Source organism: Stigmatopora argus, chromosome 4, assembly GCF_051989625.1.
Source record: "Stigmatopora argus isolate UIUO_Sarg chromosome 4, RoL_Sarg_1.0, whole genome shotgun sequence".
Lineage (NCBI taxonomy): Eukaryota > Metazoa > Chordata > Actinopteri > Syngnathiformes > Syngnathidae > Stigmatopora > Stigmatopora argus.
In genome coordinates, this window is record NC_135390.1 from 19264048 (window position 1) to 19391702 (window position 127655).

At 36.2% G+C, this 127655-nt stretch overlaps 6 protein-coding genes and 1 long non-coding RNA gene across 10 annotated transcripts in view; 5 read left to right on the forward strand and 2 right to left on the reverse strand.

The window, feature by feature from the left end:
- The first annotated feature begins 1121 nt into the window (after positions 1–1121).
- Positions 1122–11564, forward strand: dbpb (D site albumin promoter binding protein b). Its single transcript, XM_077599118.1, has 5 exons — positions 1122–1731; positions 1856–2181; positions 4173–4649; positions 8146–8411; positions 9808–11564. The coding sequence occupies exons 2-5, from the start codon at positions 1992–1994 to the stop codon at positions 10021–10023; spliced, it is 1149 nt and encodes a 382-aa protein (XP_077455244.1). The 5' UTR covers positions 1122–1731; positions 1856–1991; the 3' UTR covers positions 10024–11564.
- A 2386-nt stretch (positions 11565–13950) lies between these two features.
- On the forward strand, positions 13951–18009 carry LOC144073363 (protein lev-9-like). The gene is made up of 3 exons (XM_077599119.1): positions 13951–14059; positions 15997–16131; positions 17738–18009. Exons 1-3 carry the CDS (start codon positions 13963–13965, stop codon positions 17992–17994), a joined length of 489 nt encoding a protein of 162 aa, XP_077455245.1. The 5' UTR covers positions 13951–13962; the 3' UTR covers positions 17995–18009.
- Positions 18010–63516: 45507 nt separating this feature from the next.
- On the reverse strand, positions 63517–116838 carry LOC144073364 (uncharacterized). The gene is made up of 5 exons (XR_013300064.1): positions 116664–116838; positions 113911–114050; positions 105955–106090; positions 87789–87882; positions 63517–63615 (listed from the first exon to the last, which is right to left on the reverse strand). It is a non-coding gene; the product is annotated as an uncharacterized LOC144073364 (long non-coding RNA).
- LOC144072722 (beta-2-glycoprotein 1-like) lies at positions 64036–67263 on the forward strand. The gene is made up of 4 exons (XM_077597974.1): positions 64036–64159; positions 65900–66082; positions 66392–66589; positions 66658–67263. The coding sequence occupies exons 1-4, from the start codon at positions 64036–64038 to the stop codon at positions 66750–66752; spliced, it is 600 nt and encodes a 199-aa protein (XP_077454100.1). The 3' UTR covers positions 66753–67263.
- Positions 68667–76034, forward strand: LOC144073632 (uncharacterized). 2 transcript variants are annotated; one of them, XM_077599632.1, is made up of 3 exons: positions 68667–68789; positions 71860–73650; positions 75160–76034. In XM_077599632.1, exons 2-3 carry the CDS (start codon positions 71884–71886, stop codon positions 75490–75492), a joined length of 2100 nt encoding a protein of 699 aa, XP_077455758.1. In that variant the 5' UTR covers positions 68667–68789; positions 71860–71883; the 3' UTR covers positions 75493–76034. The 2 variants fall into 2 exon arrangements, with proteins under 2 accessions (XP_077455758.1, XP_077455757.1); XM_077599631.1 differs by having other exon boundaries at positions 68677–69054.
- Positions 80694–96561, forward strand: LOC144073360 (uncharacterized). Of its 3 annotated transcripts, XM_077599117.1 has the most exons (16): positions 80694–80901; positions 82395–82499; positions 87298–87351; positions 87426–87481; positions 87574–87646; positions 91877–91990; positions 92058–92254; positions 92354–92494; positions 93453–93618; positions 93694–93838; positions 94046–94178; positions 94289–94798; positions 95528–95614; positions 95687–95830; positions 95933–95987; positions 96062–96561. In XM_077599117.1, exons 2-16 carry the CDS (start codon positions 82445–82447, stop codon positions 96475–96477), a joined length of 2346 nt encoding a protein of 781 aa, XP_077455243.1. In that variant the 5' UTR covers positions 80694–80901; positions 82395–82444; the 3' UTR covers positions 96478–96561. The 3 variants fall into 3 exon arrangements, with proteins under 3 accessions (XP_077455243.1, XP_077455241.1, XP_077455242.1); XM_077599115.1 differs by lacking the exons at positions 80694–80901; positions 87298–87351; positions 87426–87481; positions 87574–87646 and having other exon boundaries at positions 82441–82499; XM_077599116.1 differs by lacking the exons at positions 80694–80901; positions 87298–87351; positions 87426–87481; positions 87574–87646 and having other exon boundaries at positions 82441–82499; positions 94049–94178.
- A 9545-nt stretch (positions 116839–126383) lies between the features above and the next one.
- The window catches only part of pitpnc1b (phosphatidylinositol transfer protein cytoplasmic 1b), an 18150-nt gene continuing 16878 nt past the window's right edge, over positions 126384–127655 (reverse strand). The window contains exon 10 of the mRNA XM_077599637.1: positions 126384–127288. Coding sequence (XP_077455763.1) covers positions 127161–127288 — 128 coding nt within the window. The 3' untranslated portion in view covers positions 126384–127160. The remainder of the gene's footprint in view (positions 127289–127655) is intronic.

Sequence of the window (127655 nt, forward strand, 5' to 3'; positions counted from 1 at the left end):
GACACTACTCGGCAAGTCAAAGTTTTACGCTGCATGGTTGGTGGCCCTCCAAATCAAATTCTCCCTAGGCTAAGGGTCTCAAAAGTCTAGACTTCAGGTCACAATAACATACCTGTCAACCTCTGCCGATAACTGCCCTTATAAATGATTATGATTCCCCTTACAAACCCCCAAAAAACCTTACAAACACTGTACGACTCGTACGGTGTTTGTAAGTTTTTTGGGGGGGGGTTGTAAGGGGAATCATAATCATTTATAAGGGCAGTTATCGGCAGAGGTTGACAGGTATGCAATAACGACTTTGAAATGGATAGGAAACTCCTGCTATGACAGGAACGACAAACAAATCACGCCTAAACATTGTGACGGAGCCTCTGCTCTTCACATCATGGTTCATTTCGATCAGTCACGTGTGTGCTCACGCTCGCAAATGATTCACCCGTCAACGTTGTCTCGGCCCTGTCAACATCCGTCTGTGGGCCGTGCAGAGTCGGATTCCTGTGGCGCGCTGTTTTGCATGTGCTCGACGGGTACGGCGGAGCAAGTTGGGCCGCCCTCGTGCCTTTTTTTGTCCTCCTTCCAACTCGCTCTCACGCGGCAGTAGCATGCACGGAGGGAATCCGGGTGGGCGTGACCGACCGACCTACTTCTGGCCAATAGCGGCGCTCGAACACGCCGAGCTCCCGGCCAATCAGAGCGAGAGCCGCCAGCGGACAGACTCGTCTCCGCGTGTCCGGTACACGTGAGCCGTGTCGCTTTTGTACAGTACATCGGGAAGCAACGTAAAAAAAAAACTGCACACTCACGTTTTCTTTGGATTACTAACGTGTAGCAAAGTCGAAAAGACACTTTATAACATTCCCGTTTGGACTAAATATGACGGTGAGTGAGGGAAGAAGCGGTAGTGTGTTTTTAAGTCCCCGCGAGCAAGGTTGTTTTGGACACTTTAGCTAGTAGCGTTAGCTTGTGGCGTTAGCCTGGAAGATAAACGACCCTGGTGTTACTGCCGGGGAGTAAACAAACAAGAACAAGTGACAGCAGACGTCTCCTCGAGGTGCGGCACGAGAGTGGGCGTCGCTCATAAATAATAGCACAAGCTCGGGGGGGGATCAGTCAAGAGTTTTGGCCAACCCACTCCGAGTTTATTCCGCGACGTTTGACGTCACGTGAGCCGCCCGTGTCCGTTCCATCTGAGCTCCAAAGAGGAGGAGGACGACGGCTTTCACACACAACCGTGCCCGTGACTCGAGCCGTCGGATGCAAATGAGAAGGAGTACGGACAGAGAAGGAGGAAACGACCCCCCCTCCACCTACTCCCACCACCACTCGGTCCCTCCTCCCACTTCCACGCGACGGACAAGTGAACGCGAGCACTGAGAAGAGAAACATCAACTTGTCATTTGAACGACAACATCGACACCCTTGTCGATTTCGTATATTAACCGATTCTTTTGGGACTTTTTTTTTAAACTACCAAGACCTTTGCTCCCTTCCTCGAAAACAACAACAACAACAACAACAGCGGATACCGTTTTGCATTTTCTGGGGTTGCAACTGCTTGCTTTTGCTTTGCGTTGCCCCCCTCCCTGAACACCAATAAATTTTGGTGATCTTTTACACTCACTTGACAGTATTTGGACCCCCCCCAGAGGAGTGCAATGGAATACTTCGAGGCAAACAGTCTTGCAACCAAATAAAAGGGGCTTGCTGTCATCTTACTGCGAGAAAAAGGTAAATACCACCTGCATGTGCTGTTAATACTATACTTGCTATTATAAATCTGTACAATGGCAATGCTATAAACAACCCCCCTTCTTCCTCTGCCCCCCCTCTCTCGCCCCCGCTTCATGCACAGTCATCCCAACGCCTATTGGTAGCTTGAGTGGTCAGCTCACCTCACCCCTTCAAGTACAAGCAACCCCCCCTCCCCCATTTCCACCCCACAGGTGGTTTTTTTTGTGCCCCCCACCTCCTCATCCATCTATCCCAGGATGTCCAGGCAGCTCACCCAGCTCCCCACTCCAGACCTCCCAGCAGGCGCGAGCCCCCAGTTCGGGAGTTGCACCCAGCCGGCTGGCTCCCTGACCGGGGGGCACCTCAACTCCATGGCGGGGCTCAAATCCCTGCTCCAGCACCCCATGAAGGGGGACCAACGCTTGAGAAGCAATTGCGATCTCAAAGGTGGGCTATTGTTTACGTCGTGCACCACGTGACGCCTCAATCACAGTTCCACCTGCCACCGCTCTTCCGAGTACAAAATATGCAACATGCTAGAACAGGGGTAGGGAACCTATGGCTCGGGAACCACATGTGGCTCTTTTGATGGGTGCAAATGGCTCTGAGCTAAAATATGGAAACCGGTGGTGAGAGAACATAGTCCCGAACGTACCAATAGGAACGTCACGTCGGCACTGTGGCATTGATTTTTTTTTTCATTAGTCTTCTGCATTCATTCTCTCATTGAAACTCATTGAACTCATTGACATTCATTGATTAGCAACAGCTTAACAATGTTGTCCAAATAATGAAAAGACTTTTTGTACTTTAAAAGTTGTAAAATGACTTTAAAAAAATTGCACATTTTCATGTGTTTTGACTTTTAAATTGGGATTATGGCTCTCAAGGAATAATATTTGAAAATAGAAATTGTTTATGGCTCTGTCTTTCAAAAAGGTTCCCGACCCCTGCAGCTAGAACCACCATGTTAGGCATGATCTGGGATTGGAACCGTTTGGCAATTAGTACTCAGATTACAATGTGTGTTTAATGTCCAGGCTCACATGCGTTCTGGTTTCCCGCCATGGCGAGATTAGCCCGGGAGCTTACGTACTCTGTATGTAACGGTAACTAAAGGGTACTGGCTCTGGTTTTAATACTGCAATTCTATTGCCATCTGCTCCATCTGTGAGTCGGGAGCTTGTGCGAGGTGGGCGGCAGGGGGCACGGAAGGAGTTGTTTTAGAAGCCAGTGGAAATGTTGGGAGCAGGAGATGCCACCTTTCCACCCATTTTGGCCGTTATACTACAATCCCAAACACTAAGACCTGATTTGTTGCCAAGTTGCACGTGACTTTTTTGCCCAGTTGACGTTAGGAACAGATCATAGAGCATGTCGTTGGGAATTGGACCAAACCATGCTCTATTCACGTCCTCTGTGGTTTAATAGAATCGTGGCCCAAACTGTTGGTTCTGTAGATAAAACACCTTTAGGATTTTGACAAATAAAACCAAAACTCTAAAATGTTTAGTGGAAAAGTGACTTAGGCCTCTACTTTGATCCAATAAGCAGCCGAATAGAGCAGATAGACCAAGTTTTTTGGTTCTTAGGTGATTCGCTTTACAATTTTGGACAAGAATAACCAAAAAAATACCAAATTGGACAACACTACAGTATGGCTTGGTGGGAATATTGGCCTTAGTGTTTATTTCTCTAGTTGTAGTCATAATTTGGCTGTTTTTTTCTACAATTTAATCCATCACAACCAAGGACGACAAATGCCAGACTGTTATGTCTTAAAATATCAAACTTTGATCTGACAACTCTTTTATGACATTGAAGTCAACTACTTATGCGGCCTGGGAATGATGACAGGGAATCATTTTTAAGAGTCAATTACAAATTAGGGTCTGAAATTAAATAAATTGACAATTTGAACATTTTAGTGTTCAATATTTACGACCAAAAATGTTAATGGGTGTGGGAAATGCTGACGTCTGCCCATCTCATAGCTCTGTGGATGCTTACACCAAAGTAATGGTATGAAAGAAAGGCTTTGAAGAACAGGAAAGAAACTGTAAAAAAAAATCCTATTTCTTTATGTAAAAGTAGGTCCACAGATGAAAAGGCGTATTTTTACAAAGAGCCTGTTTAAAAGATGTAGCCATTCTTCAACACTTCCCTGGCATAACTTGTATATCATAGTGGATTTTTTTTTTTTTGTTAGACAGCGTCTGATTGTAATATTTTCCCACTTTAGAGTGTTTGTTTTTAGTTTGGTGGCAGAACAGCATCTTTACCAGGATAAGGGTGTTTCCTAAGTATAAAAGTCATAACACACCCTAAAGGTCCAAATGTCACTTAAAAGTTCAAAGGCCTGCCCTCAAAGCATTTTGCTTGTTCTCTAAAGAATCATATTCTATTATTCATTATTTGTTCGTCTTATTCATCATCAGATAAAGAACGATCCATGGACCTGGATGAAGACTCTTTGGGCGTGTGCTCCATGAGGAACCCATCTGGAATGGGCGGTGGTGGCGGCGGCGGCGCCGGGGGCGCCAATGGATGCAACGGAGCAAGCACCGGCGGAAATGGAACGGGCAATTTTAACCAGTTCTTGGGCCCTCTTTTGTGGGATCGCACCCTCCCGGCGGACGGGGGGCTCTTCCAGCTGCAGTACATGGACTTGGAGGAGTTTCTGACCGAAAACGGAATGGGGAGCATGCACAACAACAACAGTTCCAGTTCGGCCCAGATCCCTTCTCAGAGCTCCCCATCTGCCGTGCCCAACCAGAGCTCCCAGTGCCTACCGCCCCCATCCCCGCCAGGTTCCTCGATCTCGTCGCCCTCGTCCTCGTCCTCCCCGCCGTCCCTGCTGGGTTTGGAGGTGGCGCAACCGCCCAGCCTAACCGGAGGCAACGACTGTTTGCACGGTGAGTTGGCCGAAATCAACCGAGAAGGTACCGGGAACCCCGGGGGCCCCCTTATCGCTGACAAATTGTCCTCCCCAAATTGAGGATGCTGCACGCAGTTCACTTGAAATGCGGTGGAGGCTAAGCCATGCGTGTAATGTTCCCACGGGCTAGTGGGGAAATTTCAAACGAAGACGCCGCGGTGACAAAGCACTTTTTATGTCCCGTGGAATCAAAAGCGCAAGCCTGAGATACTGTCATGGGGCTTTACAAGAGCATAGAAATAGACTTCAGGATTGAAATGACCCCCCCCAGGGTTCAAATCTGGTCCCTTCAGCTCAGTAAAGCCGAGATACGCTTACGTCCCCGGCCGGGAGAGAGGGGAAACTCACCACGAGATTGAATTTTTACGAGTCAGCTTGGCTGTTTTTTTGCATGTGATCAATGTTCTTTGGCGCGAGGACACGGTCAGCGTTCGACCCCGGCCAATTATTAATAATCGCCGGCATGGGAGGGAGGGGAGGTCAAAAGCGTTTCTGGAAAGGGAGACAGAAAGAGCGAGGGAGAGCGCCGCGTGGAGTGTTTACGATTGCGTGTCTTTAAATCTCCCCTCACTTCACACGCCACGGCCATGTGCACGCGTCGCTACACGTGCCCAGGCTGCCTGAGTCCGCTGGAGTGAGAGAACTAGAGGCGGGTCGGTACACATTGGGGAGGAGCCAACGGGTGGGAGGAGGCGGGGACTTGCTCGGCTGCTGCCTGAAACACTGGACATTTGATCGCTAATGAATAATGCTAGCAAATATCTCTGTGCTAGGGCACGGAGTGAATAATTCACAATATAAATATATTTTTTTAACTCTTTTAAGCACACCTACAGACTAAAATTCATCTTTTGGCCAAGAGAATACTAATCATTTGAATTGATTTTGCGTTCAGTATCCTTAATTCTAGCTCTGACACGGGTTGGGGGAAAAAAAAATCACATGCCTCATACAAGGCGCCTGACGTCCATTTTGAAGCGATACCAAATATGGTTGTACATGAAAGAGCCGATTGTGTTAATATCAAACAGAATGATGAAAACTCACTGAACTGCGCTCAAGGTTAACCCTTTAGCATCATGGGTAAATAGGCTTATCTGAAGTGGGGTTTCAGATGGGAAAGATGTTCTCGTTTGGAGGCCCGGGGATTGAGCCGGCACATTCCAGCAGAACCGTCCAGCAGCAGGTGGCTGCACTGATTTCTCTCTGTCGGCAAAAAAAACAAAAAAAACAAAGAGTAAATGAAAACAATTAAGCATACCAAGATACTCGTGAGTGCCTAACCGTGGAAACGTGTGTTTTTTGCAACTCAGATGTGGATCCGCAGTGCGGAATGTGGTTTTAGGTGTCACAGAAAGATCCTTTTGTACTCTTTGACTTTGGAGTTTCATACAAAAGGAACCACCTAAATTTGATTTTTTCTTTGTTAATGGGTTGGAAGCTGCTCAGTGGTTTAAAAAGGTGTTCTTTCAATTCATTATGATTTTTTTTGCTATTCGCAAAGGATTATTCAAATGGTGGGCTAATGTCAACATGTTTGGAACTGAATGCTCCTGCTTTGAAGAATTTTTCTCTCAAAATCTGGCCTTCACAAGAAAACTTGAAAATGGACCAAATCTTCATCCTAAAACAATAACATTACTCAATTTTCACCTTCAAGATTTTGGATCGCTACCGCTAGTTTAGTCATCAAGCTAGGTTTTGAGATTTTTTTTTTTGCTATCGCATACAAATTCCCATTTTCTTGTTTTTACCATTTCTGCTATATAAAGTACTCTTAGGTCTATATTAAAAGTTCAAAAATGTATATTATTGCACACTCAATTCCTGCAACGCCATGGTTCGCCACTGATTTAAAACCGCAATAATTCCGTTTTTGTGCTCACGCTAGTCATGTCCGCTTATTATCATTATCATTTTTATTATTATTTGTATTATTATTATCATTTTTATTATTATTATTTTGTATTATTATTATTTTGTATTATTATTATTTTGTATTATTATTATTATTATTATTATTATTAATAGCCTATTTCAACTGACTTTGGTGCAAAAGGCGGACAACATCCTAGACTGGCCACAGCCATGCGTAATTGAAAAAAAATGTCAATCTGTAGCTTTATAGGCAGCAGTAAACCTTGTTGTAGTGTTTTTAAGGAGTCGTTAATGACTTGCAGTTCTTCACTTTTCTCTCGCAAATGGCTTCCCTCTCATTTATAGAAGTGCATTGTGAAATGTCCCAGCAAGCCGCACTTGGCCCACGAGCCATAGATTTCGCTTCAAGCTAAAAACATTACCGTCATTTAAACACTTTCCCAAAGTGTTACATAGAATATTCATTGGAATTTCCATTGCTGCTTGCTATCTTCCCTGTATACCGCTTAGCGCTGTCTATCAATACCACAGTAAAAGCTTAGCAAGCCTGCCTAGCAAATATCGATTGCTGGCTCTACTTCGCGCCCACATCCATAACAAATAGCCTTTTTGGTGTTTACGTGCTTAGGGGAGTTGATGTGGCTTGAAGGTGCATGTGTGGGGTTAGGTAAAACCCTTCTGTGGCCCCCCACTTCACTCGACTGATTTCCAGGGGAGGGGCAAAGCATTACATAACGGTTCCCACGTTCACATCTCTCTGTCCAGAACTTGACAAGGTTTTGATTGTTGATTTGTACTAACAGTAGTAGTAGTAGTAGTAGTAGTAGTCGTCATATTCTCGTTGATGGTTTAAACCACAGGTGTCAAAGTGGCGGCCCGAGGGCCAAATCTGGCCCGCCGCATCATTTTGTGCGGCCCGAGTAAGTAAATCATGAGTGCCAACTTTGTGTTTTAGAATCAAATTCAAATGAAGATCATGGATGTATATTATATTTCCTGATTTTCCCCCTTTTAAATCAATAATTGCAATTTTTTAATCCATTTTTTCCTGTGTTTTTAGTTCAAAAAGCATCTTGTAAAATCTAAAAATAAATATATAAAAATATTTTTGGTTTTCGACTTTAGTATTGAATATAATTTAAAAAAAATGTTTCCATTTAAAATGAAAAACAAACGATTATTAGATGTTTTCCCTTACTAAGAAAAAAAAGTTGAAATAAACAGTTTTATATCTATAAAAAAAACTGAATATTTCGGGATTTGATCCAGTTCTTATAATCCAATAAATAAAAAAAATCAAAATATTATATCTAAAATCGTCCGGCACACATGAAATCGAGTTGATGTTATTGCGGCCCGAGTTTGACACCCTTGGTTTAAGCAGTGAACGCAGCTGGAATAACTTTTACGCCACGAAGAAAGTGGCTCTTTGTTTCCCCCTGGTGGGTACTTTTATATTTCCCCGAGCCCATGAAGACATTTTGCATGAGCAAATTTCCCAACCCGAAAATATCAAGGTTAACAATGAATGATATGCCATTTAATTGTCCCCCTCCCCCCAAATCAGTATTTTGACATCTCCGTTTCATCGACAGGGAGCCAGACGAGTATGAACGACTCGTGCGAGTCGCCATCTTCGTCGTCCTCTTCGCCATCGTCCTCGTGCCCGCCCTTGCTGACGCCGACGAGCGGCGGTTCGGACGCGGTGGGGATCTTTGACATGGATTCCTCGGACATGGTTTTGTCCAACGGCTCCGGCCAACAAAACTTTGACCCCAGACAGACCTTTAGCGAAGAGGAGCTAAAGCCGCAGCCCATGGTGAAAAAGGCGCGCAAGATCCTGGTGCCCGATAACCTGAAGGTGAGCGTCAACACTTCTAACAGCTTCTGTTTTTCATGGCCATCCCAGTGTAAATAATCATGTCAAATTCATTACAAAGAGACACAGAATTTCATTTTCTGTGATGCATAATAGTTGTTAAACAACGTGGATAAAAAAAAATTGGTGGTAGCCATTTTACCAATCTTGGTTACTATCTCAGCCAATCAAATGCAACTATCCCAAATGACCTGCCTTTCCTCATTACATAGTTAATGCCCATTATCACATTCACATGTATAAAGCGCATCGCAAAATGGCTGCCTGTAAGCAGTGTTATTTTTTGTGTGTTCAAACAGTTATTTTCCTCTTAGAAACTAACATTTGTTGGGGGGGGGGTTCTTCTAATTCCTAGAATTTGGACAATTTGAAGTCAAACTACTAATCACCAAACAATTACTCACTTCTCAAAATAGTGGTGGATAATTTTGATAAACGACTATTTGGGATTTATCATTTACTCCTTGCACTTCTACATATTTTTTTTATTAGTCATGAAATGAGGCTTTCAGTGCCAATCATGTTCATAAAATTAAGAATTTGAATTCATTTGAAGTGGGAAGGCTGGCAGTGAATGAACATTTGCTGCCTACCCACCCATTCCAAATGGCTTGGGCAGCAATCACTAGCAAACCAAAAGAGCCATTTTTCTTCCTTAATCATATTTTTTTACTACGAGACCCATATAATAATAATAATATAATTTACCAATTTTGTCATACGCAGTTATCTGAGTATGATGACAATTAGGCTTTTGTCGAGTCAATGATGATGACAAAGCCCATGTCCGATTATTATTATTATCATTATCACATTTTTATTATTATTATCATTTTTATTATTATTATCATTATCATTTGTATTATTATTGTTATTATTATTATTAATATTATTATCATTTGTATTATTGTTTATTTTATTATTATTATCATTATTATTTTTATTATTATTATCATCATTATCGTTTTTATTATTATTATCACCATTATCATTTTTATCATTATTTTTATTATCATTATCATCATTATTATTATTAATTATCATCATTATTATTAACTTGATTATTATTATCATTATCATTTTTATTATTATTTTCATTATTATTATTATCATCATTATCAATATCATTTTTATTATTATTTTTATTATTATTATTATTATCATCATCATTATTCTTATTCTTATTATTATTATATGACTACAGGCTGCTCACACCAAATTTGACAAGAAAACGAAAAACACCAAAGAATCTCATTAGCTTGTAAAAATCTATTAAAAAAACGACGTGTCCTTTAGTCCATAAATGACGATTATCCATTTCTAACGGAACATTTTGTTTTTTATCTTTCTGGGTATCCTTCACGCCGTCCATCTTCAGGACGAGAAGTACTGGAGCCGGCGATACAAAAACAACGAGGCGGCCAAGCGCTCCCGAGACGCCCGGCGCCTCAAGGAGAACCAAATATCGGTGCGCGCCGCCTACCTGGAGCGCGAGAACGCCGCCCTGCGACAGGAAGTTGCCGAGATGCGCAAGGAACTTGGCCGCTGTCGCAACATCTTGAGCAAATACGAAAATCGCCTAGGCGACCAGTGATGGACGGACAACCACGACCAGAAGTAAAATAAGCTGGATTCCCTTTTTTTTGGTTTCAAACTCTTCGAGATGACAGATGGACAAGTCTGGAATCGTGACGATGCTAATGATGATTAACAGGGGAGGGAGGGGTGATTATGATGTTGAATGTATTAGGAGGAAGAGGATGGTGAGGAAGGCATGCGTTCCGCAGCTCAGGTGTCTTGTTTTTTGTCGAGCTCTTCAAAAAAGCCACCGACGGAGAGAATAATTTAACAGATGTGACTTTTAAGGGTTTTGCTATTGGAGAATTGTATATTTTTATAATACGTCAGAAAAACAAAAAACTTTAGAGGGAGAGTAGAAATCCGGAGAATAATTTTGTATATTTTCTACGCGAATAGAGACGTGGGAAGGCTATCTTTTTATGACGGAGTCAGGCATAACGAGCGTTTCTTTACGACGGGTGACGGCGCGTGGAATAACAATTGTAACATAGAGAGCAAAAAAATGATGTTCATGTCGTATAGTTCTACTTTTTTTGTGGATTTTACTTATGCAAGCAACGCAAGCACTTATGTTTTCTTCATTTTACTTTCCCCGACACGTCGAATCTAGCGTTTTTGGAGAAACATCTTTTTTTTTGTTGTTGAAAAAGACAATCCGCCCCCCCTGAAATTAACCGGCTAGGCTAATTGGAGCAGATTTGTGCTTCACAAAAAAAGGACACTTTTTGGGATGCTGCTTCTCTTTCTATTCCATTCATTCCCTTTTTTTCCAGCTAATATGATGGATGATATTTCCCTAAATATGATTTTTTTTGTAGTTAGCTCAGCGGTACTGGATTTAAACACTACAACATTAGTGTACCGTGTCGTAATGCTAAGCTAAGCTAAGCTAAGCTAAGCGTCATCATCGGCAAGTCAAAGTGAACGAAATTCGATAGAAAAACAGATTTTTGTTATTCTAACTATTTTTACAAAAGAAGATATTTTTCAAAAATACTTTCTAAGGTGATTTTTTTTTTCCATGTGCTCCAATCACTTTCAAATTGCCTTTCAAAAAGTATTATGGGAAGGGCCTATGCTAATTTCTTTTAGCATATTCTGGGAGATTCCTCTCACTTTTAAAGCCAAAATCGTTTCTACGAGCCGCAAAGTTGCTTTTTTTTTTTTTTTGGATTTCAAAAATTCCCCTCCTTGATTTTTTTTATTGCATCTATTATGCTGATTGTTATGATTATTATAAGGATTACCCCTGTTATTGTTGTTGTTCTATATTAACGACTGTTTTTATTCCTTTGGATGATCCAGTTCGATGCACCTTGGAAAAAAAAGAGACTATGAACTTGTCACTCTGGTATTCCTCAATATTGCCCACAGACACTATAACCACACTACTGCTTTCATGGAATTCATCATTGTGGACCCCCCCGGACCCCCCGTGTCTTTTTTTTTTAAGGACGAAATTCTCACGCACCCGCTGAACTATGCACGACATTGTCGTTTCTTTCAGCCTTTTCCACCTTCCCTCAAGTGATATTGTTCAGCCCCCCCCCCCCCCCCCCCCCCAACAGGACAGTTCTTAATCTCCACACAGATGTGCTTGATCAATCGTTAGCGTGACTCTAAATGAACTGCATCGGACCCCCGTGCCCCCCACACACACACACCTGTGACATCAGTGGGCCCCGCTATGTGCCGGTTCTATGGATGTAGTTGAGATTTCCCCAAGAATTACACCAATAAAAGATTATTCTCATTCACCACTGATCTGGTTTGGCTCTTTTTACAGTACAGGTGGGCAAGCGGCGGCCCGGGGGCCAGATACGGACCGTCGCATCACTTTGGGCGGTCCGCGAAGGTACATTTTGTGTGTGTCGACTTCATGCTAAAATTTAAATGAATACTATAAATATATAGAGAATAATTACCACTGTACTGTATTTTTCGCATATTAGCCGCCTCCGCCGATAAGCCGCACTCTTAAAATTGTTGAATTTTACAATTTCTCTCGTATAAGCCGCCCTCTGATTTTTTTCACCTCCATATTCATGGTTTTAATAGAGAGTGAAAATGTGTCACTTTGAAGGGAAAATCATCGCACTTGGTATTTTGAGATACTGCCTGAATCAATTGCTGGATTACACATTCTTAAACGGTGTTTGCCAAATTAAAAAAGGAAGTCATGTGAGCAGTACAACCAGGAAGTCTGTCCGTAGTGATGTAGTTTATCATCCCTAGGTAAGATGGCGGCGCCCTGAGCGAGCATTGGCAGGCACAAGTAAGTGAGTTTTTTCACGTTTTATGCAAGGTACGTTTTTTTCTTGAATTTCATTCATAGTCGGCAAAATACATTTTGTTTAGTGTTTTATCTGTTTATCTTTTCACTATTTTGAAAAAAATGACCGTATGGGCCGCATTGTCTTGCGTTATGGCGTTTCGTCTGTCACTTTGTAGTTTTGTGGATGTCAAGTCTAATTTGTGCGCATATAAGCCGTACCCACAATTCCGTCATTATTTTTTGGAGTGACAAATATGGCATTTATGCGAGAAAATACGGTGATATTAGCACATTTTTAATCTAATATTTTCTCCGAAACCTGTTTTCCTATCCAATCCCTTAAAATGCAATCTATTCAAACTCACTATAATTCAATTCATAACTTGAACAGCTGTGTTTTCATTGACGGTTATCATTGAAATGACGGCGACTCAAGTTGTTGCTAATGTTGTTTGAAGGCAAAAGCAACTCTCCTATAGTTGTGACTCCAGCACCCAAATAATCAATCCAAGCAAACAAGTACAACCCTGACCTTAAACCCACGCTTTAAAATGACTCAACGTGTTTATGTCAACACAATGATGAATCAGCCATCCAAATTTCACTCAACTCATTCGAAATAAATTCCTGTTTACGTTCTCCCACCTTGCAAAAACACAAACGCAAAAATTGAAAATATTTAACTCTCCGATCGTATTTTCGGCACTATAAGACACACTTTCAGAGAACGAATCTTAAATTTTCTTTCAGATATAAAGCGCACTGGATTATAAAACGCAGTAGTAGTAGTAGGGGATTGTGTACCATATCCACTAGATCACCTGTGTCAAAGTGGCGGCCCGGGGGCCAAATCTGGCCCGCCGCATCATTTTGTGTGGTCCGGAAAAGTAAATTATGAGTGCCGACTTTCTGTTTTAGGATCAAATTAAAATGAAGAGTATAGATGTATATTAAATTTCCTGATTCTCCCCCTTTTAAATCAATAATTGTATTTTTTTTAATCCATTTTTTCTGTGTTTTCAGTTCAAAAATCATTTTGTAAAATCTAAAAATATATTTAAAAAAAGCTAAAATAAACATTGTTTTAGATCTATAAAAAACAGAATTTTCAGGGCTTTTAATCCATTTATAAAAAAAAAAATCTAAATATTATATCTAAAATGGTCCGGCCCACGTAAAATCAAGTTGACATTAAAGCGGCCCGTGAACCAACCCGAGTCTGACACCCCAGGTTTATGGCAACTAAGGCTGCCTCGATAAAGTATTGTCAAATTTGTGCTGGTTAGTGGGCTACATTCACAGAAATTTGATGTAAAAATGAACCAATATGATTTTTAAATGGCGCACTGCCATTTTTTGAGAAAATTCAATTCACCTTATAGTGCGGAAAATACGATACAAATTCATCAGTCTACATTTGTCCTGCGATTGGCTCAAAAACAAACTACAATTTGCGTCTGGTGTCACTCCACCAATTGCACTCATTTGATTTGGTCTTTCCCGAAATGGGTGAAAGGTCCTTCCGACTGGAATTTACGCTTTTCCTCCTCCTCAGTGCAGAGCAGATGTGTTGCAATCCCTCCCTCTTCTTTTGGATGACCCCTACCACCCTTCCCACTTTTTGAGCCCCCCCCCTCTGTTCCTTCCCAACTTGTTGTCGGCATGTCCCAACTTCATATGGTCGTGGGCTCGTCTTCCAGGATGGACCGCACTCTCCTACTCGTGACCCTGGTGTGGGCCCTGACCGGAACCGTCACCCCGCAGACAACTTCAGGTACGCTCACTCGTGTGCATTTCGTCAAAACACAATGTTCTAATACTGTTCGTTTTGGTACACTTTGTCTTCTTTTGCTCACTCATGTACTGCACTTCTTGTTGCCATGTGAGCCCATGTGTGTTTTGGTTGAAAAAAAGGGATTCCACGTGTCGACTATATACACACATGCACGCTTTGGTATTTACAGTACGGTACAGTAAGTCCGCTTGGCCATTTCCTGCCCTTTTGCTCCTGTTTTGCATTGGCGTGTTAGTCCAAATAAGGATTTACTTTGTGATGAAAGCAGGAAAAGTTGATGGGAACGAAAGGGATTTTTGAAGGGAGTGCTAAAATCCAGTAAAAGCTGTGATCTGCTTTCTTGGATATTTGCAAAAATATTAAAGTAAACACCATCTGTTCACCTAAGCTTGCATGGAGTACCCACACATGCACATACACACACAGTTTTATTTTTTTAATCCATCCAGAGATGATTTCCATATGAATTAAGGTGTGCAAACCTTTATATTAAAAGGGATTAATATTTAACATGTTTTTTTGTCTTTGTTTAGTTCAAATCTTGTTTTTAAAAAAATTAGGAATGCTAATACAAAACGTTACTGTTTCTTCATCTTAGCTTTTTATTTAAATACATTTTTCAAAAATAACATACAAAAAGTGAAAAAAGAATATTAGCTATTTTTCTTTAAAAAAAATGTAAATTCGAAAAGCTTAAAAAATGCAATTTGCAATAAGAAGCTAAAAAAATGATTTGAACTATTCATTAATTTTCAGAACTGCTGATCCTCACAAGGGTCACGGGGGGTGCTGGAGCCTATCCCAGCTAACTACGGGTATCAGGCGGGGGGGGACACCCTGAATCGGTGGCCGGGCAATCAAGGGGTATATTTCATTCATGCAGTAAAAATTATTCGATCAAAAATATAAAGGCTTCGCCCACTTTAGATCAAATTTCTGTGAATGTAGCCCACTAACCAGCACAAATTTGACAATACTTTATCGAGGCAGCCTTAGTTGCCATAAATCAGGGGTGTCAGACTCGTCAACTTGATTTCACGTGGGCCGGACCATTTTAGATATAATATTTAGATTTTCTTTTTTTTATAAATGGATTTAAAGAAGCTATACTCTTCATTTTAATTTTATCCTAAAACAGAAAGTCGGCACTCATCATTTACTTTCCCGGGCCACACAAAATGATGCGGCGGGCCAGATTTGGCCCCCGGGCTGCCACTTTGACACATACGCTTTAGAATCAAGGGTGTCAGACTCGGATTGGTTCACGAGCCGCTTTAATGTCAACTCGATTTCACGTGGGCCGGACCATTTTAGATATAATATTTAGATTTTTTAAATAAATGGATTAAAAGCCCTGAATATTCATTTTTTTATAGATCTAAAACAATGTTTATTTTAGCTTTTTTAAACTATATTTTTAGATTTTACAAAAAGATTTTTGATCTAAAAACACAGAAAAAATGGATTAAAAAATTACAATTATTGATTCAAAATGGGGAAAATCAGCTAATGTAATATACATCTATACTCTTCATTTTAATTTGATCCTAAAACAGAAAATCGGCACTCATCATTGACTTTCCCGGGCCACACAAAATGATGCAGGGGGGGCAGATTTCGCCCCCGAACCGGCACTTTGACACAAAGTGCCATAAACAGTGACCCACTGAAGGAAGCCATCATATGACCCCCAACAAACGACTTTGACCCCCCTCTGCCCTAAACCAGCGCCTTAAAAAGCAACCTGGGTGGCAAACATCTTCCCGGCCCACCCGCATTCAATTTGCTCTTCCGCCAAAACACCCCACAAAGGGCAACGCATTTTACGACGGCCTTCAGGTGTTTGCTGTTTTTTTTTACGAGGGTGTCCAAGGAAAACAAAGGGCCAAACAAATGCTCCATGTGTGTCCCAACAGAGCCGTGTCCAAAGAGGCTGGTGGGAGAAGAGAGAAAAAGGACGTGTCCACGTCCATGTAAAGTCGACCGAGACTGCGTTGCAAAACGTCAGTGTCTTTGCGATGGGCAGTGCGGGCTCAGCTGTGTGGCTCCAGGTACATTTTTTTGGTTTGTTTTTTGGTGTCCCCATTGGCCATGGTGTTTACTCACAGCTGTGTCAACACGCTTGAGGACGCTTTGTATCCGAATGGAGGTGTGAAAAAAAAACTGGCGAAGAACTATCGAGATATTGTACGAGGCGTCAAAGAAGATTTCACACGTGGTATAAAAACAAAAAAAAATGGTGCTCATAATCAGCCTTGCAGATATGAGCTGGCGGCGGCTTCCATTTACACTTTGGAGCTTCCGAAAACACGCTATTTTGGAATATTACTATACTGTACTATATCGTTCACGCGTGAAAAAAAATGGACTGTTTTTCCCCCTGTGTGGTGTTTTGTGAATTTTTTTTGTTTCGCATGTGTGAATTGGTTTTGGTGGGTGATGGGAGTTTTTTTTTTTGTGGAGGTATGGTTTTTTTTTAGGGGAGCTGTTTTGAGGCGAATTTCGAGCACATATAAATAAAAAAAACAGATAAATTCCTGTTTACATTCTCCCACCGTGCAAAAACAATAATCAATCCAAGCAAACAAGTACAAGCCGACCTTAAACCCACGCTTTAAAATGACTCAACGTGTTTATGTCAACACAATGACAAATCAGCCATCCAAATTTCACTCAACTCATTCGAAATAAATTCCTGTTTACGTTCTCCCACCTTGCAAAAACACAAATGCGAAAATTGAAAATATTTAACGTACCGACCGTATTTTCCGCACTATGAGATGCACTTTAAGAGAATGAATCTTAAAATTTCTTTCAGATATAAAGCGCACTAGATTATAAAATGGAGTAGTAGTAGTAGGGGATTGTGTAACACATCCACTTGATCACATTTGTTAAAGTGGCGGCCCGGGGGCCAAATATGGCCCGCCGCATCATTTTGTGTGGCCCGGGAAAGTAAATCATGAGTGTCGACTTTCTGTTTTAGGATCAAATTAAAATGAAGAGTATAGATGTATATTAAATTTCCTGATTTCCCCCCTTTTAAATCAATAATTGTCATTTTTTAATCAATTTTTTCTGTTTTTAGTTCAAAAATCATTTTGTAAAATCTAAAAATATATAAAAAAAAACTAAAATAAACATTGTTTTAGATCTATAAAAAAACTGAATATTCAGGGCTTTTAATCCATTTATAAAAAAAAAATCTAAATATTATATCTAAAATGGTCCGGCCCACGTGAAATCAAGTTGACGTTAAAGCGGCCCGCGAACCAACCCGAGTCTGACACCCCTGATTTAGAGAATGTTTAATGAGTTTGAGCGAGTTGTGCGGGTGATTATTTTTGAGGGGAGGGAATGTGAGTGGGATTTGATTTTGAAGTGAAAATGAGTGGGTTTTTGGCGTGGGAGTGTTTGCGCGCTACATTTATAAGTGTAATTATTGTGATCATTAGTGTTTGTTGTGTGGGAAAGGGGCTTGTGTGAGGGATTATGAGATACTTTTTTGGCGTTGGTGCGAGTGGTTTTTTGGGGAGTTTTTGACGGAACATGCAAAAATGCTTAGAGATCATTTTTTTGTATTTTGTAGGGGTTTTTTTGGTCAAATTTTCATGGAACTCTAGTTGACATTTGCTTCTCCCTGGCTTTGCCCTGCAGGTCGCACATGCCCGTGGCCCCTGGCCCCCAGAGATGACACGGTGGCTCGTCTCCTCCACCCCACCCACTCCTTTTCGGCCCTTTTGGAAGTGCGATGCAAAGCGGGTTTGACGTTACCCAGCGGCCTGGATGTCGTCATTCGCCGTTGTCAGGGCGACCGGCAGTGGAGTGGAGATGAGCCCGTATGCACAGGTGGGTCAAGTATCCATATTTTAGGTATATTAAATTCAAAGGACCAAATTCACACTTTTTTTTGATAGTTTGGCTCAGCTTGTGACTTATATATGTCTTTTCATTTTTTCAATCTGACCACCAACAGCTTGATTTTTAGGCTATAGTTATCCAAAAAACTTCATATTTAACATTAAAAGATGCCTATTTTCTCTTTTGTTCTCTATTTTACTATCATATTTTAATGTATAGCGTTTGTTTTGCTTTTTGATAATTGGCCCGCAAAAATGCAACGTATACTTCCCAGTCAGTGTGCGTTTTTTGGCAAGTGCGACTTATACTCAGGTGCGATTTACAGTTGGAAAAAATAGGGGTAAATGAAGTAATACCTGAGGAAAATTCAGTTTCTTCCAAACGACCCTGCACAACAAGTCCAAAGGTTGAAGGCTTCTCTTTCAGCTGTTGAGAGACAAAATAGAGACATGATCAACTATGAAGGCCATTGTGTTTGTCTGGCCTGCTCGTTACCATAGCGACCGCGGCACAATAGTTTGCAGTCGGCCTTGCGCATTTATTATAAACACACACTTGCACAACCCCATATTGATTCCAATAGTCCAAGAGCTGTGTCGCATTTTACCAAAAACTTGAGCTGAGCACCCTAAAAAAAAAATCACCTAAAACGGGCCCGAGCCGAGATTCAAACCCTGGGCCGCTAAACAGCGAGGCAGCCGTACCAACCGCTCCTTGAATGAACGTTCTCCAAAAATACCAAAGCAAACAAATACACTTACTCGCAGCATAAACGGCTGGAAATAATTTACACTTTTTTCCCTCGTCAGCCTGCCAGTTTCATTTAGCGAAAAACAAAAACAAAGAACAACAAAAAAAAAGGCTTTTATAAGGTTCCGATGCATTAAAAGCACACGCATTGGGAGATCTTTTCCAGGCACGGGAAGGCCGTGAAATGTGAAATGAGGATACCATTGTCGGTTGTGTGTGCTGCTGAGAGCCGGCCAGAAGGTAGGTGGGTTTTTAAAGTGTGAGAGCGCCGCTTTGCAAAGCGCTTGTGTGTGCGTGCCGACTCTCCTTCATGCCTATTGAGAGGCTGTGGGCGGCCGATCACTGTCAAAATGGCACAGAGAGATGCCAGTGTGTGTATTGTATTTGTGGAGAGGGGTACATTTTTTTTTCTTTTTTCCTCTCTCCGTGTGCGTGGGCAGCCCATCGCTGTGCACAGAGTCAAAGGCAAGAGAGGAAAAGAGAGAGAGAGAGAGAGAGAGAAAGATGTGCTGGTCATGCTGCTTGAGGCCTTTTTCTTCCTCTCATCTTCTTCTCCTCTCATCCTCTTCCATGCCAGAGGCCTCTGATCGGGGCTGGCTCGACAAAGGAAGCCAACATTGATGCTGAGGTCGAGGGGTTTTTTTTTGGGGGGGGGAGACATTTACTCATGGCGCAGGAACGGAGTACAAATACTTTTTTACTGAATTGGGATACTTTTTTGGAAGGGATTTGAACACGAGGAGTTCTACTTTTTCTGGTCAATGGAATGCTATAAATGATGTGTAAAGACATGAGAAAGCTTTGGCATTGAGAAACTTGTTAGATTAGCACGGGTCATATAAGTGATGTCTATTTAAAACAGCCTTGCGCTATTAAATAAACCACAAGGGGGAAAGAAGGGCATTTTTGTGAAAACAATGTATAATATAGTGGGGCGGGCCCCCCTAGGGGAGCGTGGAGTGATGCCAGTGGGGCAATTTTAGGAAAAAAGACTTAGTATACATGGTATTATTTTGTTTTTGTTTTTTAAAAAAGCCGTACTAAACATGGTCTTTTTTAAAAGAAAAAACACCTACTACACATTGGTTTTTTTCTTTTTTTAAAGAAAATGCCTTACTATAGGTGGTCATTTTTAAGAAAAAAAGCCTAACTATACATGGTCTTTTTTCTAGGAAAAAAAGCCTTAGTGTATATGGTCTTTTTTTGTAGAAAAAAAGCCTTACAATACTATGTCGTTTTTTTAAAGAAAAAAAGCCTTACTATACTATATCGTTTTTTAAAGCAAAAAAGCCTTACTATACTATGTCGTTTTTTAAAGCAAAAAAGCCTTACTATATTATGTCGTTTTTTAAAGAAAAAGCCTTACTATAATACTATGTCGTTTTTTAAAGAAAAAAAGCCTTAGTATACTATGTAGTTTTTTATAAAGAAAAAAGCCTTACTATATACTATTTGATTTTTTAAGAAAAAAAGCCTTACTATACTGTGTCATTTTTTTAAGAAAAAAGCCTTACTATACTATGTCATTTAAAAAAAAAGCCTTACTATACTATATCGCTTTAAAAAAAAGCCTTACTATACTATGTCGTTTTTTTAAGAAAAAAGCCTTAGTATACAATGTTGTTTTTTAAAGAAAAAAAGCCTTAGTATACTGTCGTTTTTTAAAGAAAAAAGCCTTACTATACTATGTCGTTTTTAAAAGAAAAAAAAGCCTTAGTATACTATGTAGTTTTTTAAAGAAAAAAGCCTTACTATATACAATGTAACTTTTTAAGAAAAAAAGCCTTACTATACTATGTCATTTTTTTAAACAAAAACGTTACTATACTATGTTGTTTTTAAGAAAAAAGCCTTACTACACTATGTCGTTTTTTAAGAAAAAAGCCTTACTATACTATGTCATTTTTTTAAGAAAAAAAGCCTTACTGTACTATGTCGTTTTTTTAAAGAAAAAAAGCCTTACTATACTATGTCGTTTTTTTTAAGAAAAACAGCCTTACTATACTATGTCGTTTTTTTTAAGAAAAAAGCCTTACTATACTATGTCGTTTTTTAAAAGAAAAAAAGCCTTAGTATACTATGTAGTTTTTTAAAGAAAAAAGCCTTACTATATACTATGTCGTTTTTAAGAAAAAAAAATGCCTTACAATATATACTATGTCGTTTTTTCAGAAAAAAAGCCTTACTATACTGTGTTGTTTTTAAAGAAAAAAAGCCATACAATACTATATTGTTTTTTAAGAAAAAAGCCTTGCTATACTATGCCATTTTTTAAGAAAAAAAGCATTAGTATACTATGTAGTTTTTTTTAAGAAAAAAGCCTTACTATATACTATGTCGTTTAAAAAAAAGACTTACTATACTGTGTCATTTTTTAAAGAAAAAAGCCTTACTATACTATGTCGTTTTTTTAAGAATAAAGCCTTACTATACAATGTCGTTTTTTAAAGAAAAAAAGCCTTACTATACTATGTCGATTTTTTAAAGAAAAAAAGCCTTAGTATACGATGTCGTTTTTTAAAAGAAAAAAAGCCTTAGTATACTATGTAGTTTTTTAAAGAAAAAAGCCTTACTATATACTATGTCATTTTTTAAGAAAAAAAGCCTTACTATACTGTGTCATTTTTTAAAGAAAAAAGCCTTAGTATACTATGTCATTTTTTTAAACAAAAACCTTACTATACTATGTTGTTTTTTAAGAAAAAAGCCTTTCTATATGATGTTGTTTTTAAGAAAAAAAGCCTTACTATACTATGTCGTTTTTTAAAGAAAAAAACCTTACTATACTTTGTCCTTTTTTAAGAAAAAAACCTTACTATACTATGTCATTTTTTAAGAAAAAAACCTTACTATACTATGTCGTTTTTTAAAGAAAAAAGCCTCAGTATACTATGTCATTTTTTAAAACAAAAGCCTTACAATTTGTGGCCTGGTGACATGGTGGTTAGTGTGCTGGCCTCCAAGTGGGGGGACTTGAGTTCAACTCCAGGTGACATCAAAACCTGTAGAGTACTTAATTTTTTTTTAACAGTCATTTTTTAAGAAAAAAAGTCTTACTATACTATGTCGTTTTTAAAGAAAAAAATCCTTAGTATACTGTTTTTTTAAGAAAAAAAGCCTTAATGTACTATGTCATTTTTTAAGAAAAAAGCCTTACTATACTATGTCGTTTTTCAGAAAAAAGCCTTACTATACTATGTCATTTTTTAAAGAAAAAAAGCCTTACTATACTATGTCATTTTTTAAGAAAAAAGCCTTACTATACTATGTCGTTTTTTTAAGAAAAAAAGCCTTACTATACTATGTCAATTTTTAAAGAAAAAAAGCCTTACTATACTATGTCATTTTTTAAGAAAAAAGCCTTACTATACTATGTCGTTTTTTAAAGAAAAAAAGCCTTACTATACTATGTCATTTTTTAAAGAAAAAAGCCTTACTATACTATGTCGTTTTTTTAAAGAAAAAAAGCTTTGCTATACTATGTCGTTTTTTTAAGAAAAAAAGCCTTACTATACTATGTCGTTTTTTAAGAAAAAAGCCTTACTATACTATGTCATTTTTTAAAGAAAAAAGCCTTACTATACTATGTCGTTTTTTTAAAGAAAAAAAGCTTTGCTATACTATGTCGTTTTTTTAAGAAAAAAAGCCTTACTATACTATGTCGTTTTTTAAGAAAAAAGCCTTACTATACTATGTCGTTTTTTTAAGAAAAAAAGCCTTACTATACTATGTCAATTTTTAAAGAAAAAAAGCCTTACTATACTATGTCGTTTTTTAAGAAAAAAAGCCTTACTATACTATGTCAATTTTTAAAGAAAAAAAGCCTTACTATACTATGTCGTTTTTTAAGAAAAAAGCCTTACTATACTATGTCGTTTTTTTAAAGAAAAAAGCCTTACTATACTATGTCGTTTTTTTAAGAAAAAAAGCCTTACTATACTATGTCGTTTTTTTAAGAAAAAAAGCCTTACTATACTATGTCAATTTTTAAAGAAAAAAAGCCTTACTATACTATGTCGTTTTTTTTAAAGAAAAAAGCCTTACTATACTATGTCATTTTTTAAAGAAAAAAGCCTTACTATACTATGTCGTTTTTTTAAGAAAAAAAGCCTTACTATACTATGTCAATTTTTAAAGAAAAAAAGCCTTACTATACTATGTCGTTTTTTAAAGAAAAAAGCCTTACTATACTATGTCATTTTTTAAAGAAAAAAGCCTTACTATACTACGTCGTTTTTTAAAGAAAAAAAGCTTTACTACACTATGTCGTTTTTTTAAGAAAAAAAGCCTTACTATACTATGTCAATTTTTAAAGAAAAAAAGCCTTACTATACTATGTCGTTTTTTAAGAAAAAAGCCTTACTATACTATGTCGTTTTTTTAAGAAAAAAAGCCTTACTATACTATGTCAATTTTTAAAGAAAAAAAGCCTTACTATACTATGTCGTTTTTTAAAGAAAAAAGCCTTACTATACTATGTCATTTTTTAAAGAAAAAAGCCTTACTATACTATGTCGTTTTTTTAAAGAAAAAAAGCTTTGCTATACTATGTCGTTTTTTTAAGAAAAAAAGCCTTACTATACTATGTCGTTTTTTAAGAAAAAAGCCTTACTATACTATGTCGTTTTTTTAAGAAAAAAAGCCTTACTATACTATGTCAATTTTTAAAGAAAAAAAGCCTTACTATACTATGTCGTTTTTTAAGAAAAAAAGCCTTACTATACTATGTCAATTTTTAAAAAAAAAAGCCTTACTATACTATGTCGTTTTTTAAGAAAAAAGCCTTACTATACTATGTTGTTTTTTTAAAGAAAAAAGCCTTACTATACTATGTCGTTTTTTTAAGAAAAAAGCCTTACTATACTATGTCGTTTTTTTAAGAAAAAAAGCCTTACTATACTATGTCAATTTTTAAAGAAAAAAAGCCTTACTATACTATGTCGTTTTTTAAAGAAAAAAGCCTTACTATACTATGTCATTTTTTAAAGAAAAAAGCCTTACTATACTATGTCGTTTTTTTAAAGAAAAAAAGCTTTGCTATACTATGTCGTTTTTTTAAGAAAAAAAGCCTTACTATACTATGTCGTTTTTTAAGAAAAAAGCCTTACTATACTATGTCGTTTTTTTAAGAAAAAAAGCCTTACTATACTATGTCAATTTTTAAAGAAAAAAAGCCTTACTATACTATGTCGTTTTTTAAGAAAAAAAGCCTTACTATACTATGTCAATTTTTTTAAAAAAAAGCCTTACTATACTATGTCGTTTTTTAAGAAAAAAGCCTTACTATACTATGTTGTTTTTTTAAAGAAAAAAGCCTTACTATACTATGTCGTTTTTTAAGAAAAAAGCCTTACTATACTATGTCGTTTTTTTAAGAAAAAATGCCTTACTATACTATGTCAAATTTTAAAGAAAAAAAGCCTTACTATACTATGTCGTTTTTTTAAGAAAAAAAGCCTTACTATACTATGTCAATTTTTAAAGAAAAAAAGCCTTACTATACTATGTCGTTTTTTAAGAAAAAAGCCTTACTATACTATGTCGTTTTTTTAAAGAAAAAAGCCTTACTATACTATGTCGTTTTTTTAAGAAAAAAAGCCTTACTATACTATGTCGTTTTTTTAAGAAAAAAAGCCTTACTATACTATGTCAATTTTTAAAGAAAAAAAGCCTTACTATACTATGTCGTTTTTTTTAAAGAAAAAAGCCTTACTATACTATGTCATTTTTTAAAGAAAAAAGCCTTACTATACTATGTCGTTTTTTAAAGAAAAAAAGCTTTACTATACTATGTCGTTTTTTTAAGAAAAAAAGCCTTACTATACTATGTCGTTTTTTTAAGAAAAAAAGCCTTACTATACTATGTCAATTTTTAAAGAAAAAAAGCCTTACTATACTATGTCGTTTTTTAAAGAAAAAAGCCTTACTATACTATGTCATTTTTTAAAGAAAAAAGCCTTACTATACTACGTCGTTTTTTAAAGAAAAAAAGCTTTACTATACTATGTCGTTTTTTTAAGAAAAAAAGCCTTACTATACTATGTCGTTTTTAAAGAAAAAAATCCTTAGTATACTGTTTTTTTAAGAAAAAAAGCCTTAATGTACTATGTCATTTTTTAAGAAAAAAGCCTTACTATACTATGTCGTTTTTCAGAAAAAAGCCTTACTATACTATGTCATTTTTTAAAGAAAAAAAGCCTTACTATACTATGTCATTTTTTAAGAAAAAAGCCTTACTATACTATGTCGTTTTTTTAAGAAAAAAAGCCTTACTATACTATGTCAATTTTTAAAGAAAAAAAGCCTTACTATACTATGTCATTTTTTAAGAAAAAAGCCTTACTATACTATGTCGTTTTTTAAAGAAAAAAAGCCTTACTATACTATGTCATTTTTTAAAGAAAAAAGCCTTACTATACTATGTCGTTTTTTTAAAGAAAAAAAGCTTTGCTATACTATGTCGTTTTTTTAAGAAAAAAAGCCTTACTATACTATGTCGTTTTTTAAGAAAAAAGCCTTACTATACTATGTCATTTTTTAAAGAAAAAAGCCTTACTATACTATGTCGTTTTTTTAAAGAAAAAAAGCTTTGCTATACTATGTCGTTTTTTTAAGAAAAAAAGCCTTACTATACTATGTCGTTTTTTAAGAAAAAAGCCTTACTATACTATGTCGTTTTTTTAAGAAAAAAAGCCTTACTATACTATGTCAATTTTTAAAGAAAAAAAGCCTTACTATACTATGTCGTTTTTTAAGAAAAAAAGCCTTACTATACTATGTCAATTTTTAAAGAAAAAAAGCCTTACTATACTATGTCGTTTTTTAAGAAAAAAGCCTTACTATACTATGTCGTTTTTTTAAAGAAAAAAGCCTTACTATACTATGTCGTTTTTTTAAGAAAAAAAGCCTTACTATACTATGTCGTTTTTTTAAGAAAAAAAGCCTTACTATACTATGTCAATTTTTAAAGAAAAAAAGCCTTACTATACTATGTCGTTTTTTTTAAAGAAAAAAGCCTTACTATACTATGTCATTTTTTAAAGAAAAAAGCCTTACTATACTATGTCGTTTTTTAAAGAAAAAAAGCTTTACTATACTATGTCGTTTTTTTAAGAAAAAAAGCCTTACTATACTATGTCGTTTTTTTAAGAAAAAAAGCCTTACTATACTATGTCAATTTTTAAAGAAAAAAAGCCTTACTATACTATGTCGTTTTTTAAAGAAAAAAGCCTTACTATACTATGTCATTTTTTAAAGAAAAAAGCCTTACTATACTACGTCGTTTTTTAAAGAAAAAAAGCTTTACTACACTATGTCGTTTTTTTAAGAAAAAAAGCCTTACTATACTATGTCAATTTTTAAAGAAAAAAAGCCTTACTATACTATGTCGTTTTTTAAGAAAAAAGCCTTACTATACTATGTCGTTTTTTTAAGAAAAAAAGCCTTACTATACTATGTCAATTTTTAAAGAAAAAAAGCCTTACTATACTATGTCGTTTTTTAAAGCAAAAAGCCTTACTATACTATGTCATTTTTTAAAGAAAAAAGCCTTACTATACTATGTCGTTTTTTTAAAGAAAAAAAGCTTTGCTATACTATGTCGTTTTTTTAAGAAAAAAAGCCTTACTATACTATGTCGTTTTTTAAGAAAAAAGCCTTACTATACTATGTCGTTTTTTTAAGAAAAAAAGCCTTACTATACTATGTCAATTTTTAAAGAAAAAAAGCCTTACTATACTATGTCGTTTTTTAAGAAAAAAAGCCTTACTATACTATGTCAATTTTTAAAAAAAAAAGCCTTACTATACTATGTCGTTTTTTAAGAAAAAAGCCTTACTATACTATGTTGTTTTTTTAAAGAAAAAAGCCTTACTATACTATGTCGTTTTTTTAAGAAAAAAGCCTTACTATACTATGTCGTTTTTTTAAGAAAAAAAGCCTTACTATACTATGTCAATTTTTAAAGAAAAAAAGCCTTACTATACTATGTCGTTTTTTAAAGAAAAAAGCCTTACTATACTATGTCATTTTTTAAAGAAAAAAGCCTTACTATACTATGTCGTTTTTTTAAAGAAAAAAAGCTTTGCTATACTATGTCGTTTTTTTAAGAAAAAAAGCCTTACTATACTATGTCGTTTTTTAAGAAAAAAGCCTTACTATACTATGTCGTTTTTTTAAGAAAAAAAGCCTTACTATACTATGTCAATTTTTAAAGAAAAAAAGCCTTACTATACTATGTCGTTTTTTAAGAAAAAAAGCCTTACTATACTATGTCAATTTTTTTAAAAAAAAGCCTTACTATACTATGTCGTTTTTTAAGAAAAAAGCCTTACTATACTATGTTGTTTTTTTAAAGAAAAAAGCCTTACTATACTATGTCGTTTTTTAAGAAAAAAGCCTTACTATACTATGTCGTTTTTTTAAGAAAAAATGCCTTACTATACTATGTCAAATTTTAAAGAAAAAAAGCCTTACTATACTATGTCGTTTTTTTAAGAAAAAAAGCCTTACTATACTATGTCAATTTTTAAAGAAAAAAAGCCTTACTATACTATGTCGTTTTTTAAGAAAAAAGCCTTACTATACTATGTCGTTTTTTTAAAGAAAAAAGCCTTACTATACTATGTCGTTTTTTTAAGAAAAAAAGCCTTACTATACTATGTCGTTTTTTTAAGAAAAAAAGCCTTACTATACTATGTCAATTTTTAAAGAAAAAAAGCCTTACTATACTATGTCGTTTTTTTTAAAGAAAAAAGCCTTACTATACTATGTCATTTTTTAAAGAAAAAAGCCTTACTATACTATGTCGTTTTTTAAAGAAAAAAAGCTTTACTATACTATGTCGTTTTTTTAAGAAAAAAAGCCTTACTATACTATGTCGTTTTTTTAAGAAAAAAAGCCTTACTATACTATGTCAATTTTTAAAGAAAAAAAGCCTTACTATACTATGTCGTTTTTTAAAGAAAAAAGCCTTACTATACTATGTCATTTTTTAAAGAAAAAAGCCTTACTATACTACGTCGTTTTTTAAAGAAAAAAAGCTTTACTATACTATGTCGTTTTTTTAAGAAAAAAAGCCTTACTATACTATGTCAATTTTTAAAGAAAAAAAGCCTTACTATACTATGTCGTTTTTTAAAGAAAAAAGCCTTACTATACTATGTCATTTTTTAAAGAAAAAAGCCTTACTATACTATGTCGTTTTTTTAAAGAAAAAAAGCTTTGCTATACTATGTCGTTTTTTTAAGAAAAAAAGCCTTACTATACTAAGTCGTTTTTTAAGAAAAAAGCCTTACTATACTATGTCGTTTTTTTAAGAAAAAAAGCCTTACTATACTATGTCGTTTTTTAAAGAAAAAAACCTTACTATACTTTGTCCTTTTTTAAGAAAAAAACCTTACTATACTATGTCATTTTTTAAGAAAAAAACCTTACTATACTATGTCGTTTTTTAAAGAAAAAAGCCTCAGTATACTATGTCATTTTTTAAAACAAAAGCCTTACAATTTGTGGCCTGGTGACATGGTGGTTAGTGTGCTGGCCTCCAAGTGGGGGGACTTGAGTTCAACTCCAGGTGACATCAAAACCTGTAGAGTACTTAATTTTTTTTTAACAGTCATTTTTTAAGAAAAAAAGTCTTACTATACTATGTCGTTTTTAAAGAAAAAAATCCTTAGTATACTGTTTTTTTAAGAAAAAAAGCCTTAATGTACTATGTCATTTTTTAAGAAAAAAGCCTTACTATACTATGTCGTTTTTCAGAAAAAAGCCTTACTATACTATGTCATTTTTTAAAGAAAAAAAGCCTTACTATACTATGTCATTTTTTAAGAAAAAAGCCTTACTATACTATGTCGTTTTTTTAAGAAAAAAAGCCTTACTATACTATGTCGTTTTTTAAGAAAAAAGCCTTACTATACTATGTCATTTTTTAAAGAAAAAAGCCTTACTATACTATGTCGTTTTTTTAAAGAAAAAAAGCTTTGCTATACTATGTCGTTTTTTTAAGAAAAAAAGCCTTACTATACTATGTCGTTTTTTAAGAAAAAAGCCTTACTATACTATGTCGTTTTTTTAAGAAAAAAAGCCTTACTATACTATGTCAATTTTTAAAGAAAAAAAGCCTTACTATACTATGTCGTTTTTTAAGAAAAAAAGCCTTACTATACTATGTCAATTTTTAAAGAAAAAAAGCCTTACTATACTATGTCGTTTTTTAAGAAAAAAGCCTTACTATACTATGTCGTTTTTTTAAAGAAAAAAGCCTTACTATACTATGTCGTTTTTTTAAGAAAAAAAGCCTTACTATACTATGTCGTTTTTTTAAGAAAAAAAGCCTTACTATACTATGTCAATTTTTAAAGAAAAAAAGCCTTACTATACTATGTCGTTTTTTTTAAAGAAAAAAGCCTTACTATACTATGTCATTTTTTAAAGAAAAAAGCCTTACTATACTATGTCGTTTTTTAAAGAAAAAAAGCTTTACTATACTATGTCGTTTTTTTAAGAAAAAAAGCCTTACTATACTATGTCGTTTTTTTAAGAAAAAAAGCCTTACTATACTATGTCAATTTTTAAAGAAAAAAAGCCTTACTATACTATGTCGTTTTTTAAAGAAAAAAGCCTTACTATACTATGTCATTTTTTAAAGAAAAAAGCCTTACTATACTACGTCGTTTTTTAAAGAAAAAAAGCTTTACTACACTATGTCGTTTTTTTAAGAAAAAAAGCCTTACTATACTATGTCAATTTTTAAAGAAAAAAAGCCTTACTATACTATGTCGTTTTTTAAGAAAAAAGCCTTACTATACTATGTCGTTTTTTTAAGAAAAAAAAGCCTTACTATACTATGTCAATTTTTAAAGAAAAAAAGCCTTACTATACTATGTCGTTTTTTAAAGAAAAAAGCCTTACTATACTATGTCATTTTTTAAAGAAAAAAGCCTTACTATACTATGTCGTTTTTTTAAAGAAAAAAAGCTTTGCTATACTATGTCGTTTTTTTAAGAAAAAAAGCCTTACTATACTATGTCGTTTTTTAAGAAAAAAGCCTTACTATACTATGTCGTTTTTTTAAGAAAAAAAGCCTTACTATACTATGTCAATTTTTAAAGAAAAAAAGCCTTACTATACTATGTCGTTTTTTAAGAAAAAAAGCCTTACTATACTATGTCAATTTTTAAAAAAAAAAGCCTTACTATACTATGTCGTTTTTTAAGAAAAAAGCCTTACTATACTATGTTGTTTTTTTAAAGAAAAAAGCCTTACTATACTATGTCGTTTTTTTAAGAAAAAAGCCTTACTATACTATGTCGTTTTTTTAAGAAAAAAAGCCTTACTATACTATGTCATTTTTTAAAGAAAAAAGCCTTACTATACTATGTCGTTTTTTTAAAGAAAAAAAGCTTTGCTATACTATGTCGTTTTTTTAAGAAAAAAAGCCTTACTATACTATGTCGTTTTTTAAGAAAAAAGCCTTACTATACTATGTCGTTTTTTTAAGAAAAAAAGCCTTACTATACTATGTCAATTTTTAAAGAAAAAAAGCCTTACTATACTATGTCGTTTTTTAAGAAAAAAAGCCTTACTATACTATGTCAATTTTTTTAAAAAAAAGCCTTACTATACTATGTCGTTTTTTAAGAAAAAAGCCTTACTATACTATGTTGTTTTTTTAAAGAAAAAAGCCTTACTATACTATGTCGTTTTTTAAGAAAAAAGCCTTACTATACTATGTCGTTTTTTTAAGAAAAAATGCCTTACTATACTATGTCAAATTTTAAAGAAAAAAAGCCTTACTATACTATGTCGTTTTTTTAAGAAAAAAAGCCTTACTATACTATGTCAATTTTTAAAGAAAAAAAGCCTTACTATACTATGTCGTTTTTTAAGAAAAAAGCCTTACTATACTATGTCGTTTTTTTAAAGAAAAAAGCCTTACTATACTATGTCGTTTTTTTAAGAAAAAAAGCCTTACTATACTATGTCGTTTTTTTAAGAAAAAAAGCCTTACTATACTATGTCAATTTTTAAAGAAAAAAAGCCTTACTATACTATGTCGTTTTTTTTAAAGAAAAAAGCCTTACTATACTATGTCATTTTTTAAAGAAAAAAGCCTTACTATACTATGTCGTTTTTTAAAGAAAAAAAGCTTTACTATACTATGTCGTTTTTTTAAGAAAAAAAGCCTTACTATACTATGTCGTTTTTTTAAGAAAAAAAGCCTTACTATACTATGTCAATTTTTAAAGAAAAAAAGCCTTACTATACTATGTCGTTTTTTAAAGAAAAAAGCCTTACTATACTATGTCATTTTTTAAAGAAAAAAGCCTTACTATACTACGTCGTTTTTTAAAGAAAAAAAGCTTTACTATACTATGTCGTTTTTTTAAGAAAAAAAGCCTTACTATACTATGTCAATTTTTAAAGAAAAAAAGCCTTACTATACTATGTCGTTTTTTAAAGAAAAAAGCCTTACTATACTATGTCATTTTTTAAAGAAAAAAGCCTTACTATACTATGTCGTTTTTTTAAAGAAAAAAAGCTTTGCTATACTATGTCGTTTTTTTAAGAAAAAAAGCCTTACTATACTAAGTCGTTTTTTAAGAAAAAAGCCTTACTATACTATGTCGTTTTTTTAAGAAAAAAAGCCTTACTATACTATGTCAATTTTTAAAGAAAAAAAGCCTTACTATACTATGTCGTTTTTTAAGAAAAAAAGCCTTACTATACTATGTCAATTTTTAAAAAAAAAAGCCTTACTATACTATGTCGTTTTTTAAGAAAAAAGCCTTACTATACTATGTTGTTTTTTTAAAGAAAAAAGCCTTACTATACTATGTCGTTTTTTAAGAAAAAAGCCTTACTATACTATGTCGTTTTTTTAAGAAAAAATGCCTTACTATACTATGTTAAATTTTAAAGAAAAAAAGCCTTACTATACTATGTCGTTTTTTTAAGAAAAAAAGCCTTACTATACTATGTCCATTTTTAAAGAAAAAAAGCCTTACAATACTATGTCGTTTTTTAAGAAAAAAGCCTTACTATACTATGTCGTTTTTTTAAAGAAAAAAGCCTTACTATACTATGTCGTTTTTTTAAGAAAAAAAGCCTTACTATACTATGTCGTTTTTTTAAGAAAAAAAGCCTTACTATACTATGTCAATTTTTAAAGAAAAAAAGCCTTACTATACTATGTCGTTTTTTTAAAGAAAAAAGCCTTACTATACTATGTCATTTTTTAAAGAAAAAAGCCTTACTATACTATGTCGTTTTTTAAAGAAAAAAAGCTTTACTATACTTTGTCGTTTTTTTAAGAAAAAAAGCCTTACTATACTATGTCGTTTTTTTAAGAAAAAAAGCCTTACTATACTATGTCAATTTTTAAAGAAAAAAAGCCTTACTATACTATGTCGTTTTTTAAAGAAAAAAGCCTTACTATACTATGTCATTTTTTAAAGAAAAAAGCCTTACTATACTACGTCGTTTTTTAAAGAAAAAACCCTTACTATACTATGTCTTTTTTTTAAAGAAAAAAAAGCCTTACTATACTATGTCAATTTTTAAAGAAAAAAAGCCTTACTATACTATGTCGTTTTTTAAAGAAAAAAAGCCTTACTATATTATGTCAATTTTTAAAGAAAAAAAGCCTTACTATACTATGTCGTTTTTTAAGAAAAAAGCCTCAGTATACTATGTCATTTTTTAAAACAAAAGTCTTACAATTTGTGGCCTGGTGGCATAGTGGTTAGTGCACTGGCCTCCAAGTGGGGGGACTTAAGTTCAACTCCAGGTGACATCAAAACCTGTTAGTTTTTTTAAGAAAAAAAGCCTTACTATACTATGTCGTTTTTTTAAGAAAAAAAGCCTTACTATACTATGTCGTTTTTTTAAAGAAAAAAAGCTTTACTATACTATGTAGTTTTTTAAAGAAAAAAGCCTTACTATACTATATCGTTTTTTAAAGAAAAAAAGACTCACTATACTATGTCGTTTTTTAAAGAAAAAAAGCCTTAGTATACTATGTAGTTTTTTTTAAAGAAAAAAGCCTTACTATATACTATTTGATTTTTTAAGAAAAAAAGCCTTACTATACTGTCATTTTTTAAAGAAAAAAGCCTTACTATACTATGTCGTTTTTTTAAAAGAAAAAAGCCTTACTATACTATGTCATTTTTTTAAACAAACACCTTACTATACTATGTTGTTTTTTAAGAAAAAAGCCTTACTATACTATGTCGTTTTTTTAAGAAAAAAACCTTACTATGCTGTGTCATTTTTTAAAACAAAAGCCTTACAATTTGTGGCCTGGTGACATGGTGGTTAGTGCGCTGGCCTCCAAGTGGGGGGACTTGAGTTCAACTCCAGGTGACATCAAAACCTGTACAGTACTTACTTTTTTTAATTTTTTTTTTAAGGAAAACGCCTTACTATACATGGTCATTTTTTTCAAGAAAAAAACCTTAGTATACTGTCATTTTTTAAGAAAAAAAGCCTGACTATACTATGTCATTTTTTAAAACAAAAGCCTTACAATTTGCGGCCTGGTGACATGGTGGTTAGTGCGCTGGCCTCCAAGTGGGGGGACATAAGTTCAACTCCAGGTGACATCAAAACCTGTACAGTACTTACTTTTTTTTTTTACAGTAAAATGCCTTACTATACATGGTCATTTTTTAAGAAAAAAAGTCTTACTATACTATGTCGTTTTTAAAGAAAAAAATCCTTAGTATACTGTTTTTTAAAAGAAAAAAAGCCTTACTGTACTACGTCATTTTTTAAAGAAAAAAGCCTTACTATACTGTGTCATTTTTTTAAAAGAAAAAAGCCTTACTATACTATGTCGTTTTTTAAGAAAAAAGCCTTACTATACTGTGTCATTTTTTTAAAGAAAAAAGCCTTACTAAACTATGTCATTTTTTAAATCAAAAGCCTTACAATTTGTGGCCTGGTGACATGGTGGTTAGTGTGCTGGCCTCTAAGTGAGGGGACTTGAGTTCAACTCCAGGTGACATAAAAACTGTGCAGTACTTACTTTTTTTTTACAGTAAAACACCTTACTATACATGGTATTTTTTCAAGAAAAAAAGCCTTACTATACTATGTCCTTTTTTAAAGAAAAAAGCCTTACTATACTATGTCGTTTTTTTAAGAAAAAAAACTTTACTATACTATGTAGTTTTTTTTAAGAATAAAAGCCTTACTGTACTACGTCATTTTTTAAGAAAAAAGCTTTACTATGTACTATGTCATTTTTTAAGAAAAAAAGCCTTACTATACTATGTCGTTTTTTTAAAGAAAAAAAGCCTTACTATACTATGTCGTTTTTTAAAGAAAAAAGCCTTAATATACTATGTCGTTTTTTTAAGAAAAAAAACTTTACTATACTATGTAGTTTTTTTTAAGAAAAAAAGCCTTACTATACTATGTCGTTTTTTTAAGAAAAAAAGCCTTACTATACTATGTCAATTTTTAAAGAAAAAAAGCCTTACTATACTATGTCGTTTTTTAAGAAAAAAAGCCTTACTATACTGTCGTTTTCTTAAGAAAAAAAGCCTAACTATACTATGTCGTTTTTTAAAGAAAAAAGCCTTACTATACTATGTCGTTTTTTTAAAGAAAAAAAGCCTTACTATACTATGTCGTTTTTTTAAGAAAAAAAGCCTTACTATACTATGTCGTTTTTTTAAGAAAAAAAGCCTTACTATACTATGTCGTTTTTTTAAGAAAAAAAGCCTTACTATACTATGTCGTTTTTTAAGAAAAAAGCCTTACTATACTATGTCGTTTATTTAAGAAAAAAAGCCTTACTATACTATGTCGTTTTTTAAAAGAAAAAAGCCGTACTATACTATGTCGTTTTTTTAAAGAAAAAAAGCCTTACTATACTGTGTCGTTTTTTTAAAGAAAAAAGCTTTACTATACTATGTCGTTTTTTTTAAGAAAAAAAGCCTTACTATACTATGTCAATTTTTAAAGAAAAAAAGCCTTACTATACTATGTCGTTTTTTAAGAAAAAAGCCTTACTATACTATGTCGTTTATTTAAGAAAAAAAGCCTTACTATACTATGTCGTTTTTTAAAGAAAAAAGCCTTACTATACTATGTCGTTTTTTTAAAGAAAAAAAGCCTTACTATACTATGTCAATTTTTAAAGAAAAAAAGCCTTACTATACTATGTCGTTTTTTAAGAAAAAAAGCCTTACTATACTGTCGTTTTCTTAAGAAAAAAAGCCTAACTATACTATGTCGTTTTTTAAAGAAAAAAGCCTTACTATACTATGTCGTTTTTTTAAAGAAAAAAAGCCTTACTATACTATGTCGTTTTTTTAAGAAAAAAAGCCTTACTATACTATGTCGTTTTTTTAAGAAAAAAAGCCTTACTATACTATGTCGTTTTTTTAAGAAAAAAAGCCTTACTATACTATGTCGTTTTTTAAGAAAAAAGCCTTACTATACTATGTCGTTTATTTAAGAAAAAAAGCCTTACTATACTATGTCGTTTTTTAAAAGAAAAAAGCCGTACTATACTATGTCGTTTTTTTAAAGAAAAAAAGCCTTACTATACTGTGTCGTTTTTTTAAAGAAAAAAGCTTTACTATACTATGTCGTTTTTTTTAAGAAAAAAAGCCTTACTATACTATGTCAATTTTTAAAGAAAAAAAGCCTTACTATACTATGTCGTTTTTTAAGAAAAAAGCCTTACTATACTATGTCGTTTATTTAAGAAAAAAAGCCTTACTATACTATGTCGTTTTTTAAAGAAAAAAGCCTTACTATACTATGTCGTTTTTTTAAAGAAAAAAAGCCTTACTATACTATGTCGTTTTTTTAAAGAAAAAAAGCCTTACTATACTATGTCATTTTTTAAAGAAAAAAGCCTTACTATACTATGTCATTTTTTAAAGAAAAAAGCCTTACTATACTATGTCGTTTTTTTAAAGAAAAAAAGCTTTACTATACTATGTAGTTTTTTTAAGAAAAAAAGCCTTACTATACTATGTCGTTTTTTTAAGAAAAAAAGCCTTACTATACTATGTCGTTTTTTAAAGAAAAAAGCCTTACTATACTATGTCGTTTTTTAAGAAAAAAAGCCTTACTATACTATGTCAATTTTTAAAGAAAAAAAGCCTTACTATACTATGTCGTTTTTTTTAAAGAAAAAAAGCCTTACTATACTATGTCGTTTTTTAAAGAAAAAAGCCTTACTATACTATGTCGTTTTTTTAAGAAAAAAAACTTTACTATACTATGTAGTTTTTTAAGAAAAAAAGCCTTACTGTACTATGTCATTTTTTAAGAAAAAAGCTTTACTAAGTACTATGTCATTTTTTAAGAAAAAAAGCCTTACTATACTATGTCGTTTTTTAAAGAAAAAAAGCCTTACTATACTATGTCGTTTTTTAAAGAAAAAAGCCTTACTATACTATGTAGTTTTTTTTAAGAAAAAAAGCCTTACTATACTATGTCGTTTTTTTAAGAAAAAAAGCCTTACTATACTATGTCAATTTTTAAAGAAAAAAAGCCTTACTATACTATGTCGTTTTTAAAGAAAAAAAGCCTTACTATACTATGTCGTTTTTTTAAAGAAAAAAAGCTTTACTAAACTATGTCGTTTTTTAAAGAAAAAAGCCTTACTATACTATGTCGTTTTTTTAAGAAAAAAAACTTTACTATACTGTCGTTTTTTTAAGAAAAAAAGCCTTACTATAAAATGTCGTTTTTTGAAGAAAAAAAGCCTTACTATACTATGTCGTTTTTTTAAGAAAAAAAGCCTTACTATACTATGTCAATTTTTAAAGAAAAAAAGCCTTACTATACTATGTCGTTTTTTAAGAAAAAAGCCTTACTATACTATGTCATTTTTTTAAGAAAAAAAGCCTTACTATACTCTGTCAATTTTTAAGTAAAAAAAGCCTTACTATACTATGTCGTTTAGTTAAGAAAAAAAGCCTTACTATACTATGTCGTTTTTAAAGAAAAAAAGCCTTACTATACTATGTCGTTTTTTTAAAGAAAAAAGCCTTACTATACTATGTCATTTTTTAAAGAAAAAAGCCTTACTATACTATGTCGTTTTTTAAAGAAAAAAGCCTTACTATACTATGTCGTTTTTTAAAGAAAAAAGCCTTACTATACTATGTCGTTTTTTTAAGAAAAAAAGCCTTACTATACTATGTCGTTTTTTTAAAGAAAAAAGCCTTACTATACTGTCATTTTTTAAAGAAAAAAGCCTTACTATACTATGTCGTTTTTTAAAGAAAAAAAGCTTTACTATACTTTGTCGTTTTTTTAAGAAAAAAAGCCTTACTATGCTATGTCGTTTTTTTAAGAAAAAAAGCCTTACTATACTATGTCAATTTTTAAAGAAAAAAAGCCTTACTATACTATGTCGTTTTTTAAAGAAAAAAGCCTTACTATACTTTGTCATTTTTTAAAGAAAAAAGCCTTACTATACTATGTCGTTTTTTAAAGAAAAAAGCCTTACTATACTATGTCATTTTTTAAAGAAAAAAGCCTTACTATACTATGTCGTTTTTTTAAAGAAAAAAAGCTTTGCTATACTATGTCGTTTTTTTAAGAAAAAAAGCCTTACTATACTAAGTCGTTTTTTAAGAAAAAAAGCCTTACTATACTATGTCGTTTTTTTAAGAAAAAAAGCCTTACTATACTATGTCGTTTTTTAAAGAAAAAAGCCTTACTATACTATGTCGTTTTTTAAGAAAAAAAGCCTTACTATACTATGTCAATTTTTAAAGAAAAAAAGCCTTACTATACTATGTCGTTTTTTTTAAAGAAAAAAAGCCTTACTATACTATGTCGTTTTTTAAAGAAAAAAGCCTTACTATACTATGTCGTTTTTTTAAGAAAAAAAACTTTACTATACTATGTAGTTTTTTAAGAAAAAAAGCCTTACTGTACTATGTCATTTTTTAAGAAAAAAGCTTTACTAAGTACTATGTCATTTTTTAAGAAAAAAAGCCTTACTATACTATGTCGTTTTTTAAAGAAAAAAAGCCTTACTATACTATGTCGTTTTTTAAAGAAAAAAGCCTTACTATACTATGTAGTTTTTTTTAAGAAAAAAAGCCTTACTATACTATGTCGTTTTTTTAAGAAAAAAAGCCTTACTATACTATGTCAATTTTTAAAGAAAAAAAGCCTTACTATACTATGTCGTTTTTAAAGAAAAAAAGCCTTACTATACTATGTCGTTTTTTTAAAGAAAAAAGCCTTACTATACTATGTCATTTTTTAAAGAAAAAAGCCTTACTATACTATGTCGTTTTTTAAAGAAAAAAGCCTTACTATACTATGTCGTTTTTTTAAGAAAAAAAGCCTTACTATACTATGTCGTTTTTTTAAGAAAAAAAGCCTTACTATACTATGTCGTTTTTTAAAGAAAAAAGCCTTACTATACTATGTCGTTTTTTAAGAAAAAAAGCCTTACTATACTATGTCAATTTTTAAAGAAAAAAAGCCTTACTATACTATGTCGTTTTTTTTAAAGAAAAAAAGCCTTACTATACTATGTCGTTTTTTAAAGAAAAAAGCCTTACTATACTATGTCGTTTTTTTAAGAAAAAAAACTTTACTATACTATGTAGTTTTTTAAGAAAAAAAGCCTTACTGTACTATGTCATTTTTTAAGAAAAAAGCTTTACTAAGTACTATGTCATTTTTTAAGAAAAAAAGCCTTACTATACTATGTCGTTTTTTAAAGAAAAAAAGCCTTACTATACTATGTCGTTTTTTAAAGAAAAAAGCCTTACTATACTATGTAGTTTTTTTTAAGAAAAAAAGCCTTACTATACTATGTCGTTTTTTTAAGAAAAAAAGCCTTACTATACTATGTCAATTTTTAAAGAAAAAAAGCCTTACTATACTATGTCGTTTTTAAAGAAAAAAAGCCTTACTATACTATGTCGTTTTTTTAAAGAAAAAAAGCTTTACTAAACTATGTCGTTTTTTAAAGAAAAAAGCCTTACTATACTATGTCGTTTTTTTAAGAAAAAAAAACTTTACTATACTGTCGTTTTTTTAAGAAAAAAAGCCTTACTATAAAATGTCGTTTTTTGAAGAAAAAAAGCCTTACTATACTATGTCGTTTTTTTAAGAAAAAAAGCCTTACTATACTATGTCAATTTTTAAAGAAAAAAAGCCTTACTATACTATGTCGTTTTTTAAGAAAAAAGCCTTACTATACTATGTCATTTTTTTAAGAAAAAAAGCCTTACTATACTCTGTCAATTTTTAAGTAAAAAAAGCCTTACTATACTATGTCGTTTAGTTAAGAAAAAAAGCCTTACTATACTATGTCGTTTTTAAAGAAAAAAAGCCTTACTATACTATGTCGTTTTTTTAAAGAAAAAAGCCTTACTATACTATGTCATTTTTTAAAGAAAAAAGCCTTACTATACTATGTCGTTTTTTAAAGAAAAAAGCCTTACTATACTATGTCGTTTTTTAAAGAAAAAAGCCTTACTATACTATGTCGTTTTTTTAAGAAAAAAAGCCTTACTATACTATGTCGTTTTTTTAAAGAAAAAAGCCTTACTATACTGTCATTTTTTAAAGAAAAAAGCCTTACTATACTATGTCGTTTTTTAAAGAAAAAAAGCTTTACTATACTTTGTCGTTTTTTTAAGAAAAAAAGCCTTACTATACTATGTCGTTTTTTTAAGAAAAAAAGCCTTACTATACTATGTCAATTTTTAAAGAAAAAAAGCCTTACTATACTATGTCGTTTTTTAAAGAAAAAAGCCTTACTATACTTTGTCATTTTTTAAAGAAAAAAGCCTTACTATACTATGTCGTTTTTTAAAGAAAAAAGCCTTACTATACTATGTCATTTTTTAAAGAAAAAAGCCTTACTATACTATGTCGTTTTTTTAAAGAAAAAAAGCTTTGCTATACTATGTCGTTTTTTTAAGAAAAAAAGCCTTACTATACTAAGTCGTTTTTTAAGAAAAAAAGCCTTACTATACTATGTCGTTTTTTTAAGAAAAAAAGCCTTACTATACTATGTCGTTTTTTAAAGAAAAAAGCCTTACTATACTATGTCGTTTTTTAAGAAAAAAAGCCTTACTATACTATGTCAATTTTTAAAGAAAAAAAGCCTTACTATACTATGTCGTTTTTTTTAAAGAAAAAAAGCCTTACTATACTATGTCGTTTTTTAAAGAAAAAAGCCTTACTATACTATGTCGTTTTTTTAAGAAAAAAAACTTTACTATACTATGTAGTTTTTTAAGAAAAAAAGCCTTACTGTACTATGTCATTTTTTAAGAAAAAAGCTTTACTAAGTACTATGTCATTTTTTAAGAAAAAAAGCCTTACTATACTATGTCGTTTTTTAAAGAAAAAAAGCCTTACTATACTATGTCGTTTTTTAAAGAAAAAAGCCTTACTATACTATGTAGTTTTTTTTAAGAAAAAAAGCCTTACTATACTATGTCGTTTTTTTAAGAAAAAAAGCCTTACTATACTATGTCAATTTTTAAAGAAAAAAAGCCTTACTATACTATGTCGTTTTTAAAGAAAAAAAGCCTTACTATACTATGTCGTTTTTTTAAAGAAAAAAGCCTTACTATACTATGTCATTTTTTAAAGAAAAAAGCCTTACTATACTATGTCGTTTTTTAAAGAAAAAAGCCTTACTATACTATGTCGTTTTTTAAAGAAAAAAGCCTTACTATACTATGTCGTTTTTTTAAGAAAAAAAGCCTTACTATACTATGTCGTTTTTTTAAAGAAAAAAGCCTTACTATACTGTCATTTTTTAAAGAAAAAAGCCTTACTATACTATGTCGTTTTTTAAAGAAAAAAAGCTTTACTATACTTTGTCGTTTTTTTAAGAAAAAAAGCCTTACTATACTATGTCGTTTTTTTAAGAAAAAAAGCCTTACTATACTATGTCAATTTTTAAAGAAAAAAAGCCTTACTATACTATGTCGTTTTTTAAAGAAAAAAGCCTTACTATACTATGTCATTTTTTAAAGAAAAAAGCCTTACTATACTATGTCGTTTTTTAAAGAAAAAAGCCTTACTATACTATGTCATTTTTTAAAGAAAAAAGCCTTACTATACTATGTCGTTTTTTTAAAGAAAAAAAGCTTTGCTATACTATGTCGTTTTTTTAAGAAAAAAAGCCTTACTATACTAAGTCGTTTTTTAAGAAAAAAGCCTTACTATACTATGTCGTTTTTTTAAGAAAAAAAGCCTTACTATACTATGTCAATTTTTAAAGAAAAAAAGCCTTACTATACTATGTCGTTTTTTAAGAAAAAAAGCCTTACTATACTATGTCAATTTTTTTAAAAAAAAGCCTTACTATACTATGTCGTTTTTTAAGAAAAAAGCCTTACTATACTATGTTGTTTTTTTAAAGAAAAAAGCCTTACTATACTATGTCGTTTTTTAAGAAAAAAGCCTTACTATACTATGTCGTTTTTTTAAGAAAAAATGCCTTACTATACTATGTCAAATTTTAAAGAAAAAAAGCCTTACTATACTATGTCGTTTTTTAAGAAAAAAAGCCTTACTATACTATGTCAATTTTTAAAGAAAAAAAGCCTTACAATACTATGTCGTTTTTTAAGAAAAAAGCCTTACTATACTATGTCGTTTTTTTAAAGAAAAAAGCCTTACTATACTATGTCGTTTTTTTAAGAAAAAAAGCCTTACTATACTATGTCGTTTTTTTAAGAAAAAAAGCCTTACTATACTATGTCAATTTTTAAAGAAAAAAAGCCTTACTATACTATGTCGTTTTTTTAAAGAAAAAAAGCCTTACTATACTATGTCGTTTTTTTAAGAAAAAAAGCCTTACTATACTATGTCAATTTTTAAAGAAAAAAAGCCTTACTATACTCTGTCGTTTTTTAAGAAAAAAGCCTTACTATACTATGTCGTTTATTTAAGAAAAAAAGCCTTACTATACTATGTCGTTTTTAAAGAAAAAAAGCCTTACTATGCTATGTTGTTTTTTTTAAAGAAAAAAGCCTTACTATACTATGTAGTTTTTTTAAGAAAAAAAGCCTTACTATACTATGTCGTTTTTTTAAAGAAAAAAGCCTTACTATACTATGTCATTTTTAAAGAAAAAAAGCCTTACTATACTATGTCATTTTTTTAAAGAAAAAAGCCTTACTATACTATGTCATTTTTTAAAGAAAAAAGCCTTACTATACTATGTCATTTTTTTAAAAGAAAAAAGCCTTACTATACTATGTCGTTTTTTTAAAGAAAAAAGCCTTACTATACTATGTCGTTTTTTTAAAGAAAAAAAGCTTTACTATACTATGTCGTTTTTTAAGAAAAACCCTTACTATACTATGTCGTTTATTTAAGAAAAAAAGCATTACTATACTATGTCGTTTTTTAAAGAAAAAAGCCTTACTATACTATTGCGTTTTTTTTTAAAGAAAAAAGCCTTACTATACCATGTCATTTTTTAAAGAAAAAAGCCTTACTATACTATGTAGTTTTTTTAAGAAAAAAGCCTTACTATACTATGTAGTTTTTTTAAGAAAAAAAGCCTTACTATACTATGTCGTTTTTTTAAGAAAAAAAGCCTTACTATACTATGTCAATTTTTAAAGAAAAAAAGCCTTACCATACTATGTCGTTTTTTAAGAAAAAAGCCTTACTATACTATGTCGTTTTTTTAAGAAAAAAAGCCTTACTATACTATGTCGTTTTTTTAAGAAAAAAAGCCTTACTATACTATGTCAATTTTTAAAGAAAAAAAGCCTTACTATAGTATGTCGTTTTTTTAAAGAAAAAAGCCTTACTATACTATGTCATTTTTTAAAGAAAAAAGCCTTACTATACTATGTCATTTTTTTAAAGAAAAAAGCCTTACTATACTATGTCGTTTTTTTAAAGAAAAAAAGCTTTACTAAACTATGTCGTTTTTTTAAGAAAAAAAGCCTTACTATACTATGTCGTTTTTAAAGAAAAAAAGCCTTACTATACTATGTCGATTTTTAAAGAAAAAAAGCCTTACTATACTATGTCGTTTTTTAAGAAAAAAGCCTTACTATACTATGTCGTTTTTTTAAGAAAAAAAGCCTTACTATACTATGTCGTTTTTTAAAGAAAAAAGCCTTACTATACTATGTCGTTTTTTTAAAGAAAAAAAACTTTGCGAGACTATGTCGTTTTTAAAGAAAAAAAGCCTTACTATACTATGTCGTTTTTTTAAGAAAAAAAGCCTTACTATACTATGTCAATTTTTAAAGAAAAAAAGCCTTACTATAGTATGTCGTTTTTTTAAAGAAAAAAGCCTTACTATACTATGTCATTTTTTAAAGAAAAAAGCCTTACTATACTATGTCATTTTTTTAAAGAAAAAAGCCTTACTATACTATGTCGTTTTTTTAAAGAAAAAAAGCTTTACTAAACTATGTCGTTTTTTTAAGAAAAAAAGCCTTACTATACTATGTCGTTTTTAAAGAAAAAAAGCCTTACTATACTATGTCGATTTTTAAAGAAAAAAAGCCTTACTATACTATGTCGTTTTTTAAGAAAAAAGCCTTACTATACTATGTCGTTTTTTTAAGAAAAAAAGCCTTACTATACTATGTCGTTTTTTAAAGAAAAAAGCCTTACTATACTATGTCGTTTTTTTTAAAGAAAAAAAGCCTTACTATACTATGTTGTTTTTTTAAAGAAAAAAGCCTTACTATCCTATGTCATTTTTTAAAGAAAAAAGCCTTACTATACTATGTCGTTTTTTTAAAGAAAAAAAACTTTACTATACTATGTCGTTTTTAAAGAAAAAAAGCCTTACTATACTGTTGTTTTTTAAGAAAAAAAGCCTTACTATACTATGTCGTTTTTAAACAAAAAAGCCTTACTATACTATGTCGTTTTTTTAAAAGAAAAAAAGCCCTACTATACTATGTCGTTTTTTAAAAGAAAAAAAGCCCTACTATACTATGTCGTTTTTTAAGAAAAAAGCCTTACTATACTATGTCGTTTTTTTAAGAAAAAAAGCCTTACTATACTATGTCAATTTTTAAAGAAAAAAAGCCTTACTATACTATGTCGTTTTTTAAGAAAAAAGCCTTACTATACTATGTCGTTTTGTAAGAAAAAAGCCTTACTATACTATGTCGTTTTTTTAAGAAAAAAAGCCTTACTATACTATGTTGTTTTTTAAAGAAAAAAGCCTTACTATACTATGTCGTTTTTTTAAAGAAAAAAAGCCTTACTATACTATGTCGTTTTTTTAAAGAAAAAAACCTTACTATACTATGTCATTTTTTAAAGAAAAAAGCCTTACTATACTATGTCGTTTTTTTTAAGAAAAAAAGCCTTACTATACTATGTCAATTTTTAAAGAAAAAAAGCCTTACTATACTATGTCATTTTTTAAGAAAAAAAGCCTTACTATACTATGTCGTTTTTTTAAGAAAAAAAGCCTTACTATACTATGTCGTTTTTTAAAGAAAAAAGCCTTACTATACTATGTCGTTTTTTTAAAGAAAAAAAGCCTTACTATACTATGTCGTTTTTTTAAAGAAAAAAAGCCTTACTATACTATGTCGTTTTTTTAAGAAAAAAAGCCTTACTATACTATGTCAATTTTTAAAGAAAAAAAGCCTTACTATACTCTGTCGTTTTTTAAGAAAAAAGCCTTACTATACTATGTCGTTTATTTAAGAAAAAAAGCCTTACTATACTATGTCGTTTTTAAAGAAAAAAAGCCTTACTATACTATGTTGTTTTTTTTAAAGAAAAAAGCCTTACTATACTATGTAGTTTTTTTAAGAAAAAAAGCCTTACTATACTATGTCGTTTTTTAAAGAAAAAAGCCTTACTATACTATGTCGTTTTTTAAAGAAAAAAGCCTTACTATACTATGTCGTTTTTTAAGAAAAAAAGCCTTACTATACTATGTCGTTTTTTTAAAGAAAAAAAGCTTTACTATACTATGTCGTTTTTTAAGAAAAAAGCCTTACTATACTATGTCATTTATTTAAGAAAAAAAGCATTACTATACTATGTCGTTTTTTAAAGAAAAAAGCCTTACTATACTATTGCGTTTTTTAAAGAAAAAAGCCTTACTATACCATGTCATTTTTTAAAGAAAAAAGCCTTACTATACTATGTAGTTTTTTTAAGAAAAAAAGCCTTACTATACTATGTCGTTTTTTTAAGAAAAAAAGCCTTACTATACTATGTCAATTTTTAAAGAAAAAAAGCCTTACTATACTATGTCATTTTTTAAGAAAAAAAGCCTTACTATACTATGTCGTTTTTTTAAGAAAAAAAGCCTTACTATACTATGTCGTTTTTTAAAGAAAAAAGCCTTACTATACTATGTCGTTTTTTTAAAGAAAAAAAGCCTTACTATACTATGTTGTTTTTTTTAAAGAAAAAAGCCTTACTATACTATGTAGTTTTTTTAAGAAAAAAAGCCTTACTATACTATGTCGTTTTTTAAAGAAAAAAGCCTTACTATACTATGTCGTTTATTTAAGAAAAAAAGCCTTACTATACTATGTCGTTTTTAAAGAAAAAAAGCCTTACTATACTATGTTGTTTTTTTTAAAGAAAAAAGCCTTACTATACTATGTAGTTTTTTTAAGAAAAAAAGCCTTACTATACTATGTCGTTTTTTAAAGAAAAAAGCCTTACTATACTATGTCGTTTTTTAAAGAAAAAAGCCTTACTATACTATGTCGTTTTTTAAGAAAAAAAGCCTTACTATACTATGTCGTTTTTTTAAAGAAAAAAGCCTTACTATACTATGTCATTTTTTTAAAGAAAAAAAGCCTTACTATACTATGTCATTTTTTAAAGAAAAAAGCCTTACTATACTATGTCATTTTTTTTAAAGAAAAAAGCCTAACTATACTATGTCGTTTTTTTAAAGAAAAAAGCCTTACTATACTATGTCGTTTTTTTAAAGAAAAAAAGCTTTACTATACTATGTCGTTTTTTAAGAAAAAAGCCTTACTATACTATGTCATTTATTTAAGAAAAGAAGCATTACTATACTATGTCGTTTTTTAAAGAAAAAAGCCTTACTATACTATTGCGTTTTTTAAAGAAAAAAGCCTTACTATACCATGTCATTTTTTAAAGAAAAAAGCCTTACTATACTATGTAGTTTTTTTAAGAAAAAAAGCCTTACTATACTATGTCGTTTTTTTAAGAAAAAAAAGCCTTACTATACTATGTCAATTTTTAAAGAAAAAAAGCCTTACCATACTATGTCGTTTTTTAAGAAAAAAGCCTTACTATACTATGTCGTTTTTTTAAGAAAAAAAGCCTTACTATACTATGTCGTTTTTTAAAGAAAAAAGCCTTAATATACCATGTCGTTTTTTTAAAGAAAAAAAGCCTTACTATACTATGTCGTTTTTTTAAAGAAAAAAAACTTTGCTATACTATGTCATTTTTAAAGAAAAAAAGCCTTACTATACTATGTCGTTTTTTTAAGAAAAAAAGCCTTACTATACTATGTCAATTTTTAAAGAAAAAAAGCCTTACCATACTATGTCGTTTTTTAAGAAAAAAGCCTTACTATACTATGTCGTTTTTTTAAGAAAAAAAGCCTTACTATACTATGTCGTTTTTTAAAGAAAAAAGCCTTAATATACCATGTCGTTTTTTTAAGAAAAAAAGCCTTACTATACTATGTCAATTTTTAAAGAAAAAAAGCCTTACTATACTATGTCGTTTTTTTAAAGAAAAAAGCCTTACTATACTATGTCATTTTTTAAAGAAAAAAGCCTTACTATACTATGTCATTTTTTTAAAGAAAAAAGCCTTACTATACTATGTCGTTTTTTTAAAGAAAAAAAGCTTTACTAAACTATGTCGTTTTTTTAAGAAAAAAAGCCTTACTATACTATGTCGTTTTTTAAAGAAAAATAGCCTTACTATACTATGTCGATTTTTAAAGAAAAAAAGCCTTACTATACTATGTCGTTTTTTAAGAAAAAAGCCTTACTATACTATGTCGTTTTTTTAAGAAAAAAAGCCTTACTATACTATGTCGTTTTTTAAAGAAAAAAGCCTTACTATACTATGTCGTTTTTTTAAAGAAAAAAAGCCTTACTATACTATGTCGTTTTTTTAAAGAAAAAAAGCCTTACTATACTATGTTGTTTTTTTAAAGAAAAAAGCCTTACTATACTATGTCATTTTTTAAAGAAAAAAGCCTTACTATACTATGTCGTTTTTTTAAAGAAAAAAAACTTTACTATACTATGTCGTTTTTAAAGAAAAAAAGCCTTACTATACTGTCATTTTTTAAGAAAAAAAGCCTTACTATACTATGTCGTTTTTAAACAAAAAAGCCTTACTATACTATGTCGTTTTTTTTAAAGAAAAAAAGCCCTACTATACTATGTCGTTTTTTAAAAGAAAAAAAGCCCTACTATACTATGTCGTTTTTTAAGAAAAAAGCCTTACTATACTATGTCGTTTTTTAAGAAAAAAAGCCTTACTATACTATGTCAATTTTTAAAGAAAAAAAGCCTTACTATACTATGTCGTTTTTTAAGAAAAAAGCCTTACTATACTATGTCGTTTTTTAAGAAAAAAGCCTTACTATACTATGTCGTTTTTTTAAGAAAAAAAGCCTTACTATACTATGTTGTTTTTTAAAGAAAAAAGCCTTACTATAATATGTCGTTTTTTAAAGAAAAAAAGCCTTACTATACTATGTCGTTTTTTTAAAGAAAAAAACCTTACTATACTATGTCATTTTTTAAAGAAAAAAGCCTTACTATACTATGTCGTTTTTTTAAAGAAAAAAACCTTACTATACTATGTCATTTTTTAAAGAAAAAAGCCTTACTATAATATGTCAATTTTTAAAGAAAAAAAGCCTTACTATACCATGTAGTTTTTTTAAGAAAAAAAAGCCTTACTATACTATGTCGTTTTTTAAAGAAAAAAAGCCTTACTATACTATGTCGTTTTTTAAAGAAAAAAGCCTTACTATACTATGTCGTTTTTTTAAAGAAAAAAAGCCTTACTATACTATGTCATTTTTTTAAAGAAAAAAGCCTTACTATACTATGTCGTTTTTTTAAAGAAAAAAAGCTTTACTAAACTATGTCGTTTTTTTAAGAAAAAAAGCCTTACTATACTATGTCGTTTTTAAAGAAAAAAAGCCTTACTATACTATGTCGATTTTTAAAGAAAAAAAGCCTTACTATACTATGTCGTTTTTTAAGAAAAAAGCCTTACTATACTATGTCGTTTTTTTAAGAAAAAAAGCCTTACTATACTATGTCGTTTTTTAAAGAAAAAAGCCTTACTATACTATGTCGTTTTTTTTAAAGAAAAAAAGCCTTACTATACTATGTTGTTTTTTTAAAGAAAAAAGCCTTACTATCCTATGTCATTTTTTAAAGAAAAAAGCCTTACTATACTATGTCGTTTTTTTAAAGAAAAAAAACTTTACTATACTATGTCGTTTTTAAAGAAAAAAAGCCTTACTATACTGTTGTTTTTTAAGAAAAAAAGCCTTACTATACTATGTCGTTTTTAAACAAAAAAGCCTTACTATACTATGTCGTTTTTTTAAAAGAAAAAAAGCCCTACTATACTATGTCGTTTTTTAAAAGAAAAAAAGCCCTACTATACTATGTCGTTTTTTAAGAAAAAAGCCTTACTATACTATGTCGTTTTTTTAAGAAAAAAAGCCTTACTATACTATGTCAATTTTTAAAGAAAAAAAGCCTTACTATACTATGTCGTTTTTTAAGAAAAAAGCCTTACTATACTATGTCGTTTTGTAAGAAAAAAGCCTTACTATACTATGTCGTTTTTTTAAGAAAAAAAGCCTTACTATACTATGTTGTTTTTTAAAGAAAAAAGCCTTACTATACTATGTCGTTTTTTTAAAGAAAAAAAGCCTTACTATACTATGTCGTTTTTTTAAAGAAAAAAACCTTACTATACTATGTCATTTTTTAAAGAAAAAAGCCTTACTATACTATGTCGTTTTTTTAAGAAAAAAAGCCTTACTATACTATGTCAATTTTTAAAGAAAAAAAGCCTTACTATACTATGTCATTTTTTAAGAAAAAAAGCCTTACTATACTATGTCGTTTTTTTAAGAAAAAAAGCCTTACTATACTATGTCGTTTTTTAAAGAAAAAAGCCTTACTATACTATGTCGTTTTTTTAAAGAAAAAAAGCCTTACTATACTATGTCGTTTTTTTAAAGAAAAAAAGCCTTACTATACTATGTCGTTTTTTTAAGAAAAAAAGCCTTACTATACTATGTCAATTTTTAAAGAAAAAAAGCCTTACTATACTCTGTCGTTTTTTAAGAAAAAAGCCTTACTATACTATGTCGTTTATTTAAGAAAAAAAGCCTTACTATACTATGTCGTTTTTAAAGAAAAAAAGCCTTACTATACTATGTTGTTTTTTTTAAAGAAAAAAGCCTTACTATACTATGTAGTTTTTTTAAGAAAAAAAGCCTTACTATACTATGTCGTTTTTTAAAGAAAAAAGCCTTACTATACTATGTCGTTTTTTAAAGAAAAAAGCCTTACTATACTATGTCGTTTTTTAAGAAAAAAAGCCTTACTATACTATGTCGTTTTTTTAAAGAAAAAAAGCTTTACTATACTATGTCGTTTTTTAAGAAAAAAGCCTTACTATACTATGTCATTTATTTAAGAAAAAAAGCATTACTATACTATGTCGTTTTTTAAAGAAAAAAGCCTTACTATACTATTGCGTTTTTTAAAGAAAAAAGCCTTACTATACCATGTCATTTTTTAAAGAAAAAAGCCTTACTATACTATGTAGTTTTTTTAAGAAAAAAAGCCTTACTATACTATGTCGTTTTTTTAAGAAAAAAAGCCTTACTATACTATGTCAATTTTTAAAGAAAAAAAGCCTTACTATACTATGTCATTTTTTAAGAAAAAAAGCCTTACTATACTATGTCGTTTTTTTAAGAAAAAAAGCCTTACTATACTATGTCGTTTTTTAAAGAAAAAAGCCTTACTATACTATGTCGTTTTTTTAAAGAAAAAAAGCCTTACTATACTATGTTGTTTTTTTTAAAGAAAAAAGCCTTACTATACTATGTAGTTTTTTTAAGAAAAAAAGCCTTACTATACTATGTCGTTTTTTAAAGAAAAAAGCCTTACTATACTATGTCGTTTATTTAAGAAAAAAAGCCTTACTATACTATGTCGTTTTTAAAGAAAAAAAGCCTTACTATACTATGTTGTTTTTTTTAAAGAAAAAAGCCTTACTATACTATGTAGTTTTTTTAAGAAAAAAAGCCTTACTATACTATGTCGTTTTTTAAAGAAAAAAACCTTACTATACTATGTCGTTTTTTAAAGAAAAAAGCCTTACTATACTATGTCGTTTTTTAAGAAAAAAAGCCTTACTATACTATGTCGTTTTTTTAAAGAAAAAAGCCTTACTATACTATGTCATTTTTTTAAAGAAAAAAGCCTTACTATACTATGTCATTTTTTAAAGAAAAAAGCCTTACTATACTATGTCATTTTTTTTAAAGAAAAAAGCCTAACTATACTATGTCGTTTTTTTAAAGAAAAAAGCCTTACTATACTATGTCGTTTTTTTAAAGAAAAAAAGCTTTACTATACTATGTCGTTTTTTAAGAAAAAAGCCTTACTATACTATGTCATTTATTTAAGAAAAGAAGCATTACTATACTATGTCGTTTTTTAAAGAAAAAAGCCTTACTATACTATTGCGTTTTTTAAAGAAAAAAGCCTTACTATACCATGTCATTTTTTAAAGAAAAAAGCCTTACTATACTATGTAGTTTTTTTAAGAAAAAAAGCCTTACTATACTATGTCGTTTTTTTAAGAAAAAAAAGCCTTACTATACTATGTCAATTTTTAAAGAAAAAAAGCCTTACCATACTATGTCGTTTTTTAAGAAAAAAGCCTTACTATACTATGTCGTTTTTTTAAGAAAAAAAGCCTTACTATACTATGTCGTTTTTTAAAGAAAAAAGCCTTAATATACCATGTCGTTTTTTTAAAGAAAAAAAGCCTTACTATACTATGTCGTTTTTTTAAAGAAAAAAAACTTTGCTATACTATGTCATTTTTAAAGAAAAAAAGCCTTACTATACTATGTCGTTTTTTTAAGAAAAAAAGCCTTACTATACTATGTCAATGTTTAAAGAAAAAAAGCCTTACCATACTATGTCGTTTTTTAAGAAAAAAGCCTTACTATACTATGTCGTTTTTTTAAGAAAAAAAGCCTTACTATACTATGTCGTTTTTTAAAGAAAAAAGCCTTAATATACCATGTCGTTTTTTTAAGAAAAAAAGCCTTACTATACTATGTCAATTTTTAAAGAAAAAAAGCCTTACTATACTATGTCGTTTTTTTAAAGAAAAAAGCCTTACTATACTATGTCATTTTTTAAAGAAAAAAGCCTTACTATACTATGTCATTTTTTTAAAGAAAAAAGCCTTACTATACTATGTCGTTTTTTTAAAGAAAAAAAGCTTTACTAAACTATGTCGTTTTTTTAAGAAAAAAAGCCTTACTATACTATGTCGTTTTTTAAAGAAAAATAGCCTTACTATACTATGTCGATTTTTAAAGAAAAAAAGCCTTACTATACTATGTCGTTTTTTAAGAAAAAAGCCTTACTATACTATGTCGTTTTTTTAAGAAAAAAAGCCTTACTATACTATGTCGTTTTTTAAAGAAAAAAGCCTTACTATACTATGTCGTTTTTTTAAAGAAAAAAAGCCTTACTATACTATGTCGTTTTTTAAAAGAAAAAAAGCCTTACTATACTATGTTGTTTTTTAAAGAAAAAAGCCTTACTATACTATGTCATTTTTTAAAGAAAAAAGCCTTACTATACTATGTCGTTTTTTTAAAGAAAAAAAACTTTACTATACTATGTCGTTTTTAAAGAAAAAAAGCCTTACTATACTGTCATTTTTTAAGAAAAAAAGCCTTACTATACTATGTCGTTTTTAAACAAAAAAGCCTTACTATACTATGTCGTTTTTTTTAAAGAAAAAAAGCCCTACTATACTATGTCGTTTTTTAAAAGAAAAAAAGCCCTACTATACTATGTCGTTTTTTAAGAAAAAAGCCTTACTATACTATGTCGTTTTTTAAGAAAAAAAGCCTTACTATACTATGTCAATTTTTAAAGAAAAAAAGCCTTACTATACTATGTCGTTTTTTAAGAAAAAAGCCTTACTATACTATGTCGTTTTTTAAGAAAAAAGCCTTACTATACTATGTCGTTTTTTTAAGAAAAAAAGCCTTACTATACTATGTTGTTTTTTAAAGAAAAAAGCCTTACTATAATATGTCGTTTTTTAAAGAAAAAAAGCCTTACTATACTATGTCGTTTTTTTAAAGAAAAAAACCTTACTATACTATGTCATTTTTTAAAGAAAAAAGCCTTACTATACTATGTCGTTTTTTTAAAGAAAAAAACCTTACTATACTATGTCATTTTTTAAAGAAAAAAGCCTTACTATAATATGTCAATTTTTAAAGAAAAAAAGCCTTACTATACCATGTAGTTTTTTTAAGAAAAAAAGCCTGACTATACTATGTCGTTTTTTAAAGAAAAAAAGCCTTACTATACTATGTCGTTTTTTAAAGAAAAAAGCCTTACTATACTATGTCGTTTTTTTAAAGAAAAAAAGCCTTACTATACTATGTCGTTTTTTTAAAGAAAAAAAGCCTTACTATACTATGTCGTTTTTTTAAAGAAAAAAGCCTTACTATACTATGTCATTTTTTAAAGAAAAAAGCCTTACTATACTATTGCGTTTTTTTTTAAAGAAAAAAGCCTTACTATACCATGTCATTTTTTAAAGAAAAAAGCCTTACTATACTATGTAGTTTTTTTTAAGAAAAAAGCCTTACTATACTATGTAGTTTTTTTAAGAAAAAAAGCCTTACTATACTATGTCGTTTTTTTAAGAAAAAAAGCCTTACTATACTATGTCAATTTTTAAAGAAAAAAAGCCTTACCATACTATGTCGTTTTTTAAGAAAAAAGCCTTACTATACTATGTCGTTTTTTTAAAGAAAAAAGCCTTACTATACTATGTCATTTTTTAAAGAAAAAAGCCTTACTATACTATGTCATTTTTTTAAAGAAAAAAGCCTTACTATACTATGTCGTTTTTTTAAAGAAAAAAAGCTTTACTAAACTATGTCGTTTTTTTAAGAAAAAAAGCCTTACTATACTATGTCGTTTTTAAAGAAAAAAAGCCTTACTATACTATGTCGATTTTTAAAGAAAAAAAGCCTTACTATACTATGTCGTTTTTTAAGAAAAAAGCCTTACTATACTATGTCGTTTTTTTAAGAAAAAAAGCCTTACTATACTATGTCGTTTTTTAAAGAAAAAAGCCTTACTATACTATGTCGTTTTTTTAAAGAAAAAAAACTTTGCGAGACTATGTCGTTTTTAAAGAAAAAAAGCCTTACTATACTATGTCGTTTTTTTAAGAAAAAAAGCCTTACTATACTATGTCAATTTTTAAAGAAAAAAAGCCTTACTATAGTATGTCGTTTTTTTAAAGAAAAAAGCCTTACTATACTATGTCATTTTTTAAAGAAAAAAGCCTTACTATACTATGTCATTTTTTTAAAGAAAAAAGCCTTACTATACTATGTCGTTTTTTTAAAGAAAAAAAGCTTTACTAAACTATGTCGTTTTTTTAAGAAAAAAAGCCTTACTATACTATGTCGTTTTTAAAGAAAAAAAGCCTTACTATACTATGTCGATTTTTAAAGAAAAAAAGCCTTACTATACTATGTCGTTTTTTAAGAAAAAAGCCTTACTATACTATGTCGTTTTTTTAAGAAAAAAAGCCTTACTATACTATGTCGTTTTTTAAAGAAAAAAGCCTTACTATACTATGTCGTTTTTTTTAAAGAAAAAAAGCCTTACTATACTATGTTGTTTTTTTAAAGAAAAAAGCCTTACTATCCTATGTCATTTTTTAAAGAAAAAAGCCTTACTATACTATGTCGTTTTTTTAAAGAAAAAAAACTTTACTATACTATGTCGTTTTTAAAGAAAAAAAGCCTTACTATACTGTTGTTTTTTAAGAAAAAAAGCCTTACTATACTATGTCGTTTTTAAACAAAAAAGCCTTACTATACTATGTCGTTTTTTTAAAAGAAAAAAAGCCCTACTATACTATGTCGTTTTTTAAAAGAAAAAAAGCCCTACTATACTATGTCGTTTTTTAAGAAAAAAGCCTTACTATACTATGTCGTTTTTTTAAGAAAAAAAGCCTTACTATACTATGTCAATTTTTAAAGAAAAAAAGCCTTACTATACTATGTCGTTTTTTAAGAAAAAAGCCTTACTATACTATGTCGTTTTGTAAGAAAAAAGCCTTACTATACTATGTCGTTTTTTTAAGAAAAAAAGCCTTACTATACTATGTTGTTTTTTAAAGAAAAAAGCCTTACTATACTATGTCGTTTTTTTAAAGAAAAAAAGCCTTACTATACTATGTCGTTTTTTTAAAGATAAAAACCTTACTATACTATGTCATTTTTTAAAGAAAAAAGCCTTACTATACTATGTCGTTTTTTTAAGAAAAAAAGCCTTACTATACTATGTCAATTTTTAAAGAAAAAAAGCCTTACTATACTATGTCATTTTTTAAGAAAAAAAGCCTTACTATACTATGTCGTTTTTTTAAGAAAAAAAGCCTTACTATACTATGTCGTTTTTTAAAGAAAAAAGCCTTACTATACTATGTCGTTTTTTTAAAGAAAAAAAGCCTTACTATACTATGTCGTTTTTTTAAAGAAAAAAAGCCTTACTATACTATGTCGTTTTTTTAAGAAAAAAAGCCTTACTATACTATGTCAATTTTTAAAGAAAAAAAGCCTTACTATACTCTGTCGTTTTTTAAGAAAAAAGCCTTACTATACTATGTCGTTTATTTAAGAAAAAAAGCCTTACTATACTATGTCGTTTTTAAAGAAAAAAAGCCTTACTATACTATGTTGTTTTTTTTTAAAGAAAAAAGCCTTACTATACTATGTAGTTTTTTTAAGAAAAAAAGCCTTACTATACTATGTCGTTTTTTAAAGAAAAAAGCCTTACTATACTATGTCGTTTTTTAAAGAAAAAAGCCTTACTATACTATGTCGTTTTTTAAGAAAAAAAGCCTTACTATACTATGTCGTTTTTTTAAAGAAAAAAAGCTTTACTATACTATGTCGTTTTTTAAGAAAAAAGCCTTACTATACTATGTCATTTATTTAAGAAAAAAAGCATTACTATACTATGTCGTTTTTTAAAGAAAAAAGCCTTACTATACTATTGCGTTTTTTAAAGAAAAAAGCCTTACTATACCATGTCATTTTTTAAAGAAAAAAGCCTTACTATACTATGTAGTTTTTTTAAGAAAAAAAGCCTTACTATACTATGTCGTTTTTTTAAGAAAAAAAGCCTTACTATACTATGTCAATTTTTAAAGAAAAAAAGCCTTACTATACTATGTCATTTTTTAAGAAAAAAAGCCTTACTATACTATGTCGTTTTTTAAAGAAAAAAAGCCTTACTATACTATGTCGTTTTTTAAAGAAAAAAGCCTTACTATACTATGTCGTTTTTTTAAAGAAAAAAAGCCTTACTATACTATGTTGTTTTTTTTAAAGAAAAAAGCCTTACTATACTATGTAGTTTTTTTAAGAAAAAAAGCCTTACTATACTATGTCGTTTTTTAAAGAAAAAAGCCTTACTATACTATGTCGTTTATTTAAGAAAAAAAGCCTTACTATACTATGTCGTTTTTAAAGAAAAAAAGCCTTACTATACTATGTTGTTTTTTTTAAAGAAAAAAGCCTTACTATACTATGTAGTTTTTTTAAGAAAAAAAGCCTTACTATACTATGTCGTTTTTTAAAGAAAAAAGCCTTACTATACTATGTCGTTTTTTAAAGAAAAAAGCCTTACGATACTATGTCGTTTTTTAAGAAAAAAAGCCTTACTATACTATGTCGTTTTTTTAAAGAAAAAAGCCTTACTATACTATGTCATTTTTTTAAAGAAAAAAGCCTTACTATACTATGTCATTTTTTAAAGAAAAAAGCCTTACTATACTATGTCATTTTTTTTAAAGAAAAAAGCCTAACTATACTATGTCGTTTTTTTAAAGAAAAAAGCCTTACTATACTATGTCGTTTTTTTAAAGAAAAAAAGCTTTACTATACTATGTCGTTTTTTTAAAGAAAAAAACCTTACTATACTATGTCATTTTTTAAAGAAAAAAGCCTTACTATACTATGTCAATTTTTAAAGAAAAAAAGCCTTACTATACTATGTAGTTTTTTAAAGAAAAAAAGCCTTACTATACTATGTTGTTTTTTAAAGAAAAAAAGCCTTACTATACTATGTCAATTTTTAAAGAAAAAAAGCCTTACTATACTATGTCGTTTTTTAAGAAAAAAGCCTTACTATACTATGTCGTTTTTTAAAGAAAAAAGCCTTACTATACTATGTCGTTTTTTTAAAGAAAAAAAGCCTTACTATACTATGTCATTTTTTAAAGAAAAAAGCCTTACTATACTATGTCATTTTTTTTAAGAAAAAAAGCTTTACTATACTATGTAGTTTTTTTTAAGAAAAAAAGCCTTACTATACTATGTCAATTTTTAAAGAAAAAAAGCCTTACTATACTATGTCGTTTTTTAAGAAAAAAAGCCTTACTATACTATGTCGTTTTTTAAGAAAAAAAGCCTTACTATACTATGTCAATTTTTAAAGAAAAAAAGCCTTACTATACTATGTCGTTTTTTAAGAAAAAAGCCTTACTATACTATGTCATTTTTTAAAGAAAAAAGCCTTACTATACTATGTCGTTTTTTTAAAGAAAAAAAGCTTTACTATACTATGTAGTTTTTTAAGAAAAAAAGCCTTACTATACTATGTCAATTTTTAAATAAAAAAGCCTTACTATACTATGTCGTTTTTTTAAGAAAAAAAGCCTTACTATACTATGTCAATTTTTAAAGAAAAAAAGCCTTACTATACTCTGTCGTTTTTTAAGAAAAAAGCCTTACTATACTATGTCGTTTATTTAGGAAAAAAAGCCTTACTATACTATGTCGTTTTTAAAGAAAAAAAGCCTAAATATACTATGTCGTTTTTTTAACGAAAAAAGCCTTACTATACTATGTCATTTTTTAAAGAAAAAAGCCTTACTATACTATGTCAATTTTTAAAGAAAAAAGCCTTACTATACTATGTAGTTTTTTTTAAGAAAAAAAGCCTTACTATACTATGTTGTTTTTTAAAGAAAAAAGCCTTACTATACTATGTCGTTTTTTTAAAGAAAAAAGCCTTACTATACTATGTCGTTTTTTTAAAGAAAAAAAGCCTTACTATACTATGTCGTTTTTTTAAAGAAAAAAAGCTTTACTAAACTATGTCGTTTTTTTAAGAAAAAAAGCCTTACTATACTATGTCGTTTTTTTAAAGAAAAAAGCCTTACTATACTATGTCATTTTTTAAAGAAAAAAGCCTTACTATACTATGTCGTTTTTAAAGAAAAAAAGCCTTACTATACTATGTCGTTTTTTAAGAAAAAAAGCCTTACTATACTATGTCAATTTTTAAAGAAAAAAAGCCTTACTATACTATGTCGTTTTTAAAGAAAAAAGCCTTACTATACTATGTCGTTTTTTTAAAGAAAAAAAGCCCTACTATACTATGTCGTTTTTTAAGAAAAAAGCCTTACTATACTATGTCGTTTTTTAAAAGAAAAAAAGCCTTACTATACTATGTCGTTTTTTAAAGAAAAAAAAGCCTTACTATATTATGTTGTTTTTTAAAGAAAAAAACCTTACTATACTATGTCGTTTTTTAAGAAAAAAGCCTCAGTATACGATGTCATTTTTTAAAACAAAAGCCTTACAATTTGTGGCCTGGTGACATGGTGGTTAGTGCACTGGCCTCCAAGTGGGGGGACTTAAGTTCAACTCCAGGTGACATCAAAACCTGTACAGTACTTACTTTTTTTTTTTTTTACAGTAAAATGCCTTACTATACATTGTCATTTTTTCAAGAAAAAAACCTTACTATACTATGTCGTTTTTTAAGGAAAAAGCCGTACTATACTATGTCATTTTTTAAGAAAAAAAGTCTTACTATACTATGTCGTTTTTAAAGAAAAAAAGCCTTAGTATACTGTTTTTTTAAAGAAAAAAGCCTTACTGTACTACGTCATTTTTTAAGAAAAAAGCTTTACTATGTACTATGTCATTTTTTAAGAAAAAAGCTTTACTATGTACTATGTCATTTTTTAAGAAAAAAAAGCCTTACTATACTATGTCGTTTTTTAAAGAAAAAAAGCTTTACTATACTATGTCGTTTTTTTAATAAAAAAAGCCTTACTATACTATGTCGTTTTTTTAAGAAAAAAAGCCTTACTATACTATGTCAATTTTTAAAGAAAAAAAGCCTTACTATACTATGTCGTTTTTTAAGAAAAAAGCCTTACTATACTACGTTGTTTTTTAAAGAAAAAAGCCTTACTATACTATGTCGTTTTTTAAAGAAAAAAAGCCTTACTATACTATGTCGTTTTTTTAAAGAAAAAAACCTTACTATACTATGTCATTTTTTAAAGAAAAAAGCCTTACTATACTATGTCATTTTTTTTAAGAAAAAAAGCTTTACTATACTATGTAATTTTTTTTAAGAAAAAAAGCCTTACTATACTATGTCAATTTTTAAAGAAAAAAAGCCTTACTATACTATGTCGTTTTTTAAGAAAAAAAGCCTTACTATACTATGTCGTTTTTTAAGAAAAAAAGCCTTACTATACTATGTCAATTTTTAAAGAAAAAAAGCCTTACTATACTATGTCGTTTTTTAAGAAAAAAAGCCTTACTATACTATGTCATTTTTTAAAGAAAAAAGCCTTACTATACTATGTCGTTTTTCTAAAGAAAAAAAGCTTTACTATACTATGTAGTTTTTTAAGAAAAAAAGCCTTACTATACTATGTCGTTTTTTTAAGAAAAAAGCCTTACTATACTATGTCGTTTTTTTAAAGAAAAAAAGCCTTACTATACTATGTCATTTTTTAAAGAAAAAAGCCTTACTATACTATGCCGTTTTTTTAAGAAAAAAAGCTTTACTATACTATGTAGTTTTTTTAAGAAAAAAAGCCTTACTATACTATGTCGTTTTTTAAGAAAAAAAGCCTTACTATACTATGTCAATTTTTAAAGAAAAAAAGCCTTACTATACTATGTCGTTTTTTTAAGAAAAAAGCCTTACTATACTATGTCGTTTTTTTTAAGAAAAAAAGCCTTACTATACTATGTCAATTTTTAAAGAAAAAAAGCCTTACTATACTATGTTGTTTTTTTTAAGAAAAAAGCCTTACTATACTATGTCGTTTTTTAAAGAAAAAGAGCTTTACTATACTATGTCGTTTTTTTAAGAAAAAAAGCCTTACTATACTATGTCGTTTTAAGAAAAAAAGCCTTACTATACTATGTCAATTTTTAAAGAAAAAAAGTCTTACTATACTATGTCGTTTTTTAAGAAAAAAGCCTTACTATACTATGTCGTTTTTTAAAGAAAAAAAGCCTTACTATACTATGTCAATTTTTAAAGAAAAAAAGCCTTACTATACTATGTCATTTTTTAAAGAAAAAAAGCCTTACTATACTATGTCAATTTATAAAGAAAAAAAGCCTTACTATACTATGTCGTTTTTTAAGAAAAAAGCCTTACTATACTATGTCGTTTTTTAAAGAAAAAAAGCCTTACTATACTATGTCAATTTTTAAAGAAAAAAAGCCTTACTATACTATGTCGTTTTTTTAAGAAAAAAAGCCTTACTATACTATGTCAATTTTTAAAGAAAAAAAGCCTTACTATACTATGTCGTTTTTTAAGAAAAAAGCCTTACTATACTATGTCGTTTTTTTTTAAGAAAAAAGCCTTACTATACTGTGTCGTTTCTTTTAAGAAAAAAAGCTTTACTATACTACGTAGTTTTTTTAAGAAAAAAAGCCTTACTATACTATGTCGTTTTTTTAAGAAAAAAAACTTTACTATACTATGTAGTTTTTTTAAGAAAAAAAGCCTTACTATACTATGTCAATTTTTAAAGAAAAAAAGCCTTACTATACTATGTCGTTTTTTTAAGAAAAAAGCCTTACTATACTATGTCGTTTTTTTAAAGAAAAAAAGCCTTACTTTACTATGTCATTTTTTTAAGAAACAAAGCCTTACTAAACTATGTCGTTTTTTTAAGAAAAAAAGTCTTACTATACTATGTCGTTTTTAAAGAAAAAAAGCCTTAGTATACTGTTTTTTTAAGAAAAAAAAGCCTTACTGTACTATGCCATTTTTTAAGAAAAAAGCCTTACTATACTATGTTGTTTTTAAAGAAAAAAAAACATACTATACTATGTCGTTTTTTAAGAAAAAAAGCCTTAGTATGCTATGTTGTTTTTTAAAGAAAAAAGCCATACTATACTATGTCGTTTTTTAAAGAAAAAAGCCTTACTATACTATGTCGTTTTTTAAGAAAAAAAGCCTTAGTATACTATGTTGTTTTTTAAAGAAAAAAGCCTTACTATACTATGTCGTTTTTGAGGAAAAAAGCCTTACTATACTATGTCATTTTTTTAAGAAAAAAAGCCTTACTATACTATGTCATTTTTTAAACAAAAGCCTTACTATACTATGCTGTTTTTTAAGAAAAAAGCCTTACTATATGATGTTGTTCTTAAGAAAAAAAGCCTTACTATACTATGTAGGTTTTAAAGAAAAAACTCCTTATTATACTATGTCGTTTTTTAAAGAAAAAAAATCCTTACTATACTATGTCGCTTTTTTAAAAAAAAGCCTTACTATACTATGTCGCTTTTTTTTTTAAAAGCCTTACTATATGATGTTGTTTTTAAGAAAAAAAGCCTTACTATACACAGTCGTTTTTTAAGAAAAAAGCCTTACTATACATGGTCATTTTTTAAAGAAAAAAAAGCCTTACTATACATAGTCGTTTTTTTTTAAGAAAAAAGCCTTACATTATCATTTTTCAAGACTATCCATGGTCTTTTTCACACAAAAAACTAGGTGTGTGTGAGCGTGAATGGTTGTTTGTGGCTGGCCACCGATTCAGGATGCCCCCTGCCTGGGATAGACTCCAGCACCCCCCGCGACCCTAACGAAGATAAAGCGGTTCCGAAAATGAATGAATAAAAGACAAAAAAATCTGGAACCATTTCACATTGTTCCGATGAAATGCTTTCGCTTTAACCTCTGCCGTCGAGCAGATCCAGCATCAGCGCGGCGTCTTTTCTGCGACGACTTTTTCCACCTTTGACTATATAGCGTCCTTTGCTCCCAGTTGCTATACAGTATAATCTAGCTTCAAAGATAACGGCGATGATCCACCTGCTTTGTGCATTGCAGCGTGTGGGAGGCAAGCAGCAGTCAACTGAGCTCCGGGCTCTCATCCACAGCCAACCCACCCTCACCCATAGGTGCCTTTACATTTCTCACCGCGAAAAAAAGACAAAAACGGGCCCACCCTGAGGCCAGCCCGCCGTTTGATGGCGCTCCCAGCACCCGAGCTCTGGATATTTTTACTTGCACTCCAAACTTTTCCAGGAGCCAACAGCTCGAACGGTTACACAATGAAGAAGGTGCTCTAACGCGTTACTCAAGTACGACGACGTCAGGGGCTGGAATAGAACAAGACCCTCCATTAAAGCGCCACCGCTCACCTCGCTCCTTGAAGTGCTTCAGCCTTGTCCACATTGAAAGCCATGCAAGTGTTTTAGAAATAAAGCAGGACTATTTTTTTGCAGTGCAATAGCCATTATATTGTTCACTAATGACACGTAACAATGGAAAAATGAATCTTTTCATTACTAAAAATTGGAGATGTTTTGCATACTAAGCACCAGAAAAGGAAAAATATAACTTTATTTCTCCAACTGCGGACGTTTGGTATAACGGACGTTTGGTAGAACGGACATTTGGTGGAACGGACGTTTGGTGGAACGGACGTTTGGTGGAACGGACGTTTGGTGGAACGGACGTTTGGTGGAACGGACGTTTGGTGGAACGGACGTTTGGTGGAACGGACGTTTGGTAGAACGGACGTTTGGTCGCCGGGTTCGCTCCCTGTCAAATTATGGCAGAGAGTTTACTGTTGATATTTTGATATTAGATATTTAGATATTAAACTCACTCTCTCTCTCTCATGATTATAATTTTGAGAGCTGGTTTCAACAGTAACAACCCGGCGACCAAACGTCCGCTCGACCAAACGTCCGCTCGACCAAACGTCCGCTCGACCAAACGTCCGCTCGACCAAACGTCCGCTCGACCAAACGTCCGCTCGACCAAACGTCCGCTCGACCAAACGTCCGCTCTACCAAACGTCCGTTCTACCAAACGTCCGTTCTACCAAACGTCCGTTCTACCAAACGTCCGTTCTACCAAACGTCCGTTCGACGAAACGTCCAAGTAACCCCAACTGTTATGACCACCATCAAAATAAACCTTAAAAATGAGACGGGGATTTAGTCCAAAAATTGCATATCATTTGTAAACCCCCCCAAAAAATATGTCGTTTTAACATGAGCAATGCACTCAATGGGGAAATCTAAATGGTATCAAATTTCCGATTTATGAAAATTAGCTGATTTTTTTTACTTGGTTGTGCAGGTTGGGTGAAGACAAGTAAAAATAAAAACCCTATTTATTTTTGTCTTCACCAAACCTGCACAACCAAGTAAAAAAAATCTGCAAATGTTCATTTCAAGAATTTCAAGAAAGGCTTTTAAAGCAGGATGTGTTTTTTTCCAGCCAATAATCGACAGTATATCTATAAGAAATGCATTTTTTTCCTCAGAAGCCGCACAACCCGAACCCAGCCCGTCCTCCCCGACATGCCCCCTCCCCCAGGAGGTGACGAGCACCTTCACCATCGAGGGTTCTGCCACCGTGGGGACGGCCATCCGCTACAGATGCTTGTCAGGGTAAGTGAAAGAGGAGGATGGATGGATGGATGGATAGATGCCTGGGGGGGTGGGAGAATTGGGGAGGCGGGTGGGGGTGGGTCGTGAGCATGTGTAGGCCGCTCGCTGCATACGAACCTGAAGTGGTACGGAGGTGGATGTGGAGGAAGTGACAGAGCGTGAAGAAAGAGAAAGAGGGATGTGAGGGGGTTGACGGCTTCGTGAATGGCAGATCGGAGGCCTGTGGCACCCGTGTCAAACTGCCGGCCCGGGGGCTAAAGCTGGCCCACCGCATCATTTTGTGTGGCCCGGGAAAGTAAATCATAAGTGCCGACTTTCTGTTTTGTTTTAGGATCAAATTAAAATGAAGAGTATAGATGTATATTACATTTCCTGATTTTCCCCCTTTTAAATCAATAATTGTAATTTTTTTCTGTGTTTTTAGTTCAAAAATCATTTTGTAAAATCTGAAAATATGTATAAAAAAATTCTTTTAGATCTATAGAAAACTGAATATTCAGGGATTTTAATCCAGTTCTTTTAATCCATTTATTAAAAAAAAATCTAACAATTATATCTAAAATGGTCCGGCCCACATGAAATCGAGTTGACGTTAACGCGGCCCGCGAACCAACCCGAGTCTGACACCCTTGTTTTAGGATAACATTCTAATTCATTTGCTGACAACAGCACATTTTCAGAAATAAATAAGTCATCATTTTAAAAAAATGTATTTCCTTGTCAGTTTGGGGTACTTACTGTAAATTTGGATCATTTCCTATTGATGTAGAGCGAATTTCCTGGAGTACTTCTTGAGTTGGTCACTTTCTGCTGATTTTTGGCAATTTCCAGGTGACTTCATTTTGGTTTTTGGGGCATTTTAGGTTCCTTGTTAACTCATTGACTGCCATTGACGACCCCTTTTTGACTACAGAGGGAAAAACAACAAAAGACCGTGGATAAGAAATTGAGCAAAAGTGCAATAATCTGCACACAAAATTCCAGTTTTACGGCAAACGTGCCAAAAAATAAAGCATTTCATTCTGTATTTAGAGTACAAGGGTCCCCCTGGGGCTTATGTTTGACACCACTAGCCACTGGAACCCATTGAGTAGGTCCCTTTGACGTACAAACGACTGGTCACACATCGTGGATAAACCCACAGACCAATTTTTGCTCCATTGAGCTAAACAGGTCACGATGACAGACTCGCAATTTGAATGGACTCCCTTTCTCGCTGAATCATTCGCGGCAAAAAAAAAAAGAGTGGAGTTGCCAGCCAGACGGAAATGGAATCGTTCACACCGTTGTGTGTGGGGGGCAAAAAAAATGGCGTCCGTACAGTAACATGCCACTCACAAGCCATCTGCCCGTCGTTTTTTTCGTCCCGCACAGGGCCGAGGTCGTGGGAAACGCTGAGAATTTCTGCCTGGAGAATCAAAGCTGGCAGTATTCACATCCTGTTTGTAAAAGTAAGTGAGTTTTTTGTGTTTTTGGTTTTCTACATGTTCAAAAATTAAGGAAATTATTATTTTTTTAATCATAACTGAAAATGTTGGCCTTAAAATCTCCCCTTGCCTAAAGAATGAGTTCATTTGATGGTGTTTTACTGCCCTCTAAAGGCGTAATGTCACACTGCTCATGATTAACCGCATGACATCCCATCATATGGCGTCCAATCATACTTTTGATTGATTTGGATGATTATTCGCTGCCAGCCACCCATTTCAAATGGATTGGACGTCTACTCTGCAATGATAAAATGATGTATAAACTAAATAGTTAGAAATGAGAATGTCACACAAACATAATGTTCTACAAATAAAAAGACATAAAAGTAATTATAGGAAATAAAATAAAAATATGGCCTTAACAAGGATGTGAAATGTTGAAAATGAATGAATTATTTATTTTTATAGTTCAATTTCTATATTTCGTTTTTACTTTTTAATGTAAGATTTCTCCATTTTCTTGAATGTCTTCCTCAACGCTTTTTATTCATGGCTTTTTATTTTATTGCAAAAAGTAATCTACATTTAGCCTAAAATACTTTTTTTACTTTGACTTTTTGAACAAAAATCTGAAATACAAGCAAAAGTTTACTGAAAAAGAGCAAATTTCCCTGAAAAATAAGTTTTAAGTTCTTTTTGCCACTCTATTCAAAGTTCACGAATATCACGTAAAATCAAAGATGTTAAAAAACACTCAACATTCGCAGGAAATACACAATTCTACCAGCCATATATTCTTTATCCTCTTCAAAACCAACACTTACTTCTTAACAGTTGCTACCGCTAACGTTTGCATTTTACTGCCCTCTGTTGGCCAAATCGCGTACACCACAAGGCGTCATTTTTCGAAATACAGTGGTACCTCGACATACGAGCACCCCGACATACGAGCATTTCGAGATACGAGTAAAATTTTGAGTAAATAATTATCTCGAGATACGAGACAAATTTCGAGATACAAGAAAGCCAGGTGGCCAAGACATGAGAGGCTGTTTATCATTGTCTTTTTTGCAGCATCTCTTTCGTGTATAACAGATATCTACGAGCACTGGGCGGAGCGTTGCATTTTTTTCAGTATTATTTTTCCGTCACTCAGCGCGAATGCCGGAGCGATCGCTGATTCAAGACTTCTTCTCGTTGGCAAGTGGTCGTGCGTTATCCTATTATAAGGAATATTTTGAAGGGAATAGAAACTCAAACAACCCTCGATGTTGACTGAAAGTCAGGTTGGAGGCGGGGCAAACAGAGCCAACCCGGCCGGAAGAATGGTATAAAAATGTAAAACAAAATTAAAATTAAGTTTAGTGTAAGGTTCGATTAAACATATTTTTGAGTGTGTCTGCATCGTAATCCAAGTTAATTTCAAATTTTAGTTCTATTAAACACATTTTAGTAATATTAAACCACTAGTTGTGTTACTTTGTTAATAGATAGCGAATTAGAAGAAATAAAACATTTTTTTCCAATCCAATATCCGTTTATTGGTGTTTTTTCAGAGGGTTGGAACGAATTAATATGTTTTGAGTTCATTTCAATGGGAAACGTCCATTCGAGTTACGAGAAGATCGACATACGAGCTCAGTCCCGGAACGAATTAAGCTCGTATCTCGAGGTACCACTGTAATTAGCAAGTGTTCAAATTGAGTTAGCAAAAATGATAAAGTAAAATATGACGCTAATGTACACAACGTCTTGACGCAGAAGTGCACTGCGAGCCTCCCGGCGAGGTGGCGCAGGGCTACGTGGTGGCCGTCCACAAGACCGAGTACGAAGTCGGTTTCGACATCCACTACCTCTGCAAGAAGAACTTTCGCCTGGATGGACCGCAGAAAGTCACGTGTTTGGCAAACGGCAGCTGGAGCGCGGCGCCCCCCAACTGCAGGGGTAAGTCACATTCCCAGTCTGGTCACATGACTACACTCACCGTCAGAAAATTTGGTACCAAACAACAAGCATTCTTTTCGATGTCCATGTAACTATTAAGCAGAATACAAGTGCTCTGCTTATCCTCACAAGTGTCATAAGGGGTGCTGGAGCCTATCCCAGCCAACCATGGGCACCAGGGGAGGGACACCCTGAATCGGTGGCCAGCCAATCGCAGGGCACGAGGAGACAGGGGACCATTCAGACTTATTTGGGGGCAATTCAGAGAGTGCCAAGCGCATGACAAACACGAGTGATTTTTTTTGCCAGCTCGCTGCCTCGTCCCTGCCGCGAGGAGCCGCGTGATGATCGGCGGCGTCAAACGTTGGCCTTTTGACATCACCGACACCATGGTCCCTCACGGAGAGAACGTCACCTTCTTCTGCAAGCACCCCGGCGAGCACTGCGGCTTCGGCGTGGCACGGACGTGCTTCGACGGCGAGCTGCGGCCGCCAGCCTGCTACCTCGGTACCCTTGACCCACGCCTCCATTTTGCCCTTCTTCGTCATTTTGACCCGCCTCTGTTTCATTTGCAGAACCCACGTGGCTGCAGTTTCAACTCTTCCCGCACCGGCTCGTTTCCGAGATCGAAACGTGCGTAGCCGCCAACGGCGAGTTGGAAACCTTCTGAACCGGTCGTGAAATCCACACTTCCTATTTCTGTGGCCTGGATTTGGGTTTGATACCAATCTTGCTCGCGTTCCTATCCTCATTTTTATTCAAAAAGGTGATTGATCCAACTGCCAATAGCAGACATGGATAATCGAAAAACCGCAAAATAGGGTCACCCCTATTACAAAAAGAAGAAAAAAAGTTTTTTTCTTCACTGCTTAGTCATAGTAGAAAGAGTGGCTTCTGGTTATGAGATTCAGTGTGGATTTTCACATTTTTATGAAAAAATAATAATTAATTAAAAATCCCGTGTCCGGTCGATTGGTCGCGGTCTTTTGGTCGCCGTCTTTTGGTTGCTGGTCTTTTGGTCGCCGTCTTTTGGTCGCCGGTCTTTTGGTCGCCCCGACCGCGACAACGGCCGACCATAAGACCGGCGACCAAAAGACCGGCGCCAAAACAAGGTAAAACAACACGGTCTACACATCAATAAAAGCCAACAATTGCCATGAGCAGTGTCACTAAGCCGACGTGCGAGTTTGTATGTACATGCGTTGTCCCTTTAAGAAGCGACGTCAGTCAGGATCTTAACAAGTTCTCCAACAAAAAACAAAATAGAATAAATAGATTTTTCGGCATCAACTATTTACAATAAAAAAAAAAAAAAACACAAAGTGCAGATTTTGGGGCATTCAGAACCTGAACTTTTTGAGCAAACAATTTATTGAGTGATTTGCCATACTCAGACTTCCATTTTCAGGAAAATCATCCAACGTTGTGCTTACCTAATAAAGTGTCCACTTATCTACATTTGACGTTAACTGATCATGTGATCTGCTTTTACTTGGCTCAACCTGACGCATCAAGTCTTAAGGCTTGTAAGTTTTAGCTTTTTTGTATTGATTGAAGAGATTTTAAATAAAGTCAACACAGATTTCAACACCAGACTCTTCTTCAGAAAATATTCAAACTGAATGGGGGCATGAGTGATGAGTGGTTAGCGTGTCTGCCTTACAGTTCTTAGATCGTGGTATGTCATGTGCTAATATATGTGTATATGTGTTATGTGTATATATATATATATATATATATATATATATATATATATATATATAGATAGATATATATAGATAGATATATATAGATAGATAGATATAGATATATATATATATATATAGATATATATATATATATATATATATAGATATATATATATAGATATATATATATAGATATATATATATAGATAAATATATATATATATAAATATAGATAAATATATATATATATATATATATATATATATATATATATATATATATATATACCTGTCAACTTATACGTTTTTTGATCATTTCAAATTGTGTACGCCGTATAACAACTTTTGTACGGTATTTTTTTCTATGTGAGTAAATATGTGCCGCGTTGCATTTGTACGGTTTTCTATTGCTTAATACGGGGAATTCCAATCATTAATACGGGGAGGAATTGGCCCAGGTTGACAGGTATGATATACATACTTCAGAGACACGCTTATTTATTTATATATTTATTCATGTATTTATTTATTAACTTACTTATTACCTATCTATTTATGTCTAAAATGCATTTCCTTTTCCTGCATCCTCACCCTCTTGCTACTGTGACAACGAAATTTCCCGAATACGGGATGGATAAAGTTATCCAATCCAATCCAATATCTGATAACGATGACTCTATTATCAAATCGCTGTCAATGATTTGGCTGGACGATTAATCGCGGCAAGACGAAGCCTACATCCGGATGTCAGCAGACTTGATTTGTACGTACGTCTCCATCCTCTCCAGCGGGCTGCAGGTTCCACAGCAGCCGCCATGCCTAATAGGCTGAAGACGACCGCTGCTCGGACCCGGTAGGCTGCTCCGCCATAGCAACTCCCCCTGACCCCTCCCTTCCTTCCCTTCCTCCGTCCCTCGCCGAGCCCCAGCGAGCCAGCCAGCCAGCCAGCCAGCCAGCATCCCCCTGCAGCCTGGACACGGCTCCGACATATTTGGTCCTCCGGAAGCGTGCACGACTCGGGTAAGCACGGTGGCTGCCTATGGGTGGAGCTCACGTTTCATTTCCATTTTGCCTTTTTTTTTTCTCGGGGAGCATTACCCCCCACACCCCCCAAAAAAATGCATCTTCCGAGCCTCGTCCCGTCGTCGTCGACAACCGCCGGGAGGAGCTGAGCTCGGTGGGGGCGGCCGTAAAGTTTGTCTCGTTCTCGGACCCTCGGCTTCTAAAATGGCTGGCTGGAGGTTCGAGGAAGAAGCCGCGGCGTTCTCGCTTCCGACACACCGCTGTAAATATGACCCCCTTCCTTGTGCATGCTTCTCGGCTGCGACGACGGTGTCGGTGTGCTGGCGACGTCGCGGGTTCGAACCCCCCCACCTACACGTCGCGGCTCACTGACAGCTCGCACCCAGGACTCTGCGTAATGGCGTCCTGCTGTTATCGCCGTCTTCTTTTTTTCTTTCCCCAAACGGGAAGGATTTTATTCTAATCATATCACTAACGCTGCATGTGTGTGTCTACATGAGGAAGTGGGAAAGACAATGTGTTGCGGATACAACCCCACGCGAGCCCTTTAAGATTTTTTTTCGTTTTAAATTTGTGTTTCATAATTTATCAGCGTGTCAGTGAACGTCACATTTTGATAGGGCGCAGTGTAGGTTTGCGAGGTCACGTGACAGGCTCATTAGTATCTCGCTCCCTTAACTTGACCCACATACAAGCGTCCTCGCTTTACGACGCGACGTAACTTGAATCTGCAACTCCCAATTTTACTCAAATCATATACAGTTTGTATTTTTTTTAGACTGTTATTGATGGCGCTGGTCGTCCAATCCATTTGAAGTAGGAGGTTTGGCAGTGAATGAACAAATTCGCTGCCAGCCTCCCACTTCAAAGGGATTGGACACCCACTAGGGATAATCTGTAATGATAAACGGATTTATTTTTTATTTTATCGACTGCTCTAAGATGAAGAGGGAGGGCTGTCCATTCGCTGCCATCCTCCCAGTTCATACAGATTGGACGCCGACAAGTGTACTGCTTTGTCACGTACAGTGGTACCTCGACATACGATCGTAATCCGTTCCGTAACTTTACACAAAACTGAATTCTAGTTTTGTCTTTTGTTACCTTCGTTTTCCGGTTTAGCGGTTTGCCACGCCTCCACCATCACTTTCGCTATTGATGGACTGTTTGCTGTTTTACTATTCCCTTCAAAATATTCCGAAAATGATGCACACAAATGTCCTCACAATAGGATAACGCACGACCACTTGCCAACGAGAAATAGTCTTTAAAGAACGATCGCGGGACCTTCTTTCCTTAGAAAGAATAACAGGAAATGCAATAGCTGAGCTTCCCACGTATTGATTGTGGGTAATGAAGTTTTATTCTAAGAAAGGGTGCCATTGGCTATTGGTGTTGTGTGCACGAGTATACTGAATTACCTGGAAAGCCCTCTTTTTGCCCGCGCATGCGCGTTGTGCGTTTCCTGGTCGAAACTCGTCTGAATAAATCATTCAGTCCTTGTAGGTATAGTAGTTATACACGAAAGAGATGCAGCAAAAAAAGACAGTGCGCTACAATGATAAACAGCCTCTCATGTCATGGCCACCTGGCTTCGTCACATCTCGAAATTTTAATTGTATCCTGAGCGAATTATTCAATCGAAATTTTCGTCGTAACACGAGCATGTTGTATGACGAAATACCACTGTACTCTTACACCGCACTGTGGCCCATCATAATTTATGCTTCTGCACTTATGTCATAATTGCAATAAATATTTTTATGAAATGTACCTCTCGATCATAAATATGAAACATTGTGGCTACAGAGCAAGATTTACCAGGTTATGATATACTGTATTTTTACCCTGCTGTACATTACTTCATACTGCAGTATTTCTTAATTCATATTTGAATAGCAGAAAAAAATCTATTCAACTGTTCTAGACTAGCTTCAAATAATCTACTAGTGCTGTGCGAAATGATCCCAAAATATGCCATGGTATAAACATTTGTAACTTTTTGGTGAAAAATTATACAACAATTATGACAGCCATTCACGTTAGCATAGAGCAAGATTACAATAACTCATCGACATAGCGAAACCAAAACCAATTTGTCATTGTCCACCCCACTCAATTTAGGGACAGTTCAGAAAACACAAAGCTCAACACAGCAACATCGTAAACTGAAGCATGCATGCAAACCGATTCTTTACATTTCTATCGATATTGTTACATTTCTGGATGTTTTGTGGAGTTTGACTGTTGGCTAAATAAGGTCTGTGTCAACATAAAACTGCAAGAAGAAAGGCTTTTTCGCGTAACGATTTAACGTTGGTCTGAACGCAGCTGTTGTTTTTACGATGTTAAGCTTTGTTTCCATGGTAATTGGTTTTCTTTTGTACCTACCAAGCTTTCTTCTTTATGGGCATAATGTGGAAAAAAACCTCATATTGGATGTTGTATGACATTGTAACCCAGTATTATATGACAAATATGACACAGCACCACGCAAACTAGCTCATTGTGCGCCGTTGTATAGATCAAAATCTTAGAATCATCTTAAACCAAGGAACTCCCATTTTTTTAAACAAAACATAAGCCGTGTGCGGTCGATTGGTCGCCGGTCTTTTGGTCGCCCAGACCGCGACAACGGTCGACTAAAAGACTGGCGGCAAAACAAAGTAAAACAACACAGTCTACGCATCAATAAAAGCCAACAATGGCCATGAGCAGTTTCACCGAGCCGACGTGTGTATAAGAGTTTGTATGTACATGCGTTGTCCCTTTAAGAAGCTACGTCAGTCAGGGTCTTAACAAGTTCTCCAACAAAAAACAATAAAAGTCCGGGAAATTTGGAGCTTTTCTTTCGCCTAATAATTAATAGGGCATTAAGTATGACTAAATAGTAATTCACAGTTTGTATTTAGGGAATTTGAGCAACGATTTAAATGGTAATTATCACTTACCTTCCGGGCGACCAATCGACCGTGTACCACATAAGCACCCCACCCCTACACTCAAGTTGATTTTCTCATTCTCTTAAGCAATTGAACCACTAACATGTTATGTTCTTCAATTCAAGATGTCTAAATGGGTATGAACCAAAATGGATGTTCAGCTGGCTACAGTCCTGTCAGGAGGCAGCCCAGAAATCCAAAATGGCAGCCAATGCGACCTGCTGAGCGACGAGCCGAAAGGGGACCGGCAGGGATCTGCTTCCGAAACTACCATTGCAGGTAGCCTCCGGTTGCTGCCCATCAACCAGGATGCCGTTTCAATCACCAGGACAAAGCCAGAGGTGGGCGGGACTTGCGAGTTCTCCACCCAAGAAAAGAGCGAGACTCATGGGTCGAGGCAGCCAATCAGAATCCAAATTATGGTTTCCCCCCTGTGCCAAACGCCCAGCGCCAGCCCCACCAAAGACCCGCATTTCGGTAGCGCGCGAAAAACAAACCAAATATCAATCGTTGAGACCAATGACCAGAGACTGGCGCTCACGGCTAGGACACCCGGGGGAGATGTTTCAGACGCCGAGACCGCCCTGTCGGATCTTTCATCAACCGTCAAAGCAACCCATGAAGTTAGCGGACTGAAATTGCCAGATCTGGAAGTGAAGGAAGAACGTTTCGAGAAGCCAGTGGAGGACTCTCTCAAGGATGTGGTGTGGGTGGGCGAACAGACCGAACCGCTAGACTTGAGTCTCCCTAAGAAAAGAGAAAACAGTGACCACAGACACGGACGACTTCTCGACACGTGCGACAACTTGCTGATCATGGAGGTGGACGAATATGAGGGCGAGGGCGACCGGGATGTGGTGGAGGAGGACGAAGAAGCCCTGCCCTTCTTTTACCCCGCTTCTGTCTTCCAGGACCTTCTCCTCATAGACGACCAAGGCATCCCATACACGCTCAGCCCCGATGGACTCAGGGTCCCGCAAGTGGACACCGCCGCCTCCGTGTTGCGGCACGAGACTGAAGGTTCTTCGGGAACTCCGGACCCCAGTCCAAATCTGGCTAACGCACCTCACGGCGACGGCTTGTCCGAGTCGCCGTCCACGACTCAACAGGTTGGCGAGGTTTTGAGTGGAAGCTCCTCCGAGGTCTCTGGATTAACCGTCCCCAATCAAGCCATTCAGATCCTTACCATGCCATCCTCCAATGCACCCATCCTGCTCCCCTCAACCCCTCTGAGTCTATCCGTCACCCCCGCCACCGCCGGTTCTCCTGCCCCCATCTTCCTCTTCCTCTCCTCCGGTGACTCTGCCTCCACCCCTTTTGCCATCTTAGACCCTTCCACTGGTCAGCTTTCCCAGATCTCCCTTCCTCTGGCATCCGGTCCCGCATTGCCTCAACCTGTCATGGGTTTGGGCCTCAGCAACTCCCCCGTGATCCTGTCCGGCGCCCCCGGCAGCACCCTTACCTCGAGCCTTCCCGCCACTTCAATCATTCCTTCTCACGTCGACTCGCCGGTCGGAACCGAAGCCATACCTGCCGAGCAGGTCTCAAACGAGAGCGATAAGCCATCGTCTTTAAGAGCGGCCGCTGCTACTTTGACGCTAGAACCCTCAGTCGCCCCATCGCCGGATCCCCAGGTGGACCCCGAGCGCTTACCCCTGGACGACCACATGTACTTCTCCAGCTTGGCCGCTCCTCCCTCACCGCCTACGTTGGAGGCCCTGGACCCGTCGGACCCGTTGCTTGACACGGAGTCACCCGACGACCCGGCTGCCCGGCGGGTGCTCTACTGCCAGCTGTGCCCGCGGATCTTTTTTTACCTCTCTGACTTGGAACGCCATGCCATCACGCACTCGCAGAAGAAGCCTCACGTTTGCCTGCAGTGCAACAAAGCCTTCAAGCGATCCAGCCATTTGCAGGTTAGTGCAGAGCAAACATTGTCTTTTTGTAATAACGGGCTATGTGTGGACGTTGGGATTTGTCCCACATCCTCTTGGGGCAATTCCAGAATTGGGGGAAATTTTCAGATCTCACACTTGTTTTAGATCACCTGTGTCAAAGTGGCGGCCCGAAGGCCAAATCTGGCCCGCCACATCATTTTGTGTGGCCCAGGAAAGTAAATTATGAGTGCCGACTTTCTGTTTTAGGATCAAATTAAAATGAAGAGTATAGATGTATATTAAATTTTCTGGTTTTCTCCCTTTTAGATCAATAATTGTAATTTTTTAATCAATTTCTGTGTTTTTTGTTCAAAAATCGTTTTGTAAAATCTAAAAATATATAAAAAAGCTAAAATAAACATTGTTTTGGATCTATAAAAACTGAATATTCAGGGCTTTTAATCCAGTTCTTTTAATCCATTTATATAAAAAAATATCTAAATATATCTAAAATGGTCCAGCCCACGTGAAATCAAGTTGATTTTAAAGCGGCCCGCGAACCAACTCAAGTCTGACACCCCTGTTTTAGATCATCTATTCTCCAAATACGAATCCATAACAAGTTGGTCATCGGCTTGCCAAACAACACCAAAATCAATTGAAACCATTAATAAGCAAGCTCTGAAAGTATTAGACAGAAAACCAAAAATGCACCACTGTCGGCTATTAAAAAACACAAACCCCTGAACTGGAACAATACTGTTAAATATGCAGATGCAACCTTAGTTTACAAAACCTCCCAACCCAAAGCTCCTCCTCCACTGCAAGATTTTGTACAAAAAAAATCCAACACATCAACAAGGGCTGGTTCTAGAAGTGACTGTGTAGTTCCCTTCAAAAAGAGTGCATTCAGACAAAGCACCTTCTCTGTCCATGACGCACATACCTGGAACTCAATACCAATTAACATTTGTGAACTCGCGTCTCTGAACCTCTTCGCCAATCATCTTAAAGCCTGGCCATTAGACGAACAAAATTGCGATCACAACGCTGTCTAAAACTGTGCTACGTCTGTGTGTGTCTATGTGTGTCTGTCTGTGTCTCTAGGACATGCTGTCCCTTGTTAAATAAATCAAACTCAAACATTTCTCAGTATTTTTACTTGTCCTAAGACCCAATGTAAGAAAAGTAATTGAAAAGAATGCTTGAAAATGTATTTTTTCTTTTAAAAACAATTCTGAAGTAGTAGTCTTAAAACAGTTGAAATGAAATTTCAATAGCATTTTTTGGTTCTATCTTTCATGGCTGTCTTAAACAGTTTAATCATTCACATCCGCACTACATAGGATCTGACTTATATTTAAAACAGAAAGTCGGCACTCATTTTTTACTTTCCCTGGCCACACAAAATGATGCGGCGGGCCAGATTTGGCCCCCGGGCCGCCACTTTGACATGTGCATTATATTTGTAAAAACGCCCTGACAAAAAAAATCGTGTTGTGAAAATCTTACTTATTTTCTCATTCCTCGTATGGCTCCTCCCCACAGAGACACAAGCACATCCACACGGGTCAAAGGAACTTTGTGTGTCCCATCTGCTCCAAACGCTTCAGGGAAGCCGGCGAGCTCCAGCGCCACCAACGGGTTCACACGGGCGAGAAACCTTACCAGTGCCAACTCTGCCACACGCGCTTCGCCGAGCGCAACACGCTACGGCGCCACACCAAACGCAAGCACCCCTTCCACCAAGTGGCCGTGGAAATGCTTAACGAGCGAGGAGGGGGCGGAGCCGACGCCATTCGTCAGGGAGAAGAACCCGCCGAATGGTACAGCTCCGCCGTGGCTCATCTGGGAAACTCCGATTCCGAAACGGAGACTTAAAAAAAAGTGGCAGACGTCTAAAAATGGGAGCACTTGCAATATTTATTTTCAGAAATTATTTATTTATACAAATGCGATATTCCCGTTACGTTGAATGACCACGCTGCCCCTTTTGGCCGATTGACAGCTCGATATGGAAATAGTAGTTTTGACATCAAATGAGTGAAATTGCATTCCCGCACAATCAATGACGAGACCTTTAAGTGCTTAAAAATAACTTCAACGATTCTCAGCGTCTTCTTGTTTTAAACGAGGAGGGCTGCACTACCTGGTAGTGAAATCTAGATTTGTTAACAGAAACACTGTGAGTCATTTGCACTTATTTTATTTAGCACAATATTCACGTTTTTACCTAAAGAATATAAAATGAAAAAGAAGGCTTTCTATGTTTTGTTGCCTGTTGATGTATTTAATGCATATCCTCCATGCTCAAATTATTATTCCATCACATACAGTGTATATATATAAAGTTATATCAATTCACATATTGCTTATTTGTGGATTATATTCAATGGTTTTAATTAAATTTTGACTACTAACCACCAAGTGTTTGCCTTTTTCCTCACGCGTGTACCACAATATTAACGTATCCATTTCCATTGATGGCCATTAGGAAAATGGATTGGTCGCCTATCACTGTCTTTTTTTTTTTAGAGAGTAGGTTAAAGAACAAGTAAATCTCCTAAAATAACCATTCTTCCCAAAAACAAGCTTCCGAATATTTCAAACAGCCGCATAACTTTGGCCAAAAAAAAATGGATAACTTCATGCTAACTCGTAATGGGAAATGTCATACGTGGGCTAGCATCATGTAGCGGTATTATAATGCTGGCAGAGAAACAGGCCACATTTAGAGAGAATATTGAACAATACACACAGGCAAAAATGACTACAGAGTACAGACTACATTCCAGAGTAATTTACAGGCCTTCTCTGCTGGCCTAAGGAATATCTGAATCATATATTTTGTCTATCAATACTTATTAAATAATTCCAAATTGTCTGTCAGCTTTCTTTCATTGCTTTTCCCCCTGGTTGCACTACTTCCAGATGTGTGTTTTCATATTGAAGCATTTAACCAATCACATTTTAGCCATTATTTGTTGCCAGGGTCAGAAATCTGCCTCAAGGCCTTCACAATCAGTTCTGCAGGCTCTGCTGCATTAAACAAGCGTCAATTTGCATTAACCAATCAGATTTCGAGTTGGCAACACCACAATGCCTTCTCATAGGCGTAGGGATACGTAATCGCTTTCACCAACTACGATTGGCTAGTGATTAGCCAGAGCTACCAAACTATCCGGAGAGAGCTGCACAAGCATATATATTGTTGTGTTGATTTAAAGCCATTTTCAAGACGGACTATGCCAGAAACACGACAAGAGAGGCTCAACTTTCAACATTAGCTTCGATGGCGATAGAAAAGAAGGAAGAAAGAAAGCAGGATGGATATTGTGTACAGTTAAAAAGGATTTTTAGTGAGTAAAATATGGCTATATTCCTAAATAATATTTCAATTGTGGGCCCTGTTCTGAAAAGCTCCAGTGTTTGTACTTAAGTTCCAGTGTTTGTATTTAAGCTCCAGTGTTTGTATTTTATCATTAAATGCTGCTAGGAAGTGGATTTTACCCCATTTTTGTGCATTGATTTATTGATTATTTTTTATGTGTCACAGCTGTAGCTGCAGTAGAGGTTTTATAGCCAGAAAATAGTTTTGAGGGTTGGATTGATTCGTTGAAGGTGCTACGAGAAAATACACAGACCGCCACTGATTTACAGTAATTGAAAGTTTTTCTATGCTTGCATCTGCATAATTAGATTGTAATGATCCCCAGTGGCAAAGTCCCACTCCGATACGTTTTAGAAAAAGAATTCAAAGGGCTCTTATATATTTTTTTTTTGTTCTCACGGTCCATTCAATTTGGGAGGGCCCTTAAATGCAGCAGAGCTCTGAATCGTTATTAAAATATTTTATTTTTATTGCCGAATAGCTCCGCTTGGTCCTCGTGGCTGTCCCACCGAGAGAAAGACATTAAGCTTTACTTTATTATACTTTGGCAGGTAGACTTTATAGCGGGTCAGGAGGAGAAACTGGTGTGTGTGTGTGTGTGTGTGTGTGCTTTGCGCAAAGATTAGCTCACATTGTGTGTGTTAAAATTGTAGGTTTAATTGGCTCTGTTTGCGGGTTCAGTTAATCGTAGCATCTTGCTTTTATTATACTTGCGAGCCATCCAACAACTTCATTCAGATAATGAATACTAGGAATTCTACACCGCTGCATAGAAGAATCCAATAACTGCAAATGATTGATTTTGAGCTCACGGTAAACACAACAATAATGATCCGAGCATTATTTTTAATAGTCCTTCCTGTGATGTCACTACAATGATAATTAAATGATATACTGCCACACACACACACACACACACACACACAATACTGTATTGTAGTGGAGTTATTGCCTTAACTATAGAGGTAGTAAAGGGGAAAACAAGCATTGCACCACTTCAATGCGCATCATTCGAGCATTTTATTCAACCTTTGTTTCAGTCTGCCTGATGACATATTAGTTATTTATCTGCTCTGGTGCAAGAAAACCAAACGGAGAGACGGAATTAAATAGGATTAAAGACAAACCCACACGCCAGTACTCTATGTAACCACGAGAGGACGCACCTACACCAGTAATCTACTGACTATGTAAATTCTTTACTTGGGTACATTCAGTTCTTGCATGTTGAGTCATATTTTACCTGCCAAAGATAAGAGATTGAAATAAGGGCGTGTTGATGATCATACATCAGTACCATTGACGGTGATAGACGTCCAATCCATTTAACTGGGAGGGCTGGCAGCGATCAGTCGCAATCTCGGTAAAAAATGTAAAACGTATCACCCAAGGTGGGGATCACTGAAGGCGTTAACATGTTCTCTGTGATTGCCCGACGACCGGTACGAGGTGTACAGTTCACTGACGACCCCAATGAGGACAAGCGGGATCGGATCAAATAGCAGCAAGTGGGCCGTTTGGACAAATCAAATACACTAAAGGGTGGGGGGCTGTCAAACTCATTTTTGTTTCATTACGGTCTCTGCCAACTAGGTAATCCTTATTTTCACGTGGAAATGAATGCAAATACCATTGAAATTTCCTCTCCTAACAAACGACAACAAAAATCATCTCATGTGTAACAGTTCTCCATGAAAACGATGGATAAACGATGTCATGGAATAGAAATTTACAAGGAACAATTGCTGTTTTCTTATCAGGCCTTGCAGCTAGCTTTCACCCACTGCAACTTTCTAACCAGCTTTCTTCTTCAAAAGCTTTGCTACTGCCCACCTTGGACTAAGTGAAGCCTCTCACCCCCCACCTTCCTCACCTCCCCTCCCCCTGCCGGCTTTGGCCTGCTGAACCAGCAACACACGTCTGTCAAAGAGGGGCAACAGGTGCTCCGGCCACGTCCTGGCTTCCCCCACTTTAACACAGCACATACATAGAACATGGTACAGTATTCCACTGTTGGCAAACATCACTTATCTAGCTTTATGGATGACTTGCGTGATTTAGTGAAGCAGCTTCCTCGAAATACGTTCTCTCAGATTCTCTCACACACATTCTAGCACACAGGCGCGCATGCGCACACACTGCCATGATTTCCGAATTTCAGAATACAGTGGCACCTCGACCTACGATCAGCTCTACCTATGACATGCTCGAGGTACGAAAATTTCTATCGAATAATTCGCCCTAGATACGATCAAAATTTCGAGATGCGACCAAGCCAGGTGGCCATGACATGAGAGGCTGTTTATCATTGTAGCGCACTATCTTTTTGCCGCATCTCTTTCGTGTATAACAGATATATACGAGCACTGAACGATTTATTCAGACGATTTCTCCTACGCATCGACCAGGAAACGCACAACGCGCATGCGCGGGCAAAAAGAGGGCTTTCTGGGAAATGAAATATACTTGTGCACACAACGCCAATAGACAATGGCACCCTTTCTCAGAATAAAACTTCATTACCCACAATCAATACGTGGGTAGGCTGTTATTCCTTCCTTAGCCTGTTAGTTCCCGCGATCGCTCATTCAAGACTACTCCTCGTTGGCAAGTGGTCGTGCGTTATCCTATTGTGAGGACATTTGTGTGCATCATTTTCGGAATATTTTGAAGGGAATACAACAACAAACAGCCCATCAATAGCAAACAGCTAACCTGCCCAGAACGAAGGTCAAAAAAATTAAAACTAAATTAGAATTCAGTTTTGTGTGAAGTTACATTAAACATATGTTTGAGTGTCTGTATATATTAATCCAAGTTAATTTAAATTAGTTTGTTCGAGTGAGTTTCCATGGATAAAGCCCACCGAACAACCCCCCCCCGCTCTTTGTATGTCGCTGTCTCTACCCTCCGCGAAATGCGTCAAATTTTACTTCTATTAAACATATATTATTACTATTAAACCACTCGTTAGTTATTACCTTGTCAATTTATGGTGAATTAGACGAAATAAAACATTTTTTCCAATCCAATATCCTGTTTTTGGTGTTTTTTCAGAGGGTTGGAACGAATTAATTTGTTTTTAGTTCATTTCAATGGGAAACGTTCGCTCGAGTTACGAAAAGCTCGACATACAAAAAGCTCCACATACGATCTCAGTCCCGGAACGGATTAAGATCGTATGTCGAGGTACCACTGTACAACATAGGGGATTTACTTGTCTTTCTCCAAAATGTGTGTACCACAGAGGGCCACACACACACACACACACACTTAGAGCAGTAAATCACTTTAAGAGGGGTGACCCAGCGGTATCCCAAAGGCAGCATACGAGCCTTTCCACAGTTCAAGCATTCGAAGCGGTTCCAAAACGCTCCCCGTTGGCCCCCCGCTAATAAAACCTCTCCCTACCCAGATGTCGGCATTCTACGAATCACATGACGCAAGGAGGGTGCCCAGCGTGGCTTACGCGTTTACTTTACGAAAGATAGTCACAAAAGATAAACAAGGCGCAGTAAAAGGAGAGTCGGCAGATGTCAAGGGTGAAGCGGCGAACGGGCCAAGGGGGGGGGGGGGGGGGGGGCGGCACGGCCTTGGAAGTCATGGCGTGGGGGGAGGGGTCGACAGTCGCTCCCGGTTGGCAGCGAGGAGCCGTGATGCTTTGGGGCAGAGCGAGAGGAGGCGACTGACTGACAGACGAGACGGACTGGGACCACGAAAAGCAGGAGGACGCAAATAAAGGCACGGACATGAAAAGAAGATGAAAGGGGAAAACTAAAAGACGGCGGCCATTAGTTGCTTTCTTGGCTTCACCTTCTCATTCAATCCTCTTCTTCAATTTCACTGTAGTTCATCCACCCCGAGGGAGCGCTCTGCTTTTGCTTTTCTCCTCTCTTCCTGTAAGTTTTATTCTCTCGCTCGCGCTCGCCGTCTCAGGCGCTTCAAACTGGACACTGAAATCGCGTCATTGTGTTCTCGTAGAAGGAAATTATGCCACCGGCCTACCTATTTCCTCATGCAATATTTGTAGAGAGAACATTAACTGTGCTGCCACTGACGCTGATATATGTTCAAACCCCTAAATGGCAATCAAACCCCAATAAATTAAAGGAGATCAAGACATTATAAACACAGGAATTGAAGTATTTCTAATAACCTCATGACTTTGATTTCCAGTAGCTTCATGCTAACACGGAATGGGAAAAGCCATTGATGGGCTACGATAAAATAGCACTGATGGTAGATCATTTAAATTTGTGGAAAATTTTCGTCAAGTTCTGCCAAAACCAACTAATGTCACTAACATTAAATGTGAAACTCTTCTTCCCTTGTGTCAGCGTTATTAGACTTTACTGCCAACTGGTGGCAAAGTTGCAAAATAGTAGGGAGGAGTGGGTTTGTGATGCTTTACAAACGGTTTATTTTTTCTTATTTTTTTGGTTAATTGTTATGTTTAGTTTTTAAATTTGATTTGTTTTTATTTTTTATGTATTTGTTTTTTATTTTCAATGGTTCTGCATGTTTTGAGGGACATTGGAGAAAAGTAGATTACCCAGAGAAATCCCACGCAGGCATGGGTAGACGGTTCAAAATTTACCGGTGTACAGCCTATTTTGTCTGCTAAAAATGAGTTAACAAAATTGTATTATACTGCCCCCAGTGGCCAAGAAAAATGTAATCTAGTAAATTGAATTGGATTTAAAAATGGTTTAATTAGTTCAATTCTTTTAAGAATCTTTTTCGAAACCAAAATCTATATATATATAGTTAAATTTACATTTTGGTTTTGTTGCAAAGTCCTTAAAAAATATGGCACTTTAAAATTTAAGTGTGTTCCTGGAACTGATTAATATCATTTCCCTTTACTTTAAGGTAAAATAAAAATATTCGAACATTTTGAGTGGCAGGTACATTCCGTAACAAATTTAACTCATATCTCAAGACACACTGTTATTCTTCAAAAGTAAACTTTACAAGAAATTTCTCATGAGACAAAAAAATCAACTATTTTTGATGATTACCGGCAACATTTTTGATCAATCATTTCAATTAGAACGGACGTCTATTCCTATTAAAGCCAATTTGGTCTACATTGAACGTTCCCCTTTATTTCCAGTTTTTTTCTATCACAAGGCACATTTGTTAAACGCTGTCAGGGAGTCGCTTTCATTCCTCCTTTTTTCTCGTGGTAATGGCGCGTGGCGTTATTAGCGGCGACGGGCTGGCTCGGGTCACACGCTGCGATGGTGACGGGCCGTCTACTGAGACGAGCGCCGACGCCAGGCTCGCCTTGTTAGCTCTTTGAGTTTGCTTTGCCTGCATCAATACGGCTTTGCGCCGATCAGTGGATTAGCTAGCACGCGGCGCTCTGACTCTGCCGTTCTCCCCGCAGTGACAGACGCACGAAGACGAAGGGCTTTTATCTCCGTCAACAGAGAAGCCATGACGCTGCTGGCCTCCGAGAGGTCGCTTCTCATCCGGAACAAGTTCCGGTCAGGTGAGTAGTAAGAGAGTACAGTAATCCCTCGTTTATCGCAGTTAATTGGTGCCAAGACCGACTGCAATTGGTCACAGTGTTTTTAAACGGTGTCTTTTTTTACGACTTTAAAAACTACTATTATTTAACTTCTGAATCTAGACACTGCCCTCTAGTGGCCAGTGAAATAATTTCCTATTGTGACTTCCATTTTTTTCCCCATTTCATGGTTGTATTATTTTACCGAAACTATAAACTACAGTGGTACCTCTACATACGAGCAGCTCTACCTACGAGATGCTCGAGATACGAGGAAAATTTCGAGCAAATAACTAGCTCTAGATATGAGGAAAATTTCGAGCGAATAATTAGCTTTAGATAAGGGAAAAATTTCCAGATGCGAGAAAGCCAGGTGGCCATGACATGAGGCTGTATATCATTGTAGCGCAGTCTTTTTGCCGCATCTATTTCGTGTATAACAGATATCTACGAGCACTGAACGATTTCTTCAAACGAGTTTCTCCTACACAGAAAACGCACAACACGCATGCGAAAAGCAAAAAGAGGGATTTCTGGGTAATGAAGTATCTCGTGCACACAACACCGATAGCCAATGACACCCTTTCTCAGAATAAAACTTCATTACCCACAATCAATACATGGGTAGGTTGAGCTGTTGCATTTTTTCAATGTTTTTCCTTCCTTAGCCTGTTAGCTCCCGTTAGCGAAACAATCGCTCTTTCAATACTACTTCTCGTTGGCAAGTGGTCGTGCATTATCCTATTGTGAGGACATTTGCGTGCATCATTTTCGGAATGTTTTGAAGGGAATACAACAGCAAACAGCCCATCGATAGCGAACGTGTGGGTGGAGGCATGGCAAACAGCTAACCCGCAGAACGAAGGTAAAAAAAATTAAAACAAAATTAAAATTCAGTTTTGTGTAAAGTTACATTAAACGTATGTTTGAGTGTGTCTGTATATATTAATCCAAGTTAATTTAAATGTGTTTGTTCGGTTACGAGTGCGTTGTCGTTGAAAGTCCCCCGAAAACCCAAAGTTTTCTATTGCTGATGTCAATGAGTTAATGGAAAATTAGTTACTCCAAGCAGCAATCTAACATGGCTTAAAGAAAATTTCTATGAATTGCAGCTTTTGAGATAGCATGACAATTAGGAAGTTTTATATTTTGTAGTTTATACCGTCAAGAAACACAACAGTGAGTACACCTTAAAATACCAATCCACAAAAATCTCTAATGGCTAGCAGCAGGGCTAAAAAAAAAGATCAAATACAACAACGACAAAACATGGCAGCTGAAATCTGATTGGATGACAAATATCAAACAAGCGAAGCTGCTGCCACAAAGCCTACTAAATAAATAAATTTAAAAAAAGACTGTTGGCACTAAATGACAAAGATAACTACACATTGAATATTTTTTGTCATTTCGTGCATAAGACCACAACATCTGAGATCATAATTCAGCCAGAACAAGACAAAGACCCCCAAAAATGTAGGTTCGAAACCAAAACTAGTCTTAAAAAACAACAACAAACACTCTTATACCGTTCTACAACACAACACCAAATGTTGAGGACTTAACCCTTACATCAACCACATTCCCCAAATTCCTTGGGGTCCTCCCTGTCGCTCTTGTGTTAAGCGAGCAGCTGCCGCCTTTCGGGCCGGAGGAAATGACATCGTCGCCCGAAGGCTGTCCCCAAGGTGTAGCCGCACCTGCTGGAAAACGTGATTCCTGGCTTGAGGGGTGGGCTTAAGGGGGCGCGGGCCCAGCAGCTGCTCTGTCTGTGCCATCCCAAACGCCACGACGCGCAATACCTCTTTGATGGCATCCTCTCGTCGGGATGATTGGCGCAACACGTGTCACTTTAAAGTGGCTTTCATCAGACGTCAAATCCCGCCTATAAGATGTTCGAGTTAAATCTATACGCTCTCGTCATTCTGCACAAATGTGACCTGAAGTTGGTCAAGATAATAGTGTTCAATTTATTGATGTCCATCTTGAAAATGGCTTTAAATCAACACAACAATAGATTTGCTTGTGCAGCTCGCTCCAGATACAGTTTGGTAGCTCTGGCTAGTCCACTCTATCACTGGCCAATCATAGTTAGTGAAAGCGATGACGTTTCCCTACGCCTATGAGAAGGCAATGACGTATCCCTACGCCTGCGAGAAGGCATTGTGGTGTTGCCAACTCGAAATCTGATTGGTTAAAGCAACAGTCTTATTGACGCTTGTTTAATGCAGCAGAGCCTGCAGAACTGATTGTGAAGGCCTTGAGGCAGATTTCTGACCTTGGCAACAAATAATGGCTGAAATGTGATTGGTTAAATGCTTCAATTTGAGAACACACATCTGGAAGCAGTGCAACCAGGGGGAAAAGCAATGAAAGGAAGCTAACAGACAGTAGTATTGATGGACAAAATATAATATATGATTCAGATATTTCTTAGGCCAGCAGAGAAGGCCTTGAAGGCCCCGACGGCACACCACTGCTCGAACTATATTGTGCAATAAGTTCTAGTACCAGTATTAGTAAGCAAAAAACTGCAGATGTAGTTGTATTTAACCTTTTAAAATGTCATTATTTTGGTTTTAACTTGCATTTAGGAAGCACATTTTATTTTGTACTTTTATCTAATCTTTTACTTTCCTCTCTTTTATTGGCAGAATGATGACCTATTTTTTGTTGTAGTATGATTTTAGCTGTTTGGCTTGGTCAGGGTTTTAGTTTCCTAAAACTACATACTCATAAAACTCTATTCTGGTAATGTATGCCTAAAATGTGTATACATTATAATGAGTTACAAATATTGTGGGTTCATTTTGATATACGCCATTGGTATAAATGTCGTATTCTAACTTTAGTCTTGCATACCATTTGTTTCTCTTTAAATAGTCTGAACTTTAAATTAGGGGGGTCTTAGGGGGATAGGGTACCCAAAATACCAAAGATTTACTCATGAAAATCTAATTTTTTTGATAGAAATATATGACTTTTTTATATTGACATGATGGTTTTGGAATATGTATAACATTACAACTTCCGATATATAAGATCTTTATTATTTTTTAATGAATATTTAGATTTAAATGTTGGTTACAACGTGGCACTTGGATGACTTCATACTTGAAAATTTGAGAACCACTGTACCAAGTTAAATGTGGCACCCCGCAATAAATACGGCGATGTTTGCTAGCCAATTGGCCAAATATCAGAAGCCACGGAAATTCTATCCGTTTTACTAGACCCGGTCCACAATTCATCGAAGAACCCTCACGTCATCAATTTGCTCCTTATTTTTCACCCCCCTATCTTTGGCGGCCCTCCATTACGTAACGTGTGCCAACACTTATCTACTGCACAGACTTGAGACCAATAATGAAGCCTCATATTATCATTAACCTCGATGGAAAGAGGCTTTGTCACTTTTTCCTCGCTTGGCTGAAATTTTGCCTCGCATCAAGTCGATTCAAATGCGGCAGGGATGACGTGAGGAAGGCGACGCGTGAGTGGCTGTGACAGCTGAAAGGGGGATGGGGGGGCTTACTGAAATAGACAGCGAGAGAAAAATAGTTACAGGCCACCGACGCCCAGCCCGGGTATAGCACCCCCTGCCCTCCCAGCCTCGGTCAGGTCTCACTCCAAACGTATCATTAGCTTCACCTGTTTGTGGGCTCAACGTTAATGGACGGCTAGCAAACTTCGTGGCAAAGCCATTAGATAACACCAGCGGCTTGAATCCAACCCTCAAAAACTATTTTATGGCTATAAAACCTCTACTGCAGCTACAGCTGCGACACAAAAATTATCAATAATAACCTCATACAATTAAAATATTATTCAGGAATATAGCCATATTTTACTCACCAAAAATCCTTTTTAACTGTACACAATATCCATCCTCCTTTCTTCCTTCTTTTCTATCGCCATCGAAGCTAATGCTGAAAGTCGAGCCTGTCCTGTCGTATTTCTGGCATAGTCCGTCTTGAAAATGGCTTTAAATCAACACAACAATATATTTGCTTGTGCAGCTCGCTCCAGATACAGTTTGGTAGCTTTGGCCCGCCCACTCCATCACCAGCTAATCAAAGTTGGTGAAAGCGATGACGTATACCTACGCCAGTGACAAGGCAATGGTCGCCGTCTTTTGGTCGCCGGTCTTTTGGTCGCCCCGACCGCGACAACGGGCGACCAAAAGACCGGCGACCAAAAGACCGGCAACAAAACAAGGTAAAACAACACGGTCTACGCATCAATAAAAGCCTACAATGGCCATGAGCAGTTTCACTGAGCCGACGTGCGAGTGTATAAGAGTTTGTATGTACATGCGTTGTCCCTTTAAGAAGCTACGTTAGTCAGGGTCTTAACAAGTTATCCAACAAAAAAACAATAAAAGTCCGGGAAATTTGGAGCTTTTCTTTAGCCTAATTATTACTAGGGCATTAAGTATGACTAAATAGTAATTCGCAGTTTGTTTTTAGGGAATTTGAGCAACGATTTAAATGGTAATTATCACTTACCATCCGGGCGACCAATCGACCGTGTACCATGTACGTATCCCTCCGCTTGCGACAAGGCATTGTGGTGTTGCCAACTCGAAATCTCATTGGTTAAAGCAACAGTCTTATCGACACTTGTTTAATGCAGCAGAGCCTACAGAACTGATTGTGAAGGCCTTGAGGCAGAGTGTGATTTATTGATTGGACCGCTGCTTACTTGTCATTGCGATTAAGCCACGCATCATCCCGTCAATGCAAATGCATATTTTTTGATTTTTTTGGGTGTCTTTCAGTACTGCAGTTGAGGATTCAGAACCGAAAGCAGAGCGAGATTAACGCAGAATCGGGTAGGTTTGTTATGGAATTTAAACCCACGACGGGGAATTTGTTGAGCTCATGTTTCGTGATCTCATTTCGCCAGGTGTGAAAGCGTCCATTTCTCCCAAAAAAGAGCATAAAGAGAAAAATGAAGCTGTGGTGAGTTGACTATGTGTTTGTTGTTATTGCATTGATGTCATTGAGAGAATGCCAGGTCTGTTTTGGTTTGACTTTGCCCTCTCTTGACGCAGCGTCCGCTCGACGAGGGCGCCGGGAGATATCACAAGACACCCCCTAGTGGAGTCAACGCGATAACTGTACAAGGTGATGCCCGTGCAAAACAATGTCGCACACATATATACATCATCAAGTGCAAACACGTGGTCAGCAGTCACTCGAAAACAAACGGGAGTCTTTCCTCAAACAGCCTGACAACAAATGGAAGCAAATGAGACATGGTACTCACATTACACGTGTCCAATTTCAAAACTTTAGCCCAGGGGTGTCCATAATATTCCAGAAAGATGCACAGCGGGTGCAGGTTTTGGTTGAAACTGACCCTGCACAAACATTTCAGCCAGTGAGTTTTTTTTCCTTTTTTTCCGGAACATGCAGCAGCTGACTGCAATCAACTGATTACACTTTTAAGACAGCAGATTGGTGAAAATGTTTGTTTTTCATCCTTTAACCTTTTCTTTTTAAATTACTAATACTTATTCTATTATTTGTTTTATAACTATAACCACCAAGCTTTAATAACTACAGATATAAATTAAAAAAAAACTTGATAAACATAAATAATACAATTTAAAATGAATAAAAACTGCAACACATCGAATTATGACCCCCATTAACCAGCTTAAATTTAAAGTTGAAAATGTGATGGAACCCAGGTTTGATTTATTAACTCATTGACTGCCAATGACGGCAATAGTCGTCCAATTCTTTGTGACTGGAAATACTGGCCATCATTTCTTTTCAGTATCAGTGTTAGATATACAATGCATTTTAACTGGGACGCCATAAAGTCAAAATAGATTGGACAACTAATGACCAAAAAATGAGTTTATTTTAAGGCAGGGGTCTCGAACTCAATTTACCTGGGGGCCGCTAGAGGCCGAGTCTGGGTGAGACTGGGCCGCATCAGGATTTCCACAAGAAAAGCACTGATAAAACATTCCAACGTTATCAAATATCTTTATTTTTTAACAAAAAATAATGAATTAAATAAATTAACTTAAAGATGAATAAAAAATCAATCAATCAGTAATACAAAACCAAATAATACTAATGTGCATACAGTAGATATACATTGGCTGGCTAAGTAGAGAAAATGAATTATTTTTATTCCGTTTCAAATGTCTGTATTAACAGCTCTTTAACCTTTAACTTTCTGAACTTGAATGGAACATTGAACATGAAATATTCTGAACACGGCTTCTCTTGCCTACTCCTTGCTGCTAGAGACCTGGCAGCGCTTCTTCTCACATAGTCACATTTGGCTTGAGGGAGGAAGCAGTGGAGACCCTCAGTAGAGCTTGAAGATGCTCATCAGTAAGTCCTGACCTGTACTTGGACTTATTGAAGTTCAAGGTGGAGAAGAGCTTCTCACACAAGTATGTGCTCCCAAAAAGGCACATGGTCCGCTTGAACCTTCGGGAAAGTTCAGGGAAGCTGGGGGTCAACTCTCTCAAAAATTGCCCAAGCTTGTCTGCTTCTCCACTCACCTCCCTGAACTTGGCTTTGAGTGCAGAGTTGCACTGCAGGTCAATGAGCTCCATTTGAAGCTCAGGAGGGGCATCTTGCACATCAAAGGAGAAGGGGTCCGCAAAAATTTGAAATGTGGCTTTGTGTGTCTTGAAGTCTGCAAATCTGTGATCAAATTCCTCCTGTAGCTTCGAAATGGCCTCAACATACTTCTCACCACTGAATGGTGTGCCTGCATCCACGAGAGCCTTGCATGCTGGGAAATGGCAAAGGTTTGTCTGAGAGAGCTGGGCTTTCCATAACACAAGTTTAGTGCAGAATGCTCTCACGTTGTCATAGGCAGCACTGACAAGTTGCCCCTGGCCTTGTAGCTTCTTGTTCAGTACATTAAGCTCATGTGTGATATCAACAAGAAAAGCCAAGTCCATGAGCCATTTGGGATCACTTGGCACAGGATCAATCAACTCACAAACGGCGTAGCTAGCTTTGACTGCTGCATTACTGTCTTTGGTAGCCTTCTTGAAGAGATCCTGTTGCCTCAGAAGACGTGTTTTAAGACTGGCAACCTGGTTGGCTCTCTCATCTCCCTGGTATTTTTCGTACTCCTCAGCATGTCTCGTAGTACAATTACGTTTCAAATTGTATACCTTGTGCACCGCAACTTTTTCAGTGTAAATGAGACACGTCGGGGTGCCCCTGTGTTCAACAAAGAAATATTGCACTCCCCACTTTTCTTGAAACTGTCTGTGCTCATCACCGACCTTTCTCTTCACGGCAGGCTTTGAAAGAGACATCTCTGGGGCTCTGTAATATGTTTTTCCACTTGGAATGAGTCTCGGGTTGATCTTTCACATTCAGTCGCGCGGGTTTGTGGCGCATGTGCACTTTCGCTCTCCGTTTCAATCGCGGAGATGGCTACAGACGCTGACACAGGCTGGATCACGGATCATAGCGCCTCATTCAGTTCTATGCTGAGAGCAGCGGAGGAGTGTGCGCGCCGAGCGGAGTGATCGGCCTCACGGCTTCTCCTCCGCCCAGCTGATTGGAGGAATGAATGAGTGAGTGAGCGAGGCACTGGACAGCCCGGCCGATGTCCCGCCCTCCAGAGCCGTATACCTCACCGTGATTGGTTCATTCAGCTCCGAACCAAAGTTCCCTCTAATTTTTTGTTGGTCTGAGCAGAAAGACAACCTCCCTGAGCGCACTGAGTACCAGTGTGAGCGACATCATTGGTACTCGGATGATTCGCCTAAAGACGTTTCGCCGACGGACGTTTGACAGAAGGGCAGGTCGCCGAATGGACGTTCCACCGAACGTTCATTCGGCCGAACGGAGGTTTCGCCGAAACGGGATTCGAACGCTCGCCCCGCCGGATCGTGTGTGTACAAGTTTTTCAACCTCGGCCCGCGGGCCATATACGGCCCGTTAGGATTTTTAATCCGGCCCGCCGCCGGTGTTGTCCAAATTATAGTAAAAATCAATGTTCGTCTACCATCAATGGCAGTCCGGGAATAAGCACTCTTGGGCAGGCAGATGTAGCAGAACCGAGCCGTAAAATGACAGCAATCGGGTCAAATCCATCCTAAAACAGCATTTAATGATTAAATACAAATACTGGATGATATCGCGATGGAGGCAAAAAAACGTCTATAGACGTCCATTCGCCAAACGGCTCAAAATGCTCTCAAATTCGGTCAAATCCAGCTGAAAGCAGCGTTTAATGATTAAATACAAATACTAGTATTTGTATTTAATCATTAAACTAACAAATACTAGTACGACCTGTCCGTCTGTCAAACGTCCGTCGGCGAAACGTCTTTAGGCGAATCATCCGGTCACGACATCATCATTGCTCGCTATCGGCACACCAGTATCACACCTGCCACAAGCAGGTGCATGTCAATGTTCCCTCTAATTTTTCATGTAAAACATGCTGTAAAACAAGAAAAACATGAGTGGACAGAGCTACTGCCACTGGCTGCCACTTAAACGGCGCCATCATGGGGAAAGGGGTAAAAAAAAAAAAAAAAAAAAAAAAAAAAAAAAAAAAAAAAAAAAAAAAAAAAAAAATCGATCTTTCATATTAAGACGGGGGCCGCAAATTATCGTCCCGAGGGCCGCAGTTGGCCCGCGGGCCGCAAGTTTGAGACCCCTGTTTTAAGGAGTTAAGGCGCGTGTCAAAGTGGCGGCCCGGGGGCCAAATCTGGCCCGCCGCATCATTTTGTGTGGCCCGGGAAAATAAATCATGAGTGCCGAATTTCTGTTTTAGGATCAAATTAAAATGAAGAGTATAGATGTATATTAAATTTCCTGATTTTCCCCCTTTTAAATCAATAATTGTACTTTTTTAATCATTTTTTCTGTGTTTTAAGTTCAAAAATCATTTTGTAAAATCTAAAAAAATATATAAAAAATCTCTTTTAGATCTATAAAAACTGAATATTCAGGGATTTTAATCCAGTTCATTTAATCCATTTATGAAAATAATTGTAATTTTTAATCCATTTTTCCCCTGTGTTTTTAGTTCAAAAATCATTTTGTAAAATCTAGAAATATATAAAAAAGCTAAAATAAACATAGTTTTAGATCTATAAAAAAACTGAATATTCAGGGCTTTTAATCCAGTTCTTTTAATCCATTTATAAAAAAAATCTAAATATATCTAAAATGGTCCGGCCCACATGAAATCGAGTTGACGTTAACGCGGCCCGCGAACCAACCTGAGTCTGACACCCCTGGTTTAAGGTGTCATATTCTGCTTTGTGGACCACCGTTTTTTTTGCGAAAAAAGACACGGTCACAGGCAACTTTTAACAATCTGTTCTCAAATTCTGTTCTTCGTCTCAGAAAAGAGCGAGTGTGGGACCTCAAGGCAGAAGAAGGCTCGTCGGGACCTCAAAGAGGGCATCCGAGATCCTCCTGTCCACGTCGAGCCCAAAATTAAACCGCACCTTGACAAGTGTAAGTTCTAAACGCAAATAAATAGCTTTTTTTGGAATTCAAATACTTTTCACATCCATTGCCACAGGCCCCGCCCCTTTCCCACCATCCGCAGATGCCTTCCAAGACGACATCTCCTCGTGTTCCTCGCTGAGCGAGAGTAGAGCCGTTCCCCGACCGCCGGCGTCGGCATTCCCTTCAGCGCCGGGCCTCCCGGATGACCGACTACTGAGAGACTTGTCGCCTTTGGGCCCGCCCCCCCACCGCAGTCCACGTCATGCTCAGGTGACAAATCACTCACAGGATGAAGAAATAGTGACATTTTTAGCGTCCAATTTTCTGGAACAGAATTTGATATTTTTCCGACTCCGTGTCCAAATTTAGTCGGATTTGGCGTTGCTCCCGGTAACCGAGAGCACCCTCCCGCCGGCGAGCATCCCGGTGAGCGAAAGCAACTCCACATCAACCACGAGTAGACCAAATGGGATCTTTCTGATCTCCCAGACCACGCCCCTGCTGCCAAAGGTACAGTCGGGGGGTTCATGCGCACTCAAATATCGACCCAAACCATAACCCGCGGCAATGACTGACATTTACATACCTGTCAACCTCTGCCGATAACTGCCCTTATAAATGATTATGATTCCCCTTACAAACCCCCAAAAAACCTTACAAACACCGTACGACTCGTAAGAGTCGTACGGTGTTTGTAAGGTTTTTGGGGGTTTGTAAGGGGAATCATAATCATTTATAAGGGCAGTTATCGGCAGAGGTTGACAGGTATGCATTTACCCCCTGAAAAGCCACTAATTTATTCCCAATAGTCTGATTGCTTTATTAAAATGAGCGTACGAGAGGATCCCATTAATTCTACAGTAAACACCGCATACGCCAATCGATGTTTGACGCTTGAATGAATATTTGAACAGCATTTAATGAGCGCCATGCACAACAAAGTAAGCTACGTCAAGATGTTCACCTTAGCTTCTGTTTTGTAAATCACTGTACTTGACCTTCATCTGTTATGCATTCATTACTGTCAATTGGCACGTGTGTTGTACACTTGGGTTAATGCATTCCCTCGCAAACGCCGTAGCCGCGGGTCAGAGCAAACACACGTTTGTCATCTGTAGATTTGTTAAGAGTTTAACCTCCAAGTAGGGCTAACGCTGTCAAACAACACAAAACAGCTTGACATTTCCCCCGTGTAGCATCTTGTATATACCAGACTGGACAGAACTTGCTTTAAACCACATGTCTCAAACCGGTTCCACCGAGGGCCGCAGTGGGTCCTGGTCTTTGTTCCAACCGATCCAGTGCCGAAATTTTAACCAATCAGGTGTCTTCTAAAATAAGTAGCACCTGACTTTAATTAACTGATTACACTTGGCAAAGGTATCCTCTTGTTAAGTTGGAATGAAAACCTGCACCCACTGCGGCCCTTTGAGGACCAGTTTGACACCCCTGCTTTAAACCCTTTCAGACAGTTCGGCCCCCCAGTCCCACCTGCCCCTCATCGGCGACGCCCGCCTTCAACCTCAACCACCTGGCTCGCTCCAGGAAAACACGGGACGCCAAACCCAAGATGAAGAAACTCAAGTATCACCAGTACATTCCTCCCGACCAGAGAGGTTCATCTGGGCCTGGAGGTAGACAATGGCTTTGAAGGTTTTGTGGTCAAAACCCGAGTCTGGCTCTTCACCCGTGGTCTTTGTCTTTTCCAGGAGGGGCAACTAAACAAAAGAGCCCTATTAACTCCCCATTAGACCCGGCAGATTCTCAACTCCTCCAGCAGCAGCAGGTTTATCTGCAGTTGCAAATCCTTCACCATCAACAACAACAACAACAACAGCTCACTGCAGTGCCAAGGTATCTACTCCCGTCCAAACGAATCCCAAATCAATTACTCTTGCTATTGATCTTCACACATGAATAAATTGAGCTACGAGCTTCGTCACAGAACGAATTCGACTCCTAAATCATATTAAAAGAGTAATGACAAAAATAGCTGGCAAGCGCAATAATATAGTAGTAAGCTGCTTCTAGGAAATTGATGGCTCCAATTTTTTACTTCAGTAGAGAAGACAATTCATCTGGATCGCCGCCCCTGAACCTTCAAGCCCTTCCTGCTAGCACCTCTCAGACGCTAAAGGACACAGACAATGCGTGTAAACTCGAGTTGCTCCCTGCAAATTTGGTTGATCTCAAAGTAAGAGATGCCGCGGCGTAAATCCTGAAATATCTAGGACCTCGTCATTTGTATGCGCAGTTAATGCCGAAGACAACCCCCAATGACCCGATCCGTCCTGCCCTCCTCAGGTGTCAGAGCTGAGGCAGCAGCTGCGTAAGCGAGGCCTCCCCGTCTCCGGAACGAAGCCTGCCCTGTTGCAGCGCCTTCGCCCCTTCCAGCTCCCCCCCTCGTGCGTCACTCCGGCACCCCTCTGCCAGCTGGGGGCCGGCGCAGAGCTCTTGAGTTCTTCACACCCTCTGCTGGTCCACCGCAGCTCCAGCTCAAGCTGTAGCTCTAGAGACTCCCCCGGAAGCAGCCCGGACCAACAGACGTACCACCAGGATCACGGAGTCCCCAACGGGATTCTAAATGTCATCCCGAATGGTCTCGCCAACGGTCTTTCCGTCAGTCTGTCCGGAGATCGGTGCGGTCCCATCAACGCCGTCTTCCTGGCTCCCGGATGTACCGCTTCTGGAACTCCGAGTCCAAGTTTGCCAATGTCGTCCGCCTCGCCCCTGCAGTGCGGGACCCCCTGGAGGACGGAACCGAGCGCCGAGTTTGAAAAGGAGAGGATAAGCCCTGGAAACAGCATCCATGAAGTGAGGACACACTTTAATCTTTAGTTTTTGGTGAAGGACTCGCAAAAAGTTTGCAGTATCGGGCTATCAGGTGCAATTTCAGGATGAACCACTGGATGGTTTTGAAGGGTACTCGGACGTTTGGTCGACCGGACGTTTGGTCGACCGGACGTTTGGTCGACCGGACGTTTGGTCGACCGGACGTTTGGTCGACCGGACGTTTTGGTCGACCGGACATTTGGTCGACCGGACGTTTGGTAGAACGGACGTTTGGTCGCTGGGTTGTTACTGTTGAAACCAGCTCTCAAAATTATAATCATGAGAGAGAGAGAGTGAGTTTAATATCTAAATATCTAATATCAAAATATCAACAGTAAACTCTGTCATAATTTGACAGCGAGCTAACCCAAACGTCCGTTCGACCAAACGTCCGGTCGACCAAACGTCCGGTCGACCAAACGTCCGTTCGACCAAACGTCCGTTCGACCAAACGTCCGTTCGACCATACGTCCGGTCGACCAAACGTCTTTCGACAAAACGTCCGGTCACGGTTTTAAAGGGACGAGACCCCTGAGCTCGTAGAAATCCATCCGCAAGTTGTAAAAGAGACACTTAAAATGAACATCCATGATATTTGATGGTTAGAAAGTCTTTTATGGGCTCATCCTGAAATGTCAAGTCATCTGAATATCCTTCGCTTTTTGTCAGGAGGTTATTATATCTTTGATGTCTTTTGACTCCATCTTCCAGTCTTGCGCAAGATCTCTTCATCCGTTCCTGCAACAGGAACCAGGATGCTCGAGAGGGAACCGAGAACCAGAAATGTTGTTTACGCAGGTAATCCTTATTTTTCTGAAGCACCGGGCGAACCGGTCCATCAACAGCCTTCGATTTGATTCCCTTTTCAAGGTGTTCTGCTCCCCGCCGTGCCCTGGCGATCCCATTGGCCAAGACTTTGAGTTGCCCGTGCAGATCACTGCGAGTCCTGTCCAAAGCTCGCCCGGCGTTCGTAGTTTGGAGGAGGAGCTGCAGGAGGCCATCCAGAAAGCACAGGTGGCTCAGTCTACGGGACAAATCCACAATCTAGCCGCCGTGGAAGAAGTTCTCACACTATTGGACGTTATATCGCCTTTGTATGGTTTTACTTGTCGATAGATGGACCCTCGACAGTCCATTGACGACATTCTGGATGATCCGGTTGCTTCTGGTGGTGAGTACTATCTCCAAACAGTGAAAATAAAGTGGATTTCAGGGCCTTGATAGCTTTTATGATCTCATTTCCAGACTCTGTCGGTGGTTCTCCTCAGAAATCCCCCATCCCTTCGTCCCCTTCTCCTCCTCAAGTGGATCTGAGCCAGAAATCCCAGCAGTCTTCTGACAATAGCAACTTCCTGCCTCTTTGCTCCTCACTCCTCCTGGAGCTCCCCCCGTCCCCCGCGGTGATCTCACCCAGGCAAGTCATCCCGGCGGCGGCGGCGCCGCCTCCCCCCGTTTGCACTTCGCCGCCTCTGCAGTTGAGCAGAAAGTCCCGAAAGCGGAGAGCTCAGGCTGCCTTTGACGCGTCGGAAATCTTGGAGACTTTGACGTCCGGTTTGCGACCGCTCACTCCGCCGGTGCCTCCGTTCGCGGAGGCCGACTTGGGTCTGGATTCGGATCTCAATATCAATCGAGTCTTGGATCTGATGATAGAGCAGTGGTGAGGACGTGTTTGTAACCATCCATCTCTATTCTTTCATCTATATTTTCATTCAGAAAAAAAATGGATGAATCACTTCCACTTTCACCCATTTGACTTCGGTCTGAAAGCGGCGGATCTTGCGCTTCCATCTCTCTACTTTCATTTTGAATAATGTCAAGCTTAATTTCCATGGTAATTGCAATTTTGGTTGAACCTAGAAGAAATAGACTTCTTCTATGAGGGCCATAATAAAAAAAATAGGGCAAAAAAGGTACTTCCATCGCACAAACATAGACCAGCGCTAAGCATTAGCTACACCAAAACTATGGTGGAATTTTAGCCCGAGGACTATCTGAATCTTTTCCCTTTTTTCTTTCCACGCAATTATCCCCTCCTATTCCAATTTTCCTCTAATCCGTAATTTACAGTCTGCATTATTACTTGTTCCTACTTACTACTCCTTTCTGCACTCTATCATCCAACTATGCTTTCTCCCTTCTCTGGGTTGAACGGAAAGAAATCCATCCATCAACGCTGTCAAAATCATCGACTCCACGCAATGTCGAGAGTTTGATTCATTGCAGTGCTGAACTGAAAAAGTTATGACGGGACAAACACACAAATGCCGTCCGTCTTTAGAAAATGTACTCACTCCGTTACTTGCAATAGTTAAAAAAGGACTTAAAGCAGGACTCAGAAGCTTAAAGTTTTAAAGCAGATGAGTACGTAAAGACCAGTCAAAAAAGTGAGTACCGTATTTTCACGACTATATGGCGCTTCGCATTTAAAGGCGCAGTGTCAGTAACGAGTGCTATTTCTGTATTTGACACACAGGATCCACCGTTTTTAAAGACGCAGCCAGGCATGGCAAAACATACACCAGCTTAAACATACGGACACACGCTAAAAACACGTTTTTAAAAAGGCAACGGAAGCAAAACTCGGTTGTACTTGATTTCGCCATTTTACAATGTACTCACGTCATCATCACCCACAAATCCATCAAAGTCCTCATTTTCTGTGTCCGAATTGAACAATTGTCCAAATGAGTCATCGAAAACGCTGAGTTTTATGCATTCGTCCAGGCGGCCTCAATCCATTCGCAAATAGTAGCTAGCGTAACTAGTCCGGCGCTGCCTGCCACTCTTCGTAAAGCTGTGTTGATGTCAATGTCCACGCCAACATCTAGCGGCAGGAGTTCTTTTGTAAATCCAGTCGGAATGACGGCGAGCACCAAATTAGTGTGTTCGCCGTCCTACTGGGTATATTGACAAAATAACTATATATCCCAGCAGTCACTGCGCAGTACTTTTTCTACGGGGAAAATAGTAGAGTCGGGGGCTGCTTGCCGTAGTTGTGACAGCTGTAGAGGATGCTGTACCCTATCCACTGATTTATGTTATTTTATCGTGATAACAATTTTAGTATTGGTCCATATATAAAGCGCACTGGATTATAAGGCGCCCTGTCTATTTTGGAAAAGATTTAAGACTTTTAAGTGCGCCTTATAGTCGTGAAAATACGGTACATTTCTTTATACTCGCCAAATAAATACAGATGCTCTATTCATTCTTTCAGTGCCAAAGACAATTTTTACGTTTTTAGGAGGGCTTTAGTAATGTCTAAGATTGTTCTACTGTGAATCCCAAGACTGTGGAGAAGGTTAATTCATCTAACGGCAACCGACTACCAACAACAAGATCAACACACGAGTGAGTTGGCACTTAAGAGCACGATGTTTGCAAAATAATACGTACCAATTATTATTTTTAAATCAGGCCTGCTCTTGGCAACAAAATGCAAACATGCTTCCAAGACAACGCGTGGCTTTTTGACTTATCTGGCTGTCGTTGAATTAAAGTAAACGCCGGGTGAAGCACCAGCCTTTCATCTTTATGCCAGAAACGCAGTCAGTCGGCATGTAAAGAGAGAGAACGATCTGGCAAAGCCTAAAAAAAAAGCAATGTGTGTGTAGGAGAGGGTGATGAAGCAAGCACGTACTGTACTTGATGTTGGACGTGAAGGAAAACGGTGCTTTTGCGGCTTCCATGAATCACCAAATGCACTTGTTTCTATGAGTTTTAGTTGCTTTTTGGCATACGAATGGCCGCAAATACAACTCGTTTCCAAATTTGGGTCCGCTATAGATTTTTTTTTTTAAAGAAACTGAATCTTGAAGGTTTGGAACTAAACTAATTTTGTTAATCACATTGAATAGATGCCAAAATAACAGATGAAGAAGACTCCAGTTGACTCGATTCAAGCTTTACGGACTATTTAGGAAGCACTTTAGCATTTTTCATTGATTTTTCTGTACGTGGGTTAAAAATGACTTGAGAAGCTATCAGACATTTTTTGGAGAGTAAGGGCCTATTTTTTTTAGAGCAACGACTTGACCTTTCCTGAACAAAAGTTGTAATCTGACAAGAATTAAGTGGTATATTTGATATGACGAACATAAATCTTTAATCTGGTCACATTATTGAAACCTTACATGGAAAATTGTATCTTAATGCTTTCAAGATTAGAACAACTTTTTAAAAATTATATGCTATCTCAACACGAAAAATGTCATCTTTGAAACTTGATAGAAATATAAATTTAAGAATGTTGTTCTAATCTTGAAAACATTAAACTAGAATTTTCCATGTAAAATCTGCCATGTAAAATCCTTAAAACCACTGAATTATACCAATATAGCTCTGATTGCAATATGACAAATGTTATGTTTTTGTGCTTCAATTTTGAAATCTGAATCCAAATGTGATCTCGTGGCTCTTTTTTTTGTAGTTTTGACAGTCCTCCGAGTTAATTCTCACTGTAACGCTTTTTACAACAGACAATGAAGATTGCAGTCCAATTTGCATTGGTGGTTATGAAAATCGTAGCTACCAACAAGCATTTTATTCTGCATCTAAAAACCGAAAAAAAAAAAATAGAAAAGAAACTGGCAGGAGAGTAAGATGCTACCTCCTGTGACTTCCAATGCTTTTGATTTTTTTTGTTTGGGTCGTTGGACTCGTTCCATGTTGTTTTACCAGCATAATTGTAATGATGTATTTCCTTGTTTCTGAAAGACGAAACAATTTGCCAGCCTACATGTTTGATATGTGTTTTATGTCAAGCTGGATTTCACAAAACCATGCAGAGGCAACCTTAGCTGCTATGAACGTTAATTTTCTTTGATTTTATTTATTCTGTAACTTATTGATGCCAAAAATGCATTTGAAGCATTGAGAAAATTAAAGTCTTAATAGATTTTTCAAAGGGCTTACACTTTGTCTTTCATTGTTTTATTCATCTGAAAAAAGAATGCAATTATTATATCTCATATTATAAGTCAAGATAATATTTTTTCAGAGATGTAAAATTGACTTACTGCACAACATTAGCATGAATCAATAACAGGTGTGCCTATATTTTATATAAAATATATATAACGTACAAAAACGCAACTACAAAATGTACGTTGTAAATTAGTGCACAGACGTCCCAATATAAATGTTTTAATTCATAATAAATTTAAGCATTTATTATAATTATTATTTATTATAAAAATTGACTTACTGCACAACATTAGCATTAATCAATAACAGGTGTGCCTATATTTTACATACAATATGTATATAACATACAAAAACGCAACTACAAAATGTACGTAGTAAATTAGTGCACGGACGTCCCAATATAAATGTTTTAATTCATAATAAAAAATAAATCTAGGCATTTATTATAATTATTATTTATTCTAAAAATGGACTTACTGCACAACATTAGCATTAATCAATAACAGGTGTGCCTATATTTTATATACAATATATATAACGTACAAAAACGCAACTACATAATGTACGTTGTAAATTAGTGCACGGACGTCCCAATATAAATGTTTTGATTCATAATAAATAATAAATCTAGGCATTTATTCAAATCTGAATAAATGATCAAGAGCAAATGAAGAAGCGAAAGAAGGGCACTTGTTTAAATTGTATTACACGGTTAATGATGTGTAATGTTTACTTGTATATGGCCCCTTTTATATACTGTATATTAGGTAATAAAGACTCCCATTTTACTAACAACACATCTACACTTTGAAGCAGCTTTAATAGAGCTGCAGCGAGATGTAAAAAGGGAATAGGATCAATGAGTGTATCGGTTGTTTTCCTTCAGTTTGGCTTCATACCAATTTCACGATTTCTAAAAAGGGAGTACAATGAGCACATGAAAAAATAGACAAAATTTAACGACTCTTAAATGGGATATTTGGGTTAAAAAAACACAATTCAAATGTAGAGCCTTCTAATCATCACATTGATCATTTCAAGTAATGTTCAAATTATTAGGCACTAAGAATGAACACATTTATTTCCCTTACACCAAGTACAGTGGTACCTCGACATACGAGCACCCCGACATACGAGCATTTCGAGATACGAGCATTTTGAGATACGAGTAAAATTTCGAGCAAATCTCTAGATACGAGACACATTTCGAGATGTGAGAAAGCCAGGTGGCCAAGACATGAGAGGCTGTTTATCATTGTAGCGCACTGTCTTTTTTGCCGCATCTCTTTCGTGTATAACAGATATCTACGAGCACTGGGCGGAGCGTTGCATTTTTTTCTATCTGTCTTGCTACTGCAACCAAGAAATTTCCCGAATACGGGATGAAATAAAGTTCTAATCGAATCTAATTTAAGCAGCGCTAGTTACGCTAGCTACTAGCGAGCTACTATTTGCGAATGGATTGTGGCTGCCTGGACGAACGTATAAAACTCAGCGTTTTCGATGACACAGAAAATGAGGACTTTGATGGATTTGTGGGTGATGATGACGTGAGTACATTGTAAAATGGCTAGATAAAGTACAACCGAACTCAGTTTTGCTTCCGTTGCCTTTTTAAAAACGTGTTTTTAGCGTGTGTCCGTATGTTTAAGCTGGTGCATGTTTTGCCATGACTGACTGCGTCTTTAAAAACGGTGCGTCCTGTGTGTGTAAAATACAGAAATAGCACTCGTTACTGACACCGCCCCTTTAAATGTGATGCGCCATATGGTCGTGAAAATACGGTACGTAAAAATGTAGCCCTCCAATCCCTGATGGCTGAATCCAAGAAAGAAAACAATGCGCATTCTTTTCTTTGTCGCTTGGGCCAAGAGTATGTTTTCACAGGGGTAATAGTGCAAAGCTGTGACCGGAGTGTAATGAGGGATTTCTTTTTAGGATGGCCTCTCTCTCTACCCGAGTTCCACTTCACGTCTTTCCAAATGCACACCCGCTTGGCAATAACGGCTTCCCGATTTCACGGCAGTCACGGTGAGAAAGGTGCACTTCATATGTAAAGCAGCGAGATGGCTGAAAAAGCGTTTGATGGTTGCTGGAGACGCCTCCCGTTTGCGGGTGCCATTTCAGAGCAAAGGGGGGCACCAGCCCAGGCAATGCTTTGATCACCTGGAGACCGTCTCCATGGTTCAAATCTCCCCCCACCCCCGTGCTTTTTTACTTTCTTGAAAGGCATGATGTAACATTTATCTCCAATTTTCGGTGGCGCCTCAAGATGCGTGATGGATGCGCTCTGTAACTGAAAACATTCTTTTGTCAATGTACTGTCTGTGTGAGATGTGCCTTGGCCACCTGGAGGCAGTATAAGACAGACAGGTGGATATATTATGGCACGTGTCAAAGTGGCGGCCCGGGGGCCAAATCTGGCCCACCGCATCATTTTGTGTGGCCCGGGAAAGTAAATCATGAGTGCCGACTTTCTGTTTTAGGATCAAATTAAAATGAAGAGTATAGCTGTATATTAAATTTCCTGATTTTCCCCCTTCCTCCGTGTTTGCCACTGTCTCTACCCTCCGCGACATGCGTCTAATTTTACTTCTATTAAACACATTTTATTACTATTAAACCACTAGTTATGTGTTACTTTGCTAATAGATGTTAAATTAGAAGAAATAAAACATTTTTTCCAATCCAATATCCTGTTTTTGGTGTTTTTTCAGAGGGTTGGAACAAATTTTGTTTTTAGTTCATTTCAATGGGAAACGTTCGCTCGAGTTACGAGAAGATCGACATACATGGAGAGGTACCACTGTACTTGTCTACACTGGGAAAAATGTTTTTCTATTCTCATGTCAAATGTTGAGGAAAATAATCCAGTTTAAACTAAGTGTGGTGTTATTGCATTAAGAACATTTGCAAATCGGACTCTGACGACATTACGAAATCCCCCTCTTTTTTCAAATGTGAGTCTGGTATTAAAGGGTGGATTATCTTCCATAAACATACTGTCTGCTTTTGCATTTACAGCATCAGAGACGGAAGAGGAGGCGTTTGCCAGAACGGCCGAAACCATTCACGGTTAGCAAAATCCATCAAACGCTATCATTAACGCGCGAGCCGGCCGCGTGGAGTGGGGATGCTCGGCCCCCCGGAGAAAAACATGGCAGGCAATCATGACGCCATGACATTCAGCTAGGAAACAAACAGATGAATGAGCAGGAGGTTAACTCATCAACGGCGGACAAGCGACAAATGACTGGAAAGCGCACGAGGTGGAGACGAAGCAATGAACCGCTCCGAGCCGATTCCGCCGCCAATTGCCCTCTCATTTAATTCGCTGGCTGCCACGTCGACTGGGAGGGGCGAATGGATTGGACGTTTAACGCCGTCATCGGCAGCCAATGCGGTAATCAAATGAACGCCATTCAAGGGTTAAAAATGATCGATCTCGTGAGTGAAAGTGTGAAAATTTTAGCACCGGTGAATCGTAATATAACATAAACAAATTTAAATGAACTTGGATTACGATGCAGACACACTCAAAAATAAATTTAATCTAACCTTACACTAAACTTAATTCTAATTATGTTTTACATTTTTAGACCATTCTTCTGGCCGGGTTGGCTCTGTTTGCCCCGCCTCCAACCTGACTTGCAGTATCAATGGGCTGTTTGCTGTTGTATTCCCTTCAAAATATTCCGAAAATGATGCACACAAATGTCCTAACAATAGGATAACGCATGACCACTTGCCAATGAGAAGTAGTCTTGAATTAGCGATCGCTCCGCCAACAGGAGCTAACAGGCTAAGGGGGAAAAAAACACTGAAAAAAATGCAACGCTCCGCCCAGTGCTCGCAGAGAAATTACAAAGAGGGAGTTGCGACCAGAGACATTACAAAGAGGGAGTTGCGAGCCAGTGCCCCTGATGTTCTTATGAGCAGCCAACGAGAAGTAATATATACCTCGTATTAGCGATGGCTCCGCCATTCACGCTGAGTGACGGAAAAAACACTGAAAAAATGCAACGCTCCGCCCAGTGCTCGTAGATATCTGTTATACACGAAAGAGATACGGCAAAAAAGACAGTGCGCTACAATGATAAACAGCCTCTCATGTCTTGGCCACCTGGCTTTCTCGTATCTCGAAATTTTTCTCGTATCTAGAGATAATTATTTGCCCGAAATTTTACTCGTATCTCGAAATGCTCGTATGTCGAGGTACCACTGTAATACCTTCAATTAAATGAGCAAACAAACAAACAAACAAATTTACTCTTAGTCATGGCTAATTAAGATTCGAAGCGAGAGCTGGGCACACCCTTGACTGGTCGCCAGAAAACAACATAACTCGAGACGTTCCTGCTTATTACCCCGCTCAGGTGTGCCCATAAAGTGACCCGGGTCTCCCCTCCAGTGTCAGTTGAGTGACAAATGGCTGCGAGTGCAAAACCCAATTGATTTTTATCCTTCTAATGATGATCCTCTAAGAGATCCATGTCAAGTCCCATCAACTATTACATTAAAGGAAATATTCTCCATCGATTTTCTCCCGCGGGTATCTGCGTGTGTGTGTGTGTGTGAGACTGAGCATTTATAATTTAGAGTCGACATGAATGTTTGAGTGCAAAGCCATGAACTCTTATAATGCGGAATTAAGATGTGCGAGGTAAAAACTAAAACAGCCTTGTGTTGTTCCATTGAAAATGAATGCATCCCATATGGAGAAATCCTATTACTGCATTTCAAGTGCAAAAGGATTGGACGTCTATCACCGTCAATGTCACTGACACTTGATCATACCCATGCTGTTTCCTTAATGCTCAAAATTCAAAAGCAGTTCACTAAAAATCAACAGGAAAATGAGCAAGAATTCAAACGAACCCAAACCAGAATCAACAAGAAGTGACCCATATATATGCGACCACTATTTGCCCAAACGATGGGGATAACCCCAAAATTAATAGCAAGTAACTCTTAAAGGCACACACACTAGTAACAGTAAGTGACTGAAAAATGCTTCAAAATTAATAGTAAGGCCAGATCAACAGAAAATTAACCAAAACAAACATTGAAATGCCTCAAAATCAACTGCAATTGACCAAATATCATTAGAAAGTGACCACTATTTGCCCAAAAATGATCAGGAAATGATGCGGATAACCCCAAAATTAATAGCAAGTAACTTTTAAAGACACACGCAGTAAGTGACCCAAAAATGCTCCAAAATAAATAGGAAGTGACCCAAAATCAAACATATTTAAGCCACACTGTTTTCAAAAGGAAGCAGTGTGACTTAAATATGGATCACTATTGGTTCATAATTGTATGAAATTCTCTTCAGCACAGCTCCATCTAGTTGGTGTAAAACACAACCCCTAACCACTACTATGTATATGTATATGTATATATGTACTACTATTACAGCTCCATCTAGTGCACAGGTGTCAAAGTGGCGGCCCGGGGGCCAAATCTGGCCCGCCGCATCATTTTGTGTGGCCCGGGAAAGTAAATGATGAGTGCCGACTTTCTGTTTTAGGATCAAATTAAAATGAAGAGTATAGATGTATATTAAATTTCCTGATTTTCCCCCTTTTAAATCAATAATTGTAATTTTTTTAATCATTTTTTTCTGTGTTTTTAGTTCAAAAATCATTTTGTAAAATCTAAAAATATATTAAAAAAAGCTAAAATAAACATTGTTTTAGAATGATAAAAAACTGAATATTCAGGGCTTTTAATCCAGTTATTTTAATCCATTTATTAAAAAAAATCTAAATATTATATCTAAAATGATCCGGCCCACTTGAAATCGAGTTGACGTTAACGCGGCCCGCGAACCAACCCGAGTCTGACACCCCTGCTCTAGGGCTTTAAATAATAAAACAATACCGTGAGCTCTACAACACAGTGTCAAAAAGAAGTATAAACAAAAACAAACTGCTACATTTAACTCCAAAGGACTTAGGGTTAGGATGGTTATTTTCCCCGACTTGTGTCTTTTTGGATTTCAATTGGGTGTTTAAAAAACAACCAGTAAAAAACCCAGAGTAGCCAAGGATAAAACTGCAGTTTGGAGAGGTAGCTTCACATAAATCCGCAAGTAAAGTTGGTGCGGTTAAAGTGAATCAAAAGCTCAGTTGAAGTTGATATTTAGCGCCTACATGTCAAAGGTGACTTCAAGCGGAAGCGGCACATCAAAAAGTGGTCTCACTCACCGCCGAGAGCCGCGCCCATGGAGACTTTTTCTTCCCCTTCGTTCTTCAAACATCCAAGACCTGGCGAGGCGAGCCTTGCTTGGCAGCTAATTAGTGCAATTAGTCTTCTCCGTGGCACAAACTCGGTCCAGCGTCACTAAAAGCCCCCAAAAATAACACAAAAAGTAACATGTGCTCAGTTTGTACTGCAAAATATTCGGAATATAATGTTAAAATGTCCTTTTTATCACTTTGTTATAATTGTGTCAAACTAGAAAATGGAATTGAATGCTTTTATTGTCATTATATAAGTACTATCATGATATTTAAAGCTTCACCACAAAGTGCACAAATAACAACAACAAAAAACAGACAAATAAATAATCAACAAATAATAACTATAAATAAATACATAAATAAAGTAGTCAACATAATAAGTAGACACATGACTAAGTAGGGAAGTGCACAAATAACAATAACAAACAAACAAACAGATAAATCTCATCTCATTTCCTGAACCGCTTTATCCTCATTAGAGTTACGGAGGGTGCTGGAGCCTATCTCAGCTGTCTCCGGGCCAGAGGAAGAGGACACCCTGAATCGGTTGTCAGCCAATCACAGAACACAAGGAGACAAACAACCAATCACTCTTAGTTAGGGGCAATTTAGAGTGTCCAATCAGCCTACCATGCATGTTTTTGGAATGTGGGAGAAAACCGGAGTACCCGGAAGAAACCCACACAGTCCCGGGGAGAACAAGTAAACGCCACACAGGTGGACTTACGTGGATTTGAAACCAAGACCCTCAGAGCTGTGAGGCCTAACCACTTGCACCACCGGGCCGCAAACTAACAGATAAACAATCAATAAATAATAATAATAATAATAATAATGATAATAATGATAATAATGATAATAATGATAATAATGATAATAATGATAATAATGATAATAATAATAACAATAATAATAATAAATAAATTATCAATCAATAAGTAATAATTAAATAAGTAGTAGTCAACATTGAAGAAGTGGTCACATGGATATGGATATGGATGTGGATGTGGATGTGGATGTGGATGTGGATGTGGATGTGGATGTGGATGTGGATGTGGATGTGGATGTGGATGTGGATGTGGATATGGATATGGATGTGTATTTATATGTGTATGTGTATAATATGTAATATAAATGCTGTTCATGGATAATTTCCTTGGGATTGCTTTCTTGCTGTTCGGTAAATTTGTGGCTTTTGAGGTCAGTAAGGAGAAGATATCATGCGGGCTGGTGGTTTGGCATTGATCTATTATATTATATGCTCACTTATCTAAAGTAAAACAAAGACGACAAGATTTCAAAACATTCTTCGCAATTCAGGAGTCGTTGGGTGTTGACAAGCAAGCAAATGCAAAGTGGAGCTGTCACTGGATATGTTGAAATCCGGCGAGAGGATTGAGAGTCTCTTAAACTCTACGAGGCAGTGACACGTGGCAAATAAGACGTGGTCCTAAACACTCCAATCATCCCTGAAAGCTTTGGCAAAGCAAATGCTATCATTTCGCAGATTCGACCTCTTTCACGCCGGATCTTTTTTGTCCCCTCGCTTGTTGTCCAATCTATTGAATGTCACACGCTGCCTGCTGTTTTTACGGCCTTGACACCCTAAACGGGGTGCGCCTGGATCTCTGACAAACTCTGTTAGATTTCTTTTTACGACCTCGTGTAAGAGGTCTACTCGGAGGAGACACAGGTCAAGCGTTCAAGCATATTCATGGGCTCCCCGCTGCGCACATTATGAAACAACTGCTTATGCAGTGGAATTGGATGAGAAGAGAGAAGGAATCTCCAGGCTTGAGGTTCTCGTGCAGTGGAATCCATCACAATTGGAATTTTGCCATTCTCTAAGAAGAGTTTTTGCTTCTAATTCAAGCAGGCTTCTGTTTTAACTAAGCTCTGTTTAATGAATGGATGAAACCTGATCGAATAAGCAATTAAACATCATCCAAAGCCAATAAAAACAAAAAAAAATCCAGCTGAATCCATGTGTTGTCCTAAAGAACTGGACCAAGATTGGCTCTAAACTAGAAATCACTGAGCCCAAGTCCAGATTAAGTCAGGTGGGAGATGAGAATAAGTCTGAAACCAAACCAGAGACCATGACTGAGACTGAAATGGAAACCCAAAACCAAGACTGACAAGAGACCAGAACCAGGAATGTGAGCAAAATCAAGACTTAGAGCAAGATTGAGACAGAAACCAAGACTGAAAATGAGACTGTGACTAATGGCGTATTCGCATTACAGGAAAGTCCATAGTTCTCCTACTTTGGTCTAGACCAGGGGTGTCAGACTCGGGTTGGTTCGCGGGTCGCTTTAACGTCAACTTGATTTCACGTGGGCCGGAATTTAAGACATAATATTTATATTTTTTTAATAAATTGATTAAAAGAACTGGATTAAAAGCCCTGAATATTCAGTTTTTATAGATCTAATACAATGTTTATTTTAGCTTTTTTTTAAAATATATTTTTAGATTTTACAAAATGATTTTTGAACTAAAACAGAAAAAATGGATTAAAAAAATACAATTATTGATTTAAAAGGGGGAAAATCAGGAAATTTAATATACATCTATACTCTTCATTTTAATATGATCCTAAAAAAGAAAGTCGGCACTCATGATTTACTTTCCCGGGCCACACAAAATGATGTGGTGGGCCAGATTTGGCCCCCGGGCCGCCACTTTGACACATGCTCTAAATTGCCCCACGGTGAGCGTGAAAGGTTGTCTGTCTCCTTCTGCTCTGTGATTGGTTGGCCACCCATTTAGGGTGTCCACCACCTGGTGCCCGTAGTTACCCGGGATAAGCTTTAGCAGCCCCCGGAAAATGAATGGTTTTTAAGCCAATGTTTGAAACAGAGATGTAAGATTGCATTGTTGACGCTTACATTCGGGAGTGTTGAGCTCGTCGTGGAGTGTAACATTACACACAAGAGTTTAATCTTTTGCATTGGATTGAGAGCAATCCGGTTTAAGATGAAAACAGCTTGCACCTTTGAGAGGTGACACACTGGCTTGCCTTTATTAAATGATTGCTTGTGTAAAGCACTCTTGCTGATCGCATGTGTAAGCAAGCATAGCAGCCGCCTGAACATGGACACGCACGCATTTGTTTTCACAGCGAGATCCCCGCGAGCGGCAAGGTCAATGTAATCTGTGAGTACCCGTGCTCAAACCGCGAGCATACGGAATAAAGATGCATGCCGCGGTTAATCCCTACAGTGCCGCAACATTGCGTTTGTGTAACCTTGGAGAAACGTGAGCTCCCGGATCCTCATTAACATGGATGAAGCGTGCCCACCGGGCGGATACACCTTAGCCTCAGGTCGCCGCCAGATAATAGAGAAGGAAGAACACGCGTACGACAGCAAATGACAGACCTGCACCAAAACTTTGCCATCTATATTTCATTATTACAATGCGATCGGATGGAGACGAGGGCTTTCGTGTTAGATACGGGACTTTAGCGTGGGTTGCTATTAAAGGCTGGCGTCTCACAGCTGATGATGGCAATGTTTTGTCGTCCTGATTTGCTGCAGGATAAAGCCACCTAAGAAAGACAAATGGGAGAAGTCGGCCATCAGAACCTGTCGGAATCTTGATGGTGACTCCGATCTTGTACCAGAAGCCTAAAAGCCATCTCTTGCCAGATACTTCAAATCAAACCAGCCACACCTCATCTAAAACCTTGTCCGAAATCTAAGGAACTCGGTCTTGCTCTTGGTCTCAGTCTTGGTCTTGTGCTCAGTATGTTTCAGGATGTATTCATTACACTATTGTGATGTCCTGGAAAAGGTACGACACCGAAGAAAATAGGCATCCATTTTTGGGGGGTCTAGAGCACATGTGTCAAAGTGGCAGCCCGGGGGCCAAATCTGGCCCGCCGCATCATTTTGTGTGGCCCGGGAAAGTAAATCATGAATGCCGACTTTCTGTTTTAGGATCAAATTCAAATGAAGAGTATAGATGTACATTACATTTCCTGATTTTCCCCCTTTTAATTCAATAATTGTAATTTTTTAATCCATTTTTTTCTGTGTTTTTAGTTCAAAAATCATTTTGTAACATCTAAAAATGTATATACATATAAAAAGCTAAAATAAACATTGTTTTAGATCTATAAAAAATGGAATATTCTGGGCTTTTAATCCAGTTCTTTTAATCAATTTATAAAAATCAAAAAATCTAAATATTATATCTAAAATGGTCCGGCCCACGTGAAATCAAGTTGATGCTAAAGCGGCCCACGAACCAACCCAAGTTTGACACCTTTGATTTAGAGTGTTCAACCAGACTACTCAGCACGTTTTTGTGATATGGGAGGATACCGGAATACCCAGAGAAAAGCCACACAAGCCCGGGAAGAACATGCAAACTCCCCACTGGAAAGTTCGGACCTGGGATTGATACCTTGGTTACAGAACTGTGGGGCTGAACACACAACACCGTGCCGCCCGGCTTCAAACTAAAGACAAATTATTACACTCAAATGACAAAAAAATGGTCGGAATATCACAGACCGACAAAAACAACTGTCTGATCTCCAGCGGTGATGTCACCTCAGTTAGACCAGATGTTTCGGGTCTAACAAACTTCAATGTAATATCCCAGTCTGGATATTTCGTTCTTTGCTATTGCAAGAAAAACATCAGCAGTAACAAAATGCAAGTCAACACCCTATTTCCTGAGCTTGAACGAAGAATAAAATCCATATTCAACCCCATACACAACACCGCGTATTGCCGAATATATTCTCTCTTAGCATTAGCGTTGATTGGACAAATTCTCACTAAGAAGCTCAGGATCTGAGCACACTTTGGCGCAGCCCCACCTCAGCCAGGCGCTGCCCTTTGATACCGGAGCATTTATACCATTTATTTCCCCGCGCATCCCATAATATTGGAGCGTGTGGGCTGACTTTTCCCTTGCCTGGTCATCAGTGTAAAACACCTCAACGCAGGAGACAGAGACAGATGGAGAGCACAGCCGCCAGCCTCCTGCTCTGCTCCTATGATTAATGCCCACGCATACACACACGCATACACACACACATATACACACACATATACACACTCAGACACACACAGACACACACAGACACACACAATACATGTGATTGTACATCACTGGCGAAAATGGCATGCATAAATAAGCAAGGACTCGCTTGATGACGCAGAGCCCAAATGCACGGCAGCACTTGTCTCATGTTCATGTTAAATGCCAACGCGCCAGGCTGTTTTATGCTTGTATATATATTTTAAGGACATCTTTTGAACATTTATCTCTTATTATGACAGCGAAAGAGATGCAGTTTTATATGAATCCATCCAGCGGAAAAAACAAACATTTTCGCTAATGTACAAGGCCACTTTGCCGCAATATAAGAGTAGTGTAAATCAGGGGTGTCAGACTCGGGTTGGTTTGTGGGTCGTGTTAACATCAACTCGATTTCTTGTGGGCCGGACCATTTTAGACATAATATTTAGATTTTTTTAATAAATGGATTAAAAGAACTGGATTAAAAGACCTGAATATTCAGTTTTTTTTATAGATCTAAAACAATGTTTATTTTAGCTATTTTATATATTTTTAGATTTTACAAAATGATTTTTGAACTAAAAACACAGAAAAAATGGATTAAAAAATTACAATTACTGATTTAAAAGGGGAAAATCAGGAAATTTAATATACATCTATATTCTTCATTTTAATTTGATTCTAAAACAGAAAGTTGGCACTCGTCATTTACTTTCCCGGGCCACACAAAATGATTCGGCGGGCCAGATTTGTCCCCCGGGCCGCTACTTTGACACACATGGTGTAAATGCTCTTATCGGATGGAGAATTGTTTCTGGAATTTTATTTTTGTGCAATAAAAATAGAACAGAATGCAGACAAACAATCTGGTGTGAGTTTACTCGGTAAAATCTAGGCTGGTTTCATTGGGTAAAGTTCATAAACGTGTGGAAAGCAATAACATATTCCCTTGTTTGATTGGCAACAGGTGTTGGAACAGGTTTATTATAAGTAAAAATTGGAGAGTTTCTCCTGGCAATCTTGATGATCTTTAACGGCACATGGGGGTGCTACAAAATCTAGCTTGGGAATCACTAGGATTGAGAAAAGATATTAAAAAATCATTTGTAATGGTTTTACCGCTTTTTAATGCTTGGAAATTACTTAAAAATTTGGCCCAGTTGTGTCTTGTTCAGTAAAAAGTACCATAATTTTGAAATATAAAGCAAGCTAACTATAAAGAAAAGTGAATTTGTTCACATTCTGCACGAGACTATAAACTACAGGCGTCCACATTGTACCGTGGGTTATTTGACCCTAAAGACATGAGGCACTTTAGCCTGTAAAAAGCTAAATTTTCTGCACTGGACAGAGTATATATATATATTTTTTCCCGTTAGACCCAGGGTGTCAGACCCGGGTTGGTTCGCGGGCCGCTTTAACGTCAACTTGATTTCACGTGGGCCGGACCATTTTAGATATAATATTTAGATTTTTGTTATTTTATAAATGGATTAAAAGAACTGGATTAAAAGCCCTGAATTCCATTTTTCATAGATCTAAAACAATGTTTATTTGAGCTTTTTAAAAATATATTTTTAGATTTTACAAATTGATTTTTGAACTAAAAACACAAAAAATTGATTAAAAAATTACAATTATTGATTTAAAAGGGGGAAAATCAGGAAATTTAATATACATCTATACTCTTCATTTTAATTTGATCCTAAAACAGAAAGTCCGCACTCATGATTTACTTTCCCGGGCCACACAAAATGATGCGGTGGGCCAGATTTGGCCCCTGGGCCGCCACTTTGACACATGTGCGTTAGACAGTGCGAATGGCGGACCGGTCGCTAATACGAGGAGTGTATACTACTTCTCGTTGGCAAGTGGTCGTGCGTTATCCTATTGTGAGGACATTTGTGTGAACCATTTTGGGAATATTTTGAAGGGAAGACAAAAGCAAACAACCCTCGATAGGTTACATCTGAAAGTCAGGGTGGAGGTTGGGCAAATAGAGCCAATCCGGGAGAAGAAAGGTATAAAATTTTTAAAACAAAATTAGAATTAAGTTTAGTGTAAAGTTAGATTAAACTTATTTTTGAGTGTGTCTGCATCGTAATCCAAGTTCATTTAAATGTATTTATGTTATGTTACGAGCGTGTTGCCATGCAAAAAAAAACTGTATGGGTACATTGCTTGCTGACACGCTATATTTGAATCCTGAAAAGATGGACAGGTGCGCATATCATGGTTAAAGCATTAGCAGTCGACTATGATGTTTTTTGTCTGCTACTAGTGACCGAGACTATCCGCATTAGAGTCGAAATGGGTAAAACGAGGTCGGTTTTACAAAAACGGACTTAAAAAAGTTATATGGCGTGCACAATTTGAAATGATCAAAAAAACGTATAAAATACGGGACCATCGTATAACTTGACAGGTATGTAATCTATGTGGAGAGTCACCGCTGAAACTATGCCTAAGAAAAATAATGAAAACCCGCTACCAGCCTCTCCTAGTCAAATGGGTTTAAGAACATTTAAGAACCACTGTGTGAGATTATCTAAAATGTTTACCCGCACACACCTGTAATTGGAAGTGATTCAGAAATGGAAATGAATGCATGAATGGAATTTAAGTGTTCAATTTGGTCAGTCGTGATGAGCCTTAGAAAAATAACATTTTAAATATATTTGGTATTTTCAAAGCGATTTTCAACCATTTTCTGAGGGGAAAAATGGCTTGATTCAATGTTTTGTGTTTGGATGATTTAAAATCTGAAGAGTAGAACATAAGGTGTTCGCCAATAGTCAATTACAAACCCCCCCTTACTATTCTTAGTTGGTGGTGCTTAGGTGGGAGAAGGTTCAAATGCTAGCTTCGAGTAAGACTGACCTGTTTGTCTTGGCGAGTCTCTGATGTCGCGCTAATAAGACGGCGAGCGACTGATGCACGACTTTGTTCCTGAGTGGACGCTTTGGGGAATTCACTGGAATTTCAGCTAATGAGTTAAAAAGTTGATCTGTGGTGACTTGCTGGAAAGTAGGAAGGCACAGAGGAATAGCAGGAGTAAAATAAAACGCCTACGTACAATCGATACAGACTTACATTCCGACAATTTAGCGGTTGACCAATTATGGAAAAGAAACTATTTTACCGAGGTGTATGATATACGAAAAAAAAATCAAGTCCTGCATCTCAACAATTGTGGAAACAACCACAATGGTTAAATTTTCTCCAAAATAAACAGGGCGCCTAATAATCCAGTGCGCTTTATATATGGACCAATACTAAAATTGTTATCACGATAAAATAAAATAAATCAGTCGATAGGGTACACCATCCTCTACAGCTCTCACAACCATAATGGTTGTTTCCACAATTGTTGAGATGCAGGACTTGAATTGTTTTCATATATCATACACTTTGGTAAAATTGTTTCTTTTCCATAATTGGTCAACCGCTAAATTGTCGGAATATAAGTCTATATCGATTGTACGTGTATGATGTACGAATAAAATTCGTACAACCATAATGGTTGTTTCCACAATTGTTGAGATGCAGGACTTGAATTTCTTTCGTACATCATACACATACAATCGATACAGACTTATATTCCGACAATTTAGCGGTTGACCAATTATTGAAAAGAAACAATTTTACCAAGGTGTATGATATATGCAATTGTTGAGATGCAGGACTTGAATTTCTTTCGTACATCATACACGTACAATCGATACAGACTTATATTCCGACAATTTAGCGGTTGAGAATTGTTGAGATGCAGGACTTGAATTTTTTTCATACATCATACACCTCGGTAAAATAGTTTCTGGTGTTTTGGCGGATTGTAAAAAAGATTCATGGCATTTCAATTAATCATTGTCATTGAAAAGGTGAGTACTTTTGATTGTACTTTTAGACATGTATGACATTTAAACGATGATCTGATATAATATAGAAACAATAAGGTCACGGTAGTTCAGTATGGAAGGAAGACTAATAGTAGTATTTTTTAAAGCAACTGATTTTTTTAATGCGAACAAAAAAATTATGGCATCATAGTTCATTTTTTATTTAGTGGAAGAGTAAAAATGTTTAATGGAAAGTTGCCCCAGTGACATTATCCCAAATTGTTTTGGCATTATTGTTTTGTTAAAGGCCATCAATGTATTAAATGTCATACTTTAAAGTGGGTTGGCTGAAAGTCACGCAGATGTCGTGTTTTGCATCCCAACTCAGAGTGGAATATTATAATACAGCCAAAAATATCGAGTGTAATGTGTTATATATCGAGTGAGTGATAATGCTTTGGACTTGTGTGTTACTCGCGCTGTGATTTACTGGCAACTGGTTCAAGGATGTATGTCATAAAATGATGGATAGAAGGACATACTGAACAAAATGAAGTAGCTTCACATAAAAGAAGGAAAAAAATCTTGAGGACTAGAATAAAACAGTAATCTAAATAATAACTTATTTCCACATACGTACAGTATTTTACAGACTATAAGTCACTTTTTTCATGCCTGATATGTTGTTTTTTTAGGCTATAGTTATAGCCTGTTGTTTTCTATTTAACTATCATTACTTTAGCATAGTATGTGTATTCTTGGTTTCTAATAAAAAAGAAATTGTAACCCCAAAAAAGTGAGATATATTTTTTCCTCTTCATTGTGTACAGTGGTACCTCGACATACGAGCACCCCGACATACGAGCATTTCGAGATACAAGTAAAATTTCGAGCAAATAATTATCTCTAGATACGAGAAAAATTTCCAGATACGAGAAAGCCAGGTGACCAAGACATGAGAGGCTGTTTATCATTGTAGCGCACTGTCTTTTTTGCCGCTTCTCTTTCGTGTATAACAGATATCTACGAGCACTGGGCGGAGCATTGCATTTTTTTCAGTGTTTTTTTTCCGTCACTCAGCGTGAATGGCGGAGCGATCGCTAATACAAGACCACTTCTAGTTGGCAAGTGGTCGTGCGTTATCCTATTGTGACGACATTTGTGTACATCATTTTCGGAATATTTTGAAGGGAATACAAAAGCAAACAGCCCATCGATAGTGAAAATCAGGGTGGAGGCGGGGCAAACAGAGCCAACCTGGCCAGGAGAAGAAAGGTATAAAAATGTAAAACAAAATTATAATTAAGTTTAGTGTAAGGTTAGATTAAATTTATTTTTGAGTGTGTCTGCATTGTAATCCAAGTTCATTTAAATTTGTTCATGTTATATTACGATTCACCGGTGCAAAAAGTCCCCCCCCCCTCTGTCTCTCTCTCTCTACCCTCCGCAAAATCCGTCTAATTTTAGTTCTATTAAACACATTTTAGTATACTATTAAACCACTAGTTATGTGATACTTTGTTAATAGATGGCGAATTAGAACAAATAATGTTTTTCCAATCCAATATCCTGTTTTTGGTGTTTCTTCAGAGGGTTGGAACAAATTAATTTGTTTTTATTTCATTTCAATGGGAAAAGTCCCTTCGAGTTACGAGAATATCGACATATGAGCTCAGTCCCGGAACAGAACAAATTAAGCTTGTATCTCGAGGTATCACTGTACTCTTTAGCTGGTGCGACTTATAGTCTGTAAAATTCTACCCGATCGTAAAACCAGTTTAGAATTTGGATTACCTTAAAAAAATGGCCTTTATGTACTACGGACAGCTGCTGCTCTGTTTGCTTTTGCCCTTCAACATGTCCGGCAGGGAGCAGATTGAGTTCACCTTGGATTGGACCAAACAATAGACAGGTGCTCCAGTCTTCTGGCTCATTTCACGCCACTGTGGGGATCACCCATACATGATTTGACTCTGTGGAGAAGAACAGAGTGAGTTATTAAAGGATTTTTAAAAGGCATATCTGACCCTAACCCTTTGCTTGTTGATAAATGAAACAAATGACTCCACCAATCAATGCAAATTAAACAGCAAGCAAAGTTTGCCAAACCTTGTTTACAGCAATACAAACATACTCTTTCTATTCCATTTTTCTTACACTGGCTACAGTAATTTAATTAATAGTGCTGGTGCAGCAATTAAAATTGCTAAGTTTTATGGCCTTTGCAAATTAAGGTGTTGAAAGCGCGACGTGCCCGAAGCTCTCTTGTTTTGGCTTGTTCCTTCTCATTTTTGTTTTGTTTAGCGCGCGTCGGGGGTGCCGAACACGACGGCCTTGTTATGCGTTTGTGTGAGGCGGGAGAGCAAAGTGACAAAGACTTTTTAACACTTGACTCTTTCGATGGCTGCCGCGCAATTAATTACCAGCCGGAGTAGCAGCTATGGGATCAGCTGCTAAGGAAATGAAAACACATCAGTGTAAACACAAAAGCAACCTCCAATATGGGAGTCGTGCGGTGCAAAGCGCCTCCACACGGGCGTACGAACGTACGCACATCCATTTGCGTTGACACTCATTATCGTGCCAAAGCAGCAGCGCCAAATCTATTCCATGGGGGACTCGTAGTAGTGCCACGCTAATCCATATTCGCTTCCCTAATTGCCTATGAGTTTTTACACTCTGCCCGCTGCCTGATAAAGTTGGGTTCAAGTAATCCTGGGCTGACGTTACAAATTGGAGAGCAAATGCGCGTAGGCAGACGGATTTCAAGTCATTTACGTGGTCGAGTGGGTTCAAAAGTGGATTGCTGACACTGTAAAGAGGGGAAGACCTGACCTGTTTTGAATTGACACTACAGTGGTACCTCGACATACGAGCATTTCGAGATACGAGTAAATGTTCGAGCAAATAATTATCTCTAGATACGAGAAAACTTTCGAGATACGAGAAAGCTATCCAATCGGGAGTGAAGCATGATCACTCAATGCCAGCCAATTGAAATGGATAGATGGAAGGGGCGTGGCCAGTCAGCTGATCGTCGCCCGTATGAAGGGTTTACAAAAAATAACTCAGTAACCAACCAACCAACCTCCATTTAAGGAACCCTTTAACATTTGTTCCGCCACTGCAGGTGCTACAATGTTTAATCGAAACGTCTGTTTTACACACATGTTACAAGTAGACCTAAATATCCCGTAATTTTGCAAAGATGGCGACATTGCTTATAAATGTCAACACCAGTTGTTAACACTCTTTAGCCTTTTCTCCATTTGACTGTACGTATGGTGTTTGATATAATAAATTCCCCCAATTTACTAATGAAGCACAGCTGGACAAGACGAGTGACTGATTACTAGACAAAGAACGGGGCTGACGAGAGCAGATGGAATCTTAACGAGCAAGACAAAACATGAATAAGGGACACAGGAAAACAAGACATAACTTGAAACAAGACAAAACTTGAAACAAAACGAAATATTATCTAACTCCCCACTTATTGGACGAGCCAAGAAGCCATAAAAAAAATAAACTATCGACATAGTATACAACTTTTTCAGCTCTATTTCCACAGGGAGGCGGCAACTACAAATTGCAAGATCAATGCTGGATGCCGATTCCTACAGTATATGACACAATAGCAGTGTAGCTAAGTGGTGGACATTTTGGAAATGAGATTACATACACACACACACACACACACACACACACACCACATGCAAGCACCTACACACAATCAGACAAATGAGGTACTATTGTCCATCTTCTGAATGGAGAGCCTGTATTGATCAGAAGGAGTGGCTAATTCATCAGTGTGGTTAAGCCAAATGCAGTTAGGCTGGTGGGCAAATTTCGGTACATTGTATGTACATTCCCCCTTCTATAACAGACATTCACTAAAATATTCCTAGACTAGATTTGGGTTGAAAAAAATTACAGTAGGCAACTCAACACTGGACACTAAATCAGACGTGTCATAGTGGCGGCCCGGGGGCCAAATCTGGCCTGCCGCATCATTTTGTGTGGCCCGGGAAAGTAAATCACGAATGCCGACTTTCTGTTTTAGGATCAAATTAAAATGAAGAGTATAGATGTATATTAAATTTCCTGATTTTCCCCCTTTTAAATCATTTTTTCTGTTATTTTAGTTCAAAAATCATTTTGTAAAATCTAAAAATATATTTAAAAAGCTAAAATAAACATTGTTTTAGATCTATAAAAAGCAGAATATTCAAGGTTTTTAATCCAGTTCTATTAATGCATTTATATAGAAAACAATCTAAATATTATATCTAAAATGGTCCGGCCCACGTGAAATCAAGTTGACGTTAATGCGGCCCGCGAACCAACCCTCGTCAAAGTGGCGGCCCTGGGGCCAAATCTGGCCCGCCGCATCATTTTGTGTGGCCCGGAAAGTAAATCATGAGTGCCGATTTTCTGTTTTAGGATCAAACTAAAATGAAGAGTATAGATGTATATGAAATTTCCTGATTTTCCCCCTTTTAAATCAATAATTGTAATTTTGATCAAGGGTAATGATTCCTGCAGAAACGATGGACTTTCTTGAAAAAACAAAAAACAACAACAAAAAAGTCAAGTAAAATCCAGGTTGCCACAGTGATGCAAGTCAACGGATGAAAAAGCCTACCTTCCGCTACATCGCTTCTGATAACAACTCTGGCCAATAGCAAAATGTATTGTGTGCTTTCTTTGGTTCATTTAACAAAGAAAAGGACTCCAGTTTGTGGCTCAGTGAAGTCCAATCTTTTGAATTGTGTAAAGTATCCCCTGAGGTGGTTTTGGGCCTTTAAGCTTAACAAACAATTTACTAGGATTACAAATAATCAATTTCATGACATTTTCCTACCGATTCTTCGGACAGTGATACGACGAAGGCCGCCGCAAATCCATTTGATTACATTCAAGGGCCTTCAATTGACTTAATGCAATATTGAGTATACATTTAACACAATAATTCTATTCACCTGAAACAATAAAACATACAAAGCAATTTTGAAATCAACTTGATGCAACATTTGAGACAAAAATCATTCATTTTGAATATTTACTAAATTAACATATTTAACGTTGACATGATATATTAAATATTTGCTTTTGATTGATTTGAATTTGGATCAATGTAGCATTACAACTATTTTAACCAAGATTGTAAATCAACAACTGCATGAAGATATGATATTGATTCGTTGGATGCGATATTTGCCGAAATTGCAGTCTGGGATGATTGGCTTCAAAATAAGGGTCTTCGATGGGAGCATCAGTCCAGTTAGATGTATCGTTACGCCACGGCAATTTCTGCTGCAGCGCTATGACGGGCAGCCACAAAGAGAGCAAACTGTTGACAATAAGGAGAGTGCGGCTTAAATTTGAAATCTAGTCAAGCAAGACTGTAAACCCCAGTTTTTCCCGCTTTCTGCTATATCACATGTGTCAAAGTGGAGGCCCGGGGTCCAAATGTGGCCCGCCGCATCATTTTGTGTGGCCCGGGAAAGTAAATCATGAGTGCTGACTTTCTGTTTTAGGATCAAATTAAAATGAAGAGTATAGATGTATATTAAATTTCCTGATTTTCCCCCTTTTAAATCAATAATTTTAATTTTTTAAACATTTTTTTCTGTGTTTTTAGTTCAAAAATCATTTTGTAAAATCTCAAAATATATAAAAAAGCTAAAATAAACAGTTTTAGATCTATAAAAAACTGAATATTCAGGGATTTTAATCCAGTTCTTTTAATCCATTTATAAAAAAAATATCTAAATATTATATCTAAAATGGTCCAGCCCACATGAACCGAGTTGACGTTAACGCGGCCCGCGAACCAACCCGAGTTTGACACCCTTGTTTTATATCTTCCATTTGAAAGTCAAACACAGGATTAATGACTTGTGTTTTGTTGCGAAGCTGTTCACTTATAAGCATTTTGCATTTTCATTTGATTCGTCTCTGAATTGCTGCATTATTAAAGCGTCCGCCATGAGTGACAAGCCACCCCTGCTGGGTGTTGCTTGTCTTTGCCTTCCAATTAGTCTTCCCACTTCACTCGGTCCTCTCCCGTATGTTTCCTCTGGGCAACGCAGACTTAAAGCTCGAGGTCCCCCGCGTGAGGGAGTAACTTGTGCGGCCGACCCGGGGAAGCCTCCCGTCTCTTCTCCATTCCGTTATTTGTGGGAAGTGATCGGCAAAGTGGGAATAGTGGGAGGATTCACAGCCGGCGGGTCGGGATCCGCGGGGAACATTTCCATATAATGAACGCGGTGCATCTTCCTTAGCCGTCCTCTGGAGGGAGCAGTGGCGGTCCATGCATTTCCTAGTGATGCCTTCAGCAAAAACTATTTTATGGCTATAAAACCTCTACTGCAGCTACAGCTGCGACACATAAAAAACATCAATAATAACCTAATATAATTGAAATATTATTTCGGAATATAGCCATATTTTACTCACCAAAAATCTTTTTTAACTGTACACAATATCCATCCTCCTTTCTTTCTTCCTTCTTTTCTATCGCCATCGAAGCTAATGTTGAAAGTCGAGCCTTTCCTGTCGTATTTCTGGCATACGTTTTTATTCGATTTAGTGCTGAAAATGTCCGTTCCTGGTTGTGACGGGCTTGCTTGCTTTGGAGTTGTCCGACATTTCTTAATGATGTCCAGCTTTTTTTTCTTGAAAAGTCCGTCTTGAAAATGGCTTTAAATCAACACAACAATATATTTGCTTGTGCAGCTCGCTCCAGATACAGTTTGGTAGCTCTGGCTAATCACTAGCCAATCATAGTTGGTGAAAGCAATGACGTATCCCTACGCCTGCGAGAAGGCAATGACGTATCCCTATGCCTGCAACAAGGCATTGTGGTGTTGCCAACTCGAAATCTGATTGGTTAAAGCAACAGTCTTATCGACGCTTGTTTAATGCAGCAGAGCCTGCAGAACTGATTGTGAAGGCCTTGAGGCATATTTCTGGCCCTGGCAACAAATAATGGCTGAAATGTGATTGGTTAAATCCTTCAATATGAAAACACACATCTTGAAGCAGTGCAACCAGGGGGAAAAGCAATGAAAGGAAGCTAACAGACAATTTGGGATTCTTTAATAAGTATTGATGGACAAAATATAATATATGATTCAGATATTTCTTAGGCCAGCAGAGAAGGCCTTGAAGGCCCTGACGGCACACCACTGGGAGGGAGGCCACCCGAAGGAACACGGGCGGTAAAGATGGAGAGAAGATGAAATGTAGAAGAACGCTAACCATGAGCGAGGAAATGTAATGGTGACGACGAGGAAGTCAAAGATGACGAGGTAACGTTAATGCAGTGGAGGTGGCGCTTTGTGTTCCCTCCGCAGCCCTGACTCTGCGTCGAGCGCTCCTTCTTGCGTACGAGCCTCCTGCTACCACTGCGGCAAAACCCTCTGACACAGCGGCTTGGTGCAGGAAGTTCAAAAGTGGTGGGCTGGCCGAAATACCAACACAAGCACTGACCTAGATTCATTGGCTTAATTCCAATAGTTGTTCCATGGTATGGTTTGGGTTTTTTGGGGGGAAGAAGTAGGCATTTGGTAGCATTTCCCAAGGCCGCGTCTCGCCAAAAGGGGGTCAAACTCTTCTTTGGCACATTTTGTTAAAATGAAAAGAAACTTTAATTAGAACTATAATTGGATGGAATGTCTGTCGCCATCAATGGCCTCAACAAGAAGTGACCCAGAATTGCCCCCAAATTTACAAGTAACCCAATAGAAAATGGCCTTATAATTATCCATCAACAGAATATCACCCTGAAATGCCCAAATCAACAAAAAGTTACCCAAACTCCACTTGGAATTGCCCTAAAATCAAAACTAGAACCAAAAGCAAGAGGAAGTGACCTGAATAAGCCAAGTGACCATTCGTGATATTTTCCACACGTAAAATATGCCCTCCATCTCAAAGGTCGAGGAAGCAATGCATCAGATATTAATCCTTTTGAGTGGGGCAAAAATATAAAAAAAAAAACATCGCCAAGAACCCTGTATCTCAAACCCGCTCACAAAATAAGACCGCAACTTATTCTGATCATCTTAAAAGGCTATGGCATATTATAATAATGGGAATATACGAAACCCCCGACAGATGGATGAGTTTTCTGCCTTCACCAAGGCTCCGCTCCCATTGGCTGAAAACCCCAGTGGTGCAGGGCTGCCATGCAGTACAATACAAGCGCACGCCCTGCAGAAAATACACAAGCGTGCATGATGCATCTGTTAAATTTCCATTCTCTTCCCTTCCTGGCCTCATTTGGCATGCGATGCCGGCTCGTTGTACACGGAAGCGGCGGTGTAAAATCAGGGAGGCGCTGGCACGTGGCGCCCGTGACGGCTCGAGCGGCCACGCCGTGCAGGCGGGTCAATACTGATCAAACGCGCCTGACAACATGCACTGGGAGTCTATTCCATTCCATTCGCCTATCTGTGCTGATTTCACAGCAGCAGTCAATCATTGCAAAGACATTTTCTTTATTGAAATAGAATGCACCATGATACAGGGAGGGGTCGCCACAGAGAATTCACTTTTTCAATTTCACCCCGTATACTTCGCATTATCCTCTCCTAAAACCTACACTACATCCGTGTGTCTTCTCCCAGGTCGACCTGTAGTCCTCCAGGCGACGACCACAACGGCAAAAAAGCATGTCCCAAGCCTAGTAGCGTTTATTTATTATTATTATAACAACGTTTCCCATTTCAGGTAGGCTGGTGAGATTGAAAACGGGAATATCTATTTCTCTGATGAACCCGCACCAGGTGGCTCCCAGACTGGTACTGGCCCAAAGACCAGTGGTTGGAGACCACTGATTTAGAGTGTTCAACCAGCCTACCCTGCATGTCTTTGGGATGTAGGTGGAATGCGGAGTACCCGGAGAAACCCCACGCAAGCTCAGGGAGAACATGCTTGCTCCACACAGTGAGGACCGACCTGGGATCGAACTCTGGAGGCCAGAACTGTAAGGCCGCCGGCGCGCTAACCACTTGTCCCCTGTCAATCTATCAATTTATCTTAACATATCCATCCATCCTTCCACATAAGACACTATGTTACTTCATGCGCAGTCTTTTCTTTCCCTCTAAATCAAGGGTGTCGGACTAGGGTTGGTTCGCGGGCCACGTTAACGTCAACTTGATTTCATGTGGGTCGGACCATTTTAGATATAATAATTAGATTTTTTTATATAAACGGATTAAAAGAAGTGGATTAAAAGCCTTGAATATTCAGGTTTTTTATAGATCTAAAACAATGTTTATTTTAGCTTTTTTAAAATATATTTTTAGATTTTACAAAATGATTTTTGAACTAAAAACACAGAAAAATGGATTAAAAATGACAATTATTGATTTAAAAGGGGGAAAATCAGGAAATTTAATATACATCTATACTCTTCATTTTAATTTGATCCTAAAACAGAAGTCGGCACTCATGATTTACTTTCCCGGGGCACACAAAATGATGCGGCGGGCCAGATTTGCCCCCCGGGCCGCCACTTTGACACGTGCTCTAAAGCAAGGGTGTCAGACTCGGGTTGGTTCGCGGGCCGCATTAACGTCAACTCGATTTCATGTGGTGGGCCAGACCATTTTAGATATATTTAGATTTTTTTATATAAATGGATTAAAAGAACTGGATTGAAAGCCCTGAATATTCCGTTTTTTTATAGATCTAAAAAAATGGTTATTTTACCTTTTTTTAAATATATTTTTAGATTTTACAAAATGATTTTTGAACTAAAAAATTGATTAAAAAAATTACAATTATTTGATTTAAAAGGGGAAAATCAGGAAATTTAATATACATCTATACTCTTCATTTTAATTTGACCCTAAAACAGAAAGTCGGCACTCATGATTTACTTTCCCGGGCCACACAAAATGATGCGGTGGGCCAGATTTGCCCCCCGGGCCGCCACTTTGACAGATGTGCTCTAAATGAAGCTAATAATCTTGTAAATGGCTTCATTATTGACTCGTAATTGAAGTCTAGCCCCTGCCTGACCCATTTGCAGCTCTCAGCTAAGAGTTCAGGCGCCGATACAACGCCTCAGCGCCTCGTGCCAATAGACCTGCTGTGACCTATTGGTTGAGGTTCAGAGGGAGGCAGATCCATAGCATTGACAGTCTCCCTCTTCTTCCCCCTGCGCTCTCATTAGATCCACTCTATTAAACACCTTATGCATGAGCCTGTAGGCTGCAGAATGGGGGGTGGGACACTGGCTGATGGTCGCAAGAAATCATTACGGCTATGAACACCAAGCTAAGGAAAAGGATAAATAAATCCACTAGTTTAGCATTTTCCCAAACTTGCAGATACAGTGGTACCTCTACATACGAGCAGCTCTAACTACGAGATGCTCAAGATACGAGGAAAATTGAGCAAATAATTCGCTCTAGATACGAGAAAATTTTTGAGATGCGAGAAAGCCAGGTGGCCATGACATGAGAAGCGGTTTATCATTGTAGCGCACTGTCTTTTTTGCCGCATCTCTTTTGTATATAACAGATATCTATGAGCACTGAACGATTTCTTCACACCAGTTTCTCCTACACAAGGACCAGAAAACACACAACAGCAAACAGCCCATCGATAGCGAACGTGAGGGTGGAGGCGTGGCAAACAGCTAACCCGGCAGAAGGTATAAAAATGTAAAACATAATTAGAATTCAGTTTTGTGTAAAGTTACATTAAACGTATGTTTGAGTGTGTCTGTATATATTAATCCAAGTTCATTTAAATTTGTTTGTTCGGTTACGAGTGCGTTGCCGTGGATAAAGTCGCCCCTGAACCCCCAGTCTAATTTTAGGTCTATTAAACACATTTTATTACTATTAAACCACTAGTTATGTGTTATTTTGTTAATAGATGGCGAATTAGAAGAAATAAAACATTTTTTTCAATCCAATATCCTGTTTTTCGTGTTCTTTCAGAGGGTTGGAACAAATTAATTTGTTTTTAGTTCATTTCAATGGGAAACATTCACTTGAGTTACGAGAAGATCGACATACGAGCTCAGTCCCGGAACGAATTAAGCTCGTATGTAGAATATTTTGAGAATCAAACCCAAGAAGCTAGGTTTTGGTCGGTGATCGCGATTAGACTCAAAAATAATTCTCAAGAAATGATGTTTAAAAAAACTAACAGAAAAATTAATCAATTTTACGCTCACTTTGGCTTCAAACCAGAATTCAGTTTTTTTAATTGATATTTTTGGTTTTATTTCTATTTCCTATCCTAATTTATTTCTGCCTTTAACTGTTTTGATGAGTTAACGTGACATCTAAGTATTTATTTACATATGTTATTATTTTATTTTTTTATATTTATTGTGATGTATATCTGCCTTGCCAATTTCCAGAGGTCCTTGAATAGCCAACTAGTGGTCCTGGAGATTACTTCTAAAGATTAATGTGAAAAAATGTTTGATTTTGACATTGTGTGTGGGTGGAGCATGTGGCAGTAAAATTTGACGACTCGTCATAAAACATGAAACTGTAATAACTCAAGTCCACAAGGTCAGCGCTGAACAAAACTGTGTGATGGAGGTCCCGCCACTTGAGTTTAGCACAGATGAAACAATACAGGTTTTGTGGAAAAAGTTGATTAAAATGTCTTTCCTTGACATATCATTAATTGTTCTGAGAATACTAAATGCGAGAATTATGTACAGGTAAATTAGTATTGTTATGCTTCGGTAGTGAGGTTGCAAACAGGTGGGAAAAATTCATGTTTTCATTAAATTACAATCCAGGTAAAATGAGGGGTTTTGGAAATATTGCAAATTGGACATATTCAGAATCACTTTTGTCGGCTTTCAGTATATAAGATATCCATTCCATGGGAATTATGAAAAACGTATGGTAATTAGGTGATAAACCACGGTAACTTAAAGGCAATTCTTCTTTGCAAAACAAATAGCTTTCATTACCCGCAGCCAAAGATATCTGAAATAAGCTCATACAAGATAAAACAAAACAAAAAACTACTCATAACCTAAAGCTCTTGCTAAAAGTTCTAAATTAAAAGCCAACCTTCAATTTTGTGTATCCCTTGTTTTTTCCCATGGAAGGTTTCTGCTGGACTTTTCCAATCCTACTTGATGACGGTCTGGGCTCTTGAAATTGCCATTGTTGTTCAAGCACAGTGTGAACTGTAAAATTGCTTTTTGAGAAAAATATTTGTGCTTTATGTACATGACAGAACAAACACGGGTCACAAAAGACATTGACTGTGTTTGATACTGTGTGCGAGTCCTCATTCGGAAGAGGTGGACTTGAACCGGATGTGACTGGAGTCCTCAGTGCTGCCTATTTTCATCAGGGTACGCTCGTCCGTCACCGACATAGAGCGAGAAAACGTGTGAGCTGAGGACGTCGGAGCACCTGAAAGACAGAAAGAATCAACCGGCCCTTAATATTTCCAGCAGACTCGATTGAAAATGACTGGCGTCAAATGGAAAGCTAAATGACAATTGACTGGTTACCTACCTAAACACTTCAATCCACTCATGGTGGGATTACAAACCAGGCTAATTGCACTGAAGTCAGACTCATGATTGGCTTTGTCCTATTCTGGTACCACCAGCCACATTTTTACAACTCACCGGAGTGAAAGGACATTGCTTTAATTTTATTACGGCGGCTGAATGAAATAAAATTGGAAGCGCCTGCAAGCACGGGTCATGGCGGCGCATGGCGAGCTGCTTCTGCTTAACCAATGACTGCAGGTATGTAACACCTTGAAGTCTCG

Coding starts and splice junctions, on each gene's coding strand:
- LOC144073632 (XM_077599632.1), top strand. CDS start 71,884: ATGGATGTTCAGCTGGCTACAGTCCTGTCAGGAGGCAGCCCAGAAATC. Junction 73,651..75,159: donor AGCGATCCAGCCATTTGCAG/GTTAGTGCAGAG, acceptor TCCTCCCCACAG/AGACACAAGCACATCCACAC.
- LOC144073360 (XM_077599117.1), top strand. CDS start 82,445: ATGACGCTGCTGGCCTCCGAGAGGTCGCTTCTCATCCGGAACAAGTTC. Junction 92,255..92,353: donor GCAGTCCACGTCATGCTCAG/GTGACAAATCAC, acceptor GTCCAAATTTAG/TCGGATTTGGCGTTGCTCCC. Junction 93,839..94,045: donor CAGCTCACTGCAGTGCCAAG/GTATCTACTCCC, acceptor TTTTTACTTCAG/TAGAGAAGACAATTCATCTG.
- LOC144072722 (XM_077597974.1), top strand. CDS start 64,036: ATGCCACTCACAAGCCATCTGCCCGTCGTTTTTTTCGTCCCGCACAGG. Junction 64,160..65,899: donor TTCACATCCTGTTTGTAAAA/GTAAGTGAGTTT, acceptor GTCTTGACGCAG/AAGTGCACTGCGAGCCTCCC. Junction 66,590..66,657: donor GCCGCCAGCCTGCTACCTCG/GTACCCTTGACC, acceptor TTTCATTTGCAG/AACCCACGTGGCTGCAGTTT.
- dbpb (XM_077599118.1), top strand. CDS start 1,992: ATGTCCAGGCAGCTCACCCAGCTCCCCACTCCAGACCTCCCAGCAGGC. Junction 2,182..4,172: donor AAGCAATTGCGATCTCAAAG/GTGGGCTATTGT, acceptor ATTCATCATCAG/ATAAAGAACGATCCATGGAC. Junction 4,650..8,145: donor AGGCAACGACTGTTTGCACG/GTGAGTTGGCCG, acceptor TTTCATCGACAG/GGAGCCAGACGAGTATGAAC.
- LOC144073363 (XM_077599119.1), top strand. CDS start 13,963: ATGGTCGTGGGCTCGTCTTCCAGGATGGACCGCACTCTCCTACTCGTG. Junction 14,060..15,996: donor CACCCCGCAGACAACTTCAG/GTACGCTCACTC, acceptor GTGTCCCAACAG/AGCCGTGTCCAAAGAGGCTG. Junction 16,132..17,737: donor GCTCAGCTGTGTGGCTCCAG/GTACATTTTTTT, acceptor TTTGCCCTGCAG/GTCGCACATGCCCGTGGCCC.